Here is a 116,560-nt window from a genome sequence, read left to right as displayed (position 1 = left end):
GTACCAGCATAGTGTTCATGCTCTCTTCATATCTCACTGGGAACAGCTGAAGAGCTGCCTCAATATTAAAATCCATCAGAAGCTGCAAAAGAAAGTGCCATGTTGTTATACTGAGCCCTGCTTACCTTCATTCATTTGACTTGTATTCTTTTTAAAGAAAGGCCCGGAGCAATGCCGAAGGTATTCGGCGGAGGGTCGGCATAACAGAGCTTAAAGGGAAGGGGAGACAGTGTGAGGCTGGCCGACTTAAAGGATGGCGCTACACACTTGGTTAGGCAGGAAGCAGAAGGGGGGGAGGGCAGACTGCACGAGGAGTCGTGAGGGTAAGGAGCTTCTTCCTTCACTGCGGCCGCTTACATAGGAGTCGCACTGCCACCCCCCCTTTCCGGTTCGCCACAAGGAGTGAAGCAGGTGGGGGAGCCCCTCACTGCCTGCCCGGGGGGCGATATTAAAAAAACGAATAGCTGCTGATCATTCTGGCCAGACATGGCGGACGTTGAGCGGCTGTTACAGCAGCTGCGGGCTGCAGCGGCGGTGCACTGCACCGATTGGCTGCGCGCCCAAGTGGGGGGCTATTGACAGGTGCCAGAGAAGGGGGGGGTTGTCCCTGCACCCCCTGCTGTATCAAGGGCTAGGAGGTCTAGGCCTCCAGAGTGCCTCAGCCCGGAGGTCTCACCCAGAGTCCAGCACCACAATAGGAGCTCCACAGAGCACGCCTCTAGGGACCCTCCGGCGCTCGCATGCAAACGCCGATCTCAGGCGGGGCGGCTAGGCCCAGGAGAAATCCACTACCCAGGCGAGGCTCGCAGGATGGGGCGGGGGGGTCACCCACAGCCCATTCCTCCTCAGGGGATCAGAGGCGCAATGCGGCACCCCGGTCAGCCTCTGCGGCCACCCGGGTGGCTCAGCGAGGGAAAGCTCTGGCTTCGGGGACTGATACCCCTCCCATCCAAGAGGGGGCGAGGGAACAGATGGATGGCGGCAGCAGTGCAGCTGGGGATGGCCGGGGTCAACCTGCGAGGGGTGTGGCGAGAGCAGCACCGTCCCTACCGACTGGGGCGAGTACCCATCGGGTCAGTGATGCGGAACAGCCTGGGCCCTCCTGGAGACTGGCAGGGAGCGACAGCACAGGCGGCTGCAGCGGCATCCAGCAGCCTTCGGAAGTTATGGGCCGGAGCAGTGTTGGAGATCGGGAGGACGCCCCCTTGTCCGAGGGGGAGCTGGAAGACGGGAGCAAAGCCGAGTCCACTGCGGTACTGGCAGCGATTTAGAACGTGATGACGGCTCGTAGAGGTCTAATTCCGTGGCAGCCTGGTAAGCGGCCGTATGGCCACCCCTTTTTGTCTTCTAAGTGTGTGCCTGTGGTTGGGGGAACGAGTGCTGGGGGTGGGGAGCATGGTGTGTCTGTGTCAGGGACGGGGGGATGTTGGATTCGGGAGGGTCAGGGTCCGGTGCACAGGATCTTGTGCAGTTACTGGCAGGTTTGAGAGATATATTGGGGCGGCTGGCTCTGATACAGGGTGCCGGGTTGCCCACGGTGGCTTGGGTCCCCCACTCGGATTCGGGCATTAGTGGAACGGGGCGCAGGGGATCCAGGACATAAGGTACGGTGCCTGTTCCGCCGTCAACGGCTGTAGGAGTGCCTCCTGACCCGGGAACGGGGGGAGCACAGGGAGCTGGAGTCGCGAGTGCGGTGGGCAGCGAGGTAAGATGAAGGAGAAGGAAGTGGAACGAGTGTGTTTGGAGGATTAGGCCAAATGCGAGGTGTACGTTTGTATCGAAGGGCTGCTGGGAGCACACCTCCAGCAGGAGGTTCGGGGAAAAATATGGCGGGGTGAGTATGTTGAGATTTTTTCTCTTCTTCCACTGGAGAAATTTAGTCTGGACAGAGGTAAGTTGGATGATAGCAAGAAGGAAGAGGAAGAGAAGAGGAGATATAGGCTCATCCCCCTGGTCGTTTGCAAATTGGCTTCAAGCGTTTGCCATTCTAGCTAGTGTGGTGGGCAAAAGAGCAGCGGAAAACTGCTTCGTGCTTTTTTGTTATCTCGATGCGATAGGGGAAGCTCACCGAGTTTACGGGGGTCTGGCCTGGCTCCGGTACGACGAGCAGTTCCGGCAGCGAAAGTCGGTACGTCCTTCATTGCGCTGGGATCACAAAGACATTAGTCTTTGGATGCGACTCATGACTTCAGTGCGGGCTGGAAATTCATTTTTTCAGGTGAGGTCCGGCGGATCTTCTTCCTGGGGGCAGTTGGCGAACAAACGTAAGGGGTGTTGTCGGGCTTTCAACGAGGGGACTTGCAAGTTCGGCACAACATGCAAGTTTAAACACGAGTGCTCCGGCTGCGGTGGCTCCCATTCCTTAAATAGATGTACACAACGAGGCAAGAATGGAAAGGGGGAGCTTGTGGGAAAAAGGGGGGACGCCAGTGAGCATAACAAGGATGCGCCCGTTTCTAGGTAGGTATCCGCGGAAGGAGGCGGCGGAACTGCTGGCTTCAGGATTCGCCGAGTGCTTTTGGATTCCGTGTAGACTGGCACACCCCCACCGCCTGTGGATAATCTGAAGTCGGCGTTGGCCCGTCCAGAGGTGGTGTCTGCAAAATTAGCAAAGGAGATAGAGTTGGGCCACATGGCTGGTCCATTTTCCTCCCCGCCGCTGGATAAGTTAGTGGTTTCTCCTCTGGGGGTGGTTCCCAGGTAGGAACCCAACAAGTTTAGGTTGATTCATCATCTGTCCTATCCCAAAGGGGGTTCGGTCAACAAGTTCATAGATGCAGATCTATGTTCAGTTTCATACACTTCCTTCGACATGGAGGTGCATTGGGTTTCTAGCCTATGGGCGGGGGGCTTTGGCAAAAACAGATATTGAATCCGCTTTTAGGTTGTTGCCGATGCATCCGGACAGTTTTCATTTGTTGGGTTGCAAGTGGCAAGGGTCATACTTTGTCGATCAGTGTTTGCCCATGGGGTGCTCCAATTCATGTTCCTTGCTTGAAACTTTTAGTTCATTCTTCGAGTGGGTGGTCCGAGAGGTGGCTGGGCTTCCGTTGGTCATCCACTACTTGTGTGTATTGGGCCAGCCGAGTCTAATCAGTGTAGGATTTTGTTGGCTACATGCGGAACGCTTTAGCATTCCACTAGCAGCTGAAAAAACGTAAGGCCCAGTTATGGCCTTGTGTTTCCTCGGGATTTGGACTGATACTGTGGCCATGGAATGCCACCTCCCGGAAGACAAGTTGACTGACTTGCGGGCGGCGGTTGTTGCGGCGCTGGGGGCTAGCAAGTTGACACTGCGCCGGCTTCAGTCGCTTTTGGGGAAGCTCAAATTTGCTTGTCGAATCATGCCGATGGGCAGGGTTTTTAACTGCCGGCTGGCGGAAGCTACGGCTCCGGGGCATCACATTTGCTTGACCCGGGAACATAAAGCTGATCTGGGGGTTTGGAAATCCCTTTTGGATTCTAATAACGGCAGGTCGATGTGGATGTTGGAAGCCATGTCCAGTTTTGACTTAGAGCTGTTCACGGATGCAGTGGGATCGGCAGGTTATGGGGCATATTTTATGGGGGCCAGTGGAGTGCGGGCCATTAGAATGGCGGGAGGCGGCATTTACTTGGAATTTGGCCCTCCTGGAACTATTTCCGATTGTGCTGGCGGTGGAGCTCTGGGGGTCTCAGTTCTGTAACCAAAAGATCCGCTTTAATTGTGATAACATGGTTGTCGTGCAGGCGATTATTAGTGTGTCAGCGTCCTCACCACCGGTGGTACATTTGTTGAGGTATCTGGTGTTGGCGTGTTTGCTATGCAATGCTTTTATTTATACTGTTCATGTCCAATTCATTGGCCAATGCTATTTCTCGGTTTCAGTGGGACAAGTTTTGTTTGTTGGCGCCGGGAGCGACGCAATCAGGAGTTTCTTGTCCGGTATGGCTGTGGTGGATTGCCTTGGAGTGACTGTGGTGCTGATTCGATGGTCGGTGAGTAAGGCGACCTGGTCCGCATATTCCAAAGCCTGGGAAGAGTGCATTGAACAGTAAGTTAGCAGGGTTGGCATTTTTGTTTAAGTTGATGGGTCGCAAGGATTGCACTAAAGACTTTTTGGTCCGGCAAGCGGTTAAGGGATACCGCCGGGGCCGTCGGACAGCGGATTGTTGCCGCCCGGTGTCCTTTGAGTTGTTGGGATCGTTGCTTTGGGTACTGCCGGGAGTGTGTTCATCGGACTATGAGGCCCTTTTGTTAAGACGGCTTTTTCCTTGGCATTTTTTGGGTTGGGCGCTGCGTATAGGGGAATTGGTTTCTTTGGCAAAAAAGGGGTTTGATGGGTTGCAGTCGGCCGACGTGTAATGCAGCGGTGTTTCAGTGTTTTTTTGGATCAGAAGATCCAAGAATGATCAGATTGGGCGGGGGTAAGGGTGGAGTTGTTTGGTGTGGACGGGTCTCCGGTTTGCCCGGTGCAGGTTGTTTCTCGTTTCTTGGAGTCTCGCCCAGCAAGGCGGGGCCTCTTCTATTGCATGCGGATGGTTTGGCCTTGTCTAGGTATTAATTCACGGCAGTGTTCAGAAAATGTCTGGGGGTATTGGGGTTTTGCATCTCACTCCTTTCGTATTGAGGCAGCCCGATGGGGGTTAAGCGAGGGGGTATTACGGCGCATTGGCAGGTGGGAATCACAGCGTTTCCGCCTGTATGTTCGTCCTCAGTTGCTTTGAGTGAATTATTTGTGTAGATAGTGGGGGTATGTATGCTGTCCTGTTTGTCCCCTCGGTTATGGTTAAGGGGGGAGGATGTTTTGGGCACCTTAATACTAGGAACATGGTTTTTCTTTTCTTTTCATAAAGGGGCTCCTGCCTCATTTGGATAATGGGACACTCGTATGTCCACTGGGGAGTGAGAAGAGCAGACGTTCGGCCTGACAGACATCAACTAGGCATTCAACTAAGCATTCCCAGGGAGGAGGCTGTTGTTCGGTGGATCAGGAGGCCCGGCCTTCAGTAGAGCCGAATTGTTCCGGACTTTGAGCACTATGCTAAGCTCTGCAGGCCCCCGATGTTTTGGTGGTTCATGCTGGGGGGAATGATTTGGGGATAAGGTCCATGAGGGAGCTCATCCGGGACATAAAATTAGATTTTTTGCGGCTGCGCATGGATTACCCGGACTTGCTCATAGTCTGGTCTGACATGGTAGCACGCATGCAATGGAGGTTGGCCAGGTCTGTGGTGGGCATCAACAGGTCAAGGGTAAAAATGAATTGGGAGGTGGCCAGATTTTTGAGGAGGAATGGGGGTTTAGCGGTGCAACACCATGAGCTAGAGGAGGAGCCCTGGAGATATTTGCGAGGGGATGGTGTGCATTTGACCAATGTTGGAACCGACATGTAGTGTGTTGGGTTTGAGTGGTGGTGGCGGGGTGCAAGGTACTTGTTAAGGTCATATGGGCACTTAAAGGGCATGGTTTAGGGACCTGTCTGAGGGTGGCTCCGGGTTGGTATATGGGTACCTGCTAGGTGTCTCTGAGTCGGAGGCTTTAGCGACTTAAGGCCTGAGAAGTGGCTAGCAGGTACAGTTATGTGTTATGCCTATTGGACCTTGTGCCCAATATATATATATATATATATATATATATATATATAAGAAGGCCAGTATGGTAGCCTGAATTTATGGGAGGAGCCTGGGGGGTATTTAACCAGCCCGTTTGCCTGTGGTCTTTGTTGGTTTCCTGTGCGCGATACCCACCCTCCCATCCCCTTTTTAGGGCATTTCTCAAAGTATTCATACTCACAGATTACTCATTTCATCTCATTTCACATTTTATTACATTTCATTTCTCATTTCTTATCTAGGGTATGCCCCCTTATTTTGGTATACCGTACGTTAGACCAAGGCACACGTTCAGGTCCATTTCATGTAGTAAGTTTTATGTTAATTCTGAATGTTATCCATATCGGCCATAGGGCTCCAACCATAAATATATATATAGATAGATAAAAAGGTTATTATGTTATTTTATGTTAATTATGGAAATGTATATATTGGTTAATAAAATGGCTGCTGTGGCCAATTCACTCCACCCATGTGTTGTGTGGTCATTAGAGGGAGGGATGGGGTTATTGGTAACAGGATAAGCCATAGTTAATACCATAGTCAAGAAAGGCCCAGAGCAATGCCAAAGGTATTCGGCGGAGAGCCGGCATGACAGGGGTTAACGGGGGCAGAGCCTTGGAAGGGGAGACAGTGTGGGGCTGGCCGGCTTAGAGGATGGAGTGGGTGCTACACACTTAGGTAGGAAGCGGAAGGGGAGGGGCCAGACTGCAGGAGGAGCCGTGAAGGTAAGGAGCTGTCAGGGCTGGCTTTGCCCTTACTCCCCTGGACTGGCCGCTCAGCTGTCAGCTAATTGCCAGCTCTCTTCTCTTTCCACAGTTACCAGCTGTTCCGATGATACTCATCTGACCTGCCTATTTAAAGCCTTCCAGCTCACTTTTCCCTTTGCCTTCGCGTTGGTCACATCACAAGGAACCATATCCTGCTGTTTGTTTCAGACTGGCTTGCTGACATCCCTCCTGGCTTCTTATCCTGCTTGCAGTTGAGGGCGGCTCCCAGTTGGTATATGGGTACCTGCTAGTTGTCTCTGAGTCGGAGGCTTTAGCGACTTGAGGCCTGAGAAGTGGCTAGCAGGTACAGTTATGTGTTATGCCTATTGGCCCTGATGCCCCATGGTGGTGATAAAACTGTATATATATATATATATATATATATATATATATATATATATATATATATATATACACATTATGGAAATTGATATATTTATTAAATTGATATATTGGTTAATAAAATGTCTGCTGTGGCCAATTCACTCCACCCATGTGTTGTGTGGTCATTAGAGGGAGGAATGGGGTTATTGGTAACAAGATAAGCCATAGTTAATACCATAGTCATGCAAATCTCTTCATTTTGTCCTATAAAATAAAATCAGTAGATGCATTTTATTTGGATACATAATGTTTGATTTTAACTCTTGTCAGTGAAGTTGTCCTTTGTGGACCCCGTTAGGGAATTCCCCACAGGTAAATACTTGCCTGCAACCCCACTCTTGAGACCTTCACTGTGTGGCCGTGTACAGCAACATACTTCCTTTTCAAAACAATCCCGATGTGGTACTATTCTTACCACGCTTGCCCCTCGTGGTCCTCCTTCATATGCATAAACCTGTATTCATACTCCTCTTGGAGTACCCAGTCATTCATAATAATGAACTGTGGCTTTGGTGTATATGTGTGACAAGCTCAAGGCCATGCGGATTTTGAAAAAAAGCCACACAGAAAGATATTGGAAAGAACACACTGCTGACAAGAGCAAGAAGGGTGCTGCTCACCCCTATAAATCAGAAAAATAAAACAAATTCCCCCACCAACGGGATTTTTAGGCAGCAATAAACAATAAGCGTAGCATACTATATAAAAAAGATTATTTTATTGTATGGTAAAAACATGAGCTTCACCCAGGTATTTAAAATAAAAAATATAGATAGAACCAAGCTTGTATATACAAAAATTACAATGACATCAATGGGCATACACTAAGCAGACCTAACTATAAATATACTGTATAAAATTAGTAACAGCAAAAAATTTTTTTATAGTCCTAACGCGTTTCAACCACTAGGGTCTTCTTCAGAGATAGTCTGTTGATAGAGAGACAAGATACAACTTAATAAATCTATCGAATAGTATTAGTATTAAACATATTCTAAATTTGTTAGTGTAGTTACCCAGTATAGTATTGCCGAGAGGTTCATATAAATTATAGTGCTTAATGGTGGAGTTTACCCAGGTTCATGCTTAGACGTCCCTCACAAGTTAAGGAAGGTATATGGTCCATACATCTCGCCACAGAATCCAGCAGTGGGGTGAGGGTCGGAAGCCCAGAGGCGCGGCTCACGAGCGGTCACACGACAAAAACCCTATGCCCCACAAAGGTTGTAGGAAGTAGGTGCAAACGTAGGCAGCCTGCCTGTATGGTAAGCCACGCCTGTGATGGAAATCCCAACATAATCGGAATTAGACATATATATTTTTATATTTGTTTTTATATTCTATATTTTATATATAGGCCCACATGTGTGGTATGAAGATATCATATATATGATTTGTGTGCATATAAAGGGAATATCCCCAGATATCTGTATTCACATCCAAAAAAAAAAAAAAAGGGGGGGAAAGGGGAGGGGAAGGGGGGGAAAGAAAAACAAAACTCAAAAACCAAACACACACTAAAAAGGAGGAACAAAACAACAAACGTAACTCAAGTCAAAAGAAGACAAGCGTGAAATGACATGTGGTAGAGATAGTGTGTGTGATGACAACCCGATATTGGGTGACTAGAGTGAGTGAGTGAGTGAATGGTGTGCAGGGGAAGTGAGTAGTGAGGTGAAAGGTGTGGGTGTTGGTGTGATGAAAAGAATTTGAGGGATAACATATTAGGAAATCAGGGTGACAATGGGAAGAGTGCATTGGGGTGCTGGTGACGGATAAAAATAAAAATAAAAATGAAATTGCATGGAATGCTAATGTTGGACTAGTGAGAGGTGACAAAAAAAAAAAAAAAAAAAAAAAAGATTACAATAACTATTCAGATGTGGTAAACCATGTTTATACTGAGAGTAATAACAGTTACCTGGATAGCTAGGCTGGACAAAAGATTCCCAAAGTGGAAAAGGAGAGACAGTAGCTGGGAAACTATCCCGGGAAGAGTGCCAGATACGGTCAATGACTCCTAGTCCATAGGGGCACCCCCATCTAAAAATGAATAGAATGATAAGGCGAGCTAGCTGTTAAAAAAGCTAGTTTGAGAAAATTATTTAAATAAAATGGGGGCATGTCAGCCAGGTTAGCAAATAGTCAAACTTACCAACCAGGGATTCAGAGATACGAGAGTCCTTGTTTGTGTACAGGAACTGATGTTTACTGCCAAGTGTACTGTGTTATATAGTGCCCCGGGATTGCATCACAGGCAATGGCCGCCCACCCATTGGCTGGTACTGCCTATTATTGCTTGGCCGCCTAAACAGGTCGACCACGTGTGACCGCCCCGGCGTCCCGGAAGGTCGTAAAGCGACCCCGAAACGACGTCACTTCCGACGCAAATGCACGACGCGATTGCGTCACGTCCGTCCGTACGAAGGGTCAGACGAACGTGAGGCACGTCCGGAAGTGTTCAGGGATGCCGCCGACAAGGAAATACGTGTCTCCAATGGCTGGGCGGGACCAGCCCGCACCAGTCATATAGGGAGACATCTGTGGAGAGAGCCCTGCATGTGCACAGACAGGGGTCCCTCCTGCCCTTGTCGGGGAGTCGCGCAAAAGAGGCAAACAACCCCCCACACACCACCTCCTCCACATAAAAGCGGAAGGGCATTGGAGGCAATGTGCAGAGGGACCGTAAATGTGGGGGACAAGCCTAGACCCGGATCAGGTCAATGTGGGGATATGCCGCTACTGTCCAATACCTCCCCTAACCCCCAGAGCAGGGATGGGGTAAGGGTGTGTGGGTAAAAGACGGGAGGGGAAAAAAAAAAAAAGGGAGAAAAAGGGGGGGGGGGGGGGGGAAGGGACAGGCGACCGATCCCAACACACCATTCGCTAAAAAAGCCATTTGCTTAACCAAAGAGAAGAATAAAATAAAATCTTTTTCAGATTATTACATATACACATATAGCATGCATGTCCCGACGTGCAAACGCACGTCTTTATTCAAGGACAGACAAAGTAAATATATAGCTAAGTGAATATATAAAAACAGCAAAAATGAAGTGATAACATAATTATACAATCAATCACAGAAGAATATGGTGTTCTGTTGCGAACACTATACCATGGTACCCTGTTTAGTTGTAATCATAGTAATTAGAGACTATCAACAATTTATAAGAGGGGCATGGTCAGGGGATGTTCCTAGACACTTACTAAAGAGTTAGAGAAGAGAAAAAGAGGGAGCATAAAGGAGAACGGGCTCACAGGGTAAGGGGGCAGGTACACCCGGTCTCTACTGTGTCCTCCCTGAGGAGAACCCCTTTAGGAAGGGAGCAAAAGAGACCGATTCGTTCAGGCCTGGGAAAGAGGTGGCGTCCAATTTATGTATCCACCTCTGTTCCCGTTGTAATAAGGTCTTATTCCAGTCGCCCCCCCCGAACAGGTATGTGTATACGGTCTAGGGCAGTGAATGTAAACTTAGGCATTCTATAGTTGTGTATTTGCACGACATGACGTCCAATCGGCAGGTAATAGTTGCCTATTTCCATGCTATACACATGTTTGGACATTCGGCGATGGAATTCCTGTTTTGTTTTGCCCACATAGTACGCCCCACACTCGCATTCCAAGAAGTAAACCACACCTCGTGTCTGACAATTCACGAAGTGTGTGGGTCGAAAGTTGGCACCGTTTGGTAGACAGAAGGTTTTATCACGTCTAATGTATTTACAACACGAGCAGTGATTGCAAGGGAAGGAGCCAAGAACTGAGCAGTGTTTGGACCTTTTGTTCTCATTCCTATATTCGCTCTGCACCAGTTTATCGTATAGTGAAGAGGCCCTTTTGAAAGAGATAGAGGGGCGTACTGGTACCAGACAGCCGATCTTAGGATCGTCTTTTAAGATCGACCAGTGTTTTTGGATAATATCCAAAATGATATTGTGTTGTTTGCTGAAGCGCATAATGATCCTCAGTGGATCCACTGTAGGGTCACTGCGTTCCTTTTTAGAGAACAGGAGGTCCCTGCGTGGTAACACTGCAACTTTGTTGTAGGCCCTGCGAAGGCAAGAACGACTATATCCTCGCGCAAGGAATCTAGTCTGAAGTTTCTGTGCCTCTTCTTTAAAGAGACTGTCATTAGAACAGTTTCTGCGGAGGCGGAGATATTGGCCGTAGGGTATAGACCGTTTTAGGGCCACAGGGTGAAAGCTATCTGTGTGCAATACCGTGTTGCCCGCAGTGCTTTTTCGGTATAGAGAGGTGAAAATGGAGTTATCTGGGGTGCGTCCTATAGTGACATCTAAGAACGTAATGCTCTGAGTGTCATATGTCACAGTAAACTTGAGATTATATGTGTTTATATTCATGCAGGACATAAATTCCAACAGGGCAGCCTCCGATCCCTCCCAGATGACGAGGACGTCATCGATATACCGCCGCCACATAGCAATGTGGCGCGTGTATTCGAGGAGGTCCCCGTCATCCAGGAGGGACTTCTCCCACTCCCCCAGGTACAAGTTGGCGTAGGCCGGGGCACAACAAGTGCCCATGGCCACGCCCTGCACCTGGAGGTAGTGGGAGTCATTGAATAGGAAGAAGTTGTGATGTAGGATGTAATCAAGTCCGTCCACTATGAATTCGTTAACTTCAAATTTATATCTCCCACTTAGTTGAAGTAGATTTTGTATAGCCTTGATCCCCTTCTCATGTGGGATCGAGCTATACAGTGCCTCCACATCAATTGCCACTAAGATGGAATTAGCAGTTAAGGTATGGTTCTCAATGGTTTGTAGTAGATGCGTTGTATCCTTCACATATGAGGGCATACTCAAAACAAATGGCTGTAGAAATGAATCAATGACTTTGCTAAGATTTTCAGTTATTCCCCCTTTCCCTGAAACGATCGGCCGGCCAGGAGGACTTGTTTGGCATTTATGGATCTTTGGTAAACTATAGAAGGTGGCGGCCTTAGGATATTTAATTCCAATAAAGGCATGTTGGTCCTTTGTGATGCCACCCTGAGCCAGGGCTGCATCTATTAGCTTGTAAAATTTATTGTAAAAAGTCTGTATTAATGTACTCGGGATAGTCCTATACCATTCTTTGTTGTCTAGAATCTCTTGGCACATGCGTACATAGTTTGAGTTGTCCATAAGGACAACATTACCCCCCTTGTCGGAGGGTTTTATTGTGATGTTGACATTGTTTGTCAGCATATGAAGAGCTTTTATTTCTTCTGCATTTAAGTTGTTAGGGTGAGATTTCCTAGATGGCAATTTACGGATATCCCTCGATACTTGTTTAACAAATGTATCAATATTTGAGTTTAGACTTAGAGGTGGAAATTTACCCGAGGGTTTTTTGACCATCGACCCAGGGGTGTTGGGGGGTTCATTCGTTGTATCCAATAGCATATCCAGATCTATCTGGTCTATGAGGTCCAGAGTATTGTTTTCTTCGTATAGAAGTGTCAAATCTCTCAGGGCCTTAAATTCTCTCATACTGAGTTTGGGGTAATCAATAGCATTGATATCAGTGGCATTCCTAGTGTGCAGGCTCTTTAGCAAAAGCCTGCGTGCAAAAAGTTGTATATCTGTGATGGTCCCAAAGGGATCAAAGTTTTCTTGTGGGCAAAATGTTAAACCACGCGCCAGAACCGCAGTTTCCACTGGTGATAGCGCGTAGGACGAAAGGTTGATCACACTGAAGGATTCGCTTGGATCCGTGTAACAAATGCGTCCAAGTTTCCTACTCCCTTGTTTAGTCGGGGTGAGGGAAATCCCCGCTTCGGGTTTAAAGAGTTCTGACCAGTTTCCAAATCGGATACATGGTTTTCCCTATTCTTGCCACTGCTTGTCCCATTAGTATTGGTGACGTCAGCCTTCTGGCTAACTTCCATAGGTGATAGCATGGTTTCCCTTCCTCTCTCATTACATGTCCCATTGCTGCGGACGGGGTCGGCCATCTCATCAAAATATGTGTGCGAGGGGTCTTGCAATGCCAACACGGCATGTGATGTAGCTTGCAATTCCTTGTATGTATTTGAACTTTCTGTTGGAATGTTGTCAGTGATACGTTTTTTACTATTCCCTTCCGGGGAGTCCTTATTGCTTCTATTTCTTTTAAATTTGCCCCGAGGTTTCTGCATAGATTTAGCTCCTTCATTGGAGTTGGGCATGGCTTTAAATTTAGTGGTATTTCTTGTAGCGGGATGCAATTTCCCACTAGCATTATTATGAGATGGTATATTCGTGTTCCATTTGTATGCTCGTCCTTCTGAGAAGGCAAATTTGTCCCTCCAATATTTGGCCTCCTTCTTGCCCAAAATGCTCTTATTGTGGAAAGATAAATCGGCACGGAGTTTAGTCCGGGATTCCACAAATAGAGCATGAGAGGCAAACGGTTGTAAGGCCTTTTCTAGGATACAAATCTCCTTGTCTAGGAGTGCAATTTGCCTGGTATACTCTTTGGTGAGGATAACCATCATTTGCTGTGAGCAAGCATTCAAGTTTGCCTCCCATTCCGTTTTACATTCACTACTAATTGAATCTACATTAGGGAAGATTTGGACCCGAAGGCCCAAAGGGTTAATTTTCTCCTTGTTATATCTATCAAAAGATTTTATGTGCCAAAACAGTGCTGATTTTTTCTCAAGTAATTTCATCAATTTAAAAGTGAGAGTGGTAATCTCTGTGTCAGCTCGATCGTTCTTCTCAAACTCAGTTTCATACCCTAACATCAAAGTGTCCCATTCATGACCTTGAAACATATTCATATTCACTGTGGACATATTGTGTACATAAACAGAGTATATATATATATATATATACACCTCAATCACATCAAAATACTACTAAGTCAAGCTCATGTTTAAACCCTTGAGTGTTCAATTGCGGGGGAGGGAAGATCGAGAAAAGAAAAAGGAGTATAAAAAAGCATGAATAAGAGAAAAAAAGAAATGGAGAAGAGAGAAGAGAAGACGAGAGAAGAAAAAGGGTGTTTAACCACCTAGTTTGAATAATATTGGAAAGAACACACTGCTGACAAGAGCAAGAAGGGTGCTGCTCACCCCTATAAATCAGAAAAATAAAACAAATTCCCCCACCAACGGGATTTTTAGGCAGCAATAAACAATAAGCGTAGCATACTATATAAAAAAGATTATTTTATTGTATGGTAAAAACATGAGCTTCACCCAGGTATTTAAAATAAAAAATATAGATAGAACCAAGCTTGTATATACAAAAATTACAATGACATCAATGGGCATACACTAAGCAGACCTAACTATAAATATACTGTATAAAATTAGTAACAGCAAAAAAATTTTTTATAGTTCTAACGCGTTTCAACCACTAGGGTCTTCTTCAGAGATAGTCTGTTGATAGAGAGACAAGATACAACTTAATAAATCTATCGAATAGTATTAGTATTAAACATATTCTAAATTTGTTAGTGTAGTTACCCAGTATAGTATTGCCGAGAGGTTCATATAAATTATAGTGCTTAATGGTGGAGTTTACCCAGGTTCATGCTTAGACGTCCCTCACAAGTTAAGGAAGGTATATGGTCCATACATCTCGCCACAGAATCCAGCAGTGGGGTGAGGGTCGGAAGCCCAGAGGCGCGGCTCACGAGCGGTCACACGACAAAAACCCTATGCCCCACAAAGGTTGTAGGAAGTAGGTGCAAACGTAGGCAGCCTGCCTGTATGGTAAGCCACGCCTGTGATGGAAATCCCAACATAATCGGAATTAGACATATATATTTTTATATTTGTTTTTTATATTCTATATTTTATATATAGGCCCACATGTGTGGTATGAAGATATCATATATATGATTTGTGTGCATATAAAGGGAATATCCCCAGATATCTGTATTCACATCCAAAAAAAAAAAAAAAAGGGGGGGAAAGGGGAGGGGAAGGGGGGGAAAGAAAAACAAAACTCAAAAACCAAACACACACTAAAAAGGAGGAACAAAACAACAAACGTAACTCAAGTCAAAAGAAGACAAGCGTGAAATGACGTGGTAGAGATAGTGTGTGTGATGACAACCCGATATTGGGTGACTAGAGTGAGTGAGTGAGTGAATGGTGTGCAGGGGAAGTGAGTAGTGAGGTGAAAGGTGTGGGTGTTGGTGTGATGAAAAGAATTTGAGGGATAACATATTAGGAAATCAGGGTGACAATGGGAAGAGTGCATTGGGGTGCTGGTGACGGATAAAAATAAAAATAAAAATGAAATTGCATGGAATGCTAATGTTGGACTAGTGAGAGGTGACAAAAAAAAAAAAAAAAAAAAAAAAAGATTACAATAACTATTCAGATGTGGTAAACCATGTTTATACTGAGAGTAATAACAGTTACCTGGATAGCTAGGCTGGACAAAAGATTCCCAAAGTGGAAAAGGAGAGACAGTAGCTGGGAAACTATCCCGGGAAGAGTGCCAGATACGGTCAATGACTCCATAGACCAGATAGATCTGGATATGCTATTGGATACAACGAATGAACCCCCCAACACCCCTGGGTCGATGGTCAAAAAACCCTCGGGTAAATTTCCACCTCTAAGTCTAAACTCAAATATTGATACATTTGTTAAACAAGTATCGAGGGATATCCGTAAATTGCCATCTAGGAAATCTCACCCTAACAACTTAAATGCAGAAGAAATAAAAGCTCTTCATATGCTGACAAACAATGTCAACATCACAATAAAACCCTCCGACAAGGGGGGTAATGTTGTCCTTATGGACAACTCAAACTATGTACGCATGTGCCAAGAGATTCTAGACAACAAAGAATGGTATAGGACTATCCCGAGTACATTAATACAGACTTTTTACAATAAATTTTACAAGCTAATAGATGCAGCCCTGGCTCAGGGTGGCATCACAAAGGACCAACATGCCTTTATTGGAATTAAATATCCTAAGGCTGCCACCTTCTATAGTTTACCAAAGATCCATAAATGCCAAACAAGTCCTCCTGGCCGGCCGATCGTTTCAGGGAAAGGGGGAATAACTGAAAATCTTAGCAAAGTCATTGATTCATTTCTACAGCCATTTGTTTTGAGTATGCCCTCATATGTGAAGGATACAACGCATCTACTACAAACCATTGAGAACCATACCTTAACTGCTAATTCCATCTTAGTGGCAATTGATGTGGAGGCACTGTATAGCTCGATCCCACATGAGAAGGGGATCAAGGCTATACAAAATCTACTTCAACTAAGTGGGAGATATAAATTTGAAGTTAACGAATTCATAGTGGACGGACTTGATTACATCCTACATCACAACTTCTTCCTATTCAATGACTCCCACTACCTCCAGGTGCAGGGCGTGGCCATGGGCACTTGTTGTGCCCCGGCCTACGCCAACCTGTACCTGGGGGAGTGGGAGAAGTCCCTCCTGGATGACGGGGACCTCCTCGAATACACGCGCCACATTGCTATGTGGCGGCGGTATATCGATGACGTCCTCGTCATCTGGGAGGGATCGGAGGCTGCCCTGTTGGAATTTATGTCCTGCATGAATATAAACACATATAATCTCAAGTTTACTGTGACATATGACACTCAGAGCATTACGTTCTTAGATGTCACTATAGGACGCACCCCAGATAACTCCATTTTCACCTCTCTATACCGAAAAAGCACTGCGGGCAACACGGTATTGCACGCAGATAGCTTTCACCCTGTGGCCCTAAAACGGTCTATACCCTACGGCCAATATCTCCGCCTCCGCAGAAACTGTTCTAATGACAGTCTCTTTAAAGAAGAGGCACAGAAACTTCAGACTAGATTCCTTGCGCGAGGATATAGTCGTTCTTGCCTTCGCAGGGCCTACAACAAAGTTGCAGTGTTACCACGCAGGGACCTCCTGTTCTCTAAAAAGGAACGCAGTGACCCTACAGTGGATCCACTGAGGATCATTATGCGCTTCAGCAAACAACACAATATCATTTTGGATATTATCCAAAAACACTGGTCGATCTTAAAAGACGATCCTAAGATCGGCTGTCTGGTACCAGTACGCCCCTCTATCTCTTTCAAAAGGGCCTCTTCACTATACGATAAACTGGTGCAGAGCGAATATAGGAATGAGAACAAAAGGTCCAAACACTGCTCAGTTCTTGGCTCCTTCCCTTGCAATCACTGCTCGTGTTGTAAATACATTAGACGTGATAAAACCTTCTGTCTACCAAACGGTGCCAACTTTCGACCCACACACTTCGTGAATTGTCAGACACGAGGTGTGGTTTACTTCTTGGAATGCGAGTGTGGGGCGTACTATGTGGGCAAAACAAAACAGGAATTCCATCGCCGAATGTCCAAACATGTGTATAGCATGGAAATAGGCAACTATTACCTGCCGATTGGACGTCATGTCGTGCAAATACACAACTATAGAATGCCTAAGTTTACATTCACTGTCCTAGACCGTATACACATACCTGTTCGGGGGGGCGACTGGAATAAGACCTTATTACAACGGGAACAGAGGTGGATACATAAATTGGATGCCACCTCTTTCCCAGGCCTGAACGAATCGGTCTCTTTTGCTCCCTTCCTAAAGGGGTTCTCCTCAGGGAGGACACAGTAGAGACCGGGTGTACCTGCCCCCTTACCCTGTGAGCCCGTTCTCCTTTATGCTCCCTCTTTTTCTCTTCTCTAACTCTTTAGTAAGTGTCTAGGAACATCCCCTGACCATGCCCCTCTTATAAATTGTTGATAGTCTCTAATTACTATGATTACAACTAAACAGGGTACCATGGTATAGTGTTCGCAACAGAACACCATATTCTTCTGTGATTGATTGTATAATTATGTTATCACTTCATTTTTGCTGTTTTTATATATTCACTTAGCTATATATTTACTTTGTCTGTCCTTGAATAAAGACGTGCGTTTGCACGTCGGGACATGCATGCTATATGTGTATATGTAATAATCTGAAAAAGATTTTATTTTATTCTTCTCTTTGGTTAAGCAAATGGCTTTTTTAGCGAATGGTGTGTTGGGATCGGTCGCCTGTCCCTTCCCCCCCCCCCCCCCTTTTTCTCCCTTTTTTTTTTTTTTTTTCCCCCTCCCGTCTTTTACCCACACACCCTTACCCCATCCCTGCTCTGGGGGTTAGGGGAGGTATTGGACAGTAGCGGCATATCCCCACATTGACCTGATCCGGGTCTAGGCTTGTCCCCCACATTTACGGTCCCTCTGCACATTGCCTCCAATGCCCTTCCGCTTTTATGTGGAGGAGGTGGTGTGTGGGGGGTTGTTAGCCTCTTTTGCGCGACTCCCCTGACAAGGGCAGGAGGGACCCCTGTCTGTGCACATGCAGGGCTCTCTCCACAGATGTCTCCCTATATGACTGGTGCGGGCTGGTCCCGCCCAGCCATTGGAGACACGTATTTCCTTGTCGGCGGCATCCCTGAACACTTCCGGACGTGCCTCACGTTCGTCTGACCCTTCGTACGGACGGACGTGACGCAATCGCGTCGTGCATTTGCGTCGGAAGTGACGTCGTTTCGGGGTCGCTTTACGACCTTCCGGGACGCCGGGGCGGTCACACGTGGTCGACCTGTTTAGGCGGCCAAGCAATAATAGGCAGTACCAGCCAATGGGTGGGCGGCCATTGCCTGTGATGCAATCCCGGGGCACTATATAACACAGTACACTTGGCAGTAAACATCAGTTCCTGTACACAAAAAAGGACTCTCGTATCTCTGAATCCCTGGTTGGTAAGTTTGACTATTTGCTAACCTGGCTGACATGCCCCCATTTTATTTAAATAATTTTCTCAAACTAGCTTTTTTAACAGCTAGCTCGCCTTATCATTCTATTCATTTTTAGATGGGGGTGCCCCTATGGACTAGGAGTCATTGACCGTATCTGGCACTCTTCCCGGGATAGTTTCCCAGCTACTGTCTCTCCTTTTCCACTTTGGGAATCTTTTGTCCAGCCTAGCTATCCAGGTAACTGTTATTACTCTCAGTATAAACATGGTTTACCACATCTGAATAGTTATTGTAATCTTTTTTTTTTTTTTTTGTCACCTCTCACTAGTCCAACATTAGCATTCCATGCAATTTCATTTTTATTTTTATCCGTCACCAGCACCCCAATGCACTCTTCCCATTGTCACCCTGATTTCCTAATATGTTATCCCTCAAATTCTTTTCATCACACCAACACCCACACCTTTCACCTCACTACTCACTTCCCCTGCACACCATTCACTCACTCACTCACTCTAGTCACCCAATATCGGGTTGTAATCACACACACTATCTCTACCACATGTCATTTCACGCTTGTCTTCTTTTGACTTGAGTTACGTTTGTTGTTTTGTTCCTCCTTTTTAGTGTGTGTTTGGTTTTTGAGTTTTGTTTTTCTTTCCCCCCCTTCCCCTCCCCTTTCCCCCCCTTTTTTTTTTTTTTGGATGTGAATACAGATATCTGGGGATATTCCCTTTATATGCACACAAATCATATATATGATATCTTCATACCACACATGTGGGCCTATATATAAAATATAGAATATAAAAAACAAATATAAAAATATATATGTCTAATTCCGATTATGTTGGGATTTCCATCACAGGCGTGGCTTACCATACAGGCAGGCTGCCTACGTTTGCACCTACTTCCTACAACCTTTGTGGGGCATAGGTTTTTGTCGTGTGACCGCTCGTGAGCCGCGCCTCTGGGCTTCCGACCCTCACCCCACTGCTGGATTCTGTGGCGAGATGTATGGACCATATACCTTCCTTAACTTGTGAGGGACGTCTAAGCATGAACCTGGGTAAACTCCACCATTAAGCACTATAATTTATATGAACCTCTCGGCAATACTATACTGGGTAACTACACTAACAAATTTAGAATATGTTTAATACTAATACTATTCGATAGATTTATTAAGTTGTATCTTGTCTCTCTATCAACAGACTATCTCTGAAGAAGACCCTAGTGGTTGAAACGCGTTAGAACTATAAAAAAATTTTTTTGCTGTTACTAATTTTATACAGTATATTTATAGTTAGGTCTGCTTAGTGTATGCCCATTGATGTCATTGTAATTTTTGTATATACAAGCTTGGTTCTATCTATATTTTTTATTTTAAATACCTGGGTGAAGCTCATGTTTTTACCATACAATAAAATAATCTTTTTTATATAGTATGCTACGCTTATTGTTTATTGCTGCCTAAAAATCCCGTTGGTGGGGGAATTTGTTTTATTTTTTTAGCCACACAGAAAGAACCCCTGTGTCCTGGGATCCATTGATCCATTTGGGCGACCAAAATCATCCAAAACAGGAAGAGATGGCTCATATATTATAAAACCAGAACTAATAATAAAATTACTATTATTATCAGCACTAGTATTATAACTGTTTTTGATTAGTTCAGCAATTGTATAATCATATTGTATAATGTATGGCTCAAGTTTTACACATATTAGTTTAATATATTTTACAGTTTTTTATATATTTATTATCATTTGGTCCATATATTAATCAGAATGTATTATTTAAATAATAATACATATTATTGTTTTTTTTTACCTTATTGTTGAATTTAAATAGTATGGTTTCGTTTTCATGTTCTCGTATTTACCTGAAGTTTTTGTATATTAGTATATTTAGTATATTTGTGTACGAGTAGCCAGAGGAAATCAGTTTGCAGACCCATTGGTCGGACAGCCGAGAGCCTGAAGGGGACACCCCACCCGAGAGACGGGCAGGGGCAAACCTTTATGCGGTAGCACTTTTGCTCGCAGGCTTGTGGGTCCAGGGATGCTTCTATCCCTCGGAGGTCGACCTGTCGGACTGGGAGCGTTTAGCCAAAGTCCCATACGGACGAAAAAGCCTCTTTTGAGCGGAAAATGAGGGCCCTTGCCTGCGGCATGGCTCCTTAGTCTTCCTTGCCTGTGGGAACAAGGTACTCTTCCCACCTGTGATATTCTTAATAATTTCATCCAACGAGGCTCCAAAGAGTCGCTCACCAAGGAAGGGTAGATCCGTCAAGGCTTTTTTTTAGATGCCTGGTCCACAGACCAGCATTTAAGCCAAATCAGGCGCCGCAGCACCACTGCTGACACTGAAGCCCTGGAGAGCAAAGGAAGCGTATCCAGGGCCACGTCAACATACTTAAGGCCGTGCATTAACTGGTCTGCTAGTTCCACGCAGACAGGAGTAGCCTGCTGCTTCTCCAATTCACGGTGCCCATTCAGTATCTGCGACACAAGTGCCGTGGCCAGTACTGATCGTATTGCTGACCCCACAACTGTAAACAAGGAACGGGCCCCTGCCTTGGCTTTCCTGTCGGTAGGGTCCTTAAATGCAGGAGTCCCCTCTTCTGGGATTGTAGTTACTTTGTTTGACCTGGATACTGGGGGGTCCACGACCGGAGGAGCCAACCATTTTTTAAGAAGGCTATCCTCAAAAGGGGTAGCTCAATGCCATTCTTTTAGGGACCGAGAAGGTCCATTGCAGGCTTTCCCATTCCTTGTATATGAACTTATTGAAATAAGTCAGATACGGAAACACCTTAGGTGTACGGGCTGGCTTACGGGACCCAAAAGGGACCGCAACTTCAGCAGAGGAACCTACTGTATCCTCAATTTTCATGCACAGCTGTGATAAGTGCTCCAACTAGCTTTGTCTTGTGTGGACCCGGACGGGGACTCATTCTCACTGTCCGATCGGTCCTGGTCAGTGTCATCTGAAACAGAGCAGGGGCTATCAGTCTCAGTGGGGCCCGAGTCTGTGTCAGAGCTCTCCCCAGAGGATGAGGGGGCAGGGGACGCTTTTTACCACCTTTGCGCCCGCACAACGCCTCCACCCTGGCAACGAATGTTTCAAGGACCGCCGTCAAAGCGTCCAAAGGCACTGCACTGTTTGCAGATGAGTTGGTTGCAATTGCAAGGAGTTCTGGGGAAGAAAATCCTCTTCTTGGAGTACATCTTGAGACATAGAGGTCCCACCCCTCTTTTAGGATACAAGTATATTGCTTTGCTACAAAAACTGATGTGCTCCTGGAAGGAGGAGGGGTTATATAGGGGAGTAAACGTCCTTTGATTGGGTTTACCAGTGTCAACACCTGAAGGTGGCCTATAACCCATTAAGTAATTACATAACGCTCTGTGTCCCATGATGTACGATAAAGAAAAAATTTTGTGCACCTCCAAAAATTTGAGCACCAGCCACCACTGAGGCTGAGTGAGGCTGTGTAAAGTAGCAGCACGTTCATCTTTGCAACGGCTGCCCTCCCAAACCAGAGGAAGCAGGACCGGTCCTAAGGCCTTGAGGTTTTTTGGAATTTTTATAAGAGAACAGAAATTACAGGTGTACAGTTCTGCAAGGTCTGATGGTGGTTGGATCCCTAAATATGTCATCATCTGCTTTTTTTCAAGTAAAAAGGGTAAGTTCCACTTGTATTGTTCCATTACATCCACAGGAATTCAGGCATTCACTGTATGGGACTTGGAATAGTTGATTTTAGATTAAAGAGACCTTGGAAGTGCTTGAGACCTTTCAGTATATTACAGAGAGTCGTATGTGGTTCTGATAGGGATAACACATTGGGGTTTATTTACTAAAGGCAAATCAACTTTGCACTACAAGTGCTCTTGGAAGTGCAGTCGCTGTAGATCTGAGGGGGACATGCAAGGAAAATAAAAAACAGCATTTTTGCTTGTACATGATTGGATGATAAAATCAGCAAAGCTTCCCCTCATTTCAGATCTTCCCCTCAGATCTACAGCGACTGCACTTTCAAGTGCACTTGTAGTGCAAAGTGGATTTGCATTTAGTAAATCAACCCCATTGCAATGGCAGCTATTTTAAATTCTCTACCCCCTACCTGAAGGCCTTTGATGTCTAGGTTTAATCACAAGTGGTTGAGAAAGGGTTCCAATGTTAATATGAAGAGCAGTGGGGATGCTGTCTTGTCCCATTAGGATCCAGAAAGCATCCATCCAGAAAGTGGTCATTGACTTTCACTATGCGTGAGATGGATAAAGTGCCATGATTCTAGCACACATGCGGTTTCAAAGTCATATGAACCTGAGAGCTGCTTCCATATAGTCCTAGGCATTCTGTCATAAACAAGAAAAATCCCTGCTATCTTTTGATGGTCAGTCAATGGTGGAGAATGAGAGCTTATAAATCATTATCCTGGCATTCCCTACCTATGAAGCCCATTTAGTCTACAGTAATTAGGGTTTGAGAGTAAAGGAAGCAATCTGTTCACTAAAATCGTCAAGTATATCTTCACATCAACATTTAAAAGCGCAAGAGGTGTCTAAGTTTTCACTGGGTCTTTGACCTCTTTATGCAAGGCTGTAACAAAGGCCCATAGTAAATAAGAAGAGTATACTTTGGGATCTGTCAGGGAATCGAATGCAGTCAAAGTGCAGTACAAGCACTTAACTCAAGAATTTATAATACTGAACTGGAAAACGATCTGGTCCCGGACTCCGGACTCTTTCTTGGTTTATGTTTTTAGTGGAAAAAAACAAACTTCTCCATAATATATGGGTGTTCTAGGAGCATAGCATCCTTTTCCGATATAGCTGGGGATCTGTTCATATTCAAATATTCTTGGATTTGTTGGGCTCATGAAAGACCAGAGGGAGGACTCTGCAATGGAGCATCCAAATTGTACAAACCTTCATAATGGGTATCAAATTGCTTAGCAATATCTACCATCTTAGAATGCACAGCACCTTTCTATCATAGATATGTCTCTATTTTAACTAATTAAGCCCCGGACCATTTTGCTGGTCAAAGACCAGACCACTTTTTGCGATTGGGCACTGCGTTGCTTTAACTGACAATTGCGCGGTTGTGCGACGTGGCTCCCAAACAAAACTGATGTTCTTTTTTTCCCCCACAAATAGAGCTTTCATTTGGTGGTATTTGATCACCCCCGTGGTTTAATTTTTGCACTATAAACAAATCGAACAATTTTGAAAAAAAACGCATTATTTTTTACATTTTGCTATAATAAATATCCCCCAAAAATATATATTAAAAAAACATTTATTTTCCCTTAGTTTAGGCTGATACATATTCTTCTACATATTTTTGGAGAGACCATCTATCACTGCAATACATATTAGGCAGCCTCTCCAAAACAAATTAATAGGATTTCCCTATATAGTATAGGTATCCTTTAAAGTTGATAAGTATGCAACATTTAAGCTACATTAAAAACCTTTTGATATTTTCTGAATAGAATGATGTAAAACAGCATGGATGTTGCAAAAGATAAGAAAATCCAGGTTACATTAAGAAGATTAATGGCAAATGTAGTTTTACCAATGTGCAATTACGTAATAGGATATCTAAAATATATTGCATAATTTATAGCCATTTTCGTTCTTGAAGAGGTCTTCTTACATTTTTCCACTAGATGGCAGAAAATACCCAGTGAAGAAAAGAAATAGCATTAATTTAACACTTGTTTTTTATTCCTTTTTTTTTATGCTGTTAAATGTATTTGAAAGGACTTGGAATTTGCATATCATATGTCATCAATGTCAGGTTACGTTATGCTGTTTTAGTGCCATTTATGATAAAAAACACAGATCTCACCGTGCATTTGCATGTAGTTTCACATGCATTTACAGTACCTGCCCCAAAATGTGGTTATATACCTTTAGCTCAGGAAAGTTTTTTAAATATCAGTACTATTTTGGTACCATTATTAACCTGGCTTGAAGCCATGGTTCAGGATGTAGCACATATATAAGACCAACACAAGAGGGCACCTCCACCTAGGTGTAGCAAATTATTAAAAATAATGAGACAATAAGAATTCACACACTTGTTAAAAGTGGATGAAGACTTGTCATAAACTTATATAGACCTCCATAGGATCATCGTGAGGCTACAGAACTTGGCAGACAAGTGGCTAGCTGAAGTACAGTTCTTAATGGAAGTACTGTTAGGCTTAAGGCTGGAACATAGGCAACAGCGCTGCTTCCGTACTTACAAGTGACACCAATGAATAAAAAGAAGTGAATATGCCCACTTCCCCTATCTCAGCGCTATGGTGCTCAAAACCTTCACAACATAAAAAAAAAAAAAATTAAAACAAAATTATATAAAAATCCAAAATACAATGTATTTATCAGCAGCCGCTTAATATTAAAAACTATTTAAACATTCAAAAGGCAAATGAGTCCAGAAGTACTTAACCAGTACCAGGTATTTACGAAAGCAGCGCTCCTATCATTAACTACTTGCCGCCCATGCTATAGCCAAAAGACGGCTACAGCGCGGGCCTTAATTGCCGGGAGGGCATCCATAGACGTCCTCCTGAGCAAGCGCTTTGTGATCACTGCGTCTGAGACTCAGCTAATCACAAATCCGAGTAAGGGGTCGATCCCGGCCCCTTACCACGTGATCAGCTGTCAGCCAATGACGGCTGATCGTGTGATGTAAACAGAAGCTCGGTAATCTGTTTTTTTTTTTTTCCCCACGCGCTGTAGGCATAAAAAATGCTGATCTACATATATATTTTGAATCATTAACTCAAAATGCGCTGAAGCTTAATAATGAGCACAAGTCACACAACAAAACTTTTTTTTATATGGTGGTCAGCAATGTCAGACCCATATTTCTCACTACAGGCTGACTTGCAAAGACTTTCTTTTACTTGACCTATTCCTATCACACAGTACTTTCTGGACCAATTTCCTGCATACGTTTGTACGCGTTTCTTTTGTAATCATCATATTTGTCAGCCTTTAAAACAGCAACCCAAAAAATGTAATATGCTGCAGCTTACCAATCATTAGCTGTGGTGGCTGTATTATTTTATTTTTAAGGCTTTTTTCCCCCTCTGTTTTCATCTGGTGGCCAGTAACACACCATTTGTATAGAGTGCCTCTATTCTGAATGAAGGAGCATAGCACATAGCAGATTTAGATACACTAACAAACTGAGGCCCAACTCTAGCTCATACTGCAGTTACACATTTTTTCTTTTGGGATAAAGGGTTTATATTAATAAATAAAAGCGGACCATTGTAAGCACACCTGTCAGTAGTAAATGGTTTGCCTTAACACTCTTAACTGATATATTTGCACGAGAGCTTGTTCTATTGAACAAAAACAGGACTTACTGGCTGGATCACTAAGTGAAAATAAAATAAAATAAAGCCTAAAAAAACAAAAAACAAATGCAGCCATCACATCTAAGAATTGGTAAGCTGCAATATGTTTGCTTTGGGGTTTAACCACTTTAAAATCTTTGAGTACACTTTGTTCTGTTTTCTAAAAGAAGAAGGAGCTAGATTCAAATATGTTTGTAACACAAGGCCTATAGTTGCAACTATGAACTCTATAAATCTTGTAGAGACTCAGGTCTTTCACATTAAAGAAAAAAAGATAATAGCCTGGCCAGTTCTAATAAAAAATAAAATATGACCAGCGTCACAGAAAGTTGGAAGCAGAAAACAGGCACTTGTGTTTGACTAATCCCTCATACAGCGAGTAGCTTTTTGTCTTTTATTTGGCCAGGACTCATTTTAACCCTGCAAAGAAAACATTTAAATATTTTAGGGCTGCAACTAACAATTAGTTTCATAATCGATTAGTTGGCCTATTGTTTTGATTCATCGGATAATAATAACCTTAAAAAAAAGTGTGGTATATAATATATATATATATAAAGTATATAAAGTAATTTTAGGAACGGTTCATTTGATTACCTAATCGTTAGTGGGAAAATTCAAAGGAGCAGAATAGAAAACTTCTCGGTCAAATGAATTTTCAGACAGTGTATGTGGTTTTCACTTAGCAATTACATTCATTTTAAAACTGAATGTTAAAAGTAAGAGACATTTTCAAACGACATTTTTTCATTTAGCAAATGTACAAAGATTTTTCTTATAAAAATTCTTGTCCGAAAATCGATACGTATATGGCCAGCATAAAGCTTGGTTCACACCTATGCAGTTTCTACACTGCTTTTTGTATGCGTGATTTTGCTGCGATTTGCATTTTTGTAATGCTTTTTTAAGTCAATTTGTTGTTGAGTTGATTAAAAGACACAAATTTCTGCAAAAAACACACTACGTGCTTCTTTGCAGCTTCTCCGTTGAAGTCTATTGAACCCCAAAAAAAATGCAGTTTTACACTGAAAAAGTCATTGACCCTTTCAAAATACGCAGCTGCTAAAAAAAAAAAACAGATGTGAACGTGTCCCATAGGAAACCATGTTAAATGAACTGTATTGCATTGCTACAAAAAGCCCCAAAAAATGCATGTGTGTGAACCAAGTCTAAGACATTTAGTAGCAGCAGCATGCACTTTTTTTTTGTATTATCAGTTATAATGGAGTTTGTTATATATATATATATATATAACAAACATGCAAATTAGCTGTTTTGGAGCAACATCCGACCGTGTGTACGTTCCATCGGACAAACTTTTTCGGTTTTCATCTGCCTTTTGTTGGCTGTGCAAACGGACAAACTTTCTGGCAACAAAAGTCCGATGGAGCAAAGTCTGATTGTGTGTACAGAAAACCATCAGACTTTTGTACAAAGTACAAACATGCATGCTCAGAACCAATGCAAAAGATCAGGCAATACAGATGTTGACCAAAGGTGGCGGTAAAGAGCAGAAAAACCACGTGATTTGGTGAAAGGTGGCTGAAAAAGTCCTGCCGTGTGTATGCAATACAAGTTCAGGGCCGAAGTGTGTACAAAGTCTGATCGTGTGTATGAGGCTTAAGTATGAATAACGATCTCCTCACTCAGGCAGTCCCACCCCCCCACAGTTAGAATCACTCTCTAGGACACACAATTACCCCTTGATCGCACCCTACTCTTAACCCCTTCCCTGCCAGTGACATTTACACAGTAATCAGTGCATTTTTATAGCTCTAAAATATTTAAAAAAGCAGCAAGAAATATTTGCAACACATATATACAAATCTGATAGATAGGTTTTTTTTTTTTTATTGAGAACTAGGAAGACCATTTTTAAATGCTGTCCCTTTCAACTTTATACAAATATTAATAGAATAAGTGAAATTCTAGATTGGCCACTTCCACTGATCTGCAGGAGGTTCTTCAACCAAAGGCTCCCAAGGTTTCCACTCAGACATTTTTCTTGCCAGATATAATTCATTTTCAGCCTTTAAAAAAAAAAAAAAAAAAAAAAAATGAAAGAATTATATATTCACACACAATACATAAGAATGTTATAAAAACACAACTTCATACCACTAAGTCTGTCTTTTTGGCTCTGACATATGTTGCAGAATTTCCATGCACCGAATCCCATGAAGCCCACCTGCTACATACAGCCAGGCTGCAGAATTGAACACTAAAGCCCCGTACACACGAGAGGACTTATGTCCGACAGACTTCCGAAGGAGTTCTGCCGGAGTTCCGACAGAGTTCTGACGGACTTGGCCACACACAATCCCACCAAACTCCGACGGATTCGAACGTGATGACGTACGACTGGACTCGAATAAGGAAGTTCATAGCCAGTAGCCAATAGCTGCCCCAGCGTCGGTTTTAGTCTGTCGGAATAGCATACACACGAGCGAATTTTTCGGAGGGACCGGGTCCGACGGAGTTCCGTCGGAAAAATTTGAAGCATGTTCCATTTTCTAAAGTCCGTCAGACTTTTGCGAATCAAAAGTCCGTTGCAGCCCATACACGATCGAATAGTCTGACGGAATCATTCCGTCGGACTTTGGATGTTGAAAAGTCCGCTCGTGTGTACGCGGCATTAGCTTTACACATTGAACACTCATGGACAGCATGAACAAACTGTGAAAATTTGTACATATATAGGCTTGCTTATGTAAGCTGGTTTGTGTCTGGCAGGACAATTGTATAAAAAAAAAAAAAAAAAATATGTTTTTTTGGAAAAACCACCAGTGTACCCCGCAACTTTTTGATAGCATCTATACCTCAAACATACCTAACCCACTTGCCTTGTTGCACCAGATTTACTGCTAAGTACTTGTTTTTCTGGGGTTTTCTTTCACTATTCAAAAACATACTGGCAGTTTAATTGGCCCGTCAGTATGCGTATAATGTAGTGTACATATTAAACTGTAGGCTCCATGGATTTGATGATATGAGTGCTTAGTTTGCATTTTAGATTGTTAGGCTATGCAAAAATATTGTTATCTAACTTTACCGTCTAAAAGATGAAGAATCTTCTGAACATGCTTCTTGGTCATAACATAGGGCTACCCAGCATGCAACAGCAACTAACTAGTAATGGTTTTACCTGTTGAATTACTTCTTCAATTTGGCCACAATTAATCTTCTGCTCCAGTCTATCAACATCGGCTTCCTAGAAATACAAAATAAAAAAGGGAGATAGTTAATAGTGTTAATATATAAATACAGAAAAAAAATATCAGTGCAGTACAACCCCTTTACAAAAAGCTGCTGAACACCAAGGATCAACTACCAAATCCCAAAATACAATATATCAAACAGATGGTATAGCGCTCTAACTAAAATAAAATGATTACTAACATATTAAAATTAATTAAAAGTCCAAAATAGCTTTTGTGTCAAAAAATCCACGTGAGGAATCTTCAGTGGTATACAGTCAGTTCATGCATAAAGTGACTTAGTGCCAAGGGGGGGGGGGGGGGGGACCACCACCAATGGTAAAATTGGCTGCTCACCTCATCGTATGGACCCTTTAAATTACAGAGGGTCACATGAACTTAATATCAATGAATGCTAATCAACTCGTCCAATCGCTATACTCCTCTCAGGCAATATCCGACCGGTTCACAATCGAAAACACAGCCTTCTCCCATTCAGAGTCAAATCAACTGACAGTACCCAATGTGAATACTGCCATATACCGATCCAGTGTGGGTATTCCACGAACGTGTCAGTTGATTTGACTCTGAATGGGAGAAAGTTGTGTTTGATTGTGAACCTGTCGGATATTGCCTGAGAGGAGTATAGTGATTGGACGAGTTGATAAGCATTCGTTGATATTAAGTGCATGTGACCCTCTGTAATTTAAAGGGTCCATACGATGAGGTGAGCAGCCAAATTTTACCATTGGTGGTGGTCCCCCCCTTGGCACCAAGTCACTTTATGCATGATCTGACTGTATACCACTGAAGATTCCTCACGTGGATTTTTTGACACAAAAGCTATTTTGGACTTTTAATATGTTAGTAATCATTTTATTTTAGTTAGAGCGCTGTACAATCTGTTTGATATAGTTAATAGTGTTAACACATAAAGCATAAGAAAAAGAAAAAGACCGGGACTTAGCCCAGGTTCACACTGAAGGCAGCTTTGAAATCGTGTGAGTTCAGAATTTCAAGACCTTTGTCATTAATACAGCAATTAGTACATTAACAAAATATTGATTACTGTAAAAACGTCACTGGCAGCGAAGGGGTTAACACTAGGGGGCGATCAAGGGGTTAGCTGTGTTCCCTAATGTGCGTTCTAACTGAAGGGGGGAGGGGACTGACTAGGGCAGACGAGGGATTGCTGTTCATACTTTGTATGAACAGACGATCTGTCACTTCTCCCCTCAGAGAACCGGGAGCTCTGTGTTTACACACAGAGCTCCCGGTTCTTGCCGTGTTACGAGTGATTGCAGGAGCCCGGCAGTTATCGAGACCGCCAGGCACTCGCATCGGCTCCGGGGGTGAGCAGTGGCCATGCCCCTACTGGCCGCCTTTGGAGCCAATGTAACATGAAGGCAATTTGCCTGCCCATGCCATTCTGCCGCAGTATAACTGCAGCGCCTGGTTAAGCAGGCCTTTAAACTGGTGCCTTGACTTCTAACTTACAAGAAGTTCTAAAGAAAACTGTTAACGTGGTTCGAAAGGCAAGATTTTTCATTATTTTTTAAACCTTCTCCTTTCAAACCCCCCCCCCCTTTAATACTTGCCTGAGTCAGATCTTCCTCCTGTCTTGTAGACAAGAGCGTCAGCTCTCCAGGGACTCACTCTCTTTATTGGCTGAGAATGCAGTGGGAGCCAATGGCTTTCATTGCTGTCAATCACAGCCAGTGAGCCAAAGAGGAGAGAGATGGGTAGAGCCAACCCACGGCTCTGTGTGTGAACAGACACACAGAACAGATACTCGGGTGTGAGCCTATTCGGGTGGCCTCAAAGCAAATCTGGCCCTTCCCCCTCCTATTGAGTTCCCTCACAGCAAGCAGTTTGCTATGGGGGCACCCGAGCCAAGCCACAGCTCCGTGTTTCCATTCAGACACAGAGAGTGTTTTACAAACAGGGCAATAAGTGCGGGAGACTCCTGGCACAGGCAGTACGAGCCTCTAGACCTTCCAACACAATTCACCAGATTCGAGATCAACAGGGCCCATCTTATTCAAGAAATGAGGACATTGCAAAATGTTTTGAACAATATTATACAAAATTATATAATTCAAAGTCTGCAAGTCAGAACCCTGTGCAGGCAGAAAGGACATCAGAAGCAGTCTAACGCAATACTGCCCAAAAACACTCTCACGGGAGCAAGCTAAAGAAATGGAACAACCCCTCTCTATAGAAGAGCTCCAGACAGCCGTGAAACAAATTAAAACAGGAAAGAGCCCAGGCCCAGATGGGTTTACATTTCAATATTATAAGTGTTTTTTTTTTACTATATTATCCCCTAAGTTGATAACCATCTTCAACACCCTGGTGGGTCCCAGTGCTTCGGTAGGTCGTATGTTATAAGCCCATATTATGGTTATACCAAAAGACGGTAAGGATGTAACGCAAGTACAGAATTATAGACCCATATCCCTTCTCAATGTGGATACCAAACTTTACGCCAAGCTCTTAGCTAATAGATTATCCCCGCTGCTACCCAACCTTGTCTCCCTGAACGAGAGGCCTGGGACAACACCATAGGAGCACTAAATCTCCACCACTGGCTCAGGACTTCGAAAACCCAAGGTCTTTTTCTATCTGGAGAAGGCGTTCGACAGGGTGACCTGGGACTACATATGCATGAGGTCCTGATGACAATTGGCCTTCGCCCTCGCATGTTGGCCCATATCTCAGCACAGTACGCCTCTCCTAGTGCGAGTTAATGGTCACCTGTCGGATGCCTTCACCATTAGAAATGGTACCCTCCAGGGATGTCCCTTATCTTCCCTGATTTTTGTGCTCTCTTTGGAACCCTTTCTCAATCGGCTACGATGCAACCTCAATATCAAAGGCTTGTTGATACGGGACAGGGAGTATAAGGTTGCAGCATTTGCAGATGACATACTTCTTTCCCTGACCTCCCCACATATCTCTTTACCTAACTTCTTGAAAGATATAGAAAACTATGGGTTTCTATCACACCTTAAGATCAGCTATAATACATCACATGTCCTGAATGTTTCCCTTACAAAAGACAAAAAAAAGATGTAGAATGTTGTCAAAGCTCCTTCCCATTCCTGTGGAACAAGAAGGCCATCACATATCTGGGGATTCAAATTATGGCCAAATTAGCTGACCTATATAATGAGAATTTCCTGTTAGCTCTAAAAAGAGCCCAACATGACCTAAAAGAACGGGGAAACCTCAATGTCTTGTGGTTTGGCCACTCTGCCCTCCTAAAAATGATCATCTTGCCATGCCTTCTATATCTTATACAGTGTATCCCGACTAACCTACCAGCCTCTTTCTTTGCGACATACAAGAAGGCATGCTCATTGTTTATATGGAGAAACTCCCCTCCCCGTATTAAGTATCTCGGACTCACACATTTAAAAACTAGAGGTGGTATTGGTCTGCCGGATCTTTACAAATATTATCTAGCAAGCCATATTATGCGATTGGTAGACTGGAACATCCATGAGGCTGGGAAGATCTGGGTGTTCTTGGAAAAATCACTCACACGACTCCCTCACGGGTCTTTACGCTGGATACTACCCCGACATTGGCCACCAGAGATCATGACAGAACCTCTCATTCACCCAGCTCTCTGAGCCTTTGGGCGAGCGTCAAAATAATGTAACATTCTTCTCGATCCCTGGAGCCATAACTAAATTAAGAGGTAACCCCAGTTTTATACCGGGAGTCTCCAGGTCTTTTCTAAGTCAGGAATGGCCTCACGACAAAGTAAACTAATTCCTTTCCGTTCTGGACATACAGGCAGATACGATACTTCCTCTCCTCCCAGGCCTCGATAGAGACATGGACGAGACAATTGATGCCCTTTGAATCATTATTTATGAGATCTCCCACACAGACACGTGATTTCTTTAATATATATAGCATACTCATAGACGACTCCCCTAGCACCCCAGACTCAGCATGTATAGCCTGGGAACCTGAGCTTCAGATTTCCCCCATTGACGACGATTGGGCCCTCGTTAATGAATATACCCAGAAGGGCTCCCGCAATGTTGCCATTCGGTAAAATTGCTACAAAATTGAACCACGTCGGTACAGGACCCCAACACGCTTACACAAATTTTCCCCATCTATCCCAGCTACGTGCTGGCGTTGTGGCAGAGCAAAGTGAACCATGCTCCACATTTGGTGGGACTGTGACTCCCATCAGCCATTCTGGAAGGAGGTACATGAGCTTATTGCGCATGTCACTACATAGACCTTGGATTACTCCCTAGCACAGTACCTTCTACACCATACACATTTAACCAGAACAGAATACTATAAGTCCCTGGCCATGCATATGGTAAATGCGGCAAGACTATGTATTCCGGTACATTGGCGATCTACGCACACTCCGACGATTGGAGAATGGTTCCTGAGGATCTCTAAAATAAAAGAAATGGAAGAGCTAGTTCACATCTCCCAAGAACGTATCCAAAAACTCACGAAAACATGGGCATGTTGGACTCACTTTAAATCAACACAGCGTTTTCAAGCCTATAACTCTTAAACTAAAACTGCCTCTCAGATGGAGGTAGTAAAAGAAAACAGATCTGAGATGGAAGGCTATACAGAACGATCACTGGCTATGAGAAACCCTATGGACTATATCCTCTCCCCCGTACTACATTCCTTCCTGTGCGCCTTCCCAGCCCCACCCCCCTTTTTTTTTTCCTTTTCTTTTTCCCTCCCTCCCTCTCTCTTTGTTTCTTTTCTCTTTCTTTACCTCACCTTCCCAATGGTTTCCCTCTTTGTAAGAACTCTCCCTTTAAGATACCTTTTACCGTTCTACTGTGGAGTTGGAATACATACAGACTTGATAACCATCTGATACTTATGATTTATGTGTTTTGGAATTTCACATAAAACATCTGTTCTGTGTTCGATGTATGCACTGTTCTATGCAATCTCAATAAAAATCTTTATGGAGAAAAAAAAAAAAAGTATTTAGGGGGGCTGCTGTACACAGAAGGCTTTTTATCTTAATGCATAGAATGCATTAAGATAAAAGACTTTCTGCCTTTACAACCACTTTAGGCAACAGTACACCGTGCTATTGCCACATGCAAACTGGAGGATTAGCTGCGCCAAGTTTATGTGTGGCAGATCTGCCTAGGACTCAAAAGCCCTGGTGTTAGCAATTACTCAAGTTAGAACAGGGCCAGCTATTGACTTGTACAGGGTACAAATCTTGCCAAGGCTGTTTGCCCAAGGTGTGCCTACAGCTAGTTTCTCCATCAGCAAGACAGTAAGATTCTCATCGGCGGATGCCCATCTGAATGAGCCAGTAGAGTCCAGTGTTTGAGACAACAGCGTTATTCTTTGAAGACTCTTCCTCATCTCTATAGAGAGAGAAGTTTATAGGTTTCTTTAGAGACGATTTTTATTAACTTACAGTCTTTACTGCATTATATCGTTCATGGACGATCTGTTCTGTGTATTTCCGATATGCTGCATCATTTGGAATGGTCTGCAGGGCAGCAAGGATCTTTGAATACAATATTTTCAAGCGCTGTAAGATTAAAGCAACAGTAAACAATGATGTTCTACAATGAACTGCAGTCATTTTATCTCAATGCAAAGTTCGGCACTACAATCTGAAAACAAAAAAAAAAAATGTGTATACACACACACACACACACACTTTTTTTTTTTTTTTACCACCCACCAGAACAAAAAACTTTGAACATACCTCATGTGGATTCTGAGATACAGCTAATCCAACCAAGCCAGTGGTCTGAAACAAATGAAGCATACATGTAAAGCAATGTGCCAAAGTAACTGTTACAATAATAATAATGAAATATGATATATACACACGCACACATGCACGCACACACATTCTAGCATTTAAAGTTAGGGCTGCCCTATATAAATCTAATAAAAATTAAAGCAGATCTAAAAAGGAAAAAGGAAGATGTCCCTTAAAATTCCCTGAAAGCTAGGATGTAAGAGGAAATCCCTCCACTGTAAGGGAATCCCTGGTTGTTAACCAGGTCACCAGAACTAGTGTCTTTATTGAAAGATTCCCCCTCTATTTCTGTTCTGGTGACAACCCAAAATTTGGGATTTTCTTTCCCTCTCTCTGTTAACGGTAAACAGGACAAACAGAGAGAATAAATCTCCCAACCAGGAACACAGACAAGCAATAAAAACCCGACGTGTTTGAATCACCCTTTCTAACCAATGACGCTACAAAGCTCCTAGTTCACTCCCTGGTCATCTCTCACCTCAACTACTGCAACTCCCTCCTTATTGGCTTACGTTTCCATAAGATCTCTCCCTTCAGTCCATTATGAATACTGCTGCCAGGCTCTTCCACCTTACCAACTGCTCCGTGTCTGCTATTCCTCTCTCTCAATCCATCCACTGACTCCCGCTCAGCCAACAAATTAAATTCAAAATACTAACAACAACAAAGCCACCCACAATTCAGTCTCCAGCTACATCACAAACCTATTCTCAAAATGCCAACCTAATCGTTCTCCTTGTTCCTCTAAAAACCTCCTGCTTTCTAGATCCCTCGTAAACCTCCTTCCATCCTATGGAACTCTCTACACCAATCTATTCGATCTACTCTGTTTGCTTTCAGACAATCCCTAAAAACCCTCCTCTTCAGAGAAGTTTATCCTGCCTCCACCTAACAACTGTACTTTGATTATCTCTATCAGATCAGCCCCCAGTTATTACCTTTTGTATCATTTCACCCTCCATCCTAGATTGTAAGCTCTAATGCAATGTATAGTAGTGAGTGAGTGTACAGCTTGTATAACCGTGTAAATTTGCTGTCCCCTCAAAATAACTCAACACACAGCTATTAATGTCTAAACCACTGGCAACAAAAGTGAGTACACCCCTAAGGGAAAATGTTCAAATTGGGCCCAATTAGCCATTTTCCGTCCCCGATGTCATGTGACTTGTTAGTGTTACAAGAGCTCAGGTGTGAATGGGGAGCAGGCGTGTTACATTTGTCGTTATCGCTCTCGCTCTCTCATCCTGGTCACTGGAAGTTCAACATGACACCTCATGGCAAAGAACTCCCTGAAAAAAAGCATTTTTGCTCTACATAAAGATGGCCTAGGCCAGTGATGGTGAACCTTGGCACCCCAGATGTTTTGGAACTACATTTCCCATGATGCTCAACTACACTGCAGAGTGCAGGAGCATCATGGGAAATGTAGTTCCAAAACATCTGGGGTGCCAACGTTCTCCATCACTGGCCTAGGCTATAAGAAGATTGTCAAGACCCTGAAACTGAGCTGCAGCATGGCGGCCAAGACCATACAACAGTTTAAAAGGACAGGTTCCACTCAGAACAGCCTTGCCATAGTCGACCAAAGAAATTGCGTTCTGATGCTCAGCATCATATCCAGAGGTTGTCTTTGGGAAATAGATGTACGATTGCTGCAGAGGTTGAAGGGGCGGGGGGGGTCAGTCAGTCTGTCAGTGCTCAGACCATACGCCGCACACTGCATCAAATTGGTCTGCATGGCTGTTGTCCCAGAAGGAAGCCTCTTCTAAAGATGATGCACAAGAAAGCCCACAAACAGTTTGCTGAATACAAGCAGACTGAGGACATGGATTACTGGAACCATGTCCTGTGGTCTGATGAGACCAAGATAAACTTATTTGGTTCATATGATGTTAAGCGTGTGTGGTGGCAACCAGGTGAGGAGAACAAAGACAAGTGTGTCTTGCCTACAGTTAAGCATGGTGGTGGGAGAGTCATGGTCTGGGGCTGCACGAGTGCTACTGACACTGGGAAACTACAGTTCATTGAGGGTGTAAGGGTAGGTGCTCCTGCCCTAAAATGGGAGGAGAAACAAACTAAATGCGTTTCTATGGGTGCTGCATACATCGTCAGGGCCAAACTGATGCCCAAATGTGTAAAAGGAATAGATAAAGTGGGTGGTGTTGCGCTCCTAAAAGCAAATTTCGCTATCAGATACTATAAGACATAAAATACGTAAGGTGTCCAGAAGTCTGGATCAGATACTGTCTAAAATAGAACATATATAAAAAACATGTATGTCAATTATATATCATAGACAATAATTATAAATAAATAAACACAGTGTATAAAAAATAGTTAGTGCCATAAAATAACTGTGCAAAACCGCAAACAGGTGCAAACAAGTGGATAACTTGCAGAACTGTGCAACATATGCAATGTGCAAAAATATATATATATATCCCAAAATGGGACGTGGAGATTTCAAATAGTCCACGATTATAGGTAGTGCAAATGTGGCAGTGTTTCCAAGAACACTGAGTGTAGATCTAAAGCTCTCCAGGTGATACTGTGACTTATGTGAAAATACACTTGAAAGTGAGTGTATTTAGTGAAATGTATTTTTATATATATATATATATATATATATATATTTTTATTTTTTTTTTATTTTTTGGGGGGGGGGGGGGGATATTTATTATAACAAAAAGTAAAAAATAATGAGTTTTTTTCAAAATTGTCGCTCTATTTTTGTTTATAGCGCAAAAAATAAAAACCGCAGGGGTGATCAAATACCACCAAAAGAAAGCTCTATTTGTGGGAAAAAAGTACGTCAATTTGGTTTGGGAGCCACGTCGCACGACCGCGCAATTGTGAGTTAAAGCGACGCAGTGCCGAATCGCAAAAAGTGGTCTGGTCTTAAGCCAGCAAAATGGTCGGTCTGTAAGTGGCTAATAGCCATTTTAACCTGTGTGTGCCACCTTCTGTGTCTGTACCAAGGCCAAACATTCCAGGGTATGTAAACTTTTCATCAGGGCCATTTGGGTGATTTCTGTTATCGTTATGATTTTAAAAAGAGCCAAAAAACTATTTGATGACAAATGGCCTCATGTGATCACCTTGAATAAAAGAAAGTTTCTTGGTATGATTAGTTATATTTTCAACATAAATGCCAAAACGTCACAATATCTGTCAGGGTATGCAAACTTTTGAGCACAACTCATATATATATATATATATATATATATATATATATATATATATATATATATATATACACAGTGCTCGACAAAACCCGGTCGCCAGGTCGCATTGGCGACTAGAATCAGTGACCTTGCGCCTGGGGCAGCATAGCTGGGGGTATCCCGTCTCCGTGGACCCCCCCCCCCCCCCCCCCGCGCGCGATCGCGTCGGGCCGCGCCGCAGGCGGCCGGTAATTGAGCCCCCGGCTTTGAGGCCTTCTGTGATCCTATGGTTCCTTCTGGAATCTGGCGCCCTCTTGTGGTGGCCGTTGGAATTACAACCAACAATGCTAATGGGCCAGTCTTTCTCCATCCCTTTACTTAGAACCCCTAAACAAAACAAACAAAAAAAAATGACCAGTTACACTTACCGGTAACGTCTTTTCTAGGAAATCTTCCAGGACGGCACACCTGAGAGATGACTGGTCCACCTGACAGGAAACACAATCAACAACAAGTTTAAAAGTCCCCACCCCTCCCTCAGACCCTCAGTTATGGTAAAGAAAATCCCACACCGGTGTCAGAGGGAACATTCTGTGAGGAATCAATATACCACACCAATAAAACAAGGGTAGGGAGTAGGCCTGCCGTCCTGGAAGATTTCCTAGAAAAGACGTTACCGGTAAGTGTAACTGGTCATTTTCTCCAGTCATCTTCCAGGACGGCACACCTGAGAGGATAAGCAAGAAGTTCAGGCCTACTTTTAGGGCGGGACAACCGCTTGTAGGACCTTCCTGCCAAATGCCAAATCCTGAGGGGACAACAGCTCCACTCTGTAGTGCCTCAGAAAAGTTCTATGGCTCGTCCATGTTGCTGCTCTGCAGATCTGGTCGATTGAGGCGCCTGCCCTCTCTGCCCAGGAGGTCGCCAGGGATCTGGTTGAATGCGCCTTAAGGCGGGTTGGTACTGGTTTACCTGCCTGCCTATAAGCAATAGATATGGTTTGTCTAACCCATCTAGCTATCGTTGTCTTAGAAGCTTGTAGACCCTTTCTCTTCCCTGAGAAGGTGATCAATAAGTGACTGGATCTCCTAAAGTCTTTCACTCTTTCCAAATAGGCTAGGAGACAACGCCTGACATCTAAGAAATGGAACCTTTCCTCTTCCTTATTCTTGGGATTCTGGCAAAAAGACGGGAGAATACTCTCCTGCGTCCTGTGAAATAGTGAAGCCACCTTTGGCCAATAAAGAGGATCCTGAGTGAGGATTACCCTATCCTCTAGGATGCGCAAAAAAAACAGCTCTTTAATCGAAAGGGCCTGTATATCACCCACCCTTCTGGACGTAGTGATAGCCAGAAGGAAGGCCAACTTAAAATGATAAAAGTTTAACAGAAATTTGAGCCACTGGCTCAAAAGGCCCCCTTGTTAGGGCATCTAATACCAAGGACAGGTCCCATGGAGGGCAACTGACCGACCTGACTGGAACTACCCTTTCCCTGGCCAACAAAAATCTTTTTATCAGCGGCTCCTGTCCTAGCTTCCTATCAAAAAACACGGACAGGGCTGCCACCTGGACTTTGAGGGTGCTGACTGAAAAACCCTGGTCCACCCCCTCTTGAAGAAAGTCTAGGATGGTAGGTATCATCTGGAGAACCCCCTCCTTAGACTGCAGCCAATGGGAGAAAACTTTCCAGACTTTTGCATAAATTTTTCTGGTGACGCCTTTCCTACTGAGGAGAAGAGTGTCTATCACTCTCTCCGAACAGCCCCTGTCACGGAGTATTTCCCTCTCAATAGCCATGCTGTCAGAGAGAGACGTCCCGGGTCGGGGTGAAAGACTGGACCCTGACTGAGCAGGTCTCGTTGCACCGGCAGATGCAACGGGGGAGCTACCGAGAGACTCTGAATGGTGGGAAACCAAACCCTCTTGGGCCACCAGGGTGCTATTAGCACCAGGTCTGTCCTTGAGTAGGTTAACTTCTGTAGGACTCTGGGAAGGAGTACCAGTGGGGGAAAGGCATAAGCCAGCCTGAAATTCCACACCTGTACAAGAGCGTCTATCCCTTTTGCTTCTTGATCCTTGTAAAGGGAGAAAAATCTGCTGACCTTCGCATTCCTCCGGGAAGCGAATAAATCTATTTCTGGCTTGCCGAAATGTCTGCAAACCAGGAAGAAGATTTCTTTGCTCAATCCCCATTCCCCTGAAGGATGGGCTGTCTGCTTAAGAAATCTGCCTGTAGATTGAGTGAGCCTTTTATATGAACCGCTGACAGTGAAAGGACCTTCCTTTCTGCTTCCCCAAGGATTTGCTGCGCTAACCCCCTCAGTTTGCCAGACCTTGTTCCTCCTTGGTGATTTAAGTATGCCACCGTGACCTGGTTGTCCGAGAGGACCTGAACCTCTCTGTCCTGCAGCTACTGTTGGAAATAGTCTAGGGCCTTGCCTACAGCCAGGAGCTCCCTGAAATTGGAGGATTCCCTGGCTTGGCTGTGGTTCCAAGACCCTTGGGCATACTGGTCTACCAGATGAGCCCCCCAGCCCCAAGCGCTGGAGTCCATGGTCAAGACTAATGGGTTTACCTGGGCCCAGGGGCGACCTTTCACCAAATCAGGTTACTGCCGGTATGCAGGCCGTCATGAGGCCCAGCAGTCTCATATGTCTCAGAGAGGCTTCTCTTCTTTCGAGAAGGGCGACAACCGCATTCTGGACCTTCACTACCTTTTCCGCTGGTAAGAACACCCTCTGTGCCTGTGAATCTAACAGGTAGCCTAGGTATAGTTTGGACTGAGAAGGTGTCAGTAAGGACTTCTCCCGGCTGACCAACCAGCCCAAGGTTTCCAGAACCTCTAACACAATGTCTCTGTCTATCACTGCTTGCTTCTGATCCACACTGTAGATCAGCAAGTCGTCTAGGTAGGGTATTAACCTTATGCCCTGTAGGTGTAGATATGCTATGACCTTGGCCATCACTTTTGTGAATAACCTTGGGCTTGCCGCCAGCCCAAAGGGAAGAGCTCTGAACTGCCAGTGTTCTACTCTCTGCTGTATATGGACTGCGAAACGTAGGTATCTCTGATACTCGGTAGCAAAGGGTACATGTAAATATGTGTCATTCAGGTCCAGAGTGACCATAAAAACTCCTGCCTGAAGATGTTTTCTTACTGAGTAAATACTTTCCACCCTGAACCTCTTCTGAAGTAAGTAACGGTTTAGTGCTCTCAGATTTATTATTAAACGAAATCTGCCTGAGGGTTTTGGAACCACAAATACGTGTGAGTAAAAACCCCGGGCTAATTGACTGGCTGGTACTGGAGCAATGGTTCCTTGCTCTGCCAGCTCCTTTAAATTTTCCAGTAAACCCGCTGCCCTGGCTGGGTCCCTGGGAGGAAAGGTAATTAGAAAATTCTGTGGGGGAAGACTTTGGAATTCCAGTCTGTACCCTACTTCTAAGAGATTTAAAATATATGGACTCTGCGTAATCCTTTTCCAATGGGGAAGGAAGTTGCTGAGTCTTGCGCCCACTCCTATGGTGGCGCATTTACCCTCTTTCTGAGAGGTTCCGGAACTGGAAAAAAGAATTGTACTCTTATCCTTTCCTTTTCCACCTCTTCCTTTGTTCAACTTTCCCTTTATGATGAGTCCTTGAGTGGGGGCCTCGAAAAATTTCTTACCCCTTTCCCTCTTGGGTTTTACCGGGAACTTTTCCCTTTTCAGTAGATCGGGACAAAACCTGATCCAAGCCTGACCCAAACAACAGGGAACCCTCAAAGGGAATGCCACACAAACGGGATTTGGAAGTGAAATCTCCATCCCAGGTCTTTACCCATAGGGCCCTCCTGGCGGAGTTTAAGAGTGCTGCTGTCTTAGCTGTGGTCCTAACAGTCTCCACCGCTGCATCTGCCACATACGCTACCGCTCGACTGATTACCTCCAGTGATTCTAAAATATCTTTAGTCTCCTCACCCCGGGAGACGTGATCTATTGATTTGCCAAGCCAGGTGTCTGTATTTCTGGCTACTCAGGCGGAAACTAGGGCCGGCGCCATTGCTGCCGCATTCGCCTCCCAGGCCCCTTTTAGTAAAGTCTCAGATTTCTTATCCATCTGATCTTGGATATTTCCAGAATCTTCAAAGGATAAATCCGACCTCTTGGACACCTGTGCCAGGGCTGCATCCAAACGAGGGGTTTTTTAAAAAATCTTTCCTCCTCCTCATACTTAAACCTTCTTTTCCAAGCTTACAGTCTGAGAAGCTTACGTTCAGGTTCCTTCCACTCTCTGAGGACTATCTCCTTCAGAGACTGGTGGATGGGAAAGGTTCTGGCCTGCAACCTTCCTAGGCCCCTATACCCCCTGTCCTGTGCTGAAACTTGGGCAGAGGGGACCTGGATATCCTCCGAGGTGTAAATGGCCTTTAAAAGACCCTCCATATCCTCACTTGGGAACAAAAAACCCCCAGGTTTTGCCTCCCCCTGGCTATCCTGGTCCAAATCCTCCCCAGAAGTAACTTCTGGGACCTGACCTTCCTCCACTCAGACAATAGGGAGGCCTGGCCCTGGCTCTCCGTATAGGATGTGGAAAAATTTTCTTGTGGGTGAGGAATCTCTCTCTCAGAGGGACTCTCATCCTGCTCTTCACTAGAGTAGTTTGAAAAGATTGAAGGGTGGCTAACATTTCAGACTGTAAAGCCCTACCTTCCTTCACGACCTGAGCGGTCTCCCTGCCTGCGAGTTTAAAGATATACCTATCGCAGAAAGGTTTGCTGTGGTCCTGTGCTAATTTAGCATTACAATAACCACAGCGTTTGGACTTTGAAGTAGCCTTTTCTATAGACCTACAGGCTGACCCCTGGGCAGAGCCTTCAGTCCCTGGAAAATAGGAAATTTAACAATTAGCTACTCAAGTCTAAAAGGGCCAAGGGGAGTCTACCTCAGAGTACCCCGCCCCTCAAAACACAGCTGGATCACTCACCCCCTGTGGTGACCTCAATAGCTGTCTGCTCAGACGGACCTTCCAGTTCCATGACGATTTTAGCTGCCCTGCAGAATCGCTGGGTTAAGGCACAGTCCTGAGCGTTCCCCTGTTTGCCTTTGAAAGTGCTGCAAGGTAAACGGCGTTTTCACAAACAGTAGCCGGGGTGCTTCACTGCAGCCTCTGCTGTTTGAATATTCCCGCCGGTCGGCGCCATCTTTAGGAGGTCCGTCGGCCGGAAGTGACGTACGGCCTCTTCCGGACCTGCGCCGTGCAGTTGGAACGCACGCCAATGCGTCCAGACCTCCCAGCCTCCATCCAGAAATCCGATGGCCGGAAGTGATGCATCCGGACTTCCGGACCTGCGCCGTAGAGCTGGAACGCACGCCACCGCGTTCAGCACTGGAGGAATGCAGCTTACCACCAACGAACAGTCGCTCAAGGTAGGCAAACACAAATGGGGAGCAGCACGTTTAGGACAACTCCCCTGTCCCACGAAGCTGCAAACAGGGCTCCTAAAGGAGACCTTAAGCGAGGACTATCTCCCCCAGGTGTCTCTGGGGGTTGCAAGGGAGAAAGGCAGACCCTGTCCGCTGAGCCCCACAAACAAGGATAATCCTCTCTAGGAAAAAGCAAGGTCCCAGACCTCTCCATAAAAAAATAAAAGGAGAAACTTGGTTTCGCTGTCATCTGTGGGAAACACAATCAAGAACTGAGGGTCTGAGGGAGGGGTGGGGACTTTTAAACTTGTTGTTGATTGTGTTTTCTGTCAGGTGGACCAGTCATCTCTCAGGTGTGCCGTCCTGGAAGATGACTGGAGAAAAAAATATATATTTTTTTTTTTTATTATTTATTCTAACACCCTAGAGAGTAAAATGGTGGTCGTTGCAATACTGTCTGTCACACCATATTTGCACAGCGGACTTACAAGCGCACTTTTTTTTGGGAAAATTTTTTTATTTAATAAAAAAAAAAAGACAACAGTAAAGTTAGCCCAATTTTTTTTTTTTTTATATTGTGAAAGATAATGTTACGCCGAGTAAATCGATACCCAACATGTCACGCTTCAAAATTGCGCCCGCTCATGGAATGGCGACAAACTTTTACCCTTTAAAATCTCCATAGGCGACGTTTAAAAAATTCTTCAGGTTGCACGTTTTGAGTTACAGAGGAGGTCTGGGGCTAGAATTATTGCTCTTACTCTACCGATCGCAGCGATACCTCACATGTGTGGTTTGAACACCGCTTTCATATATGCGTTCGCTTCTGCACGCAAGCTTGGCAAGACAGGGCGCATTTAAAACAATTTTTTTTTCTTATTTTAACTTTTATTTTTTTCACTGTTCTTTTAAAAAAAAAAAAAAAATGTGTGTCACTTTTATTCCTATTACAAGGAATGTAAAAATCCCTTGTAATAGAAAAAAGCATGACAGGTCCTCTTTTATATATGAGATCTGGGGTCAGAGAGACCTCACATCTCATATTTACACTAAAATGCAATTTAAAAATGTCCCTCTAAGAGCTATGGGCAATGACTTGGAGACAGGTGGGGGGCTGGGGGCTATCTTCCCCTCACTCGTCTCCATGTCAGGCCAGGGACAGGTCCAGATCGCCGTCACGGACCTGGCTCCTAACTTTTTTAGCTGGCTCCTAGATTCCAAGCAAATTTGTCAACCCCTGTGTATATATATATATATATACATACATACATATACATACACACACACGCACGCACGCTAAACTGCCTGCGCACCACTAACATATACGGTCACCGTGTAAGCAACCTTACATAGTAGGGGACATGGACTTAGCCCCCTGAGCCACAATTGGCTAAAGGCGCCCTGCCTTTGGCCAATCATGGCTCTCACAGCAGAGCGTGCTGTGATTGGCCAATGCATGCAGGTCAGATGCATGCTTTGGCCAATCATCAGACATCAATGCACTGTGATCTCGCAGTGCATTATGGGTAGGGGTGCAACGGATCGTCACCGATCCGTGATCCGAACGAGTCACCCCGCTCAGATCGGCACATGCCGCGATCCGCCGCCTTAGCCTTAGGAAAGGCCGTGGCTTCGGCCTAGCTCCGAAGCGGCGGCCAACTTTCTACACCCAGGCCGTTTACACTGTGATCGCTCTGACGAAGCGATCACTTGTAAACAAACCGGTGTCAAGTCATGACGCCGGTTCTTCTCTCCCCTCTCTGTACTAATCTGTACAGTGGAGGGGAGAGATCGGATGGAAGCAGCCATCCCTCCAATATCCAACAACACCCAGCCAATACCCTGCGATACCCAGCCATGCTCAGCCAATATTACAGCGGGGGAGATTGTGGATATTACAGTGGGGACTATATGGTGGTGGAATTTCCACAGGTTTTTGCAAATTAAATTATTATTTGCTGATCCGAAAAACGATCCGATCCGTGACTCTGATCCGAGGAACGATCCGATCCGTGAGTTTTTTGATCCGTTGCAGCCCTAATAATGGGGCATTCCGCGGCGCTCAAATTTGCCGCAAATACCCCATAATGTTCAGTATTCATGGAACGGGCGTACATTGGGACCATCCCCAATCAGGAGGCACTGCCAGGCATCCTATTGGGCATTGATGGCATACCTGGTGGTCCTGGGTGGGCATCCCTGGTGGTCTGCACTAATAATCAATCAGCGCAGACCCCCTCTGTCAGGAGAGTGGAGGAATAGCCGATAAACAGCTCTTCCTATATACACTGTGATTGGACACAGCTGATGATGTGGTAAAGAGCCTACGTCAGAGACCCTTTACCAAGATCGGAGATGCGGTGTGTCAGACTGCGGGTGTGCGCTGGCTTGATATCTTGCTGGACGTTACAGGCAGGATAACCAAACCACTTCCCGGCTGTCATATTGCTATAGGCCGGGCAGGAAGTGTTAAAAAAAAGTTAAAACCAACACTGGTCTCTTCCGTTGTCATTGCTTCTCTCTCTCTGTACACCAAGCCACCCATCCGCAGCTCTGTGCTGTGACATCACTGTGCATGGAAGTGACATCACTGTGGCTTGGTGAAAAGTCTAGAAAGGATGACTGGGAAAGGATGGAAGCGCCTGTGACTGGAAGGATCAACAGAGCAGTACTGGAAGGAATGGACTGGCAGGTAAGTGCCATGATGTGCTGGTATGTGGTGCACACTGCTACATCATGGCATACACTTCCTGGGCACCCATTTTTAAAAAACACTTATAAAGGTGCAATTCCTCTTTTCAGTCAGTGACCCACATATACTGTACGGTGCGCCTAGATTTCCCTTCCATAGTACCATAGTCAGGGGAGACATGGAGAGCTGTCATTCAGTCCCCACAGCTTAAGTTATACTGCTACATACTACACAGCCAGGAGACCGCCACTACAACACCATCCTCCACCCATGGCTGTCCCGGCCCGCACAGCCCATCATCACACCGAGCTGTCCCTGGTGACCTCCCAGCTCTCACCTTCTTCAGTACGCCGGCCATGGCTGTCCCGCAAAGCACGCCGGGAAGGACGAGGCTCAATACACAAGCCAGGCTCGACTCAACGATCGCCGAGAGAGCGAACAAGACTGAAGTCATCGAGCGGACGAAATGACAACATTGCTTCTCAGATATAGTAAACGAAAGAGAATGGTTCGTTGTGTCAGTTCATTGAGAGTTTTGTTCATCCACCTTGTTCTCTCATTATTCAGATATATGTAGAAGTGGCTGATAGAAGCCTCTACACTGCACATCATAATGTCTGCAATAAAATTATTATAGGATTATACATCTTTTATATAGACTGTGTAACTTTTTTTTTTTTTTTTTTACCAGATTCAGTTTCAAACATGTTAACCATGATGAAGGAAGATGACCAGTCAAAGTCAGACATTATTAGTCCTTCTAACATTCTAAAGGTAGCCGTCATATAAAATGTTTTTAACCACTTCAATACCGACCCCTTTTACCTCTTTCCTACCCAGGATCATTTCCAGCTGTCGCACTTTGAAAGACAATTACTCAGTCATGCAACACTGTACACACATGAAATTTATATCACTTTTTTCCACATAAATAAGCTTTGTTTTTATGGAATTTAACCATTTTAAGACTGGACCTATTTTTCAAACTTGTTTAAGTTAAAATCATTTTTTTTTTTACAACCCCCAAACATTATATATAGGGAGAGAGATAGAGATATCTATATATATATTTTTTTTTCTAACACCCTAGAGAATAAAATGGCAATACTGACAAATAATGGCAAACTGCAATACTTTCTGTCACAACGTATTTCCGCAGTGGCCAAGCGCACTTTATTTGAAAAAAAATACACTTTTTTTAATAAAAAAAAAGAAGAAAATTTCTTAGAACTCCCAAACATTATATATATATAGAGAGATCTCTCTCTCTCTGTATATATATAACACCCTAGAGAATAAAATAGCGGTCATTGCAATACTTTCTGTCACACCGTATTTGCGCAGCGGTATTACAAGCGCACTTTATTGGAAAAAAAATAAAAAAAAATTTTAATAAAAAAAAATAAGACAACATTAAAGTTAGCCCAATTCTTTTTATATGCCGAGTAAATTGATACCCAACATGTTATGCTTCAAAATAGCTCCCGCTCGTGGAATGGCCACAAACATATATACTTAAAAATCTCTATATGAGATATTTAAAAAAATTCTACAGGTTGCATGTTTTGAGTTACAGAGGAGGTCTAGTGCTAGAATTATTGTTCTCGCTCTAACGATCGCAGTGATACCTCAGATGTGTGGTTTGAACACCGTTTTCATATGCGGGCGCTACTCACGTATGCCGTATAATGACGGCGAGCAGTTCGTAAGTGGTTAATCACCACTGATATTTTTATTTTAGCAAAAAAAACTAAAAAAGACCAAGAATTTTGAAAAGCAAAATGCATTTGCCTTAGTTTCTGTTAAACAATTTTGTAAATAAATAATCTTTCTTCATATATTTAGGCCAAAATGTATACTGCTACATTTCTTTGGTGGAAATAACCTAAATCAATGTTTATTAATTGGTCTGTAGGAAAGTTATAGAGTCCACAAATTATGTTATATATATATATATCTGAAAAATGATCGATGCTGATGTACTGATCTAATTTCTTGAGGCACAGAAATGCCAGGACAGTACTTTCTGTTTTGGAAAGTAGGCAGTCCAAGGTATTTAGTAAGAGGCATGGCGAGTTTTTTGAAGTTTCAATTTTTTGGAAAGAAATAAAAACATTTGTTTCAATTTTTTTTTACATACTGTCACCAGTGAAAACAGCGTCATAATATAACTGGTGTGGCAGTAATCAGGGACACTGACTGGTGAGGAGTATGTAAAGAAAAACATTTGTAATTATTTTCTTTAATTTTAATTTTTTTTATTTTATTAAATTACTTTATTTTTTTTTTTTTTTTTTTTTTAACAATTTGCTTTTTTTTTTACATACAGTGACCAGAGCAATACAGTGTTACCATAACACTGTACTACTCCGGGGAGCTGATCAGGAATTTGTTATGGTTTTTTTTACACACTATGATTGCTTATAACTGTGAATTTTACAGTTATAAGCAACAATTTTTTTCTGAATTAAAACTACTCATTTATTGTTTGCTATTGTGATTAACTGTGATTGGCAACAGGTAATCACATGTTACAGATGGGTTGTGATTGGCCCTGTCTGTAATATGTGGTGACTGTGACCACAGAGCTCATCACAATAGTACACAATGAAAGGAATGAATCAAAGCCTTCCACTGTGTACCACTATAATGTGATCTGCTGTGATTGGTCCCAGCGGTCACATGATACCAGCAATGGGTCAGTACAGTGATATGTCATTAACTGTGTCCGGTGGACAAGGCGGGTTATATATCGCACTGGAGAATGCCCCATAGGGAACATGCAAGGTGTGATCCTGGGAGGACAACGTATGATATCCTCCCAGAACAACAGTGCTCCAGCCTGGCCGTCATTTTACAATAGGCCGGACCAGAAGGTGTCAGTCAGGTAGAATTTTATTGAACCAAAACAAAACAGTGTATAAGAACAGTAGTGCAAGGCTCCAGAGCAGCCAATATTCAAAGCCAAAAAACACAATCTTGGTATACTGTACACTACTGACAGCCCTAAATATGAGTTGCATGTACTGTATATCTGAGATCTTTAACCACTTGCCTATTGGGCACTTTCACACCCTTCCTGCCCAGGCCAATTTTCAGCTTTCAGCGTTGTCACACTTTGAATGACAATTGCATGATCATCAGTGTAGATGTCCCTATAACACAAGCTAGTTATCGGCTCACCTTTCCTCACTCTGACAGCGTGAGGGAAGGGGTGCCAGTATCCAGCTTGTGTTTACATTGTGATCAACTGTGATTGGACACAGCTGATCATGGGGTAAAGGCCACTGTGATTGGCCCTTTACCCCTGTCTGTGATCAGCTGTGTCCTACCCATGCGCCGCAGAGGGCACGTGGCAGGCGCGATCATGGAAGGACATCATCTCTGGATGACTAAACTGTAGCCGTCATTCAGCTATAGCGTGGTTGGGAAGTAGTTAAAGTGGTAATAAATCCAAAACTAAAAAATGTATTATATTGCAGCTTACCAATTATTAGATGTGGTGGCTGTATTAGTTTCCTTTTATTTAGGCTTTTTCCCCCTCTGTTTTCACCTGATGATCTGGCCAGTAACACACTTCCTGTATCAGTGAAACACAACTCTGGAGGAATGAAAAGAGGAGGCACAGCAGGCAGCAGCACCGTCAGTCGGAGGGGGAGGCATTGGAAGTGTTGAACGTATTAGCAGATTTAATTACACTAACAAATCAAAACCAAACTCCAGCTCACACTTTATTAATATCAGTTACAGCAAACAGTGGTTTTCCTTGTGGGGTGAAGGTTTTGCAGGAATAAATAAAAGCCGATCATTTTAATCACTCCTGCCAGTGTTAGGTGGTTTGTCTCATCCATGTAAACTGGTACATTCTGCTGAAGAACTTACTGGCTCAATCACCAGATGAAAATAAAAGAAAGAAAGCGTAAAAAAAAAAAATAAACAAATACAGCCACCACATCTAAGATTTGGTAAGCTACAATATAATACATGTTTGCTTTTTTTTTTTTTTTGCCCTAGTTCACACCTATGCGAATTAGATGTGGCTTTTTAAAATACATTAATTTGGTTCACATATGTGCGTTACATTCGCACTGCGTATTGCACAAAAAAATTTGCAGATGCATTCTGTTCTGAACACGGATTCTCTCCTTCTCCTCACTACACCTTCCCCCTCCCCCCCCCCCCCCCCTGCTTACTGATTCGCAGGTAAAACGCAGAGGAACCTCTGAACAACTGATTTTTATCTTCGCAGTGAAACCGGAGCTTCAATTCACAATGCACCTGTGTGAACCCGGGCTAATACTGCTTTAAGCCTGCAACAAAATCAAGTTATAAAATATAACAATTGCAGTAGTTATCAACCCAGATCTAGTACAGTAGAAAAGGCATGCAAGTAAATCACATAATTCTGTTCAGTATAAGCATCTTTCCGGGTGCTGGTCTGAGACGATCTTGGAGGTGAAGATTCTAGAGTTGGAGGTCCTGGGCTGGTGTGGTTACACGTGGTCTGTGGTTGTGAGGCCAATTGGATGTACTGCCAAATTCTCTGAAACGCCTTTGAAGACGACTTATGGTAGATAAATGAACATTCAATTAAAAGGCAACAGCTCTGGTGGAATTCCTGCAGTCAGCATGCCAATTGCACTATCCCTCAAAACTTGCAACCTCTGTGGCATTGTGCTGTGTGATTAAACTGCACATTTTAGAGTGCCCTTTTATTATGGCCAGCCTAAGGCACACCTGTGCAATAATCATACTGTCTAATCAATACCTTGATATGTCACACCTGTGAGGTGGTTGGATGATCTCGGCAAAGGAGAAGTGCTCACTAACACAAATTTAGCCCTGGTTCACATTGATGCTACTTTGAAATCGCACCCACTTCACTTGATATAGCGCGATTTCAAAGTAGCAAGGTCAGTGCGATTTCAGCTGCTACTTGAGGCTAGGTTCACACTATTGCGATGCGGGAACGCCGCGAATCCGCGGCGTTTTCCCGCATCGCTCACCTCCCGCCGGCAGTTCACACTGCCCTATGCGGACGGCTGGGGGTGTCAATGTTATGTTAATGACACCCCCAGATCCGTCGGCATATCGCAGTGCGATCTGCCGACTCGCACATGAATCGGATCGCATGGTGTGAACCCCCATGCGATCCGATTCCGTTGCGGACCCAAAAAAGGGTCCTGTGCGAGTTTGCTGCGGGACAGCTGCGAGTTCAGCCATACTATCTGTATGGCTGAACTCGCAGTGCTACGGAGATCGGATGTGATTTGCTGTGCGAATCACATCCGGATCTCCCCCCGCAGCAGTGTGAACCCAGCCTGATAGACATCTGTGTGGCTTTATGCACAGATGTCTATTGAAGTCACACCTGAAATCGTCAAAAGTAGTGCAGGAACTACTTTTGCAAATCGGTGCGGCACCGCAAAAATGTCACACTGATTGAAACAGTGCCATTACCTCCAATAGGCTGCAACTTGTCATGCGATTTGATCTCTCAAATCACATGACAAATCGCTCCAATGTGAACCTCGGCTTAGACAGATTTGTGAACAATATTTGAGAAAAATAGGCCTTTTGTGTACATAGAAAAAGTCATAGATCTTTACACAAAAGTGGTGGGTTTATAATTTTGCTTAGTATACAGGCATACCCCACTTTTAAGTACACAATGGGGTTTATTTAGTAAAGTTAGAAAGTGCAAAATCAGGCTCACTTCTGCATAGAAACCAACGAGTTTCCCGGTTTTATTACCCAAGCTTAATTGAACAAGCCGAGGTTAGAAGCCTATTGGTTTCTATGGAGATGTGAGTCGGATTTTGCACTTTCCAGCTTTAGTAAATAAACCCCATTATGTACTTTAAAAGTGGAGTATGCCTGTATATATTCTCAAATTCAGGTACCAGTCCTGAGGTGTCAATCCATGCTTTCCGTATCTTCTCAATTTTAGCTTTACCTCCCCTTCTTATATAAGCTAGTTTCCCCCTTTATTATTGTATTATTGACCATTCTCAACCAGTCCATCACAGAGGGTGGTCGAAGGTTTATTCCACTTCCAAGTGATTCCCTTTCTAGCTATATAGAGGTATCTCAGGACTGCTATTCGTGGAGACGCTGATCCCATATTTTGCTCCTTATATCCCAGTATACATACCCTGTTTCCCTAAATATAAGACCTAGCTTGATTGTCAGTGATGGCTGCAATATAAGCCCTACCCCCCAAATAAGCAATAGTTAAAGTCCTTGTAGGTCTTATTTTCAGGGTAGGGCTTATTTTCGGGGAAACAGGGCAGTATTGGGTCCATCCCTAGCTCCAATTCAAATACAGAATTTATTTTACTCAACACTGCTTTCCAGTATCTGTGTAGCTTGGGACACCTCCAGAGCATATGGATCAAATCCTCAACTGCAGCCCTACACCTGGGACAAGATGCATCTAGACGTCTCCCAAACTAAATTAAACTTTTTGGAGTATAACATGCTCTGCAATATAGAGTGGTGTACAGTAGTTTTCTGGACTGCTTATGGGGACAACAGATCTATTAAGGTTATTATACCATTCCATTGGGCATCTGTTAACTCTCCCACGTCTTCCTCCCATTTTTTCCTACTAGAGAGCTGGTAGTCCTTTTCCAATATATTTAACTTTTATATATTTTAGAGGTCAATCCTTTTAGAGAAGTGGCATCTACCAGCATTTTCAACACGGGAGCTCTACTCCATTCTAACCTTCTTTCTTCAAACTGTGTTGTCAATGGATGTCTTAACTAAGGATGAGCCGAACACCCCCCCCCGGTTTGGTTCGCACCAGAACATACCGAACAGGCAAGAAATTTGGAAGAACACACGAACACCCTTAAAGTCTATGGGACACGACCATGACAAATCAAAAGTGCTAATTTTAAAGGCTTATATGCAAGTTATTTTTAGAAGTGTTTGGGGACAAGGGTCCTGAACCAGGGGACATGTATCAATGCAAATGGTCATTTTTTTCGGGAGCAGTGATTTTTTAATGCTTAAACTGAAACGATAAAAATGAAATATTCCTTTAAATATTGTGCCTGGGGGGTGTCTATAGTATGCATGTAAAGTGGCACATTTTTCCCGTGTTTAGAACAGTACCACAGCAAAATTACATTTCTAAAGAAAAAATTGTCATTTAAAACTGATCGCGGCTGTAATGAATTCTTGGGTCTCGGCAATATAGATAAAACTCATTGAAAAAAAGGTAATGGGCCCCCCCCAGTCCATTACCAGGCCCTTTGGGTCTGGTATGAATATTAAGGGGCCAGCACACAGAAAAACGGTTTCCCTGATTTTAGTCCATCGGAATTGAGTCCGTTGGATAGATTTAAAACATGTTCTATTTCTGTTTGATTTTTTTTTTCGAAAAACAATCAGACTAGCCCACACACGATCGGATTGTCCGACGGACTAATCTCTTTGGACCTAGAAAAAGAGAAAGTCCGGTCGTGTGTACGCGGCATTACAAATGTACAGGCATACCCCTCTTTTAAGTACTGAATGGGGTTTATTTACTAAAGCTGGAAAGTGCAAAATCGGGCTCACGCCTACATAGAAACCAATGAGCTTCTAACCTCGGCTTGTTCAATTAAGCTTTGGTAATAAAACCTGGAAACGCATTGGTTTATATGCAGAAGTGAGCCTGATTTTGCACTTTGTAACTTTAGTAAATAAACCCCATTGTGTACTTAACCTCCCTGGCGGTAATCCCGAGTCTGGCTCGGGTTGGGATTTCAATTACAGGAGCGGTAACCCCAAGCCAGACTCGGGATCGCATCGCTGGATGCAGGGGAGGACACGGGGAGAGTTACTTACCTTGTCCCCTGGATCCAGCGATGTCCGCCGCGCTGTGTGATCGAGCCGTCCTCCACTCGATTCACAGTGCCGAGTGCTGCCGAGCTCCGTTCCCTGCGACATTACGGCGCACGGGAGCGGAGAATGGCGGCAAATTCAAAAAAGTAAAAGTACACAAAACACACACAGCACTGTAATCTTACAGATTACAGTGCTGTATTACAAAATTACACACCCCCTTTGTCCCTAGTGGTCTGTGCAATGCCCTGCATGCACTTTTATGTTATAAATACTGTTTTTTCTGTCTGGAATTTGGAGATTGTCCATAGCAACCAAAAAGTGTCCCTTTTTCAGTGTTTTAGGATTTGATTACATTATTGAATCATTTTATTATTCTTTATTATATTATAAACTTTATCATACCCGGGATGTCTGCTAGACTCTGGTTTGAAGATTGAGATTTAATAGCGTTATTCCTAAGAATTACAGGACTACAAAATAAAAGCCAGATTCCCATGCAAAATAATTGTACCGCTTTCAGCACCTAATTCCAAACTGAATCATACCGCCAGGGAGGTTAAAAGTGGGGTATGCCTGTAGTTCTTTCCTATAAGCCCTTGTACACACGGTCAGAAATTCCGACAGAAAATATCCAATCGGACCGTGTTGTCGGTCAATCCAACCGTGTGTGGGCTCCATCTGACTATTTTCGTCGGAATGTCCGACCAACAAAGTTTGAGAGCTGGATATAAAATTTTCAGACAACATGATCTGATCGGACAAACTGCCACGCATGCTCAGATCAAATTACGAGACCAAAGCTATTGGCTACTAGCCTGAACGTAGTCCCGTCGTAATGAACGAACGTCATCACGTTCTGAACGATCGGATTTTCTGACAACTTTGTCTGACCGTGTGTATGCAACACCAGTTTTGGACAAAATCCAAAAAAATCTGACGGATTTTGTGGTCGGAATATCCGACCGTGTGTACACGGGCTAAGAGTGGTGTGCTACTTCACAAGGTCAGATCTATATTTACCAGTGAGCTTCATGTTTAATTTTAGAGAGTGTGTCACTGTGTTCTGCAGGGTGCTGTTCTTGTGACAAGAAAAGGCCTCTGTGTAGCAGATGAGGACTGCAAAAGGTGAGAAACACTTTGTGGACTATAAAAACAATGTTTGTACACTGCAAATCAAATGTAATAATCATGGTTTCCACACGACAGTGGCATCAGTTAAAGCAGTTGTGTTGGTTATCTGGGGTTAGCCCCTATCTTATCCAGAAGTATTTCTCCATAAAACCTGACTAATGTACATGTGCCATAAAGGGCATGAGCTGGGAACTCTTTACTAACCTACAGCTGTTGCCTGAACAGTGTACTGAATATTACATAGCGTGTGCTAAATTATTAATTCTCTATATATATAACCATTGTTCCCCTTTAACATATAGGATTACAGATGGGTATAACATGACATAACAAGGGTGTCCTGAGGTGGTTATTAATTGATCTCTATAATCACTAAAGGACGGCTCTTATTTAAGTAAGGTGCTAACACAAATTGTATTTGTTTCCGGTTTGCATGTATTTTCTCACATTACCTGATATGGGAGCTGAGCAGGAGGGCATATCCGATATACTGTAGGGCTACAGTATGTAAAGCAACAGCTGCCAGAACCATTGTTACTATATGTTACAGAGATGAGCAAATCATTTAAATCTGCATGGACAGCTGCCCACCTGTTCCTGTCCTGCAAACCATTCTGCAGAGTTCACACCCATTGATGCCTTTGCTTTTTTATATCCAATTCGCAATAGCAGGCCATTGTGACCGACTTTCTATGGAGTTGATTCACATATCTCCGCTGCGGTTCCAGTGCCAATTTGCACAGGAACCCTGTGCGTCTTATGCCGCGTACACACAACAGGACTTTCAGGCAGACTATGTCCGACGGTCTTCCCGACAGACTTTTGGCGGAGTTCTGACGGACTTTCCGAACGAACGGACTTGGCCACACACGAACGGACTAAGTCTGTTAGTTTTGAACGTGATGACGTAAACGGGACTAAACAAGGAAGTTCAATAGCCAGTATCCAATAGCTTCCCTTGCGTCATATTTGGTCCATCGGACCAGCACACAGACGAACGGTTTCCTGATTTTAGTCCATCGGAATTGAGTCTGTCGGATAGATTTGAAACATGTTCTATTTCTAGGTCCATCAGATTTTTTTTTTTTTTTTTTTTTTTTTTTTTAACGATCGGACTAGCCCACACACGATCGTATTGTCCGACGGACTAATCCCTTCGGACCTAGTCTCCCGGAAAGTCCGGTCGTGCGTAACTGGCATTGTGGTCCATTTCAGGTCCGAACTCAGCCAAAAATTTGGGCTGAAATCGGACCTGAAATGGTGAATGGGGACGCACCGGACCTCTGCTGTGAAAGCATGTGAAGACAGTGTGAACCCAGCCTTAGTGTTTTAATACTAAAAATGTGTTATCTCAGACCCAAAAGATACTATCCGGGTGCACCAGGATTATAGCCTGGCACCACATAGCAAAAAGGCCTTTAACTACTTCAGTATTGGACACTTTCACCCCCTTCCTGCCCAGGACAATTTCCTGCTTTCAGCGCTGTCGCACTTTGAATGACAATTAATCAGTCATGCAATACTGTACCAAAATTAAATTGTTATCATTTTTTTCACACAAATAGAGCTTTCTTTTGGTGGTATTTAAATACTTCAGCCTCGGAAGGATTTACCCCCTTCCTTACCAGAGCAGTTTTTGCGATTCGGCACTGCGTCGCTTTAACTGGCAATTGCGTGGTCGTGCGATGTTGTACCCTAACAAAATTCATGTCCTTTTTTCCCACAAATAGAGATTTCTTTTGGTGGTATTTAATCACCTCTGCAATTTTTATTTTTTGCGCTATAAACAAAAAAAAAGAGCGACAATTTTGAAAAAAATTCAGTATTTTTAACTTATTGCTATAATAAATATCCCCCAAAAATATATAAAAAAACAATTTTTCTCTTCAGTTAAGCTGATGTGTATTCTTCTGCATATTTTTTGTAAAAAAAAAACGCAACAAGCATATATTGGTTGGTTTGTGCAAAAGTTATGGCGTCTACAAAATAGGGGATAGTTTTATGGCATTTTATTATCAATTTTTCTTTTTTATTAGTAAAGGTGGAGATCTGCAATTTTTATCAGAACTGTGACATTATGGTGGACACATGGGACATTTTTGACACTATTTTGGGACCATTGCCATTAATACAGCGATCAGTGCTATAAAAATGCATTGATTACCGTGTAAATGACACTGGCAGTGAAGGGGTTAACCACTAGGGGGCTATGAAGGGGTTAAGTGTGTCCTAGGGAGTGATTTTAACTGTGGGGGGGGGGGGGGCGCTACAACACACATGACAGTGATCACTGCTCTCGATGACAGAGAGCTGTGATCTCTGTCCTGTCACTAAGCAGAACAGGGAAATGCTTTCCATTTACAAAGGCATCTCCCCATTCTACCTCTCCGTGACACAATCGCGGGCACCCGGCAGGCATTGAGTATGCAGGACCCGCGGTCATGGAGAACGCGACCGGTGCACGCATCACCGCTTCTTAAAGAGGATGTACCTATATGCCCTTTTGCCCATCACTGCCACCATTCTGCCGGTGTATATCGGTGTGCGCTGGTCAGGAAGTGGTTAATCACCACTGGGTTTTTTATTTTTTATTAAATAAATGAAAAATACTTTTTGTCATAATTATTTGGAAAATGAATAGGTTTTTTTTCACCATTTTTAATTTACATACTGTCACCAATGCAATACAGTGTCATCATATAACTGGTGTGGCAGTGATCCGGGACGGTATATAAAAAATATATATATAAAAAAGAATAATAAAATTCTTTTCAATTGTTTGATAATATGTTTGTCTATTTAGGCTGGGTTCACACCTATGCGAAAGTCGCATAGCAGGGCAATGTGACCGGCTCACTATGGAGCAGGTTCGCATATCTTCAGGCGCACTGCACAGAAACGCCGCTCGTCTTTGGCTTAGTTTCAGGGCTGAATTCAGGCACAGATTCAGCCCTGAAGCGGAGAACAGGGACACACATCGTTCCTGTGCGATCTGCAGCCGGTTCCAGTGTGAACTGAGCCTCATTAGGGTGTCTTTCTTTTCTGTGTCCCTGTGTGAACATTTCCCTTCACTTCCTCTCCTGGAGACATGACAGGAAGTGAGAGGAAATCTCCCCACAGTGAGTGAACTCTCCTCTTTGCCCACGTACACACGGTCGGAGATTTCCACAACCAAATCCGTCGGATTTTGTCCGTCAGACTATCTGACGGATTGTGTCCGAAACTGTTGCATACACACGGTCAGACTAAGTTGTTGAAAAATCCGATCTTTTAGAATGTGATGACGTAATTTCGTTACGATGGGACTAGATTCAGGCTAGTAGCCAATAGCTTTGATGTAGGAATTTGATCTGAGCATGCGTGGCACTTGGTCCAATCAAAATTCTCTACACATGATCGGATTACTTCCGACCGGCCCAGTTGGTCGGGAAATATTTCCAACATGTTGGAAAATTGGGTCCGACGGAGATTCGGACAGAATCAGTCCGATGCATACCACACACAGTCGGATTATCTGACGACACGGTCCGATAAGACGTATTCCGACGGATTCTCCGACCGTGTGTACGCGGCATTAGACAGTGTCACTTGAACAGGCGTCCCCACTGGAATATTTCTCCTCCCTTCTGTTGACAACTGTACAGTTTAGGGTTTCCCATTACTTGGTTATAAATACTTTTGGGTCTTCACCACACGGCATGAATCAGCTTTATAAAAGTTATTTCAAAGTTATTTTATCAATGTGTGACTACAAAGGTTTTGAATGCGAAGCAGACATTACTGCATTTGGGATTTTTTACTACAAAACTTAGAATAACAGTGATCATCGCATATGCAGTACATATTAATATGTATTTGTTTTACTTTAAATTTTCTTTTCAACATAATATTTTATCTTTTTTTTTTAGTTTTTTTTTTTTTTTTAAATAAGAATGGATGAAACTGAGGAAGAACAGTTGGCTACTTATGAAGTTCAGCTTGGCATTCAGGAATCCTTACAAACGGTCACATCTCCTGCTCATCGAACTAGGTAAGAAAGCACGTTGACTGTATTATTTGATCAAAGTAATGTCCAGGAATGATTTGGCTTGACCATATCACTAGAATTTGTTGTTCCTTTCAACTAAGGAGTCCCTAACAAGGCTGGTTTGGAAACAACTGATATCTTGTAAACACCACTCTCACAACACCACTGCAGAACTGAATGTACCTTCTAAACAATTTGTACACAATTTGCTTAAGGGCTTAGAGCCTGTTGGGTAAAATGCCAAGAAAGGTTGATTTATCAATTAGGTTTTTTTGGTCATAAAATCAGCCATCTTATTGTAATTTAGAAATATGACTGCCAGTAATTTGCTGTGTCCTGTTACAGTAACACATGAATTTAACTTCTTGCCACCCACGCAACCCATGCATGCAGCAGAAAAGAGGGTGGGCTTTAACACCCATACGCTGCACATACACTGAAACTGGAACGCCTGCCTTTACACGTACATGAACTTTAATGGCACCCCAGTCTTAGTCTGTAGGGTTCAATATTGAGTTGGCACACCCTTAGTAGCTATAACAGCTTCAACTCTTCTGAGAAGGCTGTCCACAAGGTTTAGCAGTGTGTCTATGGCAATGGTTCTCAGCTCCTGTCCTCAGGACCCACTAAGCCCTTGTACACACGGTCGGAGATTTCGACAACCAAATCCGTTGGATTTTGTCCGAAACTGTTGCATACACACTGTCGGAACAAAGTTGTTGGAAAATCCGATCGTTCAGAAGGTGATGACGTTATTTCGTTACAACGGGACTACCATCAGGCTAGTAGCCAATAGCTTTGATGTAGGAATTTGATCTGAGGATGCATGGCACTTTGTCCGATCGGAATTCTCTACACATGATCGGAGTATGTCCGATCGGAGCATTTTGTCGGAAAATTATACCAACAAGTTGGAAAACTTGGTCCGTCGGAGTATGGAGACCACACATAGTCAGAATATCTGACAAAATGGTCCGATCGGACACATTCCGTCGGAATCTCCGACCGCGTGTACAAGGGCTAACAGACCAGGTTTGCAAGATAACTGAAATACATCACAGGTGATATCATTTTCTGCTCAGTGATTGCAGTATTCTAGTCTGCATCTCCCCACAGTTAATACCTAAAATCTGGACTGTTAGTGGGTTCTACGGACAGAAGTTGAGAACCACTGGTCTTTGGGAATGTTTGACCATTCTTCCAGAAGCGCATTTGTGAGATCAGGAGCTGATGTTGGATGAGAAGGCCAGGCTCGGAGTCTCCACTCTAATTCACCCCAAAGGTGTTCTGTCAGTTTGAAGTCAGGACTCTGTGCAGGCCAGTCAAGTTCCTGTACCCCAAACTCGCTCATCCATGTCTATGGACCTTGCTTTGTGCACTGTTATGCAGTCATGTTGGAACAGGAAAGGGCCATCCCCAAACTGTTCCCACAAAGTTGGGAGCATGAAATTGTCCAAAATGTCTTTGCAAGCTGCAGCCTTAAGAGTTCCCTTCACTGGAATTAAGGGGCCAAGCCCAACCCCTTATAAACAACCCCACACCATAATTCCCCCCTTCACCAAATGATTTAGACCAGTGCACAAAGCAAGGTCCATAAAGACATGGATGAGCAAGTTTGGGGTGTGGAACTTGACTGGCCTGCACCGAGTCCTGACCTCATCCGATAGATCCAAGATCACCTGACCTCACAATTTAGATACTCTCCTCCTGCACAACTCATGCTGCAGACTATCTCTCCTTCTCCCTCCAGCACAGCTCTTCAGATACAGCTACCACATGGTTAGTCCTAACACTGGTTTCAGCCAGGCCTTAGAAAAATTCCCTATTACAGGCAGGGACCACAGGCCCCTATGGTGTAGCAATTGAAAGTTCTGATGCTAGCTGCCCTCTTTGGTGGACTACTGCTCCCAGTCAGTCCTCTTCAGACCCTGACAGCCCTCCTGGTTGCAGCTGCCAGGAATTCACTGCCCATGACACCACAGTCCTTACTGGCTCTACACCCATCTCAGATTGCTTCCTCCCAATCCGTTCCGGCATGCCTCCCCAGCATTCCTGGCTGTGTGTCACTCACCAACACCTGGTGGATCCCACCTGGAGACTTGCCCGGCAGTATTCCCTGCTGTCCTCTCCTGCTCCTGTTCAGGACACCCCTTGGGTTGTATGGGGTTCTAGTTTAGGTCCGAGCCCTTCACCCAATGTCATCCCCCCTAGACTGGGGAGCTTCCTTAAAGGCCCCAACAGCCTAACAATCCAGCTCCAGTTCTTCCACTCGACAACTCCTCCTCTAGCTGGGCTGACCCTGGGTATATAAAGAGGCCTGCCCCCTGCCAATCCAGGTTGGGGATTGATCTGGGCTCCTTAGAACACCCCAGACAGTTCCTCCCCCTCTTCCTCGCGTCTTCTTTCAAGAAGCCGCTAAAAACAGAAGGGAGTTAACCGAAAGATAATGCTATCTGTGGGTCACCAGCTTACTCTGAGCCAATCCCAGCCCAACAAATCAAAACAAACAGGCCTAGCTTTTTGCTAGGCCTGCTTAAAATGACCTGCTCTCTCAAAAATTCTCACTCTAGTACCTACAATAGGTAGAAGGTGCTACATATAAATGAGCAGCAGAGCTTTCTTTGCTGAGAATACCTTCACTGCCCACTCCCACCATAGCGACCAAGCTATCAAAGACATCTCTACTAATGACGTAGCAAGAGCAATACTAGGTAACAAGTGAAATCAGTCAGTAAACTTCTGATGCAGTCAGTAAACACTGCACATGTGCTAAAATCAGAAGGTTCATGTGATTAATCCCCAAAGCTTCCCTTGGTCTTTGACTGAACAGTGAGAAAGAGGCAGAATTGATGTCATCACCTTCTCTTTCCTTCCTGCGTGTGGTGTTTAAATCACCAGAAAAGACAGAAAACAGGCAGGTAGGGCCAAGAGACCATGGGTTTGATTTACTAAAATTGAGTGCAAAATCTGGTGCAGCTGTGCATGGCAGCCAATCAGCTTCTAACTGCAGCTTGTTCAATTAAGGTTGGACAAAAAAAAAAAAAAAAAACCTGAAAAAACTTATTCTTTTCTATGCAGAGCTGCATGAGATTTTGGTCTGGCGCTCCTTGTATAGGTGCATACTTTCTTCATGTGATCAATATGTCAGCTAAAACATAGTAAAACCTACAGGCTAGAGTGTGCATTGACAAAATAAAGTGGTTATAAAGGCAGAAGATTTTTTGCATTCTATGCATTAAGGTAAAAAACCTTCTGGGTGCAGCTCCACCCCCCCACCCCAGCTGCTGCCCCTCTTATATTTAACCAAGCCCCATCTCGATCCAGCGACGTGCATGAGAGCCCTGGCTCTTGGGGGACCCTCCCTGCTCATTAGCTGAGACAGCAGCGGGCGCCATTGGCTCCCACTGCTGTCAATCACAGCAAAGTGAGCCAATGAGGAGAGAGCCGCACCTCTGTGTATGTGAATGGACCCACAGAGCATGGGCTTAGAAGTGAACAAGCTGCTTGCTGTGTGGGCACTCAGCAGGGGGGAGGGGCCTGGAGCCCCAGCGGAGGATCCAAGGAAAGAACAATCGGGGTTACTCTGTGCAAAACCACTGCATAGAGCAGGTAAGTATGACACGTTGTTGTTATTCATTTTTTTTTCAAAACAAGCCTTTAATATCATTTAAGCCTGCAGATAAACATTTAGGGTACAGTTTAATAGTGTAAATGCCACATATTACAGTTTGTGAAATATATATTTTTGACATTTTTGCACATTGGCTGTCCAATAAAAAAGCAGAGCAGGGTTTTTATTAAAACAGTATATGATTTTAAAAGCCTTATATAGTCCAAAAAGTGTATGAAAAGTACTGTATTTAGGTATTTAAATTAGTCATAGAGTATTTGTCAACACATGTTAATGCTGCTATATTTGGCTAAAATTGGCCTGGACATCTAAGTGCCGATTCACACAGGGACAACCCAACTTACAGCGCGACTTTGCAAGGCGACTTCAGCGCGACTTTGCGCAACTTACAACGCGACTTAAAGTTGCTTCCAGGACAGGCGACTTTGGCTGCAGCCAATCACAGAATAATCAGCTCTGTGGGAGGGAGGGGGTTGCCTGGGTAAACGTGGGAATTACCTGGGTAAATGATTTTCTTTTTCCTGTAAAGTCGCTTCAATATAGATGGAGATCCGACTTGGAGGCAACTTCCATTGAAATCTATGGGTACAAGTTACCTAGAAGTCACCTTCAATAAGTACAGGAACCTTTTCTGAAGTCGGAGCAACTTCAGTAGTGTACATTAAGACTGCTCTCATTCACTTCAATGGAATTTCTTATGTCCAGCGACTTGGGGACAACTTGAGGTCTGATAAGTCAGATCCAAAGTCGCTGTAGTGTGAACCGACACATAGCATCAATGACCCCTGGTCACAAGAGTGTTCAGAGAGGCTGCAATCAACTCCCATTTAGGTACACATTTTAATTTAAAAATAAATGCATTTTTTTTTTAATTAGCACACAACTAATTAATTTGTGTGTTTTTTTTAATGTCTATCTGCTTTAATAAGTCTTAATTCTCCCCAGAGTTCACCTTTAATTTTCATTATTAGTTGGAGTGTACCATTGCCAATTTTAAATACGGTAGTAATATTTTTAGGATTGTATTAATGATAACATAGAATCTTTAATAGTATGAAGTCTACTGGTATCTGCAATTTTATGTTATTTTTGTTTTGGTAGCAAGGAAGTACTCTTTATTTTTAGTGACACATTTTATCTCTGGCCTAGCTTGGAGTACATGGGTATTTGATTGCTGGTACAATTAATCAGCATTATTCCACGATGACTCTAATGCAGTTTCAAACTGTTGACAGTTTCAAACAGATTCAAACCATGACTAATATAGTAATGTGTTCTACGCAGATAGGAATTAATAACTGTACATACATCCTATAGATCAAGATTCAAGATTTAGAAACGGGTTGAGGCACTCAGGACTTTCATGGTACAGCATGAACTCACAACTCTAAATTCTTATTAAAATTGTAATATTTATTACAACAATTAAATATTCAAAGATCATTTCACATACGGTATATTATTGTCAAATAATAGACAACAAAATACAGAATATTAAACTATATATTCCCCTTAGAGGATTTGATATTTAAGATATACCGTAGTATTCTACCAATCATAGGAGATCTGTATCAGCAATAATCCAGTATTTCACGCAACATGTTTTGTGGGTAACTCGCTTCTTCAAGAGTTTTGGTAAGAGGAATCTGCAAAAATAGACACAGTGATAATATATATATATATATATATATATATATATATATATATATATGAGATAAAGACAATCATAGATAAACAGATAGTATAAACATGCGTGTGAATCTGCAGAAAAAAAATGCAGTGCAGGATGCCATTAAGCAATAGCAAAGACATAAAACATTGTGCCCATTGCATAAGACAAAACATAGTTGGATTGTAGCATGCCCCAAGTTGTGTGGATCAAACAAGGCTGATAAAGAGGGGGGGCCATACTCACCAACTCGTGCAATGGGCATGATGTTTTAAGTCTGTGTTATTGTTTGATGGCATCCTTCACTGCATTTTTCTTTCTACAGACGCACATGCATGTTTATACATCTATGATTGTCTATATCTTATACATATTATCAGTGTGTCTATTTTTCTACAGATCAATATTCTTCCTACCAAAACTCCTGAAGAAGAGGGTACACGCGAAACATGTTGAGTGAAAGACTGGATTATTGCTAATATAGATCTCCTATGATTGGTAGAATACTATATCTTAAATATCCAATCCACTAAGGGGAATATATATTTTAATATTCTGTGCTTTGTTGTCTACCATTTGACAATAATATACAGTATGTGAAATGCTCTTTTAACATTCGACTGTTGTAATAAATATTACAATTTTAATAAGACTATAGAGTTATGAGTTCATGTTGTACCATGAAAGTCCTGAGTGCCTCAACCCGTTTCTAAAACTTGAATCATGACTCTAATATGTTTCAAAAACACACACAAACCAGGAATCCAAGAAAATGTATGTGTAGTTTAACAGATTCAAATAAAAATACATAAGTTCAATCATCTTTGTCTGTGGAATTGAATGATGGATCATGTTTAGGAAATAATTTGTGAAGGATAAACTCTATTTTCGGTCTATCTTATAGTGGGATCAGCCAGAGCATAAGTGCCAGAGGTCAGTTACAGAACCTGAGCTGTAGGATTAGTGCTTGGCATGTCAATTTCACGATCATGTTCAGTCCAGTGAGTAGGCGTAGATACAAAAAAGTACACTCATAGAAAGGAAGATGGATTGTTCTTAAGATGGTATACTTGCAGCTAAAAAGAGTCGCTGGCAGACAGGTAATCATGAAAGGGAGAAGATGAGGAACTTTCTAAATGACAAGAAGTGAAATATCAATATCAGGTTGACCACTTGTTCACCTGTCACCAGGGTAGAAAGAGAGCTTAGATCTCATAGGTGAGGACACAGAAAATAATAAAAACTTGGCAAAGGTTCTAACCCTAGCCTGCTCTATTAAAAAAAAAAAAAAAATAATCCTATCAGTTTTCAAAATGAATAAATTTACCCTCACTTCCATTTTCTGGTAACTAAACATGATGCAAAGGTTCCAACCTCTCCTCATTCTATTTAAAACATAACAGGCATGGTTGGAATTTCACTTTAGGTAAAAGTAATAAGGCTCTCACTAAAAAAGTCATAATAAGCTGAGATTGTCATTATATAAAGCATGTAAACAAATACAGCATTGCAAAGTACTGTAGAGTTATAATTCTTACAATATCTGTTGCAATTTTAATGCCGTGTACACACGACTTTCCAGCAGGCTAGGTCCGATCGTTTTTCGTCCTAAAAATCAGACGGACCTAGAAATAGAACATGTTTCATATCTGTCCGATGGACTCAATTCCTATCGGGAAAACCGTTCGTCGGTATGCTGGTCCGACGGATCAAATACGACGTAAGGGAAGCTATTGGCTACTGGCTATTGAACTTCCTTTTTAGTCCGAGTCTTACGCCATCACGTTCAAAATGAACGGACTTTCGAAACAGACTTAGTCCGTTCGTGTGTGGCCAAGTCCGTTCGTTCATAAGTCTTTTGGAACTCCGCTGAAAAGTCCGTTGGACCTAGTCTGCCGGAAAGTAAAAGCATAAGGGCCTATGCACACCTAGGCAGACCACTGCAGTGTGTTTGTATGCATGCTAACGTGTTTTGTGTTGTGTTATGTTGCACATTAATGTGCATGGCATGAAGGAAACTCTTTCATTTGAAAGGTTTGCCAACATACCAAAAGGAACCAAAAAGCAGACAAACATCATTTAGTACATTGTTGTGCATAGTTATATAATAAGGATTGGCAATCAATACAAAGACATTTGGTCGGTCCATTCCATTAAATAAACAGAGAAAAAAGACCAGTGCACAAGGCACGGTGTAACCCCTCAGGATTTTGAATGACAGGCCAAATCTGAAGTAGAAATGTAAATATTTATTATACACAAAATGTAATAGTTAATACAATAACATACAAGTATCAAAAAAGTATTCAAAAAAAGTTAAAAAACATAACGGACAGGACATTTTTCCGCACTGACTGGATGCTCTTGCAGCATACATATCATCTCCCCATTGGTGTCACTGCATTGGTTGGAGTGACTATAATTCCATCTTCTCTTTGGCCCTCCTTGGAGCCTGACCCACTGGATGCCTATATGCCCCCTGACCTCTAGTGTGTGTCTACTGTTGGCTGATTCGCTTTTGTAACATCTGGTACATTGTTCTGTTTTTACAAATGGTGGTTTAGCGTGACAATTTTTCTCAAGTCATCTTCCAGGACGGCACACCTGAGAGATGAGAGGCTCCTCCCTACAGGAAACACAATCAATCGACAGCTGTTTTAAGTCCCCACCCTTCCCCTTGATCCTCAGTTTTTGATTGTGTTTCTCCCTACACAGCGAAACTGTTTGTTTTTTTTTCCAAATGACCCGAAGCCTGGGGCTGGTGGTCTCCCCCTGGGAGCCGGACCACAAGCCTGGGAAGCCTCTGGGTCTGGTAGGATATTCTTGTCCTTCCTGGGGGGTTCCCCTATCTTTTCCTCAGGGCGGGCAGCAGAAATTGGAAGAGCCCCCCTGAGAGCTGAAGGACCCTGGGTACAGGGGTGTACCCAGAACTTCAGGGGCCATTATCCTGTCTCCCCCTCCTTACCTGTACAGGTGGCTGTTCAGACGGGGGTGCTGGCCCTCGGTTCTTTCCAGGGGGATCTTGTCCCCGACTCCTGGGTCCCCGGTAGCTCGCGTGGGCTGCCGGAGAGGGCGTGGCAACAAGCACCCGCGTCATTTTCAAACTTCGGGAAAATGGCAACGGCGTTCTTACCCAGGAGGGAAGGCTGAGAGTCAGTAGGAGCAGGCGCCCACATCCTCCTTTCTCTAGAGCGAGGAGGCACCAGTTTACTACGGTGGATGTCTGCCTTAACCACCTCAGATATGAAGATGGGAATGAGGAATGGAAGGCATTGCCCCCCCCCCCCCCCCCATGTATATAGACTGACTGGTACAGTGCAGGACACAGCCTAACCTGGCACCTCCCTATGGGGACAGCAGTTGGTGGGGGGGGAGCACTTTGGCAGCTATCCTCCTTGCGTGTGGACCATAAGGATGGAAAAGCAAGCCCGCTGGCTGTGGCAAAAAGAGGAAGACGACAACGGTGAGTACTTTACTTTCCTTTTGCCGTGGGAATTTAGCTGCAAAATCCCCAATTCCAGCCAGAGGGTTCCTGGGCATTTGAGATCTCACCTGGGGTCTGGATTCAAATAGCCCTTAAGCTTCTGCTAAAAACACCAGCTGCAGCCCCTCTTACATCAGAGAAGCTGTATGGTGGACAGGTGGTGCAGAGGAACGAGTGTGCCTAAACCACCTCAGATGAGAAAGAGGTAGGTAGGCCATTGCTCCCCCTTCCCCGTGTATATACTGACTGGTGCAGTGCAGAACTTGGGGTCGGGATACAAATAGCGCAGACGCCACTGCTAAAACCACCAGCCACAGCTCCCTCTTACAGCAGAGACACTGGTTATCGCAGCAGTAGGTTGCAAGCCTCTCCCTACATGCCCAGTTGTGGTACATTTAGTAGGGATGAATATAGCGTACAGAGGGGACCTGGTAGATACAAAGTTACTTACAGGCCAGGTATACCACTGAACAGGTTATTAATTGGGCAGTGGTTGGTGGATTCAGAAGCTCCCCTGGTCAGCAGGTGCACTAGGTTACCGGCCCTATTAGCCCAGCTGCTAGGAATCTGAAGTTGCTTCACAATGTTTGAAAGCTGACCTAACATTCAAGGATGGGCAGAGACCAAGCTACTGTGTGGCACAGTAGGGGTTCCCTTGTCACAGATCCTCCTTTTGGGGGTTGCCTGCTATAGTTAACTTTCATAAGCTCCAACCTCCCACTCCACCTTTACACTGTGTTTATATTATAGTGTAGGAGGTAAGAAGAAACTTTTTTTTTTTATTGGTTTGGGCTACAATCCACTCAGTGGCAGATCTAAAGGCGATTCACCATAGATCGCTCCCTACATCCTTTTAATTGAGGATTTTCTGTGCAAACCTATGCAAGAGCTACATAATTGATTGTTTGAAGCCTGCAAATAGCTATTTACCTCCCAGGCTAAACTGGTAACCACCTCTTCTAGAGGCTGTCTTAAATTGGTCTCTAGGGCTGGGCTCATTGAGACTTTAGTTGCTAATCAGCACCACCTGGATATGTGCTGGCTAGCGTTTGCTCAGTCTATGGAGGTAAGGTATGACAACAACTACTACTAATAGTAGGGTTTCCAACCATTTTAGGATCTGTTCCTTCTCTGGTGGTGAAGGTTTAGTATCTACAGCCCAGGCTATGCCTATGAAATAAATTGCCTGTTGGTTATTTCATAAAGGGATAGACCATGACTCCTCATTGGCTGCACACCAGTAGACCTCAGTAGTGAAGGTTTGTGCTTGCTGGGATGTTTTTGTGGCACAGCAGAAATACACATTGAGATTTGTGACATCTCTGCTTATAAGGGCTATATTGCTGTACATCAGAAATGCACTGCACTGAAGCTTGTTTTCTGTCCTTTATATACTAAAGGTACTGCTTTGTTTGGCTACAGATCAGAAAAATACAACAGTGAAGGTGGTCTGTACTTTCTGGTTTTGTGTTGCACAGCAGAAATGCACATCATTGAGTCTGGTGACATCTCTGCTCATAATGGTTATATTGCTGCACATCAGACATACACAAGATTGAGGTCTGTCTGTGGGGCTTTGTGTCCTGTTTTACTGCCTTGTTGGTTACTTATCAGAAAGGCAGCAGTGAAGTCTGATGGTCCTGATTTGCGTGGCGCTGTGCTGATTCAGACAGTGCTATTAACAGCAATGGCTGCCGAGTTTAAACATGCGATTTGACATGTTGAGTCGCATGACAAATCATTTCAATATGGATGTGCTATCTCTATTCATAGTGTTTTATTGTTGCACATCAGATTTGTACAGCATTAAGGTCTGTGAGGTTTTGTGTCCTGTATTACTGCCTTATCAGAAAGGCAGCAGTGAAAATTGATGGTTCGAATTTGTTGGGCTACATAGTAGAAATACAAATTGAACCCCTGCCAGGTGTAGTACATATACTGCCTTTGGTAATCCGTGTAGCACCACAAAGTGGTGTTGTGCTGATTTTAGCCATGCGATTTGACATGTTGAGTCGCAAGGCCAAATCGCTTCAATATGGATGTGCTATCTCTATTCAGAATTGTTATATTGTTGCACATCAGACATATACAAGATTGAAGGTTGTCTGTCCGTTTATGTCTTGCATATACTGCCTTATTGGCTGCATATCAGAAAGGACACAGCAGTGAAGATTGCTTGTTTTTTTTTCTGATTTTGTTTTTGCTGCTCAGCTGAGAGACACATTGAGGATGGTGGCCTCTCTGCTCAGTATTGGTATATTACTACACATCAGACATACACAAAGATTGAATGTTTGTGTCCTGTATGTCCTATATTTACTGCCTTATCGTTTGTATATCAGGTTAAGCAGTGTTTCTCATGGATCTACCTTTCTGCATCTTAGGGATACACAGCAGGGGTTTGTTGGCTGCAATCCTCCAGGGAGTCACAGCATTGGGGACCCCTTACTTGTTCGACCTGAAAATTGCTATTTGTTTTTTTCCCTGCGACCTGTGTAATCTTGAGGTCTGTGGATCCAGGAATCAGGGACTGCTGGTGTCACACAGACACAAATGGTACCCATTGGAAGCCATAGTATATGACTTCTCATGCGTCTTGCAGTCCCAAGTCGCAGGTTGGGTCGCACGGGTGTGGGAACCCTAAACTTATCTGTCCCTTCTGATTGAGGTTTTGCTACACAGCAGGAATACTCATCATGGCGTTATTGTTTTATTTTGCAGCAGACCAGAAAGATTGCAGCTGTAAAGGCTGTCTGTCTTTTTCCTCAGTGTCTGCTTTTATGTTGTTGCACAGCAGAAATACTCAAGATTGAAGCTTGTTGGTGCTTTCTGTTTCAGAAAAACACAATGCTGCAGGTTGCTTGTGTCCTTTCTCAGTGTTGGTTCTATCTGAACTACACTACAGAAGTGCATGACAGAAAGGATTGTCTTGTGTTCCATATTTTTCCCTGTGGCATAGCAGAAATGCACAACACGGGAGTTGGTGTTCATATTAATCTTATAACTGTGGTGGTTTGTCAGAAATACACAACATAGAAGTTTGGGTCTTTCTGTCTTTATAGCCTTGTTTTGCTGTACATAGGTAAAGCACAACAGTAAAGGGGGTTCCTGTCCTTTCCGTATTTATATATCAGTTATGACCTAGCTAGCTGCACTAAAGAAATACGCAGCATTTAGGGTTTGCTTGAGTCTTAATGTTTTTACGTCTTGGCAGCACATCAGAAAACCAGACTGTGAGGACTGTTTGTCTACATTGAGGTTCAGATTTGGGTCTCTTCCCATATTTGATATATTGGTTTAGCTAGTCACACTCAGGCACACAACATTGTTGTCTATGCTTGTGTCCTTTCTGTCTAAATCTATTGTGCCGTGCCCACAATCTATGATCATTTTATTTGTGATATTAATAATGCATGTATCACCTTTTTGTATTTCAGCCTTCTTTTCCATGGAGGGGCCAGGAGTTCGGGCTGCAGCTGCCACATCTCAGAAAACCTTGACCACTTGCATTCAGGGATGCCAGAACCATTTCCTAGGGTTGAAGCCCTGTAGGGTTATGGGACACTGGAGGAAGGGGATAATGAATCGCCCTGTTTAGTAAGAACTTGGAGAGTTCTGTTCAGAGGAGTATTAGGGCCTGAGGATGAAGTATAAAGATGTATACCCGATCGAAGAGGTTTCGGCTCGGTGCATGGCCTTCATTTTGCCCTTTTAGCAAAACTAGACATAGCAATATGGGTAGTCTACTCCTGCTAGGGACTTTAATCTCCTGAAGAAGGCTCTTAGGCGTAAGTAAGGACATAGATTGGGCGTGCCTTAAACCCAGGGTTCAAGCTTCTGTTAATCTATTTCCCTTAAGTAGGCTTCCCTTTAGTCTTTTGCTGACATAAAGATAAAAGGGAAGCAGTTTTATTTCCCTCAACAGGATAGTGTTAAGACAGGCCCTCTTATTGATTAATGTAGTGTCCTTGTCTTACACAGGTCTCTTATTTATCTTTTTAGTGGTTCTAAGTAGCACCTACAGGCATAATAGGCCATGGTTGTTAGATGTGTGAGATAGGCAACATTGCTAACCTACAAGTTTAACATGTTTTCTGATTCCATTTTTAAGAGCCCATTTCACCTAGATACTGCATCTGAAGCGGAAAAGGCAGGAACATCTGTGGAGCAGACCTGCAGATCAGCCGCATGATCCAGCTAACATGCCTTCATCAAGCATATGAGCGTATGGAGTGGAGGTAAAGCTCACTGCAGAGCCAAGGTTCGCCAAGAGGGTTTTGCAGTGGCCCCACCCTAAGGTAGGCCTGAGGTACTTGTTTATCCTCTCAGGTGTGCCGTCCTGGAAGATGACTTGAGAAAAGTACCAGTTACTTACCGGTAACTGTCTTTCTGGGAAATCTTCCAGGACGGCAGGCCTACTTCCCGCCCGTTGGAGGAGGGAAAATTCTAGAACACTAGAAGGTGAGTACCTATGAGGAATGATTTCCCTTGTGAACCTGGTTCAGGAGTTACTTCTCTACAAACTGAGGATCAAGGGGAAGGGTGGGGACTTAAAACAGCTGTCGATTGATTGTGTTTCCTGTAGGGAGGAGCCTCTCATCTCTCAGGTGTGCCGTCCTGGAAGATTTCCCAGAAAGACAGTTACCGGTAAGTAACTGGTACTTTTTGGCCTTATATGCCACTAGCGATAATCACTGTCTTCTCTGTGGTGAAGATGGCTTCCCCCACCAGTCCCCAACCCCTCCCCCCCCCACTGGGAGAAGACAATGGCCCGGCAGGAGAGAGATTTGCTCCATGTATTGCTGACCTAAGCATCTGGTTTCCTTAATAATATATTCCTCCATATTGTGTAACACAACTGTTCAGACGCCAGTTTATTATTCTATGTGGGATTAAGACTTTGCGACCTCCAAATCTCCTCAAGAATGGAACAAGATATAGGAGACACTTCACAAATCTTCTCGTAACATTCTGGCAATTGAAAATTCATATAAAGTTTTGACTTGATGGTATTACACTCCAGCTAGAATCGCTTGATATTTGCGATGTACCCACCCACCTGCCTCAGGGGATACTCGAACCAAAGCGATATGAAACATATTTGGTGGACATGTCCAGTAGTAAAGAGTGTATGGATTCAGGTATACACACTGGTCAATACAATCCCCTTTATAAATTTGAGGAAAAGCCCATGGGAAGCACTGCTTCTTCAACCAATCCCAGACATCACATGTCGGAGCATATGCTAATTATGCATAACTTTAGGGCCACTAAAAAGACCATAGCGAGATCATGAATACAAAAGGAGAGGCGCCTCTGGGTGTAGATTTAAAAACTATTTTTAATCACACAAAGTTAAACAACTCACATTTCGTAGGTTAAAAAGCGCGTTGGATAAAACAATCCAGGAAATGGGAATCATCAGATCAGTCCAAACATCCTGCCTGCTGGGATGCTTTAGACTGTCATATCCAGAGAGCTGCTGTAGGTAGAGCGCTGGTCATGGAGACTTGTATACATAGAGAGATCATGGAAAGCCCTGATGCTCACCTTTATAGAGGTCAAAATCAGGGTACAAAGTATGAAAAGCTGACTGCTATTCCTAATGATTCCCATGGCCAATTTTTACATACCTGGCAGCCCTGGTTGGATCACTTTGCAACTTCTTTAACAACAACCTGCTTTTTAAATATTTGCTTGCTGGCACCAGGCCTAAAGTTCATGGGCCTCAGGGGGGTGGAGGTAGATGGGAGTTGTTCTCCTTTCACTCCTGATTGCCTCCCTTCCCTTATTCCCTCTTTTTCTCTCTCTGCTTGGTCTTTCACCCTCTCTTTTGTCCTCCACTTCTTTTCTCTTTCTCCTATTAACTCCAGTTTTTCCATTCAGTTTGCTTTTTCTTTTGGAGCTCTCTCTATCTGAGTCGGCTGCTTTAAATTAATAATGTATATATCTATAATTTTTTTTTGGAGAGAATCTCTTGTGCTAGAGGTTCTGAGCTCTTAGGGCACATAGGCCATGGAGGGGGGATTCTTCCTGGGTCGCCCCATGATACCACATCACCACTATTCTTTTGAGGGTCTTCTTCTGTTATTCTCCGACGTTATCTCATTACCTCCCTTTCCCCCTCCCCCTTTTTCTCCCTCCCCCTCCCTGTCTATATTTTTTAAAGTTTATCTTAGTTATTTACTTTGACTTGAATGTCTGGGGGTTTGCCAAGTGTATGTCATCTTTACTGAAAGAATCAATCGACTTCAATTGTAACTAGCTTTGTGAGAGAGCACAAAATTAAATGCTGTTTATTGCTCTTGTTCTTTGGAAAACTGGAAAAACTGGGAATTTAAGCTCTGTGCCAAACTGTATGTTATATATCAATGATGTTTACTATTTTTCTTTCAGAAAAACAAGGTGAAAGAAAAATAAGTGGCACCACAGCCCACTCATACATGTAGGGTACAGTGCTGTGCACTGCTGCAGTATAAGACAATAACTGCAGAGACCGGAATGCTAATGCTGGCGCTATAATGTTACCTCAATCCAGTTTTTACAGGGCAAATAGGCAAATCTCCTGCTGTGCCTATTGTACCCAAACAGATGCTGCATCCAATTGGATACAGCTGCTGTTTGGTGGAAGATGTTATATCTAACTGCTTCAAATTTTTCTTTCACTTAGTTTATATTAAGAGAAAGTTGAAGAGAACATACAATCAGTATACATAACATTTTTGTTTGATGTACAGCCATTGGAGATGGTCATCATACAAATAGAACAGTGAGTAATACCATAACACAAAATGTTTTGCTCACCGGTACAGTTGACTGGAGGATCTTAGAACAGACAACCTTAACCCCTATGGTCCAGTGCCTCCCGGCCCGTTAAGAGGTTTCAGATGTAGTGAAGAAATTCCAGACTCCAATGCAATCACCTTTATTGGTTTAAAAGACAGTCCATACAGCACAATTAGCATAAGGGACAGCTGTAACTAACCCGTTTCACAGCGTCACTGGTGCTTAATCATAGCTACTTTCCATTACCAGCCAGTAACTGTGACGGGAGCACGCAGGGTTTTGTGCTCTTGGCACAGCATTGTTTGCATTTTGGATTTTGGTACACATATATGCAGTCTCGCGACATTAAGGCCCACCCACTGAGAGGCCATATATACAGTGGTGTGAAAAAGTGTTTGCCCCCTTCCTCATTTCCTGTTCCTTTGCATGTTTGTCACACTTAAGTGTTTCGGAACATCAAACCAATTTAAACAATAGTCAAGGACAACACAAGTAAACACAAAATGCAATTTGTAAATGAAGGTGTTTATTATTAAAGGTGAAAAAAAATCCAAACCATCATGGCCCTGTGTGAAAAAGTGATTGCCCCCCTTGTTAAAACATACTATAACTGTGGTTGTCCACACCTGAGTTCAATTTCTCTAGCCACACCCAGGCCTGATTATTGCCACACCTGTTCACAATCAAGGCATCACTTAAATAGGAGCTGCTTGACACAGTAAGGTCCACCAGAAGATCCTTAAAAGCTACACATCATGCCGAGACCCAAAGAAATTCAGGAACAATTGAGAAAGAAAGTAATTGAGATCTATCAGTCTGGAAAGGGTTATAAAGCCATTTCCAAAGCTTTGGGAATCCAGCGAACCACAGTGAGAGCCATTATCCACAAATGGCAAAGACATGGAACAGTGGTGAACCTTCCCAGGAGTGGCCGGCCGCCCAAAATTACCCCAAGAGCGCAGCGACGACTCATCCAAGAGGTCACAAAAGACCCCACAACAACGTCCAAGGAACTGCAGGCCTCACTTGCCTCAGTTAAGGTCAGCGTTCATGCCTCCACCACCAGGAAAAGACTGGGCAAAAATGGCCTGCATGGCAGAGTTCCAAGGAGAAAACCACTGCTGAGCAAAAAGAACATCAAAGCTCGTCTCAATTTCTCCACAACACATCTTGATGATCCCCAAGACTTTTGGGACAACATTCTGTGGACCGATGAGACAAAAGTGGAACTCTTTGGAAGGTGTGTGTCCAAGTATATCTGGCATAGAAGGAACACTGCATTTCATAAAAAGAACATTATACCAACAGTAAAATATGGTGGTGGTAGTGTGATGGTCTGGGGCTGTTTTGCTGCTTCAGGACCTGGAAGACTTGCCGTGATAAAAGGAACTATGAATTCTGCTGTCTACCAAGAGATCCTGAAGGAGAATGTCCGACCATCTGTTCGTGTACTCAAGCTGAAACGAACTTGGGTTCTGCAGCAGGACAATGATCCTAAACACACCAGCAAGTCCACCACCGAATGGCTGAAGAAAAACAAAATGAAGACTTTGGAGTGGCCTAGCCAAAGTCCTGACCTCAATCCTATTGAGATGTTGTGGTATGACCTTAAAAAGGCCATTCATGCTCGAAAACCCTCTAATGTAACTGAATTAGGACAATTCTGCAAAGATGAGTGGGCCAAAATTCCTCCAGGACGCTGTAAAAGCCTCATTGCACGTTATCGCAAACGCTTGGTTGCAGTTGTTGCTGCTAAGGGTGGCCCAACCAGTTATTAGGTTTAGGGGGCAATCACTTTTTCACACAGGGCCATGATGGTTTGGATTTTTTTTCACCTTTAATAATAAACACCTTCATTTACAAATTGCATTTTGTGTTTACTTGTGTTGTCCTTGACTATTGTTTAAATTGGTTTGATGTTCCGAAACACTTAAGTGTGACAAACATGCAAAGGAACAGGAAATGAGGAAGGGGGCAAACACTTTTTCACACCACTGTATATATATATATATATATATACGTACAGCCTGCATTAACAGGTTAAGTAAAGGACCTGAATAATGGAGTCTAGCCTATTCATGTTAACCCAATGGTGTTCCAACCAGGTAAAACCTCTAAGGGAATTGCACAAGAAAGGACATTGACATATTAGTTTAGGAAACTGTGGCAAGTCAAAAACCTATGTGAGATTTCTTAGACAGTGGGAAGATCTAACTACTAGCTAATGATCACCTGCAGATAGGCAAAGAAGGGAAACAAATTACTCAGCTAAGAAATGGAAAAGAAAAAGGAGCAAGGAGAAGGAAAAACCCAGTAAGAAGGGGGGGGGGGGGCTGAGAAGAAGGGAAGGGAAGCACCTGAGGCTAGTTCCATGACATAGCATGTGGCATATCGTCAAAGCTCCAAAACCCACACAGTCAATTGAGAGGGTGGAAAGAGGTCAAGCCAAGGCTGCCAGACACGTAGAAATTTGTCATGGGTGTCGTTAAGAATTGCTGTAAGCTTTTCAATAACCATTGTGCCTTGTATGCAGTGTTTCACCTCATCAAAATTAAGAATCATTGATTTCCATGCGCTCGCTATTGTGTGTTTAGTTGGCATGAAAATGTTAGTAATTAGTTCCTAGTGAGTGGCATGTTCGGATCGGTTGATACAAAAGAGCTTCCAGGGATTCTTTCGCAAATTGGTGTGGAGTAATGAATTGACCAAAACTTATACCTGTATCCACTATCTCTTAACTTTAGGGTATGTCCATCCTTCAAATTTTTCAATTAAATGTCGGTCAAAAGGGAGCTGTCAGGGCCACTCATGTAGCAAATATCAGCCAGTTAATCAGGAATTGGCTGAAATTTGCATAGTGTATGGCCAAGTTTAGTATTAAAAATGCACTTTCCTATACTGTTTAGTTGTTAACACTTTTTTATCGAATGACAGTGTCTCTTAAATTAACTTGTTATTCTATTTTAACTTAATGTCCTTGAGTAACAATAACTTGTATTTAGCCTATGCAAACATAAGGGCAGTAGTATTCTCTTGACAGAATGGATAGGCTGCTCACCATAACATAATGGAACAAGCTTTCAGATAATGGCAATGTTTCAAACATAGTCCAGCAATTAATCTTCCAGAGCTCAGTAAAAAATACAGGCTTGGAAGGAATTCAGTGTCATAGACCAATAATGTCTGATGACCAGCTCTGCTGCACGGAATAGTCTCAGATTTAGAAGCTCATTCTCTGGTGCCAAATAACTGGAATTGTTTTGCATGGATAAAATTAGGAGAAGAACATCCTGCTTTACACATATTGTTATGCAAACAAAACATCACCCATTGTCCTCTCATTTTAAAGTAACACTAAACAATATCCTAGTTCTCCAAAAATAATCCATACACATCCACTAATTAATGGCCCTGTTATCCTAGTTCTCCAAAAATAATCCATACACATCCACTAGTTAATGGCCCTGTTATCTAATATTCATAAAATAGTTTCTTACTTTGGTTTCCTGCCTCCTTGTGATGTCCTATGTGAACTCCTGAATCTCTGCTTTTCCCCCGTTTGTTTGAAACAAGCAGTGTATTTTGGTTGCGATCATTTGTACTGCTCTACGCTCTCACAAATCCAACAGTCCATAATCCCTAGTCTATAGTCCCTGGTCCATCTCAGAAACAAGCAAAAGAGCATGGTTACAATCTCAACGTACATGCATTTGTCCTTTGCGCCCATTTGCACCTAGGCATTTTGTAGGCCAAAGCTCCAAAATTATCCAACATCCCATGGTTTTCAATTGTGCCTGTTCACATCTGAGCGTAGTGTTGCTTGAAGCTTGTAGCTCGAAAAAATAGATTCTATGGAGATGAGAATCTTGGCAGCTGGGCAGCCTTCTAATGTAAACACATATAAGTGTATATAAGCGGTTAGAAACTGTCTGAAACCAAACTTTAGAGTCCTTGTGATTTTGAGAATAAATTACTTCAAAATACGTGCAGCTACAGAGGTCAGTGATGCCTTTTTTTAAAGTTCTCTAAGGCCCCTTTCACACTAGCAGACCGATCGGACCCTCCAGTCTCCTCTATGGAGTGGCGGGTGTCAACAGATATGTGTCAGTTGACACCGACTGACGTCGGATCATATCCACTAAAAAACAGACAGATGGGGATTTGTTCCCCATCTATCTGGCAGACGGAATCGAATGGCAGTCGGGTGTAAACAGACCCGTTCACTTCAACTGCTCATAGAGGTACCCCAGTTGAAGTCCACTGTGACAAAATGCGTCTGATTTGCTTTCTCTAGCTCCCTACATTGCTTTTTATCCTGTGATCACAAAATAATTTTTGTACACATCTATTCCTCAATGTTTGTACTTTTTAAATAAAACCCATCCGTTTTGATCTACACCATATGGAGGCTTTTTTCTTTTTATGATCCCCATATCCTTCTGGATGAGATCACACACACTTTATGATCTATTTCACTGGTTATATGTCTATTGTCGCTATTTACAGCTATACTGTGTTCCACATTTTGTTTTTATATTTTGTCCTTATTTGTGTTAGCTACTTTCATTTTATTTGGGCTAGAGCAGTAATTTCATTTTTAGATTCTCTGCTGTCTGCTGAGCAGGCAGACTCCAACGAAGCCCACCTCGTGTGAAAGGGGCCTTACCGTTTCTTAACAATATGTAAATACCGTATTTGCCGGCGTATAAGACGACCCGGCATATAAGACGACCCCCTAAAAACCTGCAAAGTTAAAATGTTTTGCCCGTACTCACCGTTTAAGACGACCCCCGATTCCGAGGCTTCCGACGCTTCATATTCCTCTTCTTCTTCGTTCTTGCTGGAGCCATTTCCTTCTTCCTTCTGGTGCTGGAGCCAATCATGGCGAGCAATGTATTCTATTAATGAATACAAAGCCTGCTGGGATTGGCGGAGGCTGTTGCATCATCAGCCCGCGCCTCACTCTCAAAGCCAATCGGAGCAGGCTACTGTGTGTAGCCTGCTCGGATTGGCAGAGATTGCTGCTCCAATCCGAGCAGGCTCTGTATTCATTTGAATACATCGCTCACTGGGATTGGTTCAGTGGTATATACTGTATGTAGCCGAAGCTACATACAGTATTACCGGACAGCCAGAAGGCATCCCAGCAGCGGACCCGGCGTATAAGACGACCCCTCCTTTTTGCTCAGTTTTTTTAAGCGTAAAAGGTCGTCTTATACGCCGGCAAATACGGTACTTTAAAGCGGTGTTAAACCCAAAACCAAAAATGCACTATATTGCAGCTTACCAATCATTAGATGTGGTGGCTGCATCATTTTTGTTTTCTTTGGCTTTTTTCCCCGTTTTCACCTGGTTATTTGACCAGTAACACACCTCCAGTGTTAGTGAGACGCAAGTCTGGATGAATGAGAACAGCAGGCACAGTAGATAGCATCATTGTCTGTCTGGGGATGGTGTTAAATGTATTAGTAGACTTAAATACGCTAACAAATTGAAGCTAAACTCCAGCTCGCACTTTATAATCAGTTACAGCAAACTTTTTTTTTTCCTTTTGGGTTAAAAGTTTTACGTGAGAAAATAAAAGTTGATTATTTTAAGTACCTATGCCAGTGTTAAATGGTTTGTCTCATCCATGTAAACTGCAGACTTACTGGCTGGATCACCAGAATAAATAGAAGAAAGAAAGTAAAAAAAAATGTATACACAAGAATTGGTAAGCTGCAAAATAATAAATGCTGTTTTTTGGGGTTTATTACTGCTTTTAAGTCCATAGACTGGGCACAGGTGTTCTTCAACAATCATTCATATTTTAAATTAGAATACCTCAGATGTCTAGAAGTAAATATGTCCAAATAAGCATCTTTCCTGCTAAAGTCTCATTTTACCCCAAAATAAAATTCCTGTCTAGACTGCTGGGTTTCCTACTGACTACTTAGTCAAGATACAAGTAGTCAGGATACATAGTCAGTGGCAAGATCACCGCCTAATATTTCTTGCCCCTCTATCTCCTGACCCTAAAATTGTGGTGCGTTCACACATCCTTTTGCAAGTTTGTTCTTTATGGGTTTGTGAATGATTGCCTTTACCTCCTTAGCAGCTACTAATAATAATAAGAAAATCTATTTTGGATGTGCAAAATAATTTATATATATATATATATATATATATATATATATATATATATATATATATATATATATATATATATATATATATATATATATATATGTATATATTGTGGCAGCAAGCAGGTAAAGTCACCTGGTTGTATCCAGGATGGGAAATATGTGTGCCCTAGATTCAGGCTTTATGCAGACCTTTACAATTAGAGGGGAAGAGTTAATGAGCCCAGCTGAAGTAAGTGGGCTCATTAAGACCTCTACAAAAAACCCCAGCATGCTTAGGGAGATGCTCCATCCTGGAACCAGTTTTTTGTGTTGTATAGACTGGGGAGTGTGACACCTGTTCTGTGCGGTGAGTTAACGCCTGTGTGGCAAACCTCTACAACAGGGACAGGGACTGGGGCAGCACAAGGCTGCTCTCAGTTGTTAGACAGGGAATCTAAGTATGTAGTTAGAGGTCAAGCTGACCAGGTTTTATTTTCATGTTTTATTTTTGTTTGGCTGTTATATGTTTCATTGCATGTAGCATAAATAAACCGCATCTTTTGTTTTTTTTGCACCTACAACGCTGTCTGCTGTGCCTGATTTTGTGTTGTGAACCCATCCAGGGGGTCACACACACCCGCTGCCGAGCAAACCCCTCACAGTTGGTGGAGAATTTTGGCAGTTTTTTTTTTTTAAAGGCCAGCATGGAGGAGATACTGAGACAGCTGGCTCTAGCAAATGCAAATCAGCAGCAAACAAATGCGGCTTTACAAAGGAGCCTTGCAGCCCAGCAGCAGACAAATGCAACTTTGCAGCAGAGTCTGGAAAATCAGCAGAAAGCTCACCAGCAGAGTTTGGAAGCTCAGCAACAAGCCCAGCAGCAATCTGAAGCCCGCTTTATAGACCTGTTGCAGAAGCAAGAGCAGAGTTTTCAACAGAAAATAGAGACATTAATACAGCAACGTCCGCAGACCAATGAAGCAAGTGGTTACAATAATACCGCATCCTTTGGTGTGAGCCGTTTATTGACAAAAATGACTGGGGAGGATGATCCGGAGGTGTTTTTGACCACATTTGAAAGGACTGCTGAAAGGGAAAAGTGGCCTAAGGAGCAATGGGCTGGACTGGTGGCCCCTCTGTTAACTGGGGAATCGCAGAAAGCTTATTATGACCTAGAGCCTGACCAAGCAAAAGACTATGTGGTGCTAAAAGCAGAAATATTGGCACGGCTGGGTGTCACCCTGGCCGTCCGGGCTCAGTGTGTGCATAATTGGACTTTTCAGGTTGGAAAACCCCCCCAGGTCTCAAATGTATGATCTCATTCACCTGAGCAGGAAGTGGCTTCAGCCAGAGACTTTGACCGCACCAAACATTGTGGAACGTGTGGTTATGGATCGTTTCCTGAGAGCTCTTCCTACTGCCATCCAAAAATGGGTAAGCCATGGAGACCCAGAAAATGCAGATAAACTTGTGGATCTGGTTGAGAGGTACTTGGCTACAGAGAACTTGACCACCTCTTCCAGGGACTCACGGACTTTCCATCCTAAGACCAGATCATCCCCAGTGGCGGGTAAGATGACTCCAAGGGGTGAGGGTGGAGAGAGTGAGAGGGTGGGGGTTCTACCTAAGGTCTGGCGGGAGCAGCCCAGGAAGCCCATGCTGCAAGAGACAGTGAAAAAGATTATTTGCTACCGCTGCCGGCAAGAGGGACATATTGCAGCCAATTGCCCCGTTGTGGATGAGCCTATGCAATGTGACTTTATAAGAGAGAGACGTCAGTCGCTGTTTGCGACAGTTGCATGCACTGCCATTCGGGGACCTGAGAAACATTTATGTAAAATGTGTATTAATGGTAGAAATGTTGATGTGTTGCTGGATTCAGGTAGCCTGGTAACATTGATAAAAGCTGAATTAGTTACTACAGAGGTCTCTGGGAAGAACAGGGTGGCTGTTATTTGTGTGCATGGGGACACCCGAGAGTATCCTGTAACTTCAGTGTTTTTTGAGACCCCCAAAGGTAACCTCTCTCATCAGGTGGGGTTAGTGTCTCACTTACCACATGATGCTATTGTGGGAAGGGATTTTCCAAAATTCTGGGAACTCTGGGATTGTCCTGAGCCCCCCACTGGTGCCCCTATAAACCAGGAAGATGACCAGAATTCCTCTGGGAGTGGTGAGGACTCTCCTGAATTTCCCTTGTCAGTATTGGCGGGGGAAACTCGAGAAACTGGGGAGGAGCCAACATCCTCAGATGAAAACATGCCGTCTGTGGAGTTTTCGGATCTTGAGGTTCACCGGGAAAATTTTGCCACAGAACAGTTAAAAGACCCCACCCTAATAAAGGCACGGGAAAATGTGGTGAAAATAGATGGCGAGTTAGTGAACCCAGATAAGACTTGCCCTTATCCTTACTTCACTATGGAAAGGGACCTGCTGTATCGAGTGGCTCAAAGGGCAGAAGAAACCATTGAGCAACTTGTAGTGCCCAAACCTTACAGGAAGTTGGTGTTAGAATTGGCTCATGGGCACATTCTGGGAGGTCATCTGGGGACAGAGAAAACCAGAGAGAGGGTATTGCAGAGATTCTATTGGCCTGGGGTCATGAAGGAAATAGAAAATTATTGTTCCTCCTGCCCTGTGTGTCAGAAGTCGGCACCTATGCCACATTTCCGTAACCCGCTGGTACCTCTTCCTATCATTGAGGTCCCCTTTGAAAGGATCGCAATGGATTTGGTAGGTCCGATAATGAAGTCCGCCAGGGGCCATCAGTACATTTTGGTTATATTGGACTATGCCACCCGTTATCCGGAAGCAATTGCGTACATCTGTGTATCACCCCCAAACAGATGGGTTGGTTGAAAGATTCAACAAAACCCTAAAACAAATGTTAAAGAAGGTGGTGGATAGAGATGGAAAGAATTGGGACTGTCTAATACCCTATCTGATGTTTGCCATTAGGGAGGTACCCCAATCCTCTATGGGTTTCTCACCCTTCGAGTTGCTCTATGGGAGACACCCAAGAGGGCTGCTGGATATCGCCAAGGAAACTTGGGAAAATTGAGAGTTCTCCTCACAGGAGCGTGATTGAGCATGTCGCCCTGATGCAAGATAGAATTGCACAGGTAATGCCAATTGTAAAGGAACATTTAACCCAAGCGCAGTTAGCACAGCAGAGAGTGTACAACCGTGGGGCCAAGACCCGTACTTTTTCCCTGGGGGATAGGGTCTTGGTGCTAGTCCCTACGGTTGAAAGCAAATTTCTGGCCAAATGGCAAGGTCCATATGAAGTAATTGAAAAAATTAGTGAGGTGAACTACAGGGTTAGACAGCCAGGAAGGCGAAAGCCGGAGCAGATCTATCACGTCAATCTGCTGAAAGCCTGGAGGGATAGGGAATCCCTAGTCGCAGAGACTTTGTCACAAGTACAGCCTGATTGCTTAGTTCCTGAGGTTGGAATAGCAGACACCTTATCGAAAGCCCAACAACAGGAGGTTAAAGAGTTTGTACTTCGTAACAAAGAGATTTTCTCTGAGCTTCCGGGACAAACATCTGGCGTAGAGCATGACATTATCACCCCGCCAGGAGAAAGGGTAAAACTAAAACCTTATAGAATACCAGAGGCCTGACGGGAGGCAATACGTGGGGAGGTTCAAAGGATGTTGGAATTGGGTGTGATAGAGGAGTCCCAGAGTGACTGGTCCAGTCCTATCGTACTAGTGCCCAAACCTGATGGGAGCTGGCGGTTTTGTAACGATTTTCGACAATTAAATAAAGTTACAAAATTTGACACCTACCCCATGCCGCGTATAGATGAGTTGATTGACCGGCTGGGAACAGCCCGATATATGACAACTCTTGATCTCACCAAAGGGTATTGGCAAATTCCCCTGGCCGAGTCGGCCAAGGAGAAAACTGCGTTTGTAACCCCAGATGGGGCATTCCAATATAAGAGAATGCCGTTTGGGTTACAGAATACACCCGCAACATTCCAGCGGAAAATGGATAAGATTCTGAGGCCCCATCAGAAATATGCTGCAGCTTACCTGGATGATGTGATTATCCATAGCACAGACTGGGTCTCACATTTGCCGAAAGTACAAGCAGTCCTAGACTCTATCCGGGAAGCTGGGTTTACGGCCAATCCAAAGAAGTGTACCATTGGACAGGAGGAGGCCAAATATCTTGGGTACACTATTGAGAGGGGGGTGATAAAACCCCAAGTCAATAAAGTCGAGGCCATACAGAGTTGGCCACGTCCCAACAGCAAGAAACAGGTACGAGCCTTTCTGGGAATCGCTGGCTATTATCGACGATTCATTCCCCATTTTGCTTCTCAGGCTGTGCCCCTCACCAACCTGACAAAAGGGAAAGAGTCTGTTATGGTTAAATGGTCCCCAGAGGCTGAAGAAGCATTTCAGTCCTTAAAAACAGCCTTATGTAGCCAGCCAATGTTGTACTCACCAGACTTCTCTAAGGACTTCGTTGTACAAACTGATGCATCAGACGTTGGGTTAGGAGCAGTGTTATCCCAGGTCTGGAACGGGGAAGAGCACCCAGTCATTTACCTCAGCAGGAAGTTGAAGTCCCATGAGGTAAATTACGCCACAATTGAGAAGGAATGTTTAGCAGTGAAGTGGGCTCTAGATTCCCTTCGGTACTATCTGCTAGGTAGGCACTTTGACCTGGTGACTGATCACGCTCCTTTAAAGTGGATGGCTCAAAACAAGGAGACCAATAGAAGGGTAAATAGGTGGTTCCTGGCCCTACAGGAATTTAACTTTACAGTTAAGCATCGCCCTGGTGTTAAAATGGGGAATATGGATGCTTTGTCTCGGATACATGCGTGTCTGACTGCTTGTGTTACAACCCCAAGGTTGAAACAAGAGGGGGGGGTATGTGGCAGCAAGCAGGTAAAGTCACCTGGTTGTATCCAGGATGGGAAATATGTGTGCCCTAGATTCAGGCTTTATGCAGACCTTTACAATTAGAGGGGAAGAGTTAATGAGCCCAGATGAAGTAAGTGGGCTCATTAAGACCTCTACAAAAAACCCCAGCATGCTTAGGGAGATGCTCCATCCTGGAACCAGTTTTTTGTGTTGTATAGACTGGGGAGTGTGACACCTGTTCTGTGCGGTGAGTTAACGCCTGTGTGGCAAACCTCTACGACAGGGACTGGGGCAGCACAAGGCTGCTCTCAGTTGTTAGACAGGGAATCTAAGTGTGTAGTTAGAGGTCAAGCTGACCAGGTTTTATTTTCATGTTTTATTTTTGTTTGGCTGTTATATGTTTCATTGCATGTAGCATAAATAAACCGCATCTTTTGTTTTTTTTGCACCTACAACGCTGTCTGCTGTGCCTGATTTTGTGTTGTGAACCCATCCAGGGGGTCACACACACCCGCTGCCGAGCAAACCCCTCACAATATATATATATATATATATATATATATATAATTTTTTTTTTTTACTACTCAAAAACACCTGGGTGCACTAAATTAACATAATAACCCATTTTTTTCACAGTGGCTTTGTACCAACAAGTGAGATAAACCGCAAAATTGTGGCTGCAATAAAGCAAGGTAAGCGAAAGAGGTGTTGTTATTGTTCTAGTTGATGCAATAAATCATGAGTCTCAACTGATGTGTAATGTGTTTAGGTGAAATCACAGAACTCCAGAAATACATGCAATATAAGTATGCACTGGATGAAGCTGACGAGAATGGGTGGTTTCCTCTGCATGAAGCAGTAGTCCAACCAGTCCGGCAAATTACAGAAATTGTTCTTGATGGTAAGGGGCATAAAATACACACCATCCTAGTGACTTAAAGCATATCTAACCCCAAACAAAACAAAAACATAATAAATTTCAACGTACTAATTCTTTAGTCTAAGTTCACATCTATGCAGCTGCGCTTGATGTGTTATTCAGGCATGCTTTTAGTGCGTTTTGTATTTTTAAGCCCTCTTTTTTCTTTTTGCGTTTTTACATGCAATTTTCAAGCATTTTGCATTTTACAGGTTTTTTTTTAAAGAGGTGTTCCACCTGCAATTTTTTTTTTTAAGTCAGCAGCTACAAACACTGTAGCTACTGACTTTAAATGAGGACACTTACCGTCCAGGGAGCCGCAATGTCGGCCCCCCGAGGTCGATCCGTCCATCGGATCGGTGCGGGCGCCACCATTCTAATTAAGGGAAACCGTCAGTGGAGCCTTGTGGCTTCACTGCCCGTTTCCTACTGCGCATGCGCGAGTCACGCTGCGCTTTGTGAATGGCCAGCTGTCTTCTGGGACACACACAGGTCCCAGAAGACAGCGGGGGACTCACCGCTGAAGAGGATATGACGTCCTGCTCCACAGACCGGAATGGATTGGAAGTACAGCTGTACTTCATAAAAAGGTACTATAGAAAAAAAAAAAAAATGTTACTATCCAAAAACAAGGGGTGATCTTTCGTTTAAGACCACCTCTCAAAAGTGGGTGGAACTCCACTTTAAACACACTGTAAACACATTGTACATTGCTGGTTGCTAAGGACTTGGCCAGGAAGCTGGCCACCACGTTCTTAACAACCGATAAATCATCAGCTGTCAGCGGGATTCCCTGCTGACAGCTGTATGTAAAAAAAAAAAAAAAAAAATTGCCGGCAAAAAATAAATCATGAAAAAAACGGAGTGGGGTCCCCCCTAGGTCCATACCAGGCCCTTCTGGTCTAGGATAGATTCAGAGGGGTCACCCCCCCGTGCAAAAATGGCGTGGAGCCCCCCCAAAATTCATATCAGACCCTTATCCAAACATGAAGCCCAGGAGGTCAGGTAAGGGAGGGGACAAGCGAGGTGCTTTGGGGCAGGGGGCTCTGTTGATGGGGACAAGGGTCTCCACTGACCAGGGTTGTGGGGGGCCCCAGTTTCCCCCCCCCATTCATCCCAAAAAGTAGTGAAGTGTTAAAAAAACAAGAGATGGTTTTTGACACGTCCTTTATTAAAAATGTAAAATGTCCCATCGTAGCTCCAACTGTCTTCTCCTTGAGTTGTCTTCTGTTTGTGCTGTCTTTTCCTTTAGCTGTCTTCTCCTTGAGCTGTCTTCTCCTTGTGCTCTCTTCTTTCTCGCCGCTAAACCGGCTAAAAAACAAAAAATTATCTTCTATTGCTGTCTTCCTCGTGTTGTCTCCTGCCATCTGCCATTTCTTATATAGCCATTGGATATGGCCATCCGATGACGTCACCTGGAAAACCGCCCCTTGTGTCGTCACCTGTCATCACTGTCAGTGATTGGTAGGATGCCAGCAGGTGCCTGCTCCTAACAACCGGCAAAAATTGTATACAAAAATGAATTAAACAATAACGAATGTAGATGCGATTTTGATGCACTTCCATTGAAGTCTATAATGACAAAATCGCACTGCATCGTGCCAAAGTATCACAGGACCATTTGCCAAAGTCGCATTGCAACTGTGCTGCATTGATGTGAACAGTCACCATTGGAAATTCCATTTTAATGCAATTCAATGCAACCCAATTCGCATCTGAAATCTCATCAGTGTAAACCAGGCCTAAGCGGTTAGTCCACCATAACTGATATACTTACATATACCATATATTCTTATGTCTCTGTGTCACATCATTCCCCCTAGCAAGGCCACCTTCTACAAACTTGAAAATTGATATATTTGGCTTCATGAAGTAACTTGATTTAAACTAATTAATACAATTAAAAACTGCTATTAAGGAGGATCCATTTTTCAATGGTAGATGTCATTGTGCATGCCTATTTCACAAAGAGATTTTTATAGTGGTATTCTATTATATGTTACAAATATGAATGACAAAGTCTATAATCTTCTAAATCTGTCAACCACAGCATTCTGTGCTTAATACTAGAAAGTAATTAGCTGTACTCATATAGCCATATATAAACCGCAGTGGGAGCAGAAGACTAATGATGGTGAAACACCACTTACACTTGCTGCAAAATCTGGACTAGTGGAAAATGTGAAGGCACTGCTAGAGAAAGGAGTTTGGCCAAACACCAAGAACCGCAGAGGAGAGTCACCACTTCTAATTGGTAAGATTTGCTACAATAACGTTACAAACAAATAAAAATATGTAAATAGAATCCATGCTATATTTCCTAATACAGAGGTAGGCAACCTTTTGAGCACAGTGTGCCGAATTTATTTTCAAAGAAATTGAGCGTGCCAATTTTATAACAAAAAATGTCAACTTCACACTCTCAATCATGAAAAGGATTTTTTATAAAGTAAATGCTGTAAACGACTTAAACGACTACAAATACTGCAGCTGCTGACTTTTAAAATAGTGACACTTACCTGTCAGGGCGCGCCCGCAATGTCGGCACCCGAAGCCGATCTCTCGATCATCTCTCGGGTGCTGCCGCCGCCATCTTGGGTATGGGAATCAGGAAGTGGAGCCTTTCGGCTTCATTTCCTGGTTCCCTACTGCGCATGCGTGAGTCGCGCTGCGCAATAAGGATGGACCCGCTGCCTCTGGGATCTGTGTGTTTCCCAGCAGGCAGCGGGGGACTTTCGGAAAGGGGCGTAATCTACGCCCCTTTCCGCAGAGAGCTATCCCGGAAGTGGGTGCAGATACCTGTACTGTACAGGTACCTGCACCCCCCTCCCCCCTGAAAGGTGCCAATTGTGGCGCCGGAGGGGGGGAGGGTTCCGATGAGCGGAAGGTCCACTTTAGGGTGGACCTCCGCTTTAAGTAGTGAGAAATTAACATCCTGCACTCTCACACCTCAGATGAGCCACAATTCATGTACCTTCACACCTCAGATCACTGCCCCCCTGCACATCTGCCCCACCACTGTACTACCCTGCACATCTGCCCCACCACTGTACCCCCCGCTCATCTGCCCCACCACTGCACCCCCCTACTCATCTTCCCCACTACTGTACCCCCCTGCTCATCAGATCCACCACTGTAACCCCTGTACATTTGCCTTACCGCTGTAATCCCCTGCTCTTCTGTCCCACCACTGTAACCCCCTGCTAATCTGTCCCACCAATGTTCCCCCTTTCTCATCTGCCCCACCACTGTACCTCTATATGCATCTGCTTCACCACTGAACCATCTTCTCATCTGTCCTAACCCTGAACTTATCTGCTCATCTGCCCAACCGCTGTAAACCCCTTTCTCATCTGCCTCACGACTGTACACACATCTGTTCCCCCTGCTCTTCTGCCCCACCACTGTAACCCCCTGCTCATTTGTCCTACCATTGTACCTCCTTTCTCCTCTGCCCCAACACTGAACCCCCTGCTCATCTTTCCCACTACTGTAACCCCCTACTCATCTGGCCCAACACTGAACCCCCCCCCCTGCTCATCTGTCCCACCACTGTAACCCCCGCTCATCTGTCCCATCACTTTACCCCCCTGCTTTTTCTGTCCCATTGCTGAACCTCCTTCTAATCCCTCCCACCACTCTACCTCCTGCACATCTACCCCACCACTGTACCCCCTTGCTCTTCTGTCCCACCACTGTACCTCACTGCACATTTGCTCCACCTCCGTATCACCATGCTCTTATGTCTCACTACTGAATCACCTTCTCATCCATCCTAACACTGAATCCATCTGCTCATCTGCCGCACCACTGTAACCCGCTTTCTCATCTGCCCCACCAATGTACCTCCTGCACATCTGTTTTGCCTCTGTACCCCTCTGCTCTTCTGCCCCACTACTGTTCCCCCTGCTCTCCTGCCCCACCATTGTAACCCCCTGCTCATCTGCCCCACCAATACATCTCCTTTCACATTTGCCCCACTGCTCTACCCCTCTGATTTTCTGCCCCAACACTGAACCCCAATGCTCATCTGGCCCATCACTGTACCCCCCTGCTCTTCTGTCCAACTGCTGAACCCCTTTCTCAGCTCTTCCACCATTGTACCTCCCTGCACATCTGCCCCACCGCTGTACCCTCCTGCTCTTCTGTTCCACCTCTGATCCCCTTCCTTCTCATTTTCCCCACCGCAGTAACCTGTTCTCATCTGCTCCACTGCTGTACCCTCGTCTCATCTATGATCTGCGTGATATGCAGAGTGGTGAAAGGAAGCAGAGATGAGACACATCTACCTGTCCTGGCACACTCATCCTGCTGATCCACCTCATGTCACATACAAGCATATGGAATGGATGCTCAATGATGAGCTCAGGTCAGGGGCATTTTCTGAAAGCAGTAGGCCTATGTGCAGGATCATAAGTTGGGCCCCCGCAGCTGAGAAAAAGTGGTTGGGTGTGATTTTCATTGCGCTGAATACTTTCTGTGGCTTAAAGGGACACAGAGTGCCGGGGTTCAGTAGTAAGTGACGCAAAGGTTCAGGAATAATTTCAACAAAGTTCCCAGAAGCTCAACAGTAATTCCACAAATTGTCACCTGATTTGTGGTTTTCTCAATCACAGCGAAATCCCTTCTTTCTGATATTGGCAGTGGCAACCGAGTGATCTTCCCCATCACAAAAACTGATGATCGCTGCTAAAGTATTTTTTACAATGTGTGGAGGCGCAGTGCCTCCCCCTCAGTACAGATGCGGTGTGGAGAATTCTGAAATTGGAATGCATAAGTGTCTCACTGACACTTCCCTGCACGGCTCTGCTGATGGCGAGGAAGTTGAGTGCTGGCAAAATAGGCTTTGTGTGCTGGGGGTTGCCTACCCCTGCCCTAATACATACTGTATTTTGCTAGGGATAATTGTATCCATATTATTGTTTTAGCCCAGAATGGTCTGATTTAGATGTATTATATTCACACATTCGTTTTGTCTATAAGGCCCCTTTCATACGAAGGGTCTGATCAGGTCCACTTGTCAGTTTTTCAGGGGGACCCGATCGAACCCTCTATTCTCCTATGGACTGGTGGGTGTAAACAGACTTGTGGTCCGGCCTGCTAAAAAAAACAGAGGGAGATCTGAGCAGTCACGGTCCTGTCATCCACAGATCTCCTGCTGATCATAACAGAGTCCACCCCGTGTGAAAGGGGCCTAATAATGTTCTACACCTAAATGCTTTCTGAAAATTTTACAAAGGACAGATGCAAACAGTAAAATACTTGGTGTAATGCATGTTTTACTACATATGCTACACTTTACTAAGGCCAAATACATACCTCCCAACTTTCTGAGATGAGAATGAGATTCTCATATTCCCTATTATTCCCTATTAGCAAATTCTGTACATTTACAAAACTGACAGGTGGACCTGATCAGACCCTTTGTGTGAAAGGGGCCTTATAGACAAAATGAATGTGTGAATATAATAACATATAGGGGCACAGCCCCCCTAAAGGAGAATTGTACAAAAACATTATTGGTTAAACCCACAAGTACTTTTTTTTACTATTATTCCTTTATATTTGCTTTTAAAATTCATAAATGCAACCATTTAGAAACTAGGTGAAAAGTTTAGCACTGGGGAACATTTTTTGAAAGATAAATAGTGCATTTTATATACAACTATATAGATCAGACCGACATGAGGGACAAATGAAGAGGAAAGAGGGACAGAGGGACTTTGTTCCAAATCAGGGACAGTTGGGAGCTATAGAAGTATGAGTAAAAATGCAGCAAGACATGCACTAAAACACAAAAAAAGCACATTAAAGATATGTTTTACTCCACTATAGTAAATTGTGCCTTAGAACTGATACTTCAGTGCATCAGGCCTTTTTTTTCCTTTTAGGCCGGATTCACATATGAGCATGCAGCGGCTCACAGCAGGAGTCTGGGAGTCCTCGTTCACCATTTCAGGTCCGATTTCAGACCGAATTTTTGGCTGAATTCAGATCTGAAATGGACCAAAAGACACACGGTGCTCCTGTGCAAATTGCACCAGAGCCACTGCGGAGATATGTGAACCGGCTCCATCTCCTGCTGTGAGAATTGGATGCGGTGAAATGGTTCTGTGTTTGTATTTGATATTTGTATTTTGTTGTTTTTTACTTTCCAGCTGTAAGGAGTGGAAGCTATGATATGGTGGTTACTCTAATAAGTTACAATTGCACCATTAACCAACCATGTGTAAGGCGTTGGTCAGCAATGCATGAAGCAGCAAAGCAGGGACGCAATGATCTGATCTCCCTACTCATAAAGAATGGTGCAAATGTCAGTCTTAGGGATGGCTTTGGAGTCACACCACTGGGAGTAGCTGCTGAGTTTGGTCAATGTGAAGCCCTTGAACAGTTAATTCATAAAGGTATGTACAAATACAGTGTATATGTTTCTAATTTTTAATGAAACAGTGTTACTTTGTGGATTATTGATTTAAAACAAAAAAAAAAAAAAAGAAAATACTTTATTTCTGTAGGGCTGACTGTCTTTCACAACAGTCTGTCTTCACATCAAAAATTCCACAGTGCAGTGCAGAGCAGTGCAGTATAAGTTGTATTCAGTTAGTTGTCTCTAAAGCCGCGTACACACGATCAAACAAGCGGGTGGAAAAGTCCGGCAAACTGAAGTCCGCCGGACAATCCCCCCGTGTGTAGCCTCCGGCATACTTTTTTGACCCGAAAATACGGCGGACTTAGAAAGTAGTTTTGCACTCCAATCTTCCCGCCGGACTCGCATTTCGGTGGACAATCCGGCCCTGTGTATGCCAGTCCGCCGTACTTTTGAAATGAACGGACTTTTCCCGCCCAGAGAAAAGTCCGCTCATTTCGAGCGGGTCTCCAGGTAGGCGGGGCCCGCGAAGGACACTTCGCTGGCCCCGCCACCTGGTATGGAGTTAAAGGGGAACACCAACGCCGAAAAAAATCGGCGTGGGGTCCCCCCAAAGTCCACAACAGACCCTTGTCCGAGCACGCTACCCGGCCGGCCAGGAAAGGAGGGGCGAGCGAGCGCCCCCCCCCCCCCAGCCGTACCAGGCCGCGTGCCCTCAACATGGGGGGGTGCCTTGGGGAAGGCGGGGCTGCGCGGCCCCCCCACCCCAAAGCACCTTGTCCCCATGTTGATGAGGACAAGGGCCTCTTCCCGACAACCCTGGCCGTTGGTTGTCAGGGTCTGCGGGCGAGGGGCTTATCGGAATCCGGGAGCCTCCTTTAATAAGGGGGCCCCCGGATACCGGCCCCCCACCCTATGTGTCCCTATACCCCTACCCATTCACCTGTAAAATAAAGTACAAAAAAAACACAACACACAAGATAAAATAGTTTATTGCACACCTCCAGGGGTCTTCCGTCTTCGGGGGTCTTCTCGCCGGACTCCTCCGCTATCTTCTTATAGCTCTTTTGCTAGCGGAGGAGCCCGGCTTTCTTCCTCGCCGCCGGCCTCTTCTTCCAACTTCGGGGGTCTTGTCCCCCTCTTCGGTTCTTCTGCCGGGCCACCGCGCCTTCTTATAGCTCTTTTACAGGCGGTGGCCCGGTCTTCTGTCGTCGCCTCCGCCGCCTTCCGTTCTACTTCTTCTTCTTCTCCTTCTTCTCCTGGAGATGTTGACTCTAAGCTCTCTCCGGCGCAATGCCAGGGACGCGCTGCGCGGGGACTTATATAGGGACAAGGGGCGGGGTCATCGGTTGATGTCACATGGTGACCCTGCCCCCTTACGATGTCACAGTCCCGGAGGGACTGTTGCCATGTGACATCAACCCATGTGACATCAACCCATGTGACATCAACCGAAGACCCCGACCCTTGTCCCTATATAAGTCCCCGCGCAGCATGTCCCTGGCATTGCGGCCGGAGAGAGCTTCGAGTCAACATCTCCAGGAGAAGAAGGAGAAGAAGAAGAAGAAGAACGGAAGGCGGCGGCGACAGAAGACCGGACCACCGCCTGTAAAAGAGCTATAAGAAGGCGCGGTGGCCCGGCAGAAGAACCGAAGAGGGGGACAAGACCCCCGAAGTCGGAAGAAGAGGCCGTGGCGACGAAGAAGAATGCCGGGCTCCTCCGCTAGCAAAAGAGCTACAAGAAGATAGCGGAGGAGTCCGGCGAGAAGACCCCCGAAGACGGAAGACCCCCGGAGCTGTGCAATAAACTATTTTATCTTGTGTGTTGTGGTTTTTTTTGTACTTTATTTTACAGGTGAATGGGTAGGGGTACATTGTACCCCATACTCATTCACATAGGGTGGGGGGCCGGTATCCGGGGGCCCCCTTATTAAAGGGGGCTCCCGGATTCTGATAAGCCCCTCGCCCGCAGACCCCGACAACCAACGGCCAGGGTTGTCGGGAAGAGGCCCTTGTCCTCATCAACATGGGGACAAGGTGCTTTGGGGTGGGGGGGCCGCGTAGCCCCCCCCTTCCCCAAGGCACCCCCCATGTTGAGGGCACGCGGCCTGGTACGGCTGGGGGGGGGGGCGCTCGCTCGCCCCTCCTTTCCTGGCCGGCCGGATAGCGTGCTCGGACAAGGGTCTGTTGTGGACTTTGGGGGGACCCCCACGCCGATTTTTTTCGGCGTTGGGGTTCCCCTTTAAGTCCATACCAGATGGCGGGGCCAGCGGCGTCTCCTTCGCCGACCCCGCCTACCTGGAGACGCGCTCTAAATTGGCGGACTTTCCTCCGCGTGTGTGGGCGAGTCCGTTCAGTAGGGCGGATAGTATGGCGGACTTAGTACGCCATATTAGTCCGCTGAAAAAGTGCCGTGTGTGGGTAAGTAGCCCGTTCGGAAAGTACGGCGCACAGTCTGGCGGGAAGTCCGCCAGCAGTCTGGCGGGAAGTCTGCCAGACTAAGTCCGTCGGATAGACGGCTACGTGTGTACGCGGCATTATAAGAACAGATGGTGAAGAGATGTGTGTATCTTTTGGGATGAGCTGTAGCAGTAAGGAGAAACTGGAAAACATGTGAAAAGGAGCCTACAGCACCACCTGCTGGCTCATATTAGAGCATAAAACAGGGACATGAGCAATTCTATATTTACCTAGCACAGTGGTTCTCAACTCTTGTCCTCAGGACCCACTAACAGGCTAGGTTTGCAAGAAAACTGAAATACATCACAGGTGTTATCATTTGCTGCTCAGTGATTACAGTATTCTAGTCTTCATCTCCCCAAAGTAATACTTAAAATGTGGCCTGTTAGTGGATCCTGAGGACAGGAGTTGAGAACCACTGATCTAGCATAAGAAAAATATACAAATTAATGTATACTGTAAATCAAAAAAAGAAACCCTCTAGGTTGGACTTTGGAAGCAGATTGGAACAACAATGTATAATCTTAAAAAAATGATTTTATTGAACATAGATACATAGGAATAGACAATATAAAATTATAAAAAGGTATCGTCCATTGATGGCTACGCAATGACCAGAAGAGACGAACGTTACATATACCCAATAAAAGGAATGATGTTTCAACAGTATGGCATCAAAAACATGCGTGAGCCCCTGTGCAGCAACGTGTCTCGCTGGATCTCACCCTCAGGACACACATTGGAGATGTGGATTCATGCAGTTATAGCTGTGAAGTAGATAACCTTCATGTAAAGTTTTTGAAGGGCTATACTAACTATTCGATGTGAATGTGACTACTGACTGCAATACAGCGAATATTTTATTTATGTCTGATGATAAGTGTACCGTACAAGCTTTCATTTTGCCCCTAGAGATTGAAGTACTACAGCCCCCTATTCATATATCTCTATTGAGATATATGTTTTACATTGAGATGGCATCTGATATATCTATCCATTATAGGTGATTGCTATATAACACTTCCTCCTGCTCTGTAGCCACCTTTTGGTATATATTTCAAATTTGAAATCCTGGCTTTGGTTATTCTGGTGTTATGACGCCCATCCAGGGAGAGAATTGTAAAATATAATGTTTATATTTTTTAATATATATATATATATATATATATATATATATATTTATAAAACAAAACAAAATATAACAAAAGTGTAGTGCTGAATATACCAAAATGGAACACCATGGGTGTGGTGGGCGAAGGTATATCAAAACAAATGATGAATGTAAGTGCTATGACACAAAGTAATACATTTCAAAACCTCGTAAGGGTGTGAAAAATAAAACATACAACAATAATGGTGTATGGTGACTATAACATGATGGAGTCCAAACACAGAAAAAAAGAAGTATGAATGAACTTCATAGAAATTATGTCCAATCAAATGGCTATAATAAAGTCCTCAGTGACAAATGATGGGATGATGTAGGCAAGGAGATAACTTTGTGGCACATACAAAGCGGGGTGGACATTCATCTAATGGAAGGTTGTAGATAAATACTTCTTACCAGACAAGGTGGACCCATCTGTCATACGATAGTGGGTCAATCGGGCTTATATTGGCCGAAAGCCAGATGCTCATCGGTAGTACCAACTCAGAGGTAGACGGAGCCTGTAGAGAGATCACTCCAGAAGCAGACGTAGGGTCGATCAGCAAGTATGAATCCAGGTATGGCAACCAAATATCCAGAACTCACACAGGTTCTCCAAGCAGGTAAGGATTAGACCTCAATAGAGGGTCCGTGCAGGGGACCAGTGACAAATGGAACGTTGTCACATTAAAACCATATTAACAAAAAGAAAAAGAAAAAAGGGCTCCATACGTCTTAAAACTTTACTTTTTATGAACTGTACAATATGGAGCCCTTTATGGATAATTTTTTTTATAATTTTATATTGTCTATTCCTATGTATCTATGATTTTTTCTTTTCTAATGAATTTTACGGACATGGCATATGAGTGATTCACATAAAAATATTAATGTATAAATCAATAACAAAACATAAAGCTAAAGGAAGAAGATAACAAAACCACCTATATTTTTCAGTAGCTGTTTTAGCCTATGTTGTGAAATGGGGCCTTTAACCACTTTCAGACCGGACCATTTTGCTGGTAAATGACCAGAGGTCTTTTTACACTTTGGCACTGCGCTGCTTTAACTGGTAATTGCGCGGTCATGCAATGTTGTACCCAAACAAAATTTGCGTCCTTTTCTTCCCACAAATAGAGCTTTCTTTTGATGGTATTTGATTGCCTCTGCGATTTTTATTTTTTGCGATATAAACGTAAAAAGACCGCAAATTTTGAAAAAAAATGATATTTTCTACTTTTTGTTATTAGAAAAATCCAATAAACTCAATTTTAGTCATACATTTAGGCCAAAATGTATTCAGCCACATGTCTTTGGTAAAAAAAAAGTCAATAATTGTATATTTATTGGTTTGCGCAAAAGTTGTCACATCTACAAACTAAGGTACGTTTTCTGGAATTTACGCAGCTTTTAGTTTACGACTGCCTATCTCATTTCTTGAGGTGCTAAAATGGCAGGGCAGTACAAAACCCCCCCAAATGACCCCATTTTGGAAAGTAGACCCCCTAAGGAAATTGATAAGAGGCATGTTGAGCCCATTGAATATTTTATTTTTTTGCCTCAAGCGATTGAATAATGACAAAAAAAAAAATTTTTTTTTTTTTTTACACAAAGTTGTCACTAAATGATATATTGCTCACACATGCTATGGGCGTATGTGAAATGACACCCCAAAATAAATTCTGCTGCTTCTCCTGAGTATGGGGATACCACATATGTGGGACTTTTTGGGAGCCTAGCCGCGTACGGGGCCCCGAAAACCAAGCACCGCCTTCAGGCTTTCTAAGGGCGTAAATTTTTGAGTTCACTTCTCACTACCTATTACAGTTTTGAAGGCCATAAAATGCCAAGATGGCACAAAACCCCCACAAATGACCCCATTTTAGAAAGTAGACACCCCAAGCTATTTGCTGAGAGGCATGTTGAGTTCATGGAATATTTTATATTTTGCCACAAGTTGCGGGAAAATTACAAACTTTTTTTTTTTTTTTTTTTTTTAACAAAGTTGTCACTAAATGATATATTGCTCATGCATGCCATGGGCATATGTGAAATGACACCCCAAAATAAATTCTGCTGCTTCTCCTGAGTACGGGGATACCACATATGTGGGACTTTTTGGGAGCCTAGCCGCGTACGGGGCCCCGAAAACCAAGCACCGCCTTCAGGCTTTCTAAGGGCGTAATTTTTTGATTTCACTCCTCACTACCTATTACAGTTTTGAAGGCCATAAAATGCCAAGATGGCACAAAACCCCCACAAATGACCCCATTTTAGAAAGTAGACACCCCAAGCTATTTTCTGAGAGGCATGTTGAGTCCATGGAATATTTTATATTTTGCCACAAGTTGCGGGAAAATTACAAACTTTTTTTTTTTATTTTTATTTTTCACAAAGTTGTCACTAAATGATATATTGCTCACGCATGCCATGGGCATATGTGAAATGACACCCCAAAATAAATTCTGCTGCTTCTCCTGAGTATGGGGATACCACATATGTGGGACTTTTTGGGAGCCTAGCCGCGTACGGGGCCCCGAAAACCAAGCACCGCCTTCAGGCTTTCTAAGGGCGTTACAGTTTTGAAGGCCATAAAATGCCAAGATGGCACAAACCCCCCCCAAATGACCCCATTTTGGAAAGTAGACACCCCTAAATTTAGGGGTACACTAGTGAGACTAGGTAATAAATGGCGGGTGCCCTGAAACTATAAAAAAATAACTAACCAACCAGCGTCACCTGTAACAGTTATATGGTGATCACTGGTGAAAGGGTTAACTAGGGGGCAATTAGGGGGCTTTATGCGGTAGTATATGGGGGTCCCTGGCGCTATAAAAAGCTGCAGCGAACCTAAATACCTACCTGCCTAACTAGCGTCACCTGTGACACTAATACAGCGATCAGAAAAACGATCGCTTATTAGGCTGGGTTCACACTGGAGCGATGCGGGAACGCCACGAATGCGCGGCGGGTTCCCGCATCGCATGCCTCCCGGCGGCAGTTCACACTGCCCTATGCGAACTGCTGGGAGTGTCAGTGAAATGTTACTGACACCCCCAGATCAGTTCGCATATCGCAGTGCGATCTGCAAACTCGGATCGCATGGTGTGAACACCCATGCGATCCGATTCTGCTGCGGGCCAAAAAAAGGGTCCCGTGCGAATTTGCGGCGGGTGCGGCGAATGGCTGAACTCGAATCGCACAGAGATCGGATGTGATTTGCACTGCAGTGCGGTGCGAATCACATCCGTTCTCATAAACCGCTGCAATGTGAACCCAGCCTTAGTGACACTGGCGACGGGGGGTGATCACGGGGTTAAACCTTTATTGGGGGGGTTAGGGGGGTACCTTAGAACTAAAGGGGGCTAACCCTAACTGCCCTAACAGTTATTAGTCACAAATGACACCCGCCGGGTGATCAGGGGGTTAAACCTTTATTAGGTAATAAATGGCGGGTGCCCTGAAACTATAAAAAAATAACTAACCAACCAGCGTCACCTGTAACAGTTATATGGTGATCACTGGTGAAAGGGTTAACTAGGGGGCAATCAGGGGGCTTTATGCGGTAGTATATGGGGGTCCCTGGCGCTATAAAAAGCTGCGGCGAACCTAAATACCTACCTGCCTAACTAGCGTCACCTGTGACACTAATACGGCGATCAGAAAAATGATCGCTTATTAGGCTGGGTTCACACTGGAGCGATGCGGAAACGCCGCGAATCCGCGGCGGGTTCCCGCATCGCATGCCTCCCAGCGGCAGTTCACACTGCCCTATGCGAACTGCTGGGAGTGTCAGTGAAATGTTACTGACACCCCCAGATCAGTTCGCATATCGCAGTGCGATCTGCAAACTCGGATCGCATGGTGTGAACACCCATGCGATCCGATTCTGCTGCGGGCCAAAAAAAGGGTCCCGTGCGAATTTGCGGCGGGTGCGGCGGGTGTGGCGGGTGCGGCGGGTGCGGCGAATGGCTGAACTCGAATCGCACAGAGATCGGATGTGATTTGCACTGCAGTGCGGTGCGAATCGCATCCGTTCTCATAAACCGCTGCAATGTGAACCCAGCCTTAGTGACACTGGCGACGGGGGGTGATCACGGGGTTAAACCTTTATTGGGGGGGTTAGGGGGGTACATTAGAACTAAAGGGGGCTAACTCTAACTGCCCTAACAGTTATTACAGTCACAAATGACACCAATGCAAAAAAAAAAAAAAAAATGACATTGGTGTCACTGTGACTGGGGGGCAGGGGTAATTGGGGGGGTGATCGGGGGGTAAAGGGGGGGTGTGAGTGTGCCTGGCATGTTCTACTGTGTGTGTGAGTGTTGGTGCAACTTACTGATCCGCTCTCCTCCGTGTCGGAACGAAAAATACCGACACGGAGGAGAGAATACATCACTTCCTCTCCTGTGTTTACATTACAGGAGAGGAAGTGATGTCACCGGGGATTTCTATTCGTCGGGAGCGATCGCGAGGGGGTGGCCATGAATGAATGGCCGTCCCCTCGTCCGGGATCGCTCCCGAACGAATACCGACCGCCGCAGGCACCGGGCGGGGGCCCGATTGGGCCCCCGACCCGCGGGAGGCAAGGGACGTACATGTATGTCCTTATGCCTGCCCGTGCCATTGTACCGACGTACATCGGCGTGCGGCGGTCGGCAACTGGTTAATAATGTAACCTGGTCATAGGTCCAAAAAGTTATTTTGTGCACGGGATGTTAAATGTTTCTTTAATTTTCCTGCAAGTAGCTTTCCCTTTGTGTTTAATCTCAGAATACAATAGTTTATATTTTTTACCTTGTCATCTGAAGATGATATACTTTGCTCACCCAGCACTTCTGCCATGCCTTGAGATATTTTAACCACTTCAGCCCTGGAGAATTTGGCTGCTCAATGACCACGCCTTTTTTTTGCGATACGGCACTGGGTCGCTTTAACTGACAATCCCACGGTCGTGCAGCGCTGTACCCAAACAAAATTGACCTCCTTTTTTCCCCACAAATAGAGCTTTCTTTTGGTAGTATTTGATCACCTCTGCTGTTTTTATTTTTTGCACTATAAACAGAAGAGCGACAATTTAGAAAAAAACACATTATCTTTTCGTTTTTAAGATAATAAATATCCCACTTTTTTTTAAAAAAAAACTATTTTTTTTTCTTTGTTTAGGTCGATATGTAGTTATCTACATATTTTTGGGGAAAAAAAAAACCACAATAAGCGTATATTGAATGGTTTGTGCAAAAGTTATAGCGTCTACAAAATAGGGGATAGATTTATGGCATTTTTATTATTATTTTTTTTTACTAGTAATGGTGGTGATCTGCGATTTTTATCGGGACTGCGATATTGCGGTGGGCAAATTGGACACTTTTGACACATTTTTGGTGCCATTGATATTTATACAGCGATCAGTGCTATTAAAAAGCACTGATTACTGTATAAATGTCACTGGTAGGGCAGGGGTTAACACTAGGGGCGATCAAGGGGTTAACTGTGTTCCCTCACTGTGTTCTAACTGTAGGGGGATGGGACTGTCTAGGAGGAGAGAGAGATTGGTGTTCATACTTAGTATGAACACACGATCTGTCTCTAGTCCCCTGAAAGAACACACACAGATCCCAGTTCTCACTCTGTCATGAGTGATCGTGGGGGCCCGGCGGTCATCGTGGCTACTGGGCACTCGCATCGGCTCCGGGCACATGATGACTACCAATAATGAAGAGAATTGAACTGTATTTATCTAGCAAGTAGCAACCGTATATAAAGACATTCCTAACTAGCTATAACAGTCCCCATTTTGTGACATTGGCCAGTGAATTATGAATAGAAAAAACAAAGAACCCATTAGCAGGCAAAGTTGGGGCCCTTGAAGAATGCACAATAGTTTCCAGCAGACAACAGATGAACTTGTATGATGTAAGTCTCTTACCAGTCCCAGGGCAGCCTCTTCTGGGTCTCTGGACATGTGCTCTGATTCATTAAAAGCCAAGTTAAATTCAGACAGGGCTTGAAGTTCCTGATTTATTTTTTTCATTCCTGCTGGGACAGTTCTTTTCCTTCCTTACTAGTGGTGGGTCACACAGTCTTCTCCTCTATCCTCACCAGCCTACCAACCACACTTCTCCTTGATCTGTTGCATCAGCCAATCACCACCTGCCAGGCTGCTGGATACACTCAGTAGACTAGCAAATACAAAGTGGTCCTTAAAGTAGATCTTTAACCTAAAAAAAAAAAACTTTGCAAATAGCTAAGATTTTCAATGAGGAAAAGACATACAATTTTGCTACACAAATAATGTTCTTCACCTACCTGTGTGCCCTTTACACTGAGTTGCACACGTGCAGCTCAGTGTACACTTTTTGGCGATGCTGAGATCAATTAAATCCTGCGCATGTGCAGGAGTGACATAATCTCGGCTGTGCCAATTAAAATGGCTGTAGATCGGGAACCCGGGAGCCAATCCGGCTGAAGATGACAGAAGCCAGCAGGGAGCTCCAGGACAGCACAGGGCTGGATAAAAGGTGAGTATAGTTACACTTTAAAGATGGCTGCTGCACTTCTGCATTCATGACAATTCAGTTTAACCCTGTCCACACTGCAGAAGGATAATACAGCAGGAACAAAGGACAATGTTCCACAATAGTTATCAGCTACAATCCAGGTTACACTTACATTACAATGCAAGTAGCAGAAAATTACTCACTATGCTGGTATTCAGTGTTTATTTCATTTTGAAATCTCTAATATCAAAATAGAATGTATATCATGAAACATCGCAATCCAATGTCCTGCATGCCACTGCATTCATTTAAGCTCTGCTGAATGTATGATGTCTTATCTGATGGTTCATCTAGTGCTTAACTGCTTTCTTGTGCAATTTTACAGTATGTAAAGATTGAATATATGCAACAACTGCTCAACCTTTTTGTGCAAATGTCACTGTTTATTTTTAGCTTAATGTGCATGCCCTTGTCACCTACATTAGCTCCAACATCTAAAAGAACTAATTTTGTTTTTAGGTGGTGATATTAACTTGGAAGCAGATGATGGCTCTACAGTGCTGTCTGATGCAGCTGAAGGAGGAAACCCAGACTGTGTGACACTTCTTTTGGAGTATGGAGCAAGTGGAAATGTGCCAGATAAAGAAGGATATCTCCCTATACACAAAGCAGCATATAAAGGACATTATCTGTGAGAAATGCATTATATATATATATATATATATTATTTATATATTATAAAATTTTGCATGGACTAAAAGGCTTTTTTTCATAAAATGTCTCAAGTATTTTAAAAGTAACCAATGAGATTCAAGTTGATTACTTTAAAAAAAATCTACTTGGTGTAGACCCCTGCTAGTCACTTTTTATGCATGGTAGCCACATATACACCAAAATGATTTTAGAACAAGTAGGCTAGTCCTCCCAAAGCCCTGTGTTCCTATTCTACGTCTAAAAACAGCAAAGACTCCTTATCCTGAAAAAGAAATTTAGGCCAATCCACTTTAAATTAGCTCTGGGTATTATTTACTGAAAGTTGCGTTGCTTGGTGTAACCCAGACTAAAATCATAAGGCATAACTATAAGGACCATTTCACACAGTGATCCTGTCGCTGTCAACAACTTTCTAGCAGCAGGATTGCAAACAGAGCACTTATCTTTTGCTATGATGTCTCTTCTACACTAGCCGCTGCCGGACCTGCAAATTGTCTCTCCCTCACTATGGAGTGATATTTGTCAGTATTCCAAGCCAGCAAGGGATAGATTCCTTTTACATAAGTGGAAGCCTCTCCTTGGTAATTCTAATTATAGATAGATGGTTTATGTTTTTGATGTAATTAGCTTGTGTGGTGTACATAAAATATAAAGACAATAGCACTCTTTTAGCATATTTATGCATTTAATTACATATTTTTATAAGTAAACTGTTTACATTCTTTTTCCTAGAGCACTAAAGTACCTTATTCCTGTGACATCACCACATGCAATTAAAAAAAGCGGTCTAAGTCCTATTCATTCAGCTACGGATGGCCAGAGTGTGCAGTGTCTGGAGCTACTTCTTGAAAATGACTTTGATGCCAATGAACTTTTGGCGGAACACATATCTGATAATTATGAAGACAAAAGAAAAACTGCATTATTTTTTGCAGTGTCCAACAAAGATGTTTTGTGCACAGAAATGCTATTGAAGGCTGGTGCAGATCCAAATGCAGACCCTTTAAACTGCTTGCTAGTTGCTGTGCGTTCTGGAAACCATGAAATAGTGAGGTTGCTCCTAGCTCATCAGGCTGATGTCAACTGTTATTTCACAACTGTGAATGACACTCATTTTCCTAGTGCAATACAGTATGCCCTCAGTGATGAGATCATGCTACGATTGTTGTTAAACAATGGATATCAGGTTGAGAAGTGCTTTGATTGTATGCATGGGGACATTTATGGTGGCTCGTATATATGGTCAGTCTCTGATGAAGAAGTGCTACCAGGCTGGACATCGTGCGTCATAAAAGACAGCCATGTGAGTAGGTGCAAACTTTGCAATTAATCATGGGCAAATAGACAACAGAATAAAAATTAGGAAGTGATTTAATGTATTTGTATTGTATTTTCAGACAAAAACTGTTCTGAATAAACAAAAATCATCCGATCTGGTATCATATGAGAAGAAATTTTGAGTTTGTCCCTGAAAATGTTTTGTACGATATTCTGATCGTGTATACAGGGCTTAACTGAGTGACAGCTAGTTTTATAAAGCACCCTGCATAAGAAAATATTTCCATTTTTTTTAGAATAAACTATTGTGTAGCCATGAACCCGCAGAGCGTTGCTGAATATTGTGGTTCACCCGTCACCCTGCCCAGCCGGGCATTCATCTCTCAAGCACTCAGAGGCATAGAACAGTCCATAAGCTTTGTTCTTTTGTTTCTTATTGAGGAGACTGAACTTGAATGGGAAAGGGATATGGGGTGCCCAGAAAGATTCAGTATGATTTGCTTGGGACTAATATATACACTCTTGTATATACATTCCAGTCTTCTCTCCAGCACAACTCTTGCTTAAGACCCCTTTCCCTTCACACTTCACTTGCTGCAGATTCTTGGACCAGCTAATACCATATAGTTTGGCCTGACACTAATTCAGCCAGGCCTCATTGAATTGCCTTTTGTGGGCAGAGGCCCAGGCCCCTTTGATGTAGAAATAGTACTGGTGCTAACTGTCCTCAACTCGGCCACTGATCTCAGTAAACCCTCTTCAGGCCCTGACAGCCCTCTTGGCTGCCTTCTTCCACTGCCCCTTTTACCACAGTCCACCCTTCTGGTTCTGCACCCATCTCAAACTGCAAACTCCGGTTCTCTCAGGTGTGCCTCCCCAGTCCTCCTGACTGCGCCTCACTCACCAGCCTTCCTGGCTGTGACCAGTTGTCTCTCCTGCTGTCCTCTTCTAGCTCTCTCATGTGCCCCTGTTCCAGGATATCTTATCTCCTCCTGGCCGCATCCAAGCCCAGGCCCAAGGGCACCCCCTTCAGACTGGGGAGCTCCCTGTAGGCGCCGGCAGCCTCAACACTCACTCACTCCATCTCTTCCACCTGGAAACTCCCCTCCAGTTGGGCTGACCCTGGGTATTTGAGAAGGCCTGCCCTCTACCAATCCAAATTGGGGGATTGGTCAGGGCTCCTCAGAACACCCCAGGCAGCCCCACCTCTCCTCTTCTCCTCTCTAGCACCTTCTAGAAAAAGAGGGAGGTGACAGTGATGCTACCTGTGAGTCACCCAGCCCTGCCTTGAGCCACTCCCAGCCCAGAATGTAAACAAACAGGCCTAGCCATCAGCTAGACCTGCTAAATTGTCCTACCCTATAGAAAAATCTAATCTCTAGCTCCCTAACTATAGGGTACTACACTTGTTTACATATTTTTTAAAGCTTTGTTGCTTCTCAGTACTGCTGCTCCATCATTGGGCCACTTCCTGTTGATCTATTTGTTGCTGCAAGCAGATGTCTGATTGCCTGCTATGGGCATCGTGGGCAATGTACCTACCCCTTCTGTAAAATGCTTCTTGTGTGGTAGTACCCCCATGCAATGTTGCAGTCTGTCACCCTGCCCAGCCAGGCACACACTTTTCACACATCCAGAGACATGAAAGCTGTCATTGCACTTGTTTTTTTGTTATTCATTGAGGGGAATTTAACTTGGCTAGAAATAGGGAATTTATGAGATGCCCAGATAATGGTCAGTCAATATTGGGAACAACTATATACATCTATGGTATATACAATTTCCTCTTCTCCTCCTACACTTCCTTGCTTGCAAACTATCCCTCCTCACTCCTCTAGCATATCATTTGCTTGCACTTCCCAGACCAGCTAGCACTGATTAGTGGGCCTGACACTGGGTCATCCAGGCCTAAAGCAGATGCCCTTTGCAGGCAGGGACCGCGGGCCCCTATGGTGTAGCAAAAAAATTGTTCCAGTGCTAGCTGTCCCCGTGGCTACTGCTCCCAGTACCACCTCTTCAGGCTCTTCAGCCCTCCTGGCTGCAGCTGCCCCTTTCCACTGTCCATGCCACCGCAATCCTCCAGATTGGCTCTGCACCCATCCCAGACTGCTGCATCTCAGTCCTTTCAGGTGTGCCTCCCAGTCCTTCCAACTGTGTGTACACTCACCAGCCCTCTTGGCTGCCTCTGTGGAACTCCTGGAGACTTGTCTGGCAGTGTTCTCCCGCTATCCTCTCTTGCTCCTCATTTGCCTTCTGGTTAGGACACCTCTGTGGGTTGTAAGAGGGTCCCGTCCACACCCGAGCCTAGGCCCAAGGTCACCCCCAGACTGGGGAGCTCCCTCCAAGGCCCCAACAGCCTAACACGCCATCTCCATTTTCTACCTGATCAACTTCTCCCCAGCTGGGCTGAACCTGGGTATTTAAGGAGGCCTACCCCCTGCCAATCCAGATTGGGGATTAGTCAGGGCTCCATAGAACATCCCAGGTGGCTCCACTTCCCCTCTCCACCTCTTTCCAGAAAACACCAGAACATTCTGGAAAGAAGTGGGAGGTCCTGGTGACACCACCTGTGAGTCATCCGGTTCTATTCTGAGTCACTCCCCTCTCACAAAATGTACTACATTTCTAGCATACTAGAGGGTGCTACACTTGTAAATACAGTCTATAAATGGAGTATACCAAAGAAAAATGAATACAATACATTTTCTAAAACATATAGGGGTTGATTTACTTAAACTGGAGAGTGCAAAATCTGGTGCACCTCTCCATGTTAGTCAATCAGCTTCTAGCTTTAGCTTGTTCAATCAAGCTTTGACAAAAATAAATAAAAACTGGAAGCTTATTGGTTTCTGTGCAGAGCTGCACCAGATTTTGTACTCTCCAGTTTTAGTAAGTCAACCCCATAGTATATAAAATACATTAGAAATGCCACATTACTCTTTAGACACAGATAATTGGGTAAAACATGAGTGTCAAAAATATTTATAAGGTAAACATATACTGTAATGTTTAATGTAATTGTATGTACCTGATCCTCTGTCTCTTTCAGTTCTGTGATTTTATTACTGTGTCCTGGATGAAGCATTTGGTCGGAAAAGTTATTAGGGTGTTAGTAGACTATATGGATTATGTTCCAATATGCACAAAAATGAAAGCCGCGCTTGAAACCCAGAAGGAGTGGATGGAGATCCTAGAGATTATAGGTAAGATAATACTAGAAGTGAAGAATCTATGCACCTCTGTATACGTCAGGGATGTCCAAGCAGCCCAAAGTTGATTTTTTTGGAGGGAATATTTTGTAAAAATGCATATACACTTAGCAAACAACGGCAGCCAAAGTAAAATATGACCAAGTCTCTTTACTGGATTTTTATAAATTTTATCTTCCCAAATAAAAATATCCTACTCTTCACAGTCACATCTTATTCAGCCTCACCTATATTTGTGAGCAACTATTTTCAAAGATGGAAAAATACAAAGGGCAAAATTAGAGCTAAAATATCTCATGAGCACCTTAAGAATTCTTTGAGAATCACTACTACATCCATCAAAGCAGATATGGCTGTGTTAGTTTATCAAAAACAGTGTCACGAATCACACTAGTACTTTTATAGTACTTTTAACCACTAGCCGACCAGCTGCCGCAGTTATACTGTGGCAGGTTGGCACGGCTGTGCAAATCACCGTAGCTCTACGTCGCTCCTTTACGACATCACAGCAGGCGCACATGCGCCCACATGTCCCCAGGGCTGATTCGTGTGCCCGGCAGGCGCGATGACCACGGGGCACCCACGCTCACTGGTGACAGAGTGAGAACGGGGATTTGTGTATGTAAGCACACAAATCCTGGTTCTCTCAGGGGAGAGGAGACAGATCGTGTGTTCATACTAAGTTTGAACACCGATCGATCTCCTCCCCTAGTCAGTCCCATCCACCCTACAGTTAGAACACACCTAGGGAACACAGTTAACCCCTTGATGGCCCCCTAGTGTTACCCCCTTCCCTGCCAGTGACATTTATACAGTAATCAATGGCTGTTTTTAGCGCTGTATAAATGTCAATGGTCCCAAAATTGGGGAAAAAGTGTCCAATCTGTCTGCCGCAATTTTGCAGTCCTGATAAAAATTGCAGATCGCCACCATTACTAGTAAAAAATATAATATTAATAAAAATTACATAAATCTATCCCCTATATTGTAGATGCTATAACTTTTGCACAAGTCAATCAATATGCGCTTATTGCGATTTTTTTTTAATCAAAAATATGTAGGAGAATTCATATCGGCCTAAACTTAGGAAAAACATTTTTTTTTTTTTTAAATTGGGAAATTATAGCAAAAACTAAAAAATATTGTGTTTTCTTTCAAAATTGTCACTCTTTTTTTGTTTATAGTGCAAAAAATAATTGTCAGTTAAAGTGACGCAGTGCCATATCGCAAAAATGGCCTGGTCAGAAAGGGGGCAAATCCTTCCGTGGGGCTGAAGGCGTTAAAATAAAAAGCATTATAAAAAAAATGAAGTTATATTACTCATATAAGTACATTATATATGTCAGTGGTCATTAACTTGTGATCTGACAGCCTTTTTCTGCTCATCTGCTATCCTTATTGTTAGTGTATTTTATGTGTGGCCCAAGACAATTCCTTTTCTTCCAATGTGGCCCAGGAAAATCAAAAGGTTGGACACCCTTGGTATACAAGAAAGAATCAAGTAGGGCTATATATCCTACATATTTTACAACCAAATCATGTGCTTATTCCTTTTCTTTTTATAATGTGTTATGCCTGTAGGAAATCCACGTCCACTGAAGCACTTGTGCCGCCTTAAGATTCGCAAACTTGTTGGGTTGGAGACATTGCAGAGTCAATCATCAATGAAGGGATTTCTTTTGCCACCACTTCTTAAATCATATTTGTTGTATAAAGAGTATGATTTATATGGGAAGGGACTGCAGTTTGATACATGATAGTATGTGTAATTATTAATAAAAATGTAATTTCCAACTTTACAATGAGAAATGTGTAAGATATAGTCTGGTGTGAGGGTATAACTATAGCAATAGCAGACCATGTGATTGCTATGATGCCCAAGGATAAGGGGCTCCAGGATTGTCTGGGTGTGTAATAATCTACAAAGACAACAATGACATATGAATTTATATAAAATATCTATATGGAGTTCAAACACCTTGATCAGATTTTACTGAAAGTATTATGTTACTATCAATAAAAATCTCCTATACAGTATGTAAGTGCAATAACCCATAGCATCTGATCAGAATTAATTCTGCTGTACTCAGACCAATACAAGACAGATTGTGATTGGCTGCTAGAGGTACTATACCTCAGTCTTAGAACGTTTTACAGAATGAGGCCAAATGTTAGACACTTGCCTAAAATGGCATATTTTTTTATTGGTGGGAAAGCTTTTAAGATCAAGGTTACCCTGTACCTGGGCCACACTGCGATACTCCAGAATATCAGAATATCACTTTATTTAATCACAAGAGAAAAAATATATTCAAATTACCTGCATATCATATTTTTTATGTTTGTCTTTTAAAGTTTTCTATAGTTGTATATGTTTACTATCATGCAATTTTATAAATAAAACTTCAATCAATCTTGAAAAAGCTTAATATTTTATCACTATCGCGTTTAACTAATACAGTGCTTCTTTATTTTGACATTTATAACTGTTCTGTTTCAAAAAAAAATTCTCCAGGGCTTTGATCTCACAATACTAAACAAGCCTTCTCTTCACTTCTCCCAAGACATTCAACTCTATACCTCCCTATTTCACCTCCACCCATGCTCGCTTACACGACTTCTCTAGAGCAATTTGCATCCTCTGGAACTCCTTACCCCGATCTGTCCAACTATTTCCTACTCTAGCCACCTTTAGTCTATCCCTGAAAACCCTTCCTTTCAGCAAAATGTATCCAGCCTCTAACTAATAAACTGTACTTTTACTTTCTTCATCAGCTCACCCCCTACAGTTATTACCTTTGTGTCACTTGACCCTTCCTTTTAGATTGTAAGCTCTAATGAGCAGGGCCTTCTGATTCCTCTTGTATTGAATTGTATCTAGACTGTCTCCCTCCATTTTGTAAAGGCTACACAAACTGTTGGCGTTATATAAAACTGGTACAATAATAATACATTGTTATTAAAGGGTTAATTCACCTTTTCACAAAGATAAAAAGGTGAACTAAATCACTACAGCTTCTGTACACATCTGGTCCTGCTGCACTTACCTCCTTCCTTGATTATCTTCTGCTTTCCACACAGTCGGTGTAGTGGTCTGGGCATCTGAAAAATTCAGTACACAGCCCAGAGGCAGATGACATCATGGTGTGAGTGGGCCAATGAGAATCACTCTGAGCCATCCTGACCATTTTAATGCCTAGCACAATTGTTTTTATTTCATACAACTCTAAAGTAAATGTAAGGTTCATGTGTGTCAATCTAAAGAAGTCCCAAAACGAGTAACTATGTGATGCAAGAGACTCATAAAAAAATAAAATAAAAAAAATAATAATAATTTACCTCCAAAATCCTCCTTCACTTGTGCCTTATATGCCCCCCTCCCAGACACTGGAGACAAAAGTGAGAGGGTTTCAGCAAGGCAGTTAGTTTTGATCATCCAGAAAGCAGTAGGCAGGGCTAAGTGTGCCCAACCAATGGTTGACAAGCTACAGGATAATGAATTAGCAGGGACAATGTTGATAGCCGCACCACATGCAACATCTTATCATGCCACTCACTGCTTTGAATTCAGTAGCAGAACAGCAGTGTTGCTGCCCCCCTACTCTTCCATCACAAGAATCTGTATTAGGTGGACTTCAATGGCAGAAAATAATGCTGAACTCCAGACACAAAAAATGTTCATTCAAATAAATTTCTTATTAGCCACAAAGATTATGAATCCATTTCTGTGTACAAAATGCTTTTAGAAACCCAGCTATTACTTTGTAAAGTAGCAGTGACATCATCACTGGGATGTACATAGCTGAACAGGGGGCAGAGCTGTGGGAAGCACCCAGCAGGACTACCCACTACAGGTGCCTGCAGAATTCCTACTGAAGGGGGCAGGTACAAGACCAATCAGGCTGAACAAAGAGAGAGAGAAGCAGTGATAGGTCTTTATTACAGGAGACTCCTGCACAGAGGCACAATGAACTACTGCACATATCTGAAAGAAATAGACGAAGCACACCAAGATCCAAGTAAGACTACACATGACTCTTGTTATTAGACAATATTAGCTTATTCCAGAGTATAGTTTTAGTAGGTATTTGCAAAACTTTGTAGTCCAAAAAAAAGACTTTAGCGCTAAACCCAAGGGGAATCTTTAATCCCACTTCTTTTCACAATGCCCATCGAGGGTGCAGCCCAACACCGACCGGGAAATCTTCCAAACAAACTGCAAAAAACATACAGGAGGGCGCAACCACCTTGTGCATTACCATTGATACATTTTATCAAATCCACATGGACAAATGGATATTTACCTACCAATGAAAACATCAAGAGCTCTGAGGAAAGGAGCATGACACCTGAAAAGCTTCAGCCAACCATATGTTCCTAGGTTACATTGCGTTCAAGCTGGAGCAGATCATTTTTGTGAAAATTTGCATGGGGACTAAGGGTAAAGAGTGCAGATGCACTTATAATTTTAATGAGTGGCCATATTTCTACCAGCACATAGAAGCACATTAAAATATTAAACTATTAATATGCTACTATAAAGTACAGTTTAGTGAAGCAATGTTTAAGGACACTTTTAGCTTGTTGCATCTAACCTGGCCGATTGCAGAGAATTTTACTAAGAAATTCAAAGCTTGTCTGGTCTTCTGCATAGTGTCTTTCTGTGTCACTGACATCACTGTGATCATATCAGAAGATGCTATAAATTCTTAAGTCGGTTTCCAGAAATCAGACACTTTTCCAGAGAGCTCCAAAGCTGTAATACATTATTAAACCATCTAAAGCCATTTGAGACCTTTGTGTTCTCCAAATGTATTTTAACAATGAAGACAAACATGGTGTTCTTCCTCAGTGTACATCAACTACTGAGAATAAAATACAGAACATTGTATTCTCTGAGCACTTTAACATGCAGCTGCACTCAAGGCAAATTGTTGAAACTAAAAGTGAGGATGTAAAACATGCAATATAGAATGTCATTATTAACTATTGCTGAAAAAAACATTTCAAACCATCTCCAGGAGTATCTGATATGCTATACAAATAACAGCTTTCTAAAACATGGTACAGTGCTTTGCAAAAGTATTCACCCCCTTGGCTTTTTGCCTATTTTGTTACAGCCTTTAATTCAATGTTTTTTAATCTGAACTATATGAACACAATAGTCTTAATGGGTGAAGTAAAATTAGAAAAATATATACATAAAACTATTTTTCAGAAATAAAAAACTGATAATTGGCATGTGCGTATCTATTCACCCCCTTATAAAGCCCATAAAAAGCTCTGGTGCAACCACTAACCTTCAGAAGTCACAAAATTAGTGAAATGATGTCCACCTGTGTGCAATCTAAGTGTCACATGATCTGTCATTACATATACACACCTTTTTGAAAGGCCCCAGAGGCTGCAACACCTAAGCAAGTGGCACCACTAACCAAACACTGCCATGAAGACCAAGGAACTCTCCAAACAAGTAAGGGACAATGTTGAGAAGTACAAGTCAAGGTTAGGTTATAAAAAAAATATCCAAATCTTTGATGATCTCTAGGAGCACCATCAAATCTACCATAACCAAATGAAAAGAACATTGCACAACAGCAAACCTGCCAAGAGACAGCTGCACACCAGTATTCACAAACTGGGCAAGGAGGGCATTAATCAGAGAGGCAGTACAGAGACCTAAGGTAACCCTGGAGGAGCTGCCGAGTTCCACAGCAGAGACTGGAGTATCTGTACATAGGACAACAATAGGCTGTACGCTCCATAGAGTTGGGCTTTATGGCCAGAAGAAAGCCATTATGTTCAGCAAAAAACAAAATGGCACGTTTTGGGTTTGCAAAAAGGCATGTGGGAGACTCCCAAAATGTATGGAGGAAGGTGCTCTGGTCTGCTGAGACTACAATTGAACTTTTTGGCCATCAAAGAAAACGCTATGTCTGGCGCAAACCCAACACATCACATCACTCAAAGAACACCAAACATGGTGGTGGTAGTATCATGCTGTGGGGATGTTTTTCAGTAGTCGGGACTGGGAAACTAGTCAAAGTTGAGGGAAAGATGGATGGTGCTTAAAACAGGGATATTCTTGAGCAAAATCTGTATCACTCTGTGAGTGATTTCAGGCTAGGACGGAGGTACATCTTCCAGCAGGACAATGACCCCAAAACACACTGCTAAAGCAACACTTGAGTGGTTTAAGGGGAAACATGTAAATGTGTTGGAATGGCCTAGTGAAAGCCAAGACCCTAATCCAATAGAAAATCTGTGGTCAGACTTAAAGATTGCTGTTCACAAAGAGCAAACCATCCAACTTGAAGGAGCTGGAGCAGTTTTGCAAGGAGGAATGGGCAGAAATCCCAGTAGTAAGATGTGGCAAGCTCATAGAGACTTATCCAAAGCAACTTGGAGCTGTGATAGCCGCAAAAGGTGGCTCTACAAAGTATTGACCTTAGGGGGTGAATAGTTATGCACATTGACTTTTTCTGTTATTTTGTCCTATTGTTTGCTTCACAATAAAAAATAAAAAAAATCTTCAAAGTTGTGGGCATGTTCTGTAAATTAAATTATGCAAATCCTCAAACAATCCATGTTAATTCCAAGTTGTGAGGCAACAAAACACGAAAAATGCCAAGGTGGTGAATACTTTTGCAAGGCACTGTATACTGCATGCATAGCCCTAAGCATTTCCCAATGCCTTCCATTATGTCAGCATTTGGGCTTGGTGAAGATGATATGTCACTCGGGCATCATGAACTATATACCTATTCTCCCCAGGCCGCACAAAAGTTGGTAATTACTTTTAGTTTCAATATTTTGTATTAAATATAGGTTTGCTTTAGGCAGTTGTGGAGTTAATTAAAACGACGTAGGTCCATACCTAGATGATGGTTTCATTTTTAATATTATTTAAATAAAATTACAGATAACTAAAGAAGCACCAAATGTTTTTGGAAATCAGAGCCTTAACTGTAGCTGTAGGAGACTGTATAAATTCTATAGGAAGCAGTGGAACAGAGACCAGTTCTGGTGGGTTTTGAAATGCAGGGTAAAATTAATATATTATTTGTAATTACCTTTATTGGATTGCAGTGAAATAATTGTCAATTCTTATGGTCTCCTTTTCATTGACTTCTGTTTTTTCTGCACCATGATATCTAAAGATCACCCAAATAATTCAATGGTAATATCTAATGCTCAACAAAGTAGCTACAAGAAACTTGACAAAAGTGGAAAAATTACGCCTCCTTCAGTTTTTGGCTCTGCCTTTGTAATTTTTGTGCTAGTTGTTTTTCTTCATCCCTTGATGGCTACCATCAGTGCATGTTTTCTCAGTCTTAAGGCCCGCACACAATACAAAAATCGGATGGAAAAATTTGTACGAGCTGTCCGCCGATTTTCCAAACGTTAGTACGGTGCTTTCGACAGCCGATTTTGCTTTTATCTGTGCAGACTAAAATATTTTTGTCGGATGTGACCTCAATGTCCAATTTTCGTTTCATTAGTACAGTTTTCAGACGAAAAGACTACACATGCTCAGAAACGAAAGAATACATACAAAACTATTAAACAGGTTATTTCACTTCTGAAGTTGTATTCTGCCATACGAACATTTTCATATTGTGAGTAAACTCTTCACTTTGTTGCAATGTTACATAACACGCTGATAAGAATATAACAAATGATGTGATACAACTGGAAAAAATATGAAAATTAAAAGATAATCAAATGATAATTGCTGCAATTATTGTCTTGTGTACTGATATCACAAAAAAAAAAAAAAAATATATATATATATATATATATATATATATATATATATATATATGGTTAATAATGTGCTAATACCAACATTCTAATATTGCACAGTGCTCCAAACCAACTACTATTGTATATATTTTAGAAAAAATAAAACATATAAAATGAGTGTCCAATAAAATATCCACCACCATTAAAGTGATTCCAACTACTCCCAAAGTTAATAAATGAATGCTGTGGTAAAACAAAAAAAAACAGACACCTCCCTTGATTAATTATAATCCAAGGTACAATACCCGGATGGTCACATCAGAGTCCCTGCTGATATTCACATGTGCTGGACGGTTTCAAGCCTCGATAATATGCCGCAATTCTCGAAAGAAATAGGACAAAATCATTGCGCAAATGATAAAACTAAAAACAAATGAAGGGTTAAGGGTTTGGGTGATTGCACTCACACATATCCTGCAGTTAGATCGCATATAGATAGGTCAGTTGCATACA

General features: G+C 43.5%; 2 protein-coding genes across 5 annotated transcripts; one reads left to right on the top strand and one right to left on the bottom strand.

The window, feature by feature from the left end:
• Window positions 1-27,707: 27,707 nt before the first annotated feature.
• On the bottom strand, window positions 27,708-46,599 carry NDUFA5 (NADH:ubiquinone oxidoreductase subunit A5). The gene is made up of 5 exons (XM_077472672.1): window positions 46,485-46,599; window positions 34,825-34,869; window positions 34,528-34,644; window positions 29,033-29,098; window positions 27,708-27,917 (listed from the first exon to the last, which is right to left on the bottom strand). Exons 1-5 carry the CDS (start codon window positions 46,503-46,505, stop codon window positions 27,816-27,818), a joined length of 351 nt encoding a protein of 116 aa, XP_077328798.1. The 5' UTR covers window positions 46,506-46,599; the 3' UTR covers window positions 27,708-27,815.
• Window positions 46,600-54,995: 8,396 nt separating this feature from the next.
• ASB15 (ankyrin repeat and SOCS box containing 15) lies at window positions 54,996-110,724 on the top strand. Of its 4 annotated transcripts, XM_077473311.1 has the most exons (10): window positions 54,996-55,111; window positions 59,049-59,147; window positions 86,344-86,399; window positions 86,477-86,608; window positions 88,722-88,880; window positions 92,785-93,030; window positions 103,620-103,791; window positions 104,547-105,117; window positions 108,142-108,295; window positions 109,883-110,724. In XM_077473311.1, the coding sequence occupies exons 2-10, from the start codon at window positions 59,050-59,052 to the stop codon at window positions 110,056-110,058; spliced, it is 1,764 nt and encodes a 587-aa protein (XP_077329437.1). In that variant the 5' UTR covers window positions 54,996-55,111; window position 59,049; the 3' UTR covers window positions 110,059-110,724. The 4 variants fall into 4 exon arrangements, with proteins under 4 accessions (XP_077329437.1, XP_077329438.1, XP_077329436.1 ...); XM_077473312.1 differs by lacking the exon at window positions 86,344-86,399; XM_077473310.1 differs by lacking the exon at window positions 54,996-55,111 and having other exon boundaries at window positions 59,008-59,147.
• The last annotated feature ends 5,836 nt before the right edge of the window (window positions 110,725-116,560 follow it).

Source organism: Lithobates pipiens, unplaced genomic scaffold (genome assembly GCF_037356315.1).
Source record: "Lithobates pipiens isolate NorthernLeopardFrog02 unplaced genomic scaffold, aLitPip1_a1.2 Scaffold_8, whole genome shotgun sequence".
Taxonomy (NCBI): Eukaryota; Metazoa; Chordata; class Amphibia; order Anura; family Ranidae; genus Lithobates; species Lithobates pipiens.
This window is presented reverse-complemented; position numbering and strand designations above follow the sequence as displayed.

What these genes read in the sequence shown, in the direction of transcription:
- NDUFA5 (XM_077472672.1), bottom strand. Translation starts at nt 46,505, where the DNA reads ATGGCCGGCGTACTGAAGAAG. An exon ending in TATCTCAGAATCCACATGAG is followed by an intron (nt 34,645 to 34,824) that starts GTATGTTCAAAG and finishes TTAATCTTACAG; the next exon opens with CGCTTGAAAATATTGTATTC. An exon ending in GATATAATGCAGTAAAGACT is followed by an intron (nt 29,099 to 34,527) that starts GTAAGTTAATAA and finishes TTGTATTTCTAG; the next exon opens with GAAGCCGATGTTGATAGACT.
- ASB15 (XM_077473311.1), top strand. Translation starts at nt 59,050, where the DNA reads ATGGATGAAACTGAGGAAGAACAGTTGGCTACTTATGAAGTTCAGCTT. An exon ending in TACAGAAATTGTTCTTGATG is followed by an intron (nt 86,609 to 88,721) that starts GTAAGGGGCATA and finishes GTACTCATATAG; the next exon opens with CCATATATAAACCGCAGTGG. An exon ending in TGAACAGTTAATTCATAAAG is followed by an intron (nt 93,031 to 103,619) that starts GTATGTACAAAT and finishes TTTTGTTTTTAG; the next exon opens with GTGGTGATATTAACTTGGAA.